This window comes from Hippocampus zosterae, chromosome 10 (assembly GCF_025434085.1).
Source record: "Hippocampus zosterae strain Florida chromosome 10, ASM2543408v3, whole genome shotgun sequence".
In the NCBI taxonomy this organism is placed as follows: Eukaryota; Metazoa; Chordata; class Actinopteri; order Syngnathiformes; family Syngnathidae; genus Hippocampus; species Hippocampus zosterae.
The window spans coordinates 5,483,861-5,628,039 of record NC_067460.1 but is presented as its reverse complement, the minus strand read 5'-3'; the positions used below and the strand labels follow the sequence as shown (position 1 = coordinate 5,628,039).

General features: G+C 41.5%; 3 protein-coding genes and 3 long non-coding RNA genes across 7 annotated transcripts; 4 read left to right on the top strand and 2 right to left on the bottom strand.

Moving 5' to 3' along the window:
- The first annotated feature begins 17,694 nt into the window (after positions 1-17,694).
- LOC127609288 (uncharacterized) lies at positions 17,695-40,947 on the top strand. 2 transcript variants are annotated; one of them, XR_007964508.1, is made up of 4 exons: positions 17,695-29,438; positions 29,688-33,194; positions 34,026-34,161; positions 39,092-40,947. It is a non-coding gene; the product is annotated as an uncharacterized LOC127609288 (long non-coding RNA). The 2 variants fall into 2 exon arrangements; XR_007964507.1 differs by having other exon boundaries at positions 17,695-33,194.
- Positions 40,948-43,111: 2,164 nt separating this feature from the next.
- Positions 43,112-46,021, top strand: LOC127608524 (uncharacterized). The gene is made up of 4 exons (XM_052077642.1): positions 43,112-43,147; positions 43,419-43,480; positions 43,533-43,558; positions 45,174-46,021. The coding sequence occupies exons 1-4, from the start codon at positions 43,112-43,114 to the stop codon at positions 46,019-46,021; spliced, it is 972 nt and encodes a 323-aa protein (XP_051933602.1).
- A 22,746-nt stretch (positions 46,022-68,767) lies between these two features.
- Positions 68,768-70,050, top strand: LOC127609319 (uncharacterized). The gene is made up of 2 exons (XR_007964538.1): positions 68,768-68,943; positions 69,487-70,050. It is a non-coding gene; the product is annotated as an uncharacterized LOC127609319 (long non-coding RNA).
- A 1,338-nt stretch (positions 70,051-71,388) lies between these two features.
- sorl1 (sortilin-related receptor, L(DLR class) A repeats containing) lies at positions 71,389-126,989 on the bottom strand. The gene is made up of 48 exons (XM_052078787.1): positions 126,634-126,989; positions 118,961-119,077; positions 117,060-117,197; positions 115,742-115,903; positions 113,692-113,759; positions 110,282-110,462; positions 106,525-106,626; positions 106,221-106,390; positions 104,478-104,670; positions 103,095-103,212; positions 99,922-99,995; positions 99,434-99,522; positions 98,676-98,854; positions 97,042-97,228; positions 96,082-96,210; positions 94,869-94,954; positions 94,277-94,449; positions 93,777-93,908; positions 93,404-93,495; positions 92,989-93,235; positions 92,772-92,910; positions 92,372-92,545; positions 92,123-92,236; positions 91,571-91,693; positions 91,044-91,163; positions 90,712-90,837; positions 89,027-89,137; positions 88,774-88,905; positions 88,113-88,244; positions 87,458-87,592; positions 84,956-85,108; positions 84,441-84,608; positions 83,244-83,372; positions 82,768-82,894; positions 82,265-82,434; positions 81,832-81,944; positions 81,381-81,485; positions 80,631-80,697; positions 80,424-80,506; positions 80,254-80,344; positions 79,199-79,392; positions 78,519-78,638; positions 78,162-78,326; positions 77,169-77,343; positions 76,207-76,313; positions 75,451-75,643; positions 74,080-74,292; positions 71,389-73,875 (listed from the first exon to the last, which is right to left on the bottom strand). Exons 1-48 carry the CDS (start codon positions 126,952-126,954, stop codon positions 73,808-73,810), a joined length of 6,705 nt encoding a protein of 2,234 aa, XP_051934747.1. The 5' UTR covers positions 126,955-126,989; the 3' UTR covers positions 71,389-73,807.
- On the top strand, positions 126,633-127,155 carry LOC127609290 (uncharacterized). The gene is made up of 2 exons (XR_007964510.1): positions 126,633-126,782; positions 126,978-127,155. It is a non-coding gene; the product is annotated as an uncharacterized LOC127609290 (long non-coding RNA).
- Positions 127,156-131,863: 4,708 nt separating this feature from the next.
- bco2b (beta-carotene oxygenase 2b) lies at positions 131,864-138,185 on the bottom strand. The gene is made up of 12 exons (XM_052078942.1): positions 138,077-138,185; positions 137,791-137,989; positions 137,480-137,691; positions 137,229-137,344; positions 135,932-136,034; positions 135,710-135,838; positions 134,109-134,269; positions 133,856-134,023; positions 133,594-133,731; positions 133,153-133,335; positions 132,883-132,993; positions 131,864-132,287 (listed from the first exon to the last, which is right to left on the bottom strand). The coding sequence occupies exons 1-12, from the start codon at positions 138,111-138,113 to the stop codon at positions 132,168-132,170; spliced, it is 1,677 nt and encodes a 558-aa protein (XP_051934902.1). The 5' UTR covers positions 138,114-138,185; the 3' UTR covers positions 131,864-132,167.
- Between the last annotated feature and the right edge of the window lie 5,994 nt (positions 138,186-144,179).

Genomic DNA, 144,179 nt, shown 5'->3' with positions numbered 1-144,179 from the left:
AGGGACGGACACCACCCGAGGGGTGAGATGAGGATTTTTTTTATATATATATATATATACACACACACATACACACACACTGTATATGGCATGCCAGTGACCCTCGTGAGGATAATCGATGTTTGCTATGCAGCAGTTTTGTGCCTTTCTTGAGTGGTATTTTTTATGCAATAGGTCCCTTTGCACTGGGTAAAAAATTGAAGCTCGTGGTTATTTTCTTGTTTGCGTCAAACATTTTAGGTTCTGATCGTAGGTGGATCATTGTCCATCTTTTTGTCATATTCGGAAGTGCTTGTGCTATGTGGTCCCCCGAGTAGCATTGAGAAAAAAATTGTCTCCCCCTCCAGCATTTTAGCTGTCCATCCCTGGTTTTTGTCATTATTTTGTTTGGTGACATTTTATCACACTTAAAAACATTTTAGATGGACATTGATAGCACACCCGTCTTGTGTTTGAAATGGAATGAGTGAAGCTGGCTTTTGTGCCATGTGCACGGTTCCTTTAAAAGCCAAAGTGCTACTGAGAAGCTAATTGACTGGAGGAATGCCCATGAACAGAGAGGAGCATTCCTTCAGATTGACGAAAGGTCAGTTTCTGTCATTATTTCAGGAAGACCCACATTGGCCCAGGTTGTCCCTCGTCGGCAGCAACCAATCCGCGTCGAGAACGTCGATTTCCACGTTGCACATAGCCGCTGCAAAATTCGACGTGTAGCCATTTTTAGTGTTCACAAACGCGGGGTTGCACATTGTAAATGTGTCTCTGGAGGTACTGCTGTATCAAAATAAGTTGTCTTCCTCTAGAAATGAGGAAAGTTACAAGATATTTTTTGAATCCATTCCATTCCTCAACTGTTGTGGTTCAACATGTCAATAACCTTTTTCAGATGTGACGGATTCGTCACAGGCTTTCCCGAAATGTGTTATCTTTCGCTTTTTATAAATGTGGTAATGAAATTACATGAAAATGTACAAAACAGTGAAATGCATCTTGTCTGGCAGGCTAAAACAAAAATTCTGCCATACAGAGTTGAACGAAACCATACCACATCATGGGATCGGGGCCTCTACTACCCATAGAAAATTAGCGTGCATTCATTTTTCTTTTTTAGTTGTCCTCAACTTCATTTTTATTCATGCATTAATGCCAAGTCATCGCATTCCTGCTGTCATTCATATTGAGACGATATAAATATGGTTAGGTGACACCATCTTGTCAACGGAACAGTACCAAATTAGCATTATCATGAATGATGATGACTGATGATGATGATGATGATGCAGTCGAGTTTGCGCCACTGATATGGGTTGAAAATAAGCATTATGTGAACCCGCTGCACTTGCAGGAATATCGGTACCCTTACAGCAGGAATCTGTATCACTGTCATCACTGTCATCCAATGTGAGTGTCAATAAATGCGCCTTGTCAGGGTGGCAATGCGACTTTGATGAATCGAGCTGTCAACAGCACCTGCATCCAGAAGCTGGCCCGCTGGCGAACACTCACACAGACTGGCTGGAGAATTCGACTCTACCGCTTATTAGTCAATGTCTTCAGAGTCTCACCAGAAACAACCCCCACCCCCCAAAAAAACTGACAACATATTGCTACAAAGTCCCGCTGTTCCTGCTACGCCACAATGGAGCAGACGTTTGCTTTAATTGGAGGAAAGCTGCACATTTTAATGAGCATCACGTGTGCAAGTTGACTGTTGAATTCAGCAAAAGCACCGTTTAGTCCTGAGTTGCACCCACCCCATAGGGGCAAGCTCATTTGTGCAGACGTAGGCTGCCCTTGATTGTGCAAGCTATATTACAAGCAAGGACCGGCACTGCTGGGGTTGGATTTCATGGTCATGTTCAGAGGAGTCAGTTGTACATTTGTGATGCAATGCTCTCGATGTTGTCGGAACACGATTTAGGAATAAGCTTACGACCAGTTGTGGGTACTAAATGTTGAATTTCAGTTTGATCGATTCGGTCAGTATTTATTCTCGACTTTTTGTTTGTTTTTGCCTCTGGCCGCTGTCTGTCTGCAGCCTGTCTGCCTGTCACCTTTGACTTCCCCTCTGTTTCTTACAAGAGTCATCCAAACTATACAAGCCCCCAGCCAGTGGAAGAACACTAGGCACCATGCCAGCAAGCCAGGGTGCCAGTTTGGTTGAACATCAGTAGCATTAAAGATATGCTATCCACCCGAGTGCATCAGCCTGGCTTACAGCCCCGAACCTCTGTTCCCCCAATGCGGTCCCTTGATTCCATTAGACCAGTCTTGCTTTATCAGCATGGTGCCCAGATATCCAGCATATTGCTTTCGGTCTCTTTAAATATATACACAAAAAAATAAGTGAGCATGGGGCTTGAAATAACCAATTTCTCATCTGCAGCCAAGCTACTCTGATGGTCAGGTCATTGTCTTTAAAAGCACTGGGGCTTCAGAAATATAACGTCATAGTTATTTTAAGAAAGAAATTCAAATCAGCGTTAGTTTCCTTTTTGTAATTATTCCCAGTAATTCCTTGGATTCTTTAAATGATGCCGTTTAGATGCATATTAGACCTAAGGTGCATTTCATGATGGTTGAAAATATATCTGCTCCTGTTCCATAATTTGTTTGCCCTCATTCTTTCCACTCCAAAATAGATTGCGTTACTTCAAGGATTATGACTTCATGACTATGAAGTGGCAGAGTTTGATCATGTGAGCTTCGTATTTTGGTTGTTTCTTTTGGTTTGGCATGGCAGAAAAGTGGTTTGCAGTGCCTCACAGCAAGAAGGTCACTGGTTCATTTCTGACTTGGACTAGTTTAAACACCGTTAAGTGGGAGAAACTTGGCATACCGGTTGAGATTGATGTTACTTAATTGCAGATAAATTCTGCTCTACAATGTACGACTGATAAATTAAGTTTATGTTTAGGAAAGTGCGAAGAAACCGGAACACCCAGAGAAAACCTGCGCTGGGACGGTAGCGCTTACAAACTCCACACAGGAAGGTCTGAGGTTTCCAAAAGTTTTTGTAATTTTTGTTGTCACAAGAAAATTTTGAACATGTTCAAAATCCCCATGCAACAGGAAAAGTACAGAACCTTCAAAAAGGTTCTCAATTGTTCGTCGCTCTGTGGAGTAGGGGCTTGCCGACAATGTCGAGTCTAAAATTACCGTATTTTCTGTACTATAAGGCACATCTAAAAGCATTCAATTTTCTCAAAAGCAGACAGTGCGCCCTATGATCCGATGCGCCTATTATAAAGAGATTCTATATTCCCAATTGAGTTGAATATTTGCAGGAACCGATCATAAGGTTCTCACTGACACTAACACCACATGCTCAGAGAACTACTTTGTGAGCTCTGCGTAGCCATTATGAAGCAAAGATAATACCAAAAGCATCGTTAACTACTCACTAAACGAAGGAAGAAGCAGACAAGCAAGACCTCAAAGGATAATTAGCCCCTTGTGGATGTGAGCCCAAGAGGTTTGTTTGCCTTTTTGTTGAATCAATTGTCTTCATAACTTTTGTCTTTCCTTTATTGTTTTGTTATGCCATTTCATTTATGCCCAACCTTTTTGGACCCAAGATCTACTTTTCGATCAACCAATCTCCCGTGATCGACCCGCTACCGCGGGCGCACGTACGCACGCGTGACATGATGACCAACGGCCATAACGGCCACTAAGATAAACGAAACATAAAAATAAAGTTGGCACAAGAGTTTGTGAGTTTATTAAAAGGAAATCGCTGCCTACCTTCATCAGAGACCTGATGCGGACGCACGGGACGCATTTTGGTGGCGACTTCAGTAAAACAACATCACAATCGTAGCTCACGTGTGCCGTTTTCAAACACTTCTCTCGGCACTCCAGATTGTCTTTCTTCGCCTGTGCCCTTGGTGAATTGATCATGAAACAAATTTGGGAATGTGAACAAAGAAAATAAAAGATCCAGCGCACCAGCTCTGAGCGCAAGCTGATATTGCAGAAATAGGCCATTCATTGAAGGTGTGCCTTATATATATTATATTCTATAAGCACCTTATGGTGCAGAAAATACGGTAATCTTTTTGAAATGAAGCAATTAAAAGGACATACTCTAATACCGTATTATTATAGTATGGCACAACATGACACAGTGGTGCCTCTTTAATGAGTGAGTTGGTCACATTTTTCCTTAACCCTTAGATGCATATGTGGGTCAAAAATGACCCGGTGAGGTTTTTTTCTTGAAATATCTTCGGACTGAAAATTTATTATAATTTCATATTCCAGGTATTCCTCAAAAAACATGTTTCTTATATAATGCCATTCACAATTTTCACTTACATTTTATACATTTTAAGAAATTTCAGTTTTTGTATTGCTACCCAAAGTTTCCATAAATGGGTCAAAAGTGACCCGTGTACATTTTCTATGGAGTCCAATGGAAACCACTGATTCGAATCGACTTTGGCTGTCAGCAATACATTGACTGCGGACTGGGCAGACTATACTATCAGAAATGAACCCCTCAGGAAAATTATTTTACACTGTAAGAGCTGATACGTCTAAGTATTATCTTCATATAAAATTGTTTGTGTGTCGTTCATGACTATGATTTATCTACAAATTGGCCTTCCGCCTGGAAACAGATCATATGGAAGTCTTTCGCTATGTATGGTACCTGTTCCTGGTCAACTGCAGACAGCGATTCATCCCCAGTGATTGTGTCACTGTCGATGAACAGCTTGTGCCATTCAGGGGAAGGTGCAAGTTTCTACAGTACATGCCAAGCAAGCTTGCCAAGTATGGCCTAAAGATATTCTGGGTATGTGATGCACGCATCCCCTATGCAATATATAGTATAGTTTACACAGGGAGACAACCAGGGGAAGATGTTCAGAAGGATCTGGGAGAAAATATTGTCCAGCAGCTGTGTGGTAGATTTAGAAACACCGGTCGCAACATCACCATGGATAACTTTTTCACCAGTGTGCCACTCGCGCAGCATCTCCTGGAAAAGGAGCTCACTATTGTGGGGACTCCATGTCAGAACAAGCCAGACATCCCTACTCTGATGAAGCTTTCCAAGTCCAGGGAGGTTTACAGCACAGAGTTTGGATTCAATGACAGCCTTACCATGGTCAGCTATGTCAGAAAGAAAGGAAAAGCTGTTGTGCTCCTGAGCACGATGCACCACGACAAAGCAGTGGATGAACATAGCAAAAAGAAAAAAACAGAAGTGATCACATTTTACAACGAGACAAATGGAGGTGTAGACACCATTGACCAGATGGTTGGCAACTACCCATGCAAGCGACAAACACAGAGGTGGCCCATGGTGCAATGGTACAACATAATTGACATCAGCACCCTAAATGTCTACACCTTTTTCATGGCTCAGCACCCAGATTTCAAGAGTGGCATCACCAATGCACGACTGTTCCTCAAAGAGCTGTCAAAGGAGCTTGTCACACCACACATGAGGAGTCGACTGGAAAGCTGCACCCAACTGCAAATCCCGATTATTGAAGCAATGAAAAGGTGCGGGGTGACAAAAGCCACCACTAAGACACAGGAAAGAAAGGGCCAACCAAAGTGAAAAAGGTGTCAGATCTGCCCAAGAAACAACGATCGCAAAGTCAGCAATAGGTGTGGGAAATGCAATGTACCTGTGTGCAATGATCACTGCCAGAAAGGCAAAACAGGCAATGCATACAGACAGACAGACAGACAGACAGACAGACAGACAGACAGACACACACACACACAAAATGGATGTTCACATTTTTCTATTGCTGTTCTGGGTAATTTTTTTTTTCTTTCGTGATTATTCTTAACCAAAATGACAAAAATGTCATTAAAAAAGCATTGATTGTATTATGGGTCATTTTTCACCCACCTATGGAAGAGTAGGGGCCAGTCACTCATGCATCTAAGGGTTAAACTTCCGGAATACACTTTTATTTTTGTGTGTGTGCACTCAACTGAGTAAAGTGTGGAAAGGCTGAGTGACTATTATTTTGTTACGATTAAACAAGTGCTTGTTAGAAAATCAAGAAGTCTTTGCTCCTCCGGCTATCCAACAATACAGTTCAAGCATTCAATTCAATTCAATTCAATTCAATTCAATTCAATGTCCAAGGCTAGTTACCGCTGCATCTCACACCTCCTCGTGTTAGAGTATGCTCTGCAAAAATGCCCTCCGTGTTTTAGTAGCACCACTTTTGTAAATGCATACAAAGACCCCCTTTTAAACATCAATCATGTTTTTGCCAAGGAAATATCGAAATGATATTCAAAAGAATTAATGTGGAGTAGGTCTGTTAGTAACTTGTTGGCAGATCGTATTCAGTATCTTAGTGCCTTTGCTTCGGAAGTCAACAAAATCCCTTAAGATTAGTAAATCATACAGTACCATGAAAGGTGCTTTTAAATAAAATGCATTATTATTATTATTATTATTACCATTATGAGGAACAAGAATGAGAAGATCTACATGACAAACAGAATCTAAAAATAATATAACATGTAGTCAATGTTCAAAACAGCACGCATCTTGGGATGTTTTTCAATGTCATATCGTGATATCAAGCTAAGCTATCCAACACAACAATGATGCTTTGCACATGCAGTTTTATCAAATTCACGTGATATACTTTTATGTCTCATCACTGCACCGTGTTTCAATTCAGAGCGTTTTTTCCCTTTTATTCCCACTGTGTCTCGTACCTATACCATCGAGTTCACAAGAAAGCATCTCAAATTTCTCTCAAAATCCTCGAGATTTTACATTCTCAAAGCCCAAGGTTAAAACCATCCCTTCTTATATTACAAACCTGCTAACAATGAAAGGAATCATGTGTTATTTTCATTCCACATCTTTCTTGAGCCCTTGAGAGTGCTCTTGGGTCTCTTGAAAGGAGCTAGATACATTGTGGCGGGAATGCGAAAAGCGAGCCATTATTTTGACATGCACCTACTTCCATATCATTCAAACGATTCACATCATGCCAATTTTTAATTGAGGACCCCATTAATTAAATAGTGACACAGCTCAGGGGCTCGTCTTTCTGGCATCTCTTCCAAATTCTTGATAATCATTCATAATAAATTAATTGATACACACTCACACACACAAAACCTAAACACAAATAAATAATAAAAGATCAATGTAAACACATTAACATAACATGATTTACTGTGTAAAAAACACTTTTTTTGGGTTTTTTGCGAGTTTGTAGCCACAGCTCCATAAAATACCGTTCCTTGCTTTTGAATTTGTTCTACATGAAGGCAGTACAAACCTTGCTTCATTAGTCTGTCGTACACCATAACCTGATAACCTTAAAAAAAAAAAAAAAGAACCTAAAAAAAAAACAGACACTTTGCCATGTATCATTTCTGCCATTCCTGTTACAGTAATGTTCCGAATCAATGCTATGAAGAAGTATTTCAGTCTACATTTAACTGTGAACCAAGCCCGGTTATCATGCACAACTCTTGATGCCTTATTTTCAGCCACCTGTAACTTAAAAAAAATATTTTTGCTGCTATATGACCAAACAAATTATGCATAATCCCATTGAACTAGCTGTTTGGTCAACCCCCTGAGGACAATATTTAATCGTGCCCATACTACTCCCCATATTCTGAAGTACATAATTAACTTGACTGGTTGATGATAAATTAGAATATACAGTACTACTGCATCTAATAATTTTGCTTCTTTCACTTGTTCGTTTTATAGTAACATAGGTGTCATTTTAAACCTTTTCAAGGTCAGTGGTTACTACAGTAGGTAGTTTATCACGTTATCAGGTTAGAGGGTGCATGAAAGGGATAACCAATGTTTTGAACCAATCATCATGCATTTGTTTTTTCCAGTCCTGATAAATAATTTGGGCGACACGTGGTTGACTGGTTTGCACGTCTGCCTCACAGTGTAGAGGTGCAGGGTTTGATTTCAGGCCCCGACTTCCCTGTGGATAGTTTGCCTGTTCTCCCCAAGCCTGCGTGGGTTTTCTCCGGGTACTCCGGTTTCCTCCCACATTTCAAAGAAATGGCTGGTAGGTTAATGGAACGCTCTAAATTGACCCTAGGCATGAGTGGATGGTTGTTTGTCTCTATGTGCCCTGCGATTGGCTGGCAACCTGTTCAGGGTGTCCAAATGTTGCTAGAAATTGTTGCAGACATTTCCTCACATAGCTCAACAGTTGAAGCAGAGTAAAAAATATTTATCCCTTACTACATGTATTGTAAGTGGCCTGTATAGACAATAGCATTAATTAACTTAAGTACTGTATATACAGTATACTAAAGGTACCATTTTCAATACGGGAAAAGATGTCTCTCTGTTTCGGTTGATGGGTGGCAAAACGCATTAACACCACCTACAAGCTGTTTGTTGAACAGCACCATGTCACGTCACAGGCATAAAAAGTGGTTCATAAGTTTGGGCAAGTGAAAGTCGAGCCTCACGTGCGGTTAATTGAACAAGGTCATCCAAATGAAATGCACCTGACATAACTCACACCACACTGTCTTAATCATATCACTTTGGGTAACTGAAATACATAGAAAGTGGTTTTACGCCTAATCCACTTTGTTAACGGCTAATTCATTAATCGCTAAATTGATCAAGGTGACGTGTTGACGCGAAGAAACGCTTCCTGGCCCCAGCAGGTGAGGAGCACGACTCCTTATCAGGTAGCCTCCAGGATATCCTACTCTCATTCTATTTCTGGAAGAATTTTGGAGAAAATGTAAGGACAAGCTTGGCAACACTCTTTGAATGCCCAGCGAAGAGCAATTTCCCCTGGGGTTTCACTTTTACTGCAGATGTGCAATGAGTTGCGTGTTTGGCTATCATGAAATGACACCAAAGGCAATCATAATTCATAATCAACGAAGAAATGGATTTGGTGAAAAAAAGTTTGTCATAGCTGTATAAAGTTGAGAATTGTGCAATATTTGTACAGATTTCCGGCCAAAATGAAAGAACAAAACCATTTGGCAAGGAACATGGAGTAGTCTTTATTTTCCATTGAGGGCCAAAAACGAAATGGCAGGTCTGAATTGGCCCACGGGCCTTGTGTTTAACACAGGGGTTCGCTTATCAGCAGCTGGTGCAAAATAAACTGATGCTGCAAATACAGCCATCAGCAACAAAGACGTTCCTCCTGGCATGTATTGACCTGTGACATTAATTGTTCATGTTCCAGATTTCGGTTATTGCTGCGAAGAAAATAAATGCCGGTAAATAAATTAAAAAGCACTGTGGAAATATACAAGTTGCTGCTGCATAAATTAGGTTCTGAGCAAAAATCTCATTATAGGGATGTGCCTTCTATGTCAGACAAACATGCAGAGCGGCGGTAATGGCTATCGGCTTTCAGCCTCAGTACCAGCTGTGCCCGATCCAAATGGGCACAGACAGCTATTCAGGCCAAGCAGGGTCAGATGAGGACACAAACACAGAGTGGGGGAAGGGTGGCAAGAAGGGAAAATGGCGTGAGCCAGAGGAGGAGTAGGAGGAGGAAAGGTGGGGAGCTAGCACGATAAGAAGAAAAGAGGACAGTAGAAGCAAGAAAAGTATTGACAGATGGATACGCAAAGACTTCGCATTGTCTTCTCGTCATACAGTACTGCTATATTTGCAACATCTCTTGTGAAAAGAGGGAAAGTGAAATAAGAAAAATAAATGGAACAGAGTTAAAAAAGGATCAGGCTGAATAAAAAAAAAAAGATTTAATTAAATTCAAAATATGTGTAGACTGGTCCATAAATAACTTTACCAATCAGATGCCACGTTGTGCATCGTAGTGCAAGTCCACGAGTATTTGGGTACCTGGGTTCAAAAACATTGCTTGAGACATTTTTTAAATCTTGGTTACCGACTAACATATACACTGTTAGGAAGAAGTAGTCAAGCTAACAGCAGCAACAAATGTTTATGCTTTTACATGACAGTAACACAGCACCAACCCAACTTCAAAATAAACCATCCCATACCAAATAATATGTGGACATCAAAGCCTTGGTTGGCTTTTTTTTTTTTTTAATTGTTGCTGGCAACATGCTGCAATATACCGACTTACTTAACTCGTCATCCAGATTCACAGTCTGTGTACTGTTTGGACCTCACCAACTGTTGTTACCGACGCCAATAGCATAATGCCGTACTGAAATAATGTCGAATCATTAATTTAAAAAATGACTTAATTATGCGCTGATGGTTAGGTGCTGGGGCGGTCTGGTGGTCAATTGGCTAGCACGTCGGCCTCACAGGGCAGACATCGTGGGTTCGATCACGGCTCCGGCAACCCTGTGTGGAGTTTGCATGGTCTCACCGGGCCTGCATGGGTCTTCTCCGGTTAATTTATTTTGTCCATAATCGACATGCATTTGATTTTTTTTCAATGCAACGTGAATATTACAATTCAGATTTGTTTAACCCTTTCATGCACCCTGTAACCTAATAACATGATCAGCTGTCCACTGTCATAACCACTGTCCCTAAAAGGGTTCAAATCCGGCCTGGGCCTCTTTGGGAAGTGTGGAAATAATCGGATATGTATGCCATGCATCTCCCGTATGAATACAGACATTCGTTTATTATGTGTGCAATTTACGTGACGTCCTCTTCAGTCAACATCTCCATGACATGAAGAGATTGCGCCTGTCGAAGAAGATTTAAAAAAAAAATAGCCCCTACACGCTGGTCCATATTTACTCTCATGGCATCTTTTGTGCAGTCACTTGTTGTCTTGCTGTGCGCGCAGGCGGGTCTCATCAAGGACACCCTCCTTTCAAATTAGAAGTCCGATTTATTTTTGTATTGTAAACAAGTACATACAAATCACATTTCACCACAGTAAATAAATAAATATAATACTGTATAATATAATAAACAATTAAACGGGCATCACGACCTGCAGTATGAACGTAGCTTTTAATTCTTCCATAAACCTATTGCAAATGTTTTCAGAATTTGGGTTGGAAACTGGAACACCTGGAAAAAAAGCCACGCAGACACTGCGAGCACATGCAAACGCCACACAGGAGGCCCGGAGATCGGATTTTAACCCATAATCTCTGAATCGTGAGGCAGATGTGCTAACCAGTCATCCTTGTGCCACTTTTGAGAGCATATTATACAGTATTGTCTGTATTAAAGTCAACAGAAAATGAGTATTGGAAATATTGCTGTTGCCATCAATACTTTGTCCACCTCGTTGAACCATTGCATTCTATCTCACGACATGTGGGTCACTCTTTTGGCACTGGGACTGGCCATAAATAGTTGGGTTGAGAATAGCATGATCCATAAGTCACACTTGGATACTAGTCCGTTTTCCACCCTGCTTAGAATTGTCTGCTAAAATAAAAAAAATAAAACACTGGAATGTAGGAATGCTATTCAATTTTGGAGCCCTGAAAGAGTCTAGTCAGGTGAAGAAGAAAGTAAAAGTCACCGTTGCCATGTTAAGTTTCCATTTCAAGAAGAGACAAACTCCAATCTTAGCGTCGGCTTTCCCTGTGTAACCAGTCACCGAGACATGTGAGCATTTTTTTAGAGATACTGCTGAAAGTCTTATTTTCAAGACGTTAGTTTGCCAAAAAAACGTGGCGCGCGCGCGTGTGTGCGCGCACACACACACACACACACACGCACACGCACGCACACGCACACGCACACGCACACGCACACACACGGCAGTTGAAACTTACTTTCAAATTAAACAATCATTGTCTTTTTCTCATATTCTTAAATGGTCTGCAAACCCCCACATGCCCCCAAAATGGTGTCTTCTTCATACTTTTTCTTCTTCCAATACACACACACGTCAAACTTCAGACTATTAATTGGATTTTTTTAACTCATTCACTGCCAGCATTGAGAGCATTTTGACATTCTCAAGACCCCCGGGATATTAAGGTCAACGATTATTTACAATGTTACCAAATGAAAGAATAGTCTATCTCCTTTAAACAGGATAGTTTGATTCTGATTCTATAATCTGCACCATCAAAATAGTTTGTATAAAATGCATTTCTCTAAGTGGACTCACGAAATGTGCTCATCTGAAATATAAATTAGGGCATCGATGTCAGCCACTGCTGGTTGTGGATCAGTCAAGTTGTTTTCAAGTTTGAAATGTACAGCGGAAGGGCATTGGATGCTCTCCAGTCCATCCTTGTCGGGAAGGGGGGGGGGGGGGGACGTCATAGACAAGTTAACTTGTCAATGGCAATGATTAACTGTAAAAATAAATAATAATAATAATAAGAAAATGAAACTGGAAAGCATTTTTCTCAGTGAAAGAATAATTTAAAAATATGTATATGTATATTTTAAGTTCCATATCCAAGCATAGTTAAAACTGCACAATGATATGATTCAACCAACTGCTTTGATAGAAAAGTTTAAAAAAAGGAGCAACCTTTATTCTTGTCACGTAGCAAGGTGCTGGTGGACCCCAAAAATCAGGCAGGAGGGAGGAGCAGGATGTATTTGAAGAATTGTATTTAAAACAAAAAAAACTAAATCCAAAACACACAAAGTCCAAAGTATCCAAAAAAAAAACATGATTAAATCTAAAACACAACAATGAACTAAACATGACAGAAAACAAGAGCAGACAGCAACACAAATGACAGTAGCGAGAAGCAACAATGATCCGACAGTGTTCGGGCAGGATTCCTTTTATACAACTAATTACCAAATGACCAACAGGTGTGCAGCTGTCGGGGGAGCCCTACAGTGCCACCTGTTGGTCCCTAAACCGAATCATGACAATTCTTATATGAATACCACTACAGTAGCCCCACTTTTTAGCTCTGTTGTTGCTGTGAGCATTTTCATCTTTTGCTTGTCAAATAAAAGATCAGAAATTGAAAAATATATATATAGAGAGAGACCTGAAGGCCAGTGAGTCTGGCAATTCCTAATGAAAAAAAACCCCATAAAAATTGAGACCTGAAAACCAGTGAGTCTTCTTTCATTTTCATTTGGCGTCTGGACCATCAGGTTGAATTCTAAGCTGTTCGACTGCCCTCGTTTGGATGGATAAGTGTGGGTATCATCCAAAAGAAAGAAAGAAATTACTAAAATCCGCAAATTAATGGTGCTACATAAATGGGGTCTGTCTACTTGGAGGTCTATCCCATGGTTAGTCCGATGGATGCCACCATTTTATTTCAAATAGCCCATAGGGAAGATTAGGAGATACCTTTGTCTGACAGCTGTGGCTGAATGGAGAGGGAGAAAAGGGAAATTTAGAGAGTTTGAGAAAAGAATGAGGCAGAGCAAAGGAAACTGGCCGATGAAGAGCCACAGGGAGACGAGCTGAAAGGAAAGTGGGCTGAAAAGGGGGGAGGCGGGAGAGGTAAGCGATAGAGAGAAGCCAAATGTGTCTTGGGAAAGTTTTGGGGCTGAGGTGCATTGTGGAAGAGCAAAAAGGGTGTTGGGGGGCGGGGGTCCTGAGGTGTGGATTAATGCCAGTGATTGGAGGAGGTCTGCCGCAGCCGTGCGTGAGCAGAATACCCGAGATGGATGGAGGAATAGAAAAGAGGCGTGAAGATGGAAAAAGGTACAGTAAATACAGCAAACTTGAGAAAAATGCAAGATGGCTTGAAAACAAACAAACAAAAATTTCCAGAATGTTGCTGACGGGGATGATGAAGCACCAACAGGTGCAAGGGAAGAAGAAAGGGGGCCCAACGTTTTTTTGGGTTTTTTTTTTGGTGTGGGGGGGGATAATATGCAACACAATGTTGCCGCGTGGTCTCAGATCTGACCGGCCCACCTCCACAAATTGTTTTGTCTTGTATTTGTTGCCTTGTATTATGAATTCAACTTCCAGTACACGAGGAAAGATGTAAATTTCTGTTTTTTGCGAAAAGATAGAGCGGTTCATTCATTTGCTTCAGGTTGTGTTGACATTAACTACCAGGCCATAGAATGTAGTTATTTCTTTCGGGACCTGGTGCAATTTTCTTTTTTTTTCTTTTCTTTTTTTTTGCATGTGCAATTTGGATGTCACTCTCGACTCAAAAATCTTGATTAATTTTTCACTGAAAAAGAAGTCTCCTCCTTACATCTACTTTGTAAGTATTTGGCATCCTTGAATAAAGGTGTGCATTCACGTATGAATGAGTTTTTTTTTTTTTTTTGTACGTTTTGTTATTTTGTATAGGAGGTGAGTGAATTGGGACGTTGAGTGCGAGGTGAGTTGTCACCCAGCAACAGCAGGAAAAATAAGATGTTATTTGGAAAAGGATGTACTGTACAAGGAAGAAAAAGAACATTTTCTCTCACTAGCTTTCGAAAGTGCCATGAAATCTTTTTACAGCAAAATGATTGAGACTCATAGCAAGTGTCTTGCAAATTTAGGGAATCCATTGACGGGTCATTGTCTCAAAGCTTATTATTGGAAGAAATAATAACTTGGATTGCTTGAGATGCACACATACTGGAGTGACCTCACAAGTGTTAAGGTGACAAAATATAATTGCTAATTCCTGAGCCTCCTGCAAACAAGCTCAATAAACACACACACACACACACACATAGTAGAAGACAACATGTTTTGGTTGAAAAAAGAATTGATTTCGTTTTTTCATGACATTAGGCTAGGCTTTAAAATTGTCGAGCTATTGAAATTAACGATTGAAATGGTTCAAAGTGTGGTCAAAATGAAATGACTGAACTCATTTTCTCATTCGTTTCCCATTTTTCGGATTTCAGCCTTACCATGAAAGCCCGAGAGTAACTCTTTTACCGCCGTGATTGACATTGCAAGGTTGATGAAGTGATGACAAGTACAGACAAAAGGTGTTTGTAGACAGAATGTGTGCCCATGAATCCATTCAAACCTTTTCAAATGTGGAGAAATGTTCGAATCGTGTCCCAAAAAAAAAAAAATGTTGGAGTGATGATTTCACCGGCACCTCATCGAGTAGATCGTTTATTTCAAAAATGTTTTAATCACATTCCATCCTCCAAATGTCAACCAAATACCGTCAGTTTCTTTTGGCTCCTCATCCTATAGCAGAACATAACTCGGGCAATATTATTTGGTGGCTGCCAGACCGTTTTGTACAGTGACAACAGACATCTGCAGAATGTGTGCCGGCCTAAATCAACAGTCGAGGCTTTAAATGCCTTGTTTTCGATCTACATGCTGAGGCTCAATCAAAAAATTGGAATTTGTTTTGGGTGCAGGGAATTCCTCCAAGAAATGTGTGCGTTCATGTTCGTGCGCGTGTGTGTGCGTGTGTTTGTGTATGCGTAAGTGCCAGTCAGTCTGCTTCTAGTTGTGTGGGACGCCCTGGAAGTAGAGGATACAAGTCGGAGTGTCTATGTGTGAGAGTGAGGTGGGGTGATTTGGGAGGAGAAAGGCTGAGTGAGTAGCAGCTATACCTGGGCTGGACTGTCCTTCGTGCATTTCAGTGGGTGCGTGGGTGTGTGTGTGTGGAGGGAGGGGGTAGGAGGGGTGGTTCAGGAAAAAGCAGTGTGAGCAGAGCGGGGTGTGGGGGGGTGAGAGGAGATAGGAAGGAGGTGTTGGGGTGACAGGAGGACGGCTTCATGGCTGCTTTTTCCTATCGCTGAATTTCCACACACCCATTTCTCTCTCCTGTTTTTTTTCTTTCTTTTCTGTGCATGTAAAAGAGATTGCAAAAGAATGAAGGACAGTTTCAGACAGAGGGAGGGAGAAATTCAAGACATTTTTTTAAAGGGCCGGGATTTCGGCAGTGTTGTGGGCTCATTGGCGTTTGGTATTTGCGGTTTTTAGACTACAGAGGTGGAAATATGAGCTTTCTTTTTTTCAATAGTCCTCACATTTAGCGTACGACGAACTTAGTTTGCAACCCAAAAAAGTATTTTTCTCTTCTCGTTAATTTTCCCCTCCTTCTTCCCCCTAATAGTCCCTCATCCTCTCCTTTGCTTTTTTTTTCTGCGTCTCACTTTGTCCCAACCTCTCCCGAAGCGCCTTTCACAGTTATTTTTTTTCCTGTTAGTTTTTCTTTTATGCATGTCTTAGCTTTGACTTTTTCAATGGCTCACCGTGGACGTGACTGCTTATATCGTACGCCGCTTATGCCAAGCGTCGAAGGCCCTGCCTCGACACAGAAAAACAATCATTTGGAAGCCAAAGAGCGCCAGAGAGCCAAAACGGGTGAGTCATTTATGCTTCCGATGAGCTGCGTTTGTTTCCCCTTTTTGGTTTGATTTCTTTTTGAAAGCTCACATTCTCTCCCCACACTTGCTGCATTGTTGATCGTGAAAAGGGGGCCTCAACTGGCAGCTACTATTCTGCTAATGCTGCATATCTGATTATGCTATGATTCGATATTATGAAGTGATAACGGCATGCCTCTTCCTCACCTCTCATTTCTTCATCTTTGTTCAACCACCGCAACCACAACACACACACACACACACACACACACACACACACATTTTCTCAGTTGCTGGGTAGGGTTTAGTGGGCAAGTTTGTCCGTTGGCACTTTTCAATACCGAATGTTGCAAGGTGTTGCTGATAGTCCTCTTCTCGTACTTTCATCAACGTACTTCCACACACGTACACACACAGACAATCTCACAGCAGTGGTTTGGGTTCTGTGGACCCTGCTGAACTCTTTTGTCCGGGCCAATCTCAAGGTGTCTTTCAGTGCGCTGGTAAAGACCCACTAACATACTTTCAGCAACTTGGCAACAGCTTCAAAGTCAGACGTCTCATTTAAATTCAGGCAGAGGGAGGTGAAGGAGAAAGCAAACTTCAAATTGAGATTTGGCCCGGCTGGCGCAAAGAAGTCTTACAAGTGTTACTTTGTTGCTTGGATTTGGATGAAGGACAGCTCAGTTGACAGGACTTGGGGATGTTTTTATATTTGCAATATGTTGTAAATTCGATGTGGATTGACTGGCAATTTCTTTCTCCTTTTTCTCAAATACCCAGCATGAAGAAAAAAGTCCAACTCAAAGAGAAAATGTGAGTTGTGAGATTCTCAAAATGCTCTTTCATTTAAAAACGCTCCTGTTGATTTTGTGTCACATGTCCCAGATTTGTTTATTAAAAAAAAGATACACCGAACAAAGAAGGTGCTTTTTTTTTTTTTTATCGAGTAAACAGTTGCATTCATTCTTGCTGTCGGGAACAATTTTTCCTCTGTTCCTTTTCAACATTTTTCTCACGTACATCTTATTCCAGCGAAGCCACATGGCTCTTTAAATGCCACATAAACTTTTCAAGCAATAACTCACGCAACCACTCTCTTGTGGTCAGGAAAACAAGTTTGATATACGGTTTTATAAACATTTTTTCCCCCGACAATCCGTCACCCCGATGGACGTATGAATTCCTGTGCTCACAGCCCCAAACCCGTAGATCCGAACTTGTGTTAATTGCCACCACAAGCTTGTATCTACAGGTCTGCGTCTGTGTAGCTCCAACAACCCGACCATCATCACCTAAATAGTCACTACCACCTACCGAGAAACTATTTTGCGTGTATGTTATCTGTTTCAAAACGGGTCTCTTTATTTCTAGCTCATTGATAGTCTATATCCAGGTATCCACCTGCTGATCTACCATGTAATGTGTACCACGCAGGATTAGGCCATCACGAGCTTTGTTGTTTTGATGAGCGTTTCCATAGCAGAAAAACAATGATCAATAAGATGGGTACAAATAGTAGGGTTGTGAAAAATGTTTTTTTTAAATCCACAATTCCCTCAGCTGTAAAGACCCGCATCCGCTTGCTGCCAGGTTGAGGTAGTAGGTTGTATAGTTGAGAATTACACCGTAGGAGATAACTGTACAACCTTCTAGCTTTCCCTGAGGCATGCACGACACCGTACATAGCAGGACATTTATCAGCACAAATTGAAATGCACATGATAGAAAAACATGTCGGCGAAGCGGACACGATTGCAAGCATTTCAAGTCGCTTCCACTGCGCGGTAATATTTCACTATTGTGTTTTGCGAAGTGACGCAACATTTCGACTTGGAGCAAATGTGTTGTCATTTTGCTCTTTGTGGGATGTCAAACATTTTGACTCATGAAACAAAGGGAAGGCTTTTCATCCAAATAACGGGCGGGATCATGGAGGGGGAATTGGTGTACAGCCATTTTGAAGATCGTTCAGTTCCTGGAAAATAATTGACTCAATATGTAATGCTTTTTAAATTAGCACCAACACAGCTATCATTGATCACAAACAAAAATAATATTTTCAGACCACCCTCAACAAACACACAAACACACACAATTTTATTAAGAAATCATGTCAAACCACAACAAAACACACGTTCTTCATTTCCACTTCCAGTCTTTTTCCTTCATACCTACAATAGCCTTTAAAGATTATAAAACCTCTATTGTTTTAGCAACACAGAACATTGGAGACGTAATAAAGCCAAAGTGGCATTTGCCAGCTTTACTGCAACAGTCTTTGGTTGGCCTGAGTCAAGTCCAGTTGGTTAGAGGAGCAAAAGACTGACCCCTGTTGGTCAACACCGTCAAGCGTACAGTACAAGCGGTAGCTTGCATCAAATGTAAGCCTTTTCAAAAGCTTTTATCCCTTTCAGGGACAGTGGTTACTACAGTGGACAGCTTATCATGTTATTAGGTTACAGCATGAAAGGGTTAAAAGTGAAATCAACTGCTTTCCTTGAATCGGTGCTTATGTTGTTTGGTTGGAAAATAGTAACGGCATTGGATGTAAGAACATTTCTCGAATCTTTTTTGTGGGGAGTGGGGGGGCTGGTGGCGTTAAATGCACCTATTGTGAGACGGCGTGACTGTAATCATTTTTGTTACTGCATGTTTTGGTGTTCTTTTAAAAGTTTTTTTTGCACTGCAATTTGCCAGCAACTAGTCCAGGGTGTGGCCGGCTTATTGCCCCAAATCAGCTGGGTTAGGCTCGTGAGGATAAGTGAAAGAAAATGAATGGGTGGATGACTTTTCAGAGGATTTTCAGCAGGTTTGAAGTATTTATGATACAGTTCAATTCAGTGGTTTTTAACCTGGGTTCGATCGAACCCGAGGGGTTCGGTGAATCGGTCTCAGGGGTTCGACGGAGCCTCTGCCATGGAGGGTTACGACACACCCGACTCAACATGTAAATTAGTTATGACACGCCCACTTGGCCATCACTGGCTGCAGATGATCACATTGCATTGCTTGTCCAATCAGTGCTGCGGGAAATTTAGTTCGCTCAGTCGTCACCGTGTGACGGTCTGATAGTACGTCATACAATTTTTAAAAACCTATACTTATGCCATGTAATTTTATTTACTTTTATTTGTTTTTCATAAATGTGTTTTTTTGTCTTGAATTTGTAAAAAAAAACATTTTTGTTTTTCATTAATGAAGGTTTAGTGAATGTGCATATGAACTGGTTGGGTTCGGTACCGCTAACAAAGTTAAGAACCACTGGTTCAATTCCTTCCTTCTTCACCATTTATTTGTGTCAGGAACCATATTTGGCCAACTAACAAATACTTACAAAATAAATGTCGGTCTAACGACACGTGTTTAAATTCCACAACCCAAAAATGTCTTGGAATGTCTCTCTTAACTGCCTTCAGTATTCCAACTGAGTCTTGGATAAGGGGTAATTTCACTTCTTTTGCAATACAGTATCATTCATAATTCATGCTCAAGTCTCACTATTTTACTGTGTTACAACATTACAGTTGATGATTTCACGTCTCATTTTGACATGGAGGCTTTGACCAGTCAGAAAAGTTGCCTTTGGTCATCTTGTTCCCAGTTGCCATAGCCAATAGTCTGATGACCGTTGCGTCTGAAACATCTTTTAGATCGATTAATCGTGGCACATGTCGATCACTCACGGCCAACATTTTGTTGTTGTTGTTGTGGGTTTTTTTGACAGCTTCTCTGGCCCGGGCACCATTGCATTCATTGTACACAGTGTCCAGCCCACATGCTTGTGTTGTGGTGCAGTATATCAGACCTGTTATGTGCGTGTTTGCAGTCCTGCTGCTGTTTTGTCCAGTGTGTGGGATGTCGTGACAGAACTGGGTCTCCGCTGATGTGCTATTTGGCCTGCCCGACTGATCCTTTGCCATCAGCAGCAGATCACAAATGCTTAGTCGGGACTCAAATGAAATCAGTAAATCAATGGAAGCTCTCGTCTTCAGTTACCTGAACGCCGCTGATATCGTAATGTTTTTGTTGCTGCTTTTTTTTCGTGAGTTAACAGAAACTACAACAAGTAGGGATGAATCCTTTACATTTTGGTGCTTTAGTATAAAGGCAATCGCTTCTAAATGTGGAAGAGCTGCAGTGAGAAGCCTTTTCCAAGGTCCGACTATCAATAAAAGAGTCGAGGTGATGTGTTGCCTTACGTTATCCACTTCATGGAGACTCTGGAATTTTTATTTGATTTATTTCTTTATTTTTTGGGTCCAATAGCAAAAATAGAACATGGCGTTCTATATTCGCATTTCAATCTGTTGCAACCAAATGAAATCAAATCTTGCTAGTTGATAGCAGTGCAAATCATGTTGGAAGGGGTCTTAGAGAATAGATGCGATGCACTCAACACACACGAAAAAAAATCTTGCTTTGCAAATTAGTTCAACACATAAATAGTCAAATTTGAAATAGGAGAAATGAATGTTCTTGACCAATTTCTGGCATACGAAGAAGGTCATCTGGATCTCCTGTAATTCAGGTTGTCTTGTGCTCAAACACAGCAATTTAACATGTGTACGTACGTGTAATACCCAGTGTGTGTTTCGGTGTGCGTGTGTGCGTACAGGCATGTGTGACGCTTTGTCTGCTTGCTGCAGGCTCTTACCATCAAAGCAACTAATATTAGCATGTCACCCAAGACGCGCTCTATTTGGACACAAAGCGAGTGATAAATGTGGGGGAGCTGTCCTGTCTCACTCTTGCTCCATCTATCTCCGTGTGTGTGTGCGTGTGTGTGTTGTGTTGGCAAGCACACGCAAAAATGTGTCAGCAACCAGCGTGATTTTAAAACGGGTAACGTCAGTGATTTTTAGCACGAAAGTGAAGTGGACGTGGCATGGATCCAGATGCCATTTTCTGGTCTTAAATGCAGCTGCGCGAAGAAGACAGCGCCCTCCTTGGACCCGAGTCGGAGAGCCTTCGAGATGAGCTCGGATGCGGCCACACCCAGTCGGTCAGGCAGCCAAGCAGGCAGGACGGACGAGAAGAATAGAGAAAGGGCAGTGTGATGCCAAACACTTGTCTTCCTCACTTTGCGAGTCTCTCTTCGTCTCCCTCCATGGCTGATTTGAGGCTACAGTTGGTTGTATGTCACCACTCTCCCTTATTGCTCCAACTGTCCCTCCACCATCATCTCTCCTCTTTCTCTCCTTCCGCTCTTCATTTCTCTCTCTCGCTCTCTCTCTCCACACCAAAGCCTGGGGGAGCCAGTGGAGATTATATGTAGCCTCTATAAGCCAAAGCACATCATGTTGCAATGTTTCTGCGGCTCCATCTCGCTCATACGCTGTCGGCCTCTCCTTCGGTCTCTGAAGGGATAATGGGATTGATGTCGGCCCAAAGGAGAACGGAGGGAAAGAAATAAAGAAGGACAGAAATAAAGAAAGAAAGAAAGAAAGAAGGAAAGAAAGAAAGAATGAAATGTTTTTTTGCAGAAGAGAGTAGAGGATTTCTTTCAAGGGTGCATATCTGACAATGGCAAGGTGAAAAAAAAACCAAGCCAAGTTCCACCCCCTTCTCCTCCTCCCTCTTTCCTTACCTCTCTCCTTCACTCATCTAATAATGAAAGAAAGAGTGGGCCTCTCGCTGTAACTGATTACAGCTGTGGGGCAAATTAATGGATAATATTCCTTTCTTACTGTTTTTTTTTCATGTTTGTCCTTCTGCCAAGAAACGTTGAAGGGAGAAATTATGAAAAGGGGCTAACATTTTCAAGACAAATATAGTATGAGGGCGAAAAGAGGGAGGAGTTGTTTGGAGCCCCCCCCCCCCCCCCCCCCCGAGCCGCCGACCACCAACCCACCCCAGATCGTCTCTTCTCTCCATTTCTGATGAAAAAAAGAGAAGAAAAAAAACCAATGGCAGAAAATGGCGAGGAAGAGCGAAGCTTGACAAGCGATCTGTGCAATCCTGTTACTTGTGTGTATTGACGTGTGATCATATTTGACTGTGTCCAACCTGCCTGAGGCCTTCAAGTTCAGACACAAAATTAGTGTTGGCACCGATGCAAGGAAGGTAAACGAGTGTTTTTGTGCGTGCGTGTGTGTGTGTGTGTGTGCCCCTCCACCTCCCACCTCCACCGCATACTGGTATGCTTGACTGGCACTGTGCACCGGCTACGAGCGCTCATGCGGTTGCTCGATACTCGCTCATTTTGACTCCCCTTTTTTCCCCCCCAACGTCTGCCGCTTGTGTATCACTTCCACCTATTTTCCAGAAAGAGGAATTACATCCCTTCATCTCCCGCTCTCTCACTCCCTGCGAGTGAGCGAGAGAGAGGCACCAAAGCTAGAGAGGGAGGGAGAGAGAGTGTACACATGGTCCATTCCGGCTCGGTCTGGCGCCCATGTCATGCGTCTCGTTTTTGCCTCTGCCATCACTCCCCTTCGTTTTATCACGGCTGACTGTGAGCAGCCCGCTCGAAATGATGGCTCCGCTTTTGGTGACGTCGTTCTTATTCAAAGCAAACTTCTCTTGATACGAGCTGGAATCTCCTCAGTGCGCTGCTGTAACTTTAAATCTCAGCTCTCTCTCTTTGCCTGTTTTTCTTCTTCCTCCTCTGAGCAGGCGAGTGAGCTCGGAGACGAAAAAGCAGGAGGCTTCCGCTTCAGAAAAAAAGGTCAGTGACTACCAAACGCACTAGCCGCGTTCCCCACTTCCATCTCAGCTTCCCATCTGTTTCCTGTGCTTGAGACCACCGAGGTTGATGATGGCACCGTAGGGCACGGTGAATCTGGCTTGCCTGTGCTCAGCGCTTTGCTCAGGAAGCTTTGATGGAGCACTGAAAGGTTTCAAGCGCTGGTGGTGAACATGCCAGGCAGCTGCTCGGGTGTATTTTGGAGATTTGTGCGGTCCGAGTTCGGGTTCTGACTCTCGGGGATCATTGCGGGTTTCAGTCATCCACATCGCCGTGACTTAACATTGTCCGATGGCGGGGTTCTAGAATACGTACGAGATCTTTGGTATGCCGGATAGCGGCAGCAGACTCTTTACCTGATAGAGGGAAGGGCATTTTTAAAGTGTTGTATTGTTCAACTGAAGAGGGGGAGGGACAGAGAGGGAAAGTGTTCGCAGGGAGGAAGGGGTGGGGGGTGCAGTCAGGTCAATGTTGTGTCTGGCGGGCAGTTGCACTTGCTGTTGTATAGTATATGCTCCCAACGTATATACAGGGGCAGCAGAATTGGCGGTCAATGGAAAATGAAGAAACGTACACGCGTCAGCGTAATCGGCAAAGCCGCATGGCTTTTACTGGCAAAGAAGGCACGCGTGCGAGAGTCAGCGTCGCAAGGCCCCCTTCGTCCTCATTTGACTTCACAACAAGTTTCCGTTCGCTACCAAAAAGCGGGCGGAGAGCGGTAGGGTAGGAGGCTTTAGAGGACATGTGTCTCTCTCCGTCCCTGAGACCCTAACTTGTGACGTTGTGCTTTCATGTCCACGGGTTAGGCTCTCGGGATCTGAGAGGGGTCCGCGGTCGCCGCCATCACCGTCCCCGCCTCTCTCCAAACAATGCCGCTCGATCGCGACGGTCATTTTCCGAACGCTTCCCAGTTTGGTCCTCGTGCAAAAGGCGCAATCACCGCGGCTTTTGCTCTTATCAGGCTGCTGCACCTTGCGCCATCCTGCGAAACCGGAGCCAGATAGCAATTTAGTCGGCCATGCTGGGGTGTGCTCGTGCAGGCCCTTGGAGGTGCTTTGACATTCTCTCCATCCTTGGTGGTTTGCTCAGAGTGGGCTGCCATGTGGACAAGTTGGAATTGAAACAAGGGTTCTACGACTCCATTTGTTTGTTTGTTTGTTTTTTATTTCGTGGCAACTTGAATTGCTTTCCATTAACTCGTTTACTGTAGTTTGCCAAATTATGCAAAGGTGTCAAATTTAGTTGCATGAAATACATTGATTAATAATGAATTAATTGATTAATAAATCAATCAGAGGCGTGACGGTGACATTTACAAATTGTAATTCTTTAACTATGCAGGTGTTTGCTATTACAAAAGCAGAATTTGATGCACCTCAAACAGGCATTTTACACAAGTTGCTCCGCTGATCCTGATGAAGAAATACTTCACAGCTGGTTTAGCGAGAGGAGCATGTGAAACCTAACGACTGGGTTGCCATTGTTTCTGATTCCCGATTTGTGCAGCAGGCAGATGTGCGCGTTCACCTGGACGACTTGAGAGCAGCACAGAGTAATGTTGAGAGCGTGACCATGACTGCTCTGTACGTTATGTGCTTGACCTCAGCCAACCTTCTGCACCATTCAAGACCACAAAAATGAACTGACACACGCCCACTAGCATGGCGCCACCGTTTGCGTAGCATTTTTTTTTCGTTGACATTCACGCAGTATTTTTGTTCGACTCTCGTGTTCGATTTCTATTCAGAGCTGATTGACCACACCGCAGCTATTTTATCTCACTGGCAATAATATCAAGACAGTAATGTGATTAACTAAATGACCATTCAGTTTAGCTTGTCTTTGACTTTTTTTGTTTGGTTGACGTTTTGCAGCTCGATTTTGCAATCTGTGTCCAGATAATCATGTCCAGAGATGATTTTTATTTATTTTTTTGGCACGAGTATGGAACATAAGACTACAGCTGGCGCTTGAAATTCTTTTAACCATGAAAATTAATTTAGGCCTTTTCCAGTATTGCTTTTCAGTTTATTTGTCCTCATCTTTCTCCCTAAGGGGAAATTTTCTTGGCTAGGAAGGTGTACTCAGGCAAAACAGTAATATTTATATCCTTAATCTAATAAAACCCAATAGAAAAGCTGCCAGATTTGATTTCCATTCACTCGGTAAGAGATGCCTTTTCAGATTGCATTTAGTCCTGTCGTCCTGCTCCGACGCATTCCACTGCAAGCGATATTCGACACAGCTCCTCTACCGGAGTTGATGATTGCAGGTGTACCTAATGTTTTGGCCCGTGAGTGTATCCGATGCTCCAACATGAACACACTTCAAAGTGGAATTCCGAGAGAGATTTCTGTCCTGTTGTTAATTAACAAATATGGATTTTAACTTCAACCCCCACTGTGCTGATAATCTGCCGCTTTAGCAACTCTCTTATGTAATGCTTTTGAAAGCCTCATCTCTCCTTTTCCCACCGCCCCTCTGCTTCCAAATTGTATTTTTGTTTTTTTTTCTTCAGCTTTGTGCACAATTTTTTTTATATTTTTTTACCTGAAGCGACTTTAGGGTGTCGCTTGATAAGCTTGGATGGGTTTCAGGCTTGCTTCTCCATTGTTCTGCTCTTCCACACACACACTGTCTGTACGCTGTGTCCCCGTGGCAGAGTCAGGCAGGCAGACTGAGGGAGTAGCGGGCTTATACCCGCCACAATAAGCTGCTTTATCAACCCAACGTTATCCTTGATTGAATTTTTCACAAAAGGGATTCAAGCGTGTCATCTTCTCCTGATTGGATGGAAATAATGCCGTATGCACCTGGGAAGCTGATTTTATGATTTGATCGTGCATTTCAGACGGATTGACTTCAAACGTGACTAAAACAGTCCGAGGCAGTGCAGATCAACCTGCTATGATAATATTCGCAATTTCCCTTTGTATCCGGATTTGTATTCTGTTTGGGTATTTTAATGCGGTCTGCAGCATTCGCTACCTTTAAACGCTCATGAATTAAGACGAGAGCTACTCCTCTGCTGACACCTCACGTGATTATAATTTTAACTCCAAGTTTTTTTCCCCTTAATGGAGCATAATGGAGCACATTTGGCACATTCAATTTTGGTGCTCCACTGCTATTTAGATACGAGGCTTCGATCTGACTTGCAAGCTTAAACTTGAGCTACGAGTGCTGTATGTGGGCAGCTGACTCAACTTACTCCACAACAAGCAGATGTTTGCCTGAGGGAAACTGTAAATATTCTTCGAAAAAACAAGTTTAAAGCTCTTTATTGCCACCCGCACTTGAAGGTTACTGCCAAACTAAACATTAAAGAAAAGATTCTTATAAAGCCCTCTCTTTAAAGCAACCACACATACAGTACTGTTGCCTCCGCTACCTGATTGCTAACATTTAAAGGGAAACTCCATAGACACACAGAGCTGACAATTTTCATGTATATAGATAGCAGTTAAAGCAACATATATCCAAACACAAACATTCCTGACACACACATGGGCATACCACATAACAATCCTCACATGGATATATTCTTAATCCGTTGCAAAGAACAACTAATATTAGTGCTGCACTGATGGTCTGAAAGGAGTTGAGACATCTCAGTGAACAGTATACGTTGGTACCTCGACTTACAAAATAAATTCTGTAAGAAATTTGTTAACTAGAAAATTTTGTACGCAGAGACCCCATTTCAATGTAAATGCCCTAATCCGTTCCGAGCACCCCCAAAATTCAGACATGAATGTTTTCTGAGCAAATTTTGTAACAAATGCACGTTACAATTGGATTATTGCACAATATATGAGAGTTGTGCGCAATGTAAAAAACAAAGAATAAAGCATAAAAATGATGGTCATTTAACTTTTAACTGCGTCCTCACCGTTGTTTGCACTCTTTAGTTCATGTTCTCTCTCTCAGAACTGGTTTTTGCCTGGCATTTTGTCACAAACCGATCCAAGATTGTTTGCTTTTATCGGCTTTTAACAATCCTTTGAAAATGTCGAAGGCAGACATCAGCATGGTGAGGAATTGCCTAACTGATGAACAATTTTTCTGGGTGATTCACATTTACTTAAAACTATCGGAACGCCTCTTGGCCCGAGGGGTGAATGATGAGGACGTTGCATAGACACACATTTATCTCACATATACATACGGTAGAGGTCCTTCTTAGCCAGGAGGATGCTTGGTAGTAGCCAACGGCACAGCAGCTAGCTACAACTATGTTGCATTCAGGAAACTCCGAGCTGCGAGTCGCACCCCATACTTGATGTTTACCTTTCATAACTTGACATTTCTTTTATAACTAGAGGCAATATTTTCGTGTTGAGCCGCTTCGTAACTTGAAAATTTCGTATGAAGAGACATTCGTAAATGTAATGTATCCATTGTATCTGTCTATTTGTCTTATACTGCCCCAACGTGGCCAATGTGTGTAAACTAAAACCAGTTGAGCGAGTGAATGAGAATATTCTATGAAATTAAGTCATCACTGCATGCTTTTGCAAATGTTCTATTATACAGTGATAATGTAGAAATATATTTATTTTTTGGGGGGGTGGCCGCGGGGGGCAGGTGGCCTTCTCATTCACTTCAATAAGAAAAGATAATATGCGATGATTTTTGGGGGGTTATGGGCGTGGTCATGGAATGAATGAAACCTATATCTCATGGCGACAATCAATTTCATTTGTAGCTTTTCGATGCTGACAAGTTTATTAGTAGGTTGAGTGGGGAAAAGGGATTGGTTCTACTGCCTGGTAGGGCCTTCTTAGGAATGAGATGATGGTTCTTTAATAAAAATAATAATAATTATAATGATAGTTATATTCCAATAATTTGACTTTTTAAAATATATTTCGCTGTTTTATATTTTTAGGGACTCGGGGATGGTGAGGTTGGTTCCTTGCACTACATAGGGCTGGAAACAATGTGCATCATTGTCTCACGAGGATGTTATTTTTCGCTGGATTCATGCCATTATTATGGCTGGACATATACATGATCACATAATTATCACTGTTTCAACGCAAGACAGTTACTTAGCCTGATATTAGTCCTTTTAGAACGGATCTTTGTTCAAACGACACGTTAGAAGGTACCCGTCCATGACCAGCAGGTGTACGAGTGGAGGCGATGAGTTAGTCACTGCTATTCAGTGAAATGATTATGTTGGATTGCACTTGAACTTGAATAGGGGAAGCGACACGTGGAGTGCGGCTTTTATGAATGTCGATATCGCAATATGTGTGCGTGGTACTAGTAATATGTGTGCGCTATTGCTCTTTGTGTCAACTTTACGGTCACCATGCTGCAGTTTCTTTTCTTTTTTTTTTAGCCACACCCTTTGTACTTAGTGCGTCGTCTCTTCCGCAGACAAGAAGGAAAGGCGCTCTGTCATGAATAAGTAGCTCGCATTGTTGGACTTTTTGACTTGGCTTTAAAGGGTAGCGGTGCCCCCTTTGTTTGTGTGAATCGAAGAGGTCTCCTGTTCACCGTCCCTTACATGCGCATTGGCTGGAGCAGCAAGATGGCGTTTGGATGCCAATGTTTGCTTATGGAAAACTAGTATTAAGGGTTTCATTGTCTACTGTTGTTGTTGTTTTTTTTTTTTCATATTCAAGATAAGCATTTAAATAAATCAAACCTACCATGCAACAGGATTGCGGGGTTAGCCTGAAATTTTATGATGGAATTCGCTGCTACAGTATGAAGTTTGTTCTTGTGTTTATATAGGGCAATAAAAAAGTAGTGAAAATGGATCATGAGCGACTAGATCGTGCTAGCAGATTATTCGGGCTGCGCTCGCCTCATTTGTTCAAGCGTAGAGAGATTACAACAACAAAATAGACTCACACATGTGAATGTCCCTCGGCTCCTGAGCAGTTGCCGAGGGTCCGTGGTGTTGCCCTTCACATGGTGTTGGGTTTAATTTAATCATCGTGTCGGAAAATTGCTGTGTTCACAGAAACATCGGTCAAAAGGCGAAAAGAAATTGCGGATGATTAATAGCGTTTGGGCTGGGTGAGTACGGAGATGTCATCAGCCTTGGCTGAGTCTCTCTCCACAAAGACATTATATGAACGGTGTTTCATGTGGCTTCTTTTATTGTAACTGCTCTGGCCTTTATTTGAAGGACACATCAGCGGAGTATTTGAAAATGATGATTGGAAGCAATAATGTCGTGTCTGATTCGAGGCATTTTGAAAAACAAAAAGCAACTGATTGTTTTCCTTGTGGTCATTTCATTTTCATCTCCCTTCAAGTATTTTGCCGTAAAATGTGAGTTTTGAAAATATTGATCATCCGACCACTCATGTATTGTGAGTGTGTCTTTATGGCACTTTGCTGTCACATTTAAGCAAGATTCAAGTATTGCAAGTCCACCACTTTTAAAGTGCCCCCTGGTTTTGGGTTTCATGTATGTTTCCTATCACCTCCAGGTGGGGACGTCATGCTGGACTCCCTCTGTTTCTGCATCAAATGAAACAGTTGCTGTTTTTTGTTTTTGTTTTTTCCAGGAGCAAAATAAACATTTATAGCAAGTTACCTAATTGAAGAAAGATGACACAAACTACTGTTATTCGACGTACTTGGCGTCAGAGACAATGATATATGTTTTAACAGCCGTCACTTTATGGAGTGGATGTCTATTTTAATGTTGTTATTTTGAAGCAAGCCCATCATATCTTTCATGTCTGCAGATGAACCCTTTCAGAGACATCGGTTACTACAGTGGATAATTTATCGTGTTATCAGGTTACATGGTGCATGAGAGGGTTAATGCTCTTCTTGTCAAACGATAGTCATGTGTTGGTAAAGTTCCAGATTGTTTTTGGCAACAGTACACACAGGAGAATACACTGACTATAATTATGGAAAAGTTAAAAAACAAAACACTATAATTAAATTAAATTATTGAAAACCTGGGCTCACCCCCACTCACTCAATTTTTTTCAGATTTATATTTATTTAAATACTTTTGTCTTCTAGTTTCTCCCTTTCACAATTTTGCTGCTGTAAATTGGGAATTTCTCCATTGAGAGACAAATAAAGGTTTTCTTATCTTAGTGATGAATATTAATGGTGGATAAAGAGTGTTGTGTGGTATAGATAAATGAAACCAAGGTGAATAATATTTCAGAACTTTTCCACCATTGATGGAATCTATTACCATGACAACTCGATTGAAAATGAAAAAAAAAAAACTTTTTGAAAAGGCAAGTAAAAATGAACAACTGAGATAATACAGTTGAACATGTTTCATATCCTAGGATAAATATTAACGTCAAAAGGATCTACTTTACTTTTACGGCACCATAAATTTTTTTCCAAAATGTGTTTGGGACAAATTGTTACGATCCAATGAAACCGAGGTTGAACTTTTTGACTATCATTCCAAAAAGTATATTTGGTGCAAATAACACTGCTCACCACCAAAAGAATGTTTTGACCGACAGTGACGCATGATGGTCTTTCGTATTCGACAAAGTTGAAGGAATTATGAACAGCTCCAAATACCAAGAAGTGGTAGCACAAAACCATCAGGCTCGTGCCCGATAGCAATGAACAATTGTCAGGAAAAGCCTACTAGAACATCCGAACTTATATGGAGTTAATCAGGGACACTTAAATGGTGGACGGTGTGTCCCGATTTTGAACACAACCACATACCAGTTTTTAAACAGTGTTTACACTGGTGAACTTATTTTTACTTCCGATCCACGTCAAAAGTTACAGTTGTCATGGTGTTACACCTACGTTTATAGGAAGTAAAATAAACATTTGAGTTTTTAGTTTTTCTTGAGAGGTTTTTGCAAATGTGACCCAATTAGATCAAAACAAACTAGGCTGCAACATTAGCAAGGAGTTGGCCAAGTGATTTTTCTGATGGGAGCCTGAACATGTTAAAATGACCTCTGCAAATCATCACAAATGTAAAAAAACAGAATCAGAATGCGTCTCTTAATTTGGTTGTTAACTTCCCTTTAATTTGGCATGTTTTCCATTTGAGTTTAGTGGTCAAATCAAATTCTGCCTGTTTATCACAGAAAACGGTCAAGGTGAATTCAGGTATTTCTCAACCCCACCCCCCACCCCCTTCCCCACACACTGATGTGCCATTTGAATTATTTATAGAATCTCTGGATCTATTTATACACCCTTTGAGTGTCTAGCAGCTCTGACAAGATTGCGTTTTAAACTTCAATTCAACTCTTTGTTAAAGCATGCTTCATTGGCTCCAGAGTTGTCACGGGGAACTTTTTTGATAAGAGAGGGGTTATTAATGTCACTAAATATAGCAACAAAAATCACTAAACTGCCAACACTAAGACAATATTCCACACAATCATTTGATTGAGTTCCTCTTTTATTTGATCAGGGCTCTCATTGCTTCCCTTGAGCAGACCGACTTGAGTAGTGGATGTGCAAAATTGAAGCTAGCGGCCTAACAAACTTTTTGGTTTTATTTTCAGGTCAAAATACAAACCTCGATGCTCTTGTGATGCTTAGCAAATGTATGGTACAAACGGTCCTGTCTCCACATTTACAACCTAAACACAGAGCACACGGAATGCTGCTAACTAGATATTCCTGATCCTAATTTTCGGTTAAATTAAGACAGGAGTCCTTGTTGTTGAGAGATGTTGCGAATGAATGTCTTTTTCTGCTGTCCATTTATTCTCAACCCATTTCTCTCCAATGCCTCACTTTGACCTACCTCGTCTGCACTTCTTCTCAACAACAACATTAAATAGCCGATTGAGTGGTTCCATATTTGCAACATTTTAAAGTGCACTTAAAAAATAAAATGTCCATTATGTGAAAGAAATGTTTATGTGATTACTGTCATTTGCCTCCAAAACGTTTTAAATGTGGTGGGAAATATTTTCCCTAGTTTTTAACAAAAATTATGTTCATGTTCATTTTTTGTCTCTTGCTGTCGCCATCCATCCATCGCCTGCGTGCAACGCCAGTAAAACCATGTTGAGATTTGGCACACACACGCACACACACATACACGCAAGAGCTCGGCAGGCAAATGTAGGCCAAAAGCCATCTGAGGATGGGGCTCAGTGAAAGAGGGAGCAAGACAGGCGACAAGAAGACTATTCGAGAATGACATTCATCTGGGAGATGGTAGAGGCAGTTAAGACTTTTATACTTGTACTAATATGATACACTATATAATCGTAACGCTATTTGGTACAGGATCAAGCCCCAGAAAGGATGAACTGGAAAAGAAGCAAATACAAAAATTGGGGGGAGCAGTTTTTATTAGGGTCAGCTTGTCCATCGATTTGTTGAACATGCTACTTGAGGTTCCATTAGGGTCCAGGAGGTTGCATTGACACCACAATGACTGAGATGGATAGAAAAATTACCTTTCTGTCTTTTGTCCACATTATCACACGTTTTTGCTCCTGATCTCTTAGGCCAGTGGCATGCTTATGACTGGTGAGGCACTGACTCCTCTGGCATTAGAAATAAAAATATCAACCCAATATATAAGATTAGACTATACTTTACTTTAAAAATGCAAATGATTAGATATTTTATTCAGATTTGTTCTATTGTATTCAGTGTTTATTAACGTTTGTTTGGTTTTTTTACCTCTTTTAATACACTTCTAAAGGGGCACCATTAGTTGCACGAAGCACATCAAGACGGTCCTGGATTTCTTGCCATGTTCGCTGTAGCATAGCCTCATCAATTGTGGCAATGGCATCAGTAATTCTTTGCTTTAGGTCAGCAACGTCCCTTATCTTTTTTCGACACACGATATCTTTAACATAGCCCCATAGAAAGAAAAAGAAGTCCAGGGGAGTGATATCTTGTGAACGTGGCGGACAAGGAATTGGCCCATCCCTCCCAATCCACCGGTCTGGAAATGTTTGATTGAGGAACCCACGAACATGCAGCCCCCAAGGTAGTGTCGGTGCACTACCTTGCTAAAAAATGATAGTTGGTTGAAGGTCAGTCAGTTGTGGTGCCACATATTCAGTTCAAAGGTCAAGGTCAACATTTGCAGAAATTAATGTCTCATTGAAGAAAAATTTACCAATTATCCGATTGCACATGATCCTACACCACACATTCACCTTTGGGCAGTGTGATTAAAAAAACTTTAACACCGAATACAATAGAAAAAAAAATCTGAATAAAATATCTAAACAATTGCATTTTTTAATACATTTTTGAAATAGTAAAGAGACTTTATGGACACCCTGTATTTTAAATTTGCCCTTTACTGACACCTACCTCATCCATCCATCCCTCTTGACGAGGGTCACGGGTGTGCTGGAGCCTAAGCATCATCGGGCAGTACGCGAGGTACACCCTCAAGCCAGCCAATCGCAGGGCACACACCGACAACAACAACTAACACTCACAATCACACTTCGAGATGAGGAGAACATGCAAACTCTACACAGGAGTTTGATTGGGAATCGAACTCCGGACCTCTGCACTGTGAGGCGGACGTGCGAACTAGTCGACCAGCGTGCCGCCAACTCCGTTACAATCAAAATAGATTTTTTAAAAATATTTGTTTCTAAAGCTAAACTATGCTTTAATCAATTTCACTCTGTCCAAAACATGGAAGCATGAAAGACAAAAGAATGTCTAAATTCATGTGAAGTAACATTGTTGATGTGTTTTTTTTAAATAAAAAATAAAGTTGGTCGTACCTTTGTAAGCTTATGTTATATTATTAATTATCATGTTATGTTTGAGCATCATATTATTTCATGTTAAGCATACCTAAATTATATTCTGTTGTTTAATAATTGCTTAAACGTTTTTTTGTATGTTGATAGGTTCTGATTGGCTGTTAAAGTAAGAGAAGCAGGAAGTGATTTTAGTTACGGGGGTTGTGTTCTCGGACGTGCTGCAGTGCAGACGTTTTTTTTTTCTTTTTGTCCTTTTATTAAACTGCATTAAAGGATTCCATCTCTCCAACTGTCATTCGCAAAGAAGAGCCATCCACTGAAAAACAACAAACCCCTCAAATTACACCTTTATAAATTGAATGTTATGAAAGCCCCGATTATAAAATGACTCACTTGTCTGGTATCTTAACTGCATGTCCTATGCTTCAAACAAAGCCATCCATATCATGATCATGATTGATCATGACGCGATCAATTTATTTGAGCCTCACAGTTATCTCCATACAAGTGATTGGAAGAGGACGAGCCGAGCTCTGAGACAGTGCTACCAAATCGCTATGGAAAGAGCGGCACGCTTCTTCGACGCATTGCACCAGTGGACTGCACTGCCATCTGTCGTCAACGGGAAGGTACTCCACCATGCACTCAGTCACTTTTCTCGCTGATCCGAAAGACGAAATTTGTCACACCCACTTATTACATATTTCTCAACAGAATGTTGAACGTCACCTATGTGCAGTACATGCATGACAATAGCAGCGGCGATATAAAGACCAAAAGCGAGCGATGTCTCTTGCGTGAGGGCATGTGCCATGAACTGCCTCCGTCGACTGTCCCCTCGTAGCTTGAGCCAAACAGCTGCTCTTCGATCCTCATCCAAGTATTTCAACGAGAAATATGCAAATTCAGCAAAGACCAAGTGACACCTAATGGGGAAGGAAAGCTTTGTACAAAAGCACAGTATTTTAATAAATCTTTTGTACTTTCATTTCTCAAGAATGAAAGAATGAAGACATGAAAAGTCTCACCAAAATAACCACGCCACAGTAACGTTGATAGATTGCGTATGTGGATATCTACGAAATTGAAGAATATGGTTCAATCAAAATGTTTCAACTATTTAAAAAAATGCAAGATGGCTGGAAATGTTGGAGAATAGTCACATATGGCCACCTCTGTTCTTTAATCTTGCCTTGTGATATATTTATGTTACATTTTAGCCACTTTTTCGCTGACATTGAGTTAGTTACAATTTATTTATTAAGATTTTGTATTCACATAACATTGAGTAATTGGTCCAAAAATAAATGAAACACTCATTCATTAGTCAAAAGAATTCTTTTATTCTACATTAAACACTGTTGTATTATTATTTTTTTAAAGACTGGTGAATTACGTGGATTCTGATTAATAAAATTAAAAGTGTGATTTTCCATCCCTCCATTTTCTAAACTGCTTTATACTCACGAGGGTTGCGGGCGTGCTGGAGCCTATCCCAGCTGACTTTGGGCAGTAGGTGGGTGACACAATTGTGAATTTTAGTTTTAGAATAAAGGGGTTTTTTTGTATTTCAAACGTTTTACCCAATTTGTTGTCCTCATCTACAAATGACTTGGGCCATTTTAAAAATCCATTGCAGTCCTTAAGCGCTCAAATTTGCCCGCTCCAAATTCTGACTATTTCACACCTTTCGCCCTGACATTCCCTAAAATTCACTTCTGTTCACAATCATATCATGTATACATATATATCTGTTCACAATCAAGGGCGGCACGGTGGTCGGCTAGTTAGCGCGTCGGTCTCACAGTGTACAGGTGCAAGGTTCCATTCCAGCTTTGGCCTTCCTGTGTAGAGTAATGATGAAAGATGCATGACAGGTTAATGGAACACTCTAAATTGTCCGCAGGTACGAGTGTGAGCGTGAATGTTGGTCTATGCGTGCCCTGCGATTGGCTGGCAACCAGTTCGGGGTGTAGCTCAAAGACAGCTGGGATAGGCTCCAGCACACCCGCGACCCTTGAATTGGAGTAGATTGAGTAAGCATCCAACTTTCTGACGAATCTACTGTATTCCAACTACAGGTGAACCCCTCTGACACGTCTGCTGCTATTGTTTTGATCTCAAACCTGGATTGGAATGAGAAATAAATGCTCTTGAACTCTGTCGCTGATCTGCAGGTAATGAAAGAAGCTTGTGCTTACTGGTACTCCAGCCTTGGTGTGTCTTTCTCTACGAAGGTCTTTCCTCTTTTGTTGAATGCGCACAGTCAGAGTTAACATCTCGCAAGGTTGTAGAATGTGAAAAATCCGGATGCATTCTTGTAGCCTGACGTCGGCATTAGTTTAATGCTTTTGAATCATGTGCAAGCAAAAATCAAATACTTTTTTTGTGTACCTTCATACGAAGATATTCTGTTGAACAACTTGGAGAAATGACCAATTCTACGTTGAAAATGAACTCGGAATCAGAATCATCTTTATTGGCCAAGTATGTAGAACACCCAAGGAATTTGTCTCCGGTAGTACAGGCTAAACGTGTATCAATGACAAGCAACTACGATAAACAAGGACATGACAAATAAATATGGAAATTCCGTAACGTAAGAGTACCATTGTGCGGTCGTACCGCCCAATCACAGCTGAATGGTGAGCAATGACCGTCATTTACGCAGCATTACTTTAGAGGCGTGGCTGACACCAACAAACGATCAGCATTTTCTTCCCAAAATAAATAAACTGACTTGTGCGGCGTTCAAATAATGCCCACTCACGTGTAAGAATACACAAACAAAAGAATGTGTGCAAATAGAGTGAAATAATTGTATCGACCTAGTTTATTTAACTTGCATTTCCAATAAAAATGATTCAACGCTGGAATGTGTAGATTGCTTGGTTGTTGTATCGTAAAAAAAAATATATATTTTTTTTTTTTACTGAAACCATTGACCTTCCGGTTGAGCAGACGAAAGTTGTTCTTTTGGAAGTATACAGTCAATGACAGTAGTACACCATGAGTTATGGAAACATGAGGTAAGGAACCTGGAGACGTAATCTCATATTATGGACAGCAAGGGACTTGGTTATACCTGATTTACAAGACCAAAACATTTATGCACAATACTCGTGATTCTTTTGAATTGCATTAGCAATACTGAAAGGGGTCCGCGGGATTGCAATTAGATTATTTTTTCAAAGTCGGTCAGCCCTACTTTAATACTAAACCAAATTCAGGGATTGTGATTGTGCATTTGAACATGGAACACTCCCTTTACGTCGAAACACTTCTGAGGTTGTACGAATCCAAATGTGACCACAATATGTGAGAACCATATGTCACACACCGTTTGATGCTGGATACCTTCAGTGTCGTAGGCAAACACTCTACACACACCAAAAGGATGGACCTGACGTGCTTTTCTATTTGTATGCTTCTTTGCGCAATGTTGCTGATTTGGGGTTATGTGTGAACTTATTCTCTTGGAGAGTGTCCTCCCTCGGTGACCTGGAAAATGTATCATGTGACCATTCCAAACAGATAAAAATCCTTGCTGACACCCCCCGCCCCCCTCTCTCTCACTGTCCTGGCAGTACCAGCATGGCAGCACACTGCTACATTTTCCACTTTGGTTTGCTCTGCTAACAATAAACAATGTTATCTTTTCATTGTATCTGTTGTCGAGGTTTCTCCCTATGAGCCTGGTCAAATAATGTATGAATAAAAGAAGGTTTGTTCATTTGACCAAGAACCAGCCTCACTGTGAATGTATCACACCCAAAAATGCATGTAAACGAAATAAGAATCACAAGCAACAATACAGATGGAAACACAAGGCAACTGAATGTGACATTGAATTCAGCTGGTCTGGAGTGTGTTTTTGGACTTTTTTTTTTGGGTAGGAATGAGTTATGGAGTGCTTTGGCATAGGTGATTGATAGACTATGGTGCCATCTGGATGAATTTACAAATTTCTATGGTATCACTGTTGTAGGATCTGAACGCCAACGTAAATCAAGAGCGCCATGCTGTATATTTAATGATTTAGGATTACCATCTATATTTAGATATGCTGTCACTCGAGTTTTTAATGTGTTGTTGAGTCAGATGCATGTCTGTTTAAGGGGCAGTCACAATGACAGATTTTATTTTCAATAAAAGGAGCAAAAACATCACCAGAGATTTTTCATGGGCGTGGCAAGAGTGACAAAACATCACACCGAGAGGTGGCCACGGCCGTCCATGTATGCATGCGTGCATCATTCTTTATCATACCATCCACAGTCAGGTGTCATGAAATAAAATAAGTATTTTGGGTTTCCTTTTAGAGACACCAACAATTTACTAACTCACAATAGGAGCGGCATGGCTCGGGCGGTAGCGTGACCGCCTCCCAACCTGAAGTTTCCAGGTTTATTCTTCAACTTAAAAACAAATAAACAAATACTTTTGAAAGGCAACACAGTTGTTCATTGGTTAGCGCCTCGACCTTACAGTGCAGAGGTCGTGGGTACGAGTCCGCCTCCGTCCTTTCTGTGTGGAGTTTACATGTTCTCCTCATGCCGGTGTGGGTTTTCTCCCTGCTACTCCGGTTTCCTCCCACAATCCAAAAACATGCATCACAACTTGATGGAACACTCTAAATTGTCCCTAGGTGTGTGTGTGAGAGTGAATGGTTGTTCGTCTGTGTGTGTGGTCTGTGATTGGCTGGCAACCGGTTCAGGGTGTTCCCCCGCCTCCTGCCCAAAGACAGCTGAGACCTTTGTGAGGATAAGTGGATTTGAAAATGGATATACAGTGGTACCTCTACCCTGTCTACTGCTCGAGGACAACCGAGATAGGTTCCATCGTGCCTGCGATGCTCGTGAGGATAAGCGGATTAGAAAATGGATGGATGAATAATACTCAAATTTTACTCAAAATCTCTCCTTGCAAAATGTACTTAAAATTTGTGAGTGATTTTTTTTTTTAGGTACCTGAATGAATATTCTACTCTTACATTTTACTCTGTCTAGAGAGAGACAAATCTCATATTTTTAGAGTAAAATGTACTCCATGAAATTAACTGTAGTGTCTTCTTCTATCTCATGCATTGGCACACGAGCTCTAGGAAAATCAGAGTGATCAGTTGTAACCGACAGGCAACACTTTTTTTGCATTCTGCGACCATTGACTCATTCCTTTTAAATCATATCTAAAAAGGACAATGTCACAAATATTAGGTTTGTTCCTGATTGAGATGGGCAACATTGATATGTGTGTACATTATTTTATTTCATGAAGCTATGACTGTGGTTGCTATGATAAACAGTGACTTTTCTGCCATGATTTTTGCTTGCTATGGAGGAAAAGTAATGATTTAGCTTGACGTTGATCAAAACAATCAATTGTTCTTTACTTTAAAAAAAAGACAGTTTTAAAGTTTGCCTTTAGATCAATTGTACATTTCTTCACTAAATATGCTGTTAATATTTTTTTAAAACCTTTAGCACAGTATCAGGTTGTCTAAGAATACTGCATCCATGTGAAAATGGCATAAAAGACAACAACATTCTTTTCCCCTAGGTGTGGGAGTGGCCAGAGAGGCACAAGGGGTGATCATGGCCCCCACGTAGCTCCGTCCCCGATAAGGAGGTTGCCGAATTCCATCCTGATGATCTTTTTTGGTTTTTCTTTTGTTTGAATTGCCATAACACATCTGAACTATGCCATTTGGGAGCAAAAATGTAAATTGTCTGTGTTGAACCACAAAGTGTAAATCCAGCCTAAGACTGAAAGTAATGCAGTTTGTTTAAAAGTGAAAATGTAAACTTTGATATCAGCTATGCCTTACGGTTCTCATGTAGAGTGAGAAGTAGCGTTTATTGTTATTAGTCGTCTGAGTTTTGACCTCACTGGCTCCTTCCTTCCTTAAGTTTACACAGCGGTTTGCATATAATAGCCTCTAGTTGCCATAGAAACAAGATGTTAGTACTGTTTTCCTTCTCTCTGCAGGAAAAAGACAGTTGAATGTGAACTCTGCGCCCTCGTTTCATTTCATCTCTCCTCACAGTCACCTCCAGATCCTCTTTTCCTCATCGCCTGACACCCTGTTTTCATTTTTCCTTTTCTTATACCCTCGGCCGCCTTACTTCCCCGAGTTTAATCCGCGCTCGCTGAGCTGCTGATTGCTGCGCATGCACGGCAAGGGGTCACTATGAGTTTATGCTTGTATTTACAGTGCTTGTTGCTGTCAGATCTGGAAAATGTGGTTTGGTCGAAACACAATTATCGAATGACAACTGAGGCCCGCTTCCTTCACACCCTGCTCACGTACCATCAGAAGTGCCTCGATTCACATGTCCATGCTATTATTATATGGTCGGCACCGCCATCCACGACGGCCTGAGAGCCTTCTTGTCACTAAAGTTTTAGGAGAAACTTTGATGGTTCTCTTCAGCAGCACATAATGTATCATCAAAGCTGGGATTAAACATTTTTTTTTCTTCTTCTGTCTTTTATTCATGGTCTAGGCTGTCGGAAGAGTTGAGCTGGAAGATTTAAGCTTATTAGCTCAAAGAACAGGGGAAGGGAGTTTTGAACTGATGTATGGCAAACTTCAAAGATGGCTTAATCGCTGTACACATGCCCTATACAGGCTATTTATACTGAGAAGAAATGTTTCTTCCAAAAGACTTCCTCTTGCCACCCTAAAGCAGCCCCGGTTATTATTGTTGCGAGTATGTCTAGAGAGACGAGACTTGCCCGCTAATGTTAATTTGACAACAGGACCTTCCTTCGTCACAATCTTTGCCACATGCTGTCAATATCAATTAGATCTGCTTTTATTCAGATTTTTTGGTCACACAAAGGTCGCTCGTATAATATGGCTCCGATATCTTAACGTGTTAACTGTGAAAAGGGATATTGGTGACTTGCCCCTTTATTGCTTTTGATTAATTGATTGTCCCCAAATGGAAAAAAAAGGTTGAAAAAAACCTCACAAAAACTTTACAGGTTTTGCAATGTCCTGATGCATCAAGCGTATTTTATATATATATATATATATATATATATATATATATATATATATATATATATATATATATATATATGCATACACACACACACACACAGGGTCAGGCAAAATGATCTGATATATTTGTAGGTTAAATAAAAGGCAAAGAAAGTAAAGAAACCAAAAAAGTGTTTTTATTTTCAAAAAGTACATGTAATGCCATTCTGTTTCACTATGTTTTAAAAATAGTTACTAACCCATAACAAGATCGGGTTTCGAGCTGGTACGGGATCATGTCTACCAATATTGAAGTGCAAACAGAACGCTCATTGTGTTGCAGTTACAGATTTGTTTGTTTTGATAAACGTTTCCGCAATGAAAGCGCCGCCAATCCAATTCATGGCAGCAACTGAAAAAGAAACAATGGCATTGTAAAGAAACAAAGCAAAAAGGAATTATATGGTAAAAAAATGGCATTTTATGTACTTTTCGAAAATAAAAACACTTTTTTGTTTCTTTACTTTATTTGCCTTTTATTTAACCTACAAATGTGGCCCGGTAGTCCAGTGGTTAGCACGTCGGCTTCACAGTGTGCAGAGGTACCGGGTTCGATTCCAGCTCCGGCCTCCCTGTGTGGAGTTTGCATGTTCTCCCCGGGCCTGCGTGGGTTTTCTCCGGGTGCTCCGGTTTCCTCCCACATTCCAAAAACATGCGTGGCAGGCTGATTGAACACTCTAAATTGTCCCTAGGTGTGAGTGTGTGTGCTAATGGTTGTTTGTTTCTGTGTGCCCTGCGATTGGCTGGCAACCGATTCAGGGTGTCCCCCGCCTACTGCCCGAAGACAGCTGGGATAGGCTCCAGCACCCCCCGCGACCCTAGTGAGGATCAAGCGGCTCGGAAGATGAATGAATGAATGAATGTGTCAGACAATGTTGCCTGACCCTGTATATATAAATATAAATACGCTTTGGCCAGTAGGCGGGGGAACGCCCCGAACTGACTGCCAGCCAATCGCAGGGTACACATAGACGGACAACCATCCTCCGTGCTCACATTTATCCAGAAAGACAATTTCGAGCATCCCATTAACCTACCATGCATGTTTTTTGAATTGTGGGAGAAAACTGGAGCACCTGGAGAAAACCCACGCAGGTACGGGGAGAACATGCAAACTCCACACAAGAAGGCCGGAGTCAAAATAAAACCCTGCACCTCTGCACTGCGAGGCCGACACACTAACCCAGGGGTCCCCAAACTTTTTCCTGTGAGGGCCACATAACTTTTCCCTTCTCTGATGGGGGGCCGTTGTCAGTTTGTAACATTAACGATCGTAGGGGAGCTTAAAAGATTTATTGTTTCCCAGAAAGCCACACATACCCAAATAACCCTTTCCAGGTTCTTTACAGAAAAAAAAGTCAGCAAACAAATAATAACACTAATAATGAAATAAATAAGAACTAAATAACCCTCTCTGAGTTCTTCACAGAAAAAAAACAGGAAATAAATAATAACTAAACAACTCTCTCTCTTTATAGACCCTTGAAACCCACAAAAAAAAGAGTTCTGCCATCTACGAGAACGTCACCTATCTTGTCTTGTTTATGTCTGCTACCGTCTTGTTCACGTGTTCTACTAATTGATCTGAGACACAACTAAAACACTGAAACATTCTATGGTGTGTAAATAACTTTGTGACCTTGATTTCAACCCTATTTGCGTCACGGGTCATTTTGCCCCGAAGACTACCTTTGTACTTTTTTTTGTACAGCTTCCATGGAAATGTGAATAAAAACTAAATGTCAATTTTTCTGCAGTTGGGGACAATCTAGGAAAAGTCATAAAATTTCAAGTTAAAAAATGATCACTTAGGGGGGTTTTGGGGCATTTTTAACACAGTGACGGGTCATTTTGACCCGAGGACAACAGGAGGGTTAGAGGGCCGGGTCAAATGTAGTTTGGGGACCCCTGCATTAACCAGTCGACTACCGGTCCACCCATAAATATATATATTGGGAGGCACAGTGGACTGATTAGCACGCTGGCCTCACAATGCTGGGGTACGGGTTTCAATTCTGTCTCCGGGCTATTTGGTCCCTGTACCACCAACGTCAGAATTTGGTTCGCATTGCTGGCATTGAGTCGGGTTTTTCCCAGTGAGGGTTGGACTCCACCAAGGCTGCCCTTTGTCACTGATTCTGTTTCTAGCCTTTATAGACAGTTTCTAGGTGCAGCCGAGGCATTGAGGGTACTCGGTTTGGTGGCATCAGTATTGCAGCTCTGCTTTTTGCAGATGATGTGGTGCTGTGAACTCTCATTGGAGCAGTTTATAGCCAAGTATGAAGCGGTTGAGATGAAAATCCGGACCTCCAAATCTGAAACAATCGTCCTTAGTCAGAGAGGGTGGAATGCTCTCTTCGGGCTGGGGATGGGATTACCCCAAATCGAGGAGTTATCTTGAGGTCATGTTCAGGAGTGAGGGCAGGATTGAGCGGGAGATCGACAGGCGGATCCGTGCAGCCTCTTGCCGCCGTTGAGGCAATGTGTGTGGGAACATGTAAGCCTGCTCATCCCTCCGCAGAGATGGCACCATGAACATGGACACATTGCTTCAGCGGCAGCAGGGGGTTGGTTCATAGCCTTGACCGGGTCAGGGAGTGTAATTTTAAAGGTTTCCCGCCCTGGTGAGCTGTTTTTTGAGACACGTCACAAGGAAGCAGTGACAGCTCAGACGATGGCTGAAACTTTCAGGTCAGTAAGATTTTTTTTCTTCACTAAAAAAAAGAAAATTTTGAATAAAAAAGATACCAGAAACGTATTTCAACTAATAGGAAGACAAGAGTACGTCATCGCGCTACCCATTACCATGTTTTTTCCTCTCCAATTTCAAAACCTCAGCTACACCGTCAGCGGCTCCAGCAGAAGAGTCTCCGAGTGAACCTCAAGCCTGTGCGAGTCAAGTGAGAGCTTTATTCTACACCACTAACAAAAATCTATTTGCCTCTCTCACAGGGCAATGTTGATGACCGGTTATTACGGTACAAGGTTTTATCATTAAATATTTGAGTAGATGTGTACTGTTGTAATCGTTGTCTCAAATATAGTATAATTATTGTTTACTTATTTTAAGCATGCTGACACCCACATGAACAAAAATTGCTCGCGGCGGCCAATCCTAGCTCACGGTTTTCGCCGAGGTTTTTTGGCCCCCATTAACAATACAATACAATACTGTGAAAAACAATGGATTACTGTACAATATTTTGGAAAAACCCACGACGTACGCAAAATGTGAAGCGTGGAGTGCCGAGGGATTATTGACAAACACTTAATTTCTATATCTCTCAGACAGTATTCAGATATTCAAATGATGACTTCTACAAAATTGGGGCAACTGTATTTATTTGTGGACTCAAACTATAGCAAGCCTTTTACAAACGATGTGTGTTCCAACAACAACAACAAAAATGGTATTAAATCGTTAAAAGAAAAGAATAATCTTTGGATGTTGGAAGTGTGTGAAAGGTGTGTGTGGGTGTCCATGTACAGTGCCTGAATTTGCAATGCTGTGTGTGGCATGTGACCACCTTTGATCGCCCCCTTCGCAGTCATTTCAAAAGACTCACTTTTGGGGGGAAAAAAGTGTGTGTGTGCTGGAGGGGAAAGAAAATGTTCGAGAGGAAGACTGAGGGAATCAAGAGAGGGAATCAGTGAAGTGTAAAGACTGTGCAACTCTCTCCCACTGCCTTTCATGACTCTAAGAAGCCTATTATCTCTGTGGAAAGTGGCAGAACAAGCAGACATTTGCTCACTCCCTCCCTGCCTCCCTCCCAGTTTCTTCATATAGGAAGTTGGTTCCCACAGGCCAAACAATACGTTAGCCAAGCGGAGCGGTATTGTTTGAGGGGGGGATTTGGTCAACCTGAAACTACACAGACTTTAAAGGAGCTCCTGAGTAGTGCGAGAGAGACTTAGGCACCCTATAGTCCCCAGCGGGGTACAACCATTATGGCTTCAACAGGACCAAAGTCCACGAGATGAATTTAAGTCCACATCACACAGTAAAAAGAATTGCTTTCAACATCAGAGATTTGTTACAATTTATGTGACATAATTGCCTATATTGTTGAAGCTATCTCATAATGTTAACAATCCTCTCGAGCATCAATTCATAGTTGTTTTCCTTCAATGGCTTTGAACTCATTTCGGAGGCTAACGGGACTGAGGTCAATTCGGATCTTGTACTTTAGATGAGCTGCAATGCATGTTGGGCTCATTGAAGATTCTACCTAAACTCTAAATTTTGACGAAGATGTATATATTTTTATACCCTTATTTGAGTATCAATCTAAAATGTCTTAGTATACTATTCGTTTCATTCATACTTTTTAAATGAAGTGTCTACTGTCCTCACCCATCTCTCCTCTCTGTCACCAAATGTAATAATCCTGGGAGATTTTAATATACATATGGACAACACTGCTCTTCCTCTCACCATTGACTTCACTTCTTCAATTAACAGTCTTGGTTTTGATCAATTTGTAGATTTTCCCACACACATCAAAGGTCACACCCTGGATCTGATCTGCTGCTCTGGTATTTCCCCCTCCAACTGTACTGCTGATGAACTTCCAATAACGGACCACTTCCTTATCTCATTCAACATTACACTCCAGCTCTCAACTGCCAAATCACCCCGGACCATTGTTTACCGTAATATTAAAGACATTAACATTGACTCTCTCACTGCATGGCTGACCACCCTGACTCCGGACATTGACTCCACTCCTGATTATTTGGTTTTCCAATATAACTCTGGTCTCACCAGCATCCTCAATACGCTCGCCCCTGTCAAGTCCCGCTCTGTCCTTTTTACTCGGTCTGCCCCTTGGTTCACCCCTCATCTACGTTCCTTGAAATCCCAAACCCGGCAGCTTGAGAGACTTTATAGGAAAACCGGCCTCACTGCTCACAAGGACATCTATGCAGCTCAACTATCCCTCTACAAGGATTCCATCTCTCAAGCAAAATCACATTACTACTCCGGACTCATCTGCTCCAATGCTGGAAATACTAAGACTCTCTTTTCCCTTTGGAACAGAATCACTCAACCTCCCGACTCCCTACCACCTCACTTTTACTCTCGTGACACCTGCAACGCACTTCTCCTCTTTTTCAATGAAAAAATCAACAGAATCCACCAGCATCTGGGCTCCTCTGTACCTTTCCCCTCATCTGACCCTCTCACTCCTTGCAAACTGTTCTCTTCTTTTGAACTCCCCCAACTCTCATTAATTTCAGACCTCATCATTAAATCCAAGACTTCCTCCTGTCAGCTTGATCCCCTCCCCACAGTTCTGGTCAAATCCTGCCTACACTCTCTGCTTCCCTTCATCTCAGCCATTATCCATTCCTCTCTGTCGACTGGAATTGTTCCTGTTCTCTTCAAAACTGCAGCTGTCACCCCAATCCTGAAAAAAAACTGGTTCACATCCCAATGACTTCAATAACCAACGCCCCATTTCCCATCTTCCCTTCATTTCGAAAATTCTGGAGAAAACTGTCGCCTCTCAGCTCCACTCCCACCTCACCGACAATAGTCTTTATGAACAATTCCAGTTCGGCTTCCGTCCCCGTCACAGTACTGAAACAGCCCTCATAAAAATCACAAACGATCTTCTCATGGCAGCAGACTCTGGCCTTATCTCCATCCTCATCCTCCTTGACCTGAGTGCAGCCTTCGACACAATCTCTCACCCCATCCTCCTCAATAGACTCTCTACCATAGGCATCACCAACACCAGTCTACATTGGTTCCACTCATATCTCACTGGCCACTCTCAGTTCATTCAACTTGATTCTTTTACTTCACAATCCCTCCCCGTTTCTTCTGGTGTTCCCCAGGGTTCTGTCCTCGGTCCGCTCATCTTCATTGTCTACCTCCTTCCACTCGGAAACATTTTCCGCAAATTTGGCTTACACTTTCACTGCTTTGCGGATGACACCCAGCTCTATCTCTCCAGCAAACCCGACGCTTCTCTCCCACCCTCGTCCCTCCCTCACTGTCTCTCAGAAATCAAATCTTGGTTCACCCACAATTTCCTCAAGCTAAACAGCAATAAAACTGAACTCCTACTCGTCGGTACCAAATCCACTCTAAACAAAGCCGACAGTTTCTCCCTCACAATTGATAATGCCACTATATCTCCTTCCCCCCAGGTGAAGAGTCTGGGTGTCATCCTTGACAGTTCACTATCCTTTCACTCCCACATCAATAACATTACCCGGTCCGCTCATTTCCACCTTCGCAATATAAACCACCTCCGTCCCTCACTCACTCTGCACACCACCGCTATCCTTGTTCACAGTCTCGTCACTTCCCGTATTGACTACTGCAACTCACTCCTCTTCGGTGTCCATCAAAAATTCCTCCATAGACTTCAACTTGTTCAGAATTCAGCAGCCCGGATCATCACGAGAACCCCCTCCTTCCATCATATCACCCCCATCCTCCGACAGCTCCACTGGCTTCCTGTCAAACTTAGAATCAACTTCAAAATACTTCTCTATACATTCAAAGCCATCCATAACCTTGCGCCCCCCTATCTGTCAGATCTTATTCAAATCTCCATTCCCTCTCGCTCACTCAGGTCCTCATCCTCCCTCCACCTTTTTCTACCCTCTGCCCGTCTCAGTACAATGGGGTGCAGAGCCTTCAGTCGCTCTGCCCCCAAACTCTGGAACTCACTTCCTCCCAACATTCGTAATATTGACTCTCTTTCCTTATTCAAAACCCAGCTCAAAACCCACCTATTCAGACTTGCCTACCCGCCTTAAATCTTTCTTTCTTTATTTATTATTTTATCTGTGTTTTACTATTGGTCTTGGCTGTACAGTGTCCTTGAGTGTTGTGAAATAATACATCACAGATGTGATGTATTATTATTATTATACTGACTTGGATCAAAAATCAAGATGACAATTGAATGTGCCTCCAAGATCACGATCGGTGTTGATTTGAAAAAGTTTGGGAACATGAATAGTTGCATTGGACAAAAAACCCAATTGTACATCATATGGGATAAGAGACTTAGCAAAACGCCGTTAGAGGGCTACATCATTTAGGCAGCTAACATGGCACTTCCTGTTTAGCGCTCTTACTCGAAAGCAACCTACGGATGCCTGACTTAGAGCAGCGGTCCCCAACCTTTTTTGCCTCACGGACCGGTTTAACATCAGACAATATCTTCAGGGACCGGCTTAAGTTCTGACAGATAAATACAACAAAATAATATGATATGACCAGCATGAAAACTGTGGTATTTTCGAAACATAATGATAAACACAAATCATGAGACGAAGAACGTCCTAGCTGGTCGCAACACTCTCTGGTCGCCATGGTCACGTTTAGACGTGCCTTCAAAATAGAAACACCACGAATAAAAAAATGCATGAAGAATATGACTCACCGTTGCCATATATTACGCAGAGTGGGCTTGGTGCGTGGGAAACTCCCGTTGAAATAAATCCGTATTTTAAGTAGGACTCCTGATACTGTCTATTAAATGTAACCTTTTTCTTGAACGTCGTAACCTCTTCTGTCTCCTGGCCAGGCTTTTTTCCCCTTCCCAAAGAAACTTTCCAAAGATGTTTTTTTTCCTCATTTTGCTAGCTCCTGGGTTTCATTTTAGCGTTAACTGATCACATGACCGAGAAGCGCTCGTTGACCTGTGTCGAGAGTAACACACTGTAGATGGATGTTATGGAGAATTTGCTAACTTTTCAAAATAAGATATCTTACAAATTCCGAAAAAAATAAAGGAGAAGTAATGTAAGTCCTTTATTCTTAATGTGCGGCCCGGTACCAAATAACCCACAGACCGGTACCGGTCCGAGGCCCGGGGATGTGGACCCCTGATTTAGAGAACTGCCCCCACATATAAAAGAGGTCCGTTAAAGAACGTCGCATAACAGTCTCGTATCAAAATATTGTGGTAAAAACAGACGGTGGTCAATTCTTAACAATGCACTTGCAAACACCTGAATATGATTGACAGGACTTGCTGGCCAATGAAGCGCACCTCCGAACTAACTCTCAATAGACACGCAGGTGTCTGATTACGTCAAGCATGCCATTGCATATGCGCAGATTACGTGAATTAAACTTCTGATGCAAGAAATTCATACAAATGTGTGCAAGTTAGTCAATGGTTAAGAGACTTAATTAATCAAGGTTAAAGGCTTCTTTATATTTGCGCAGTCACTGCCTGCACAGACATCACCGCGGCAATGGCGCGCGCAGTTTGCGTTTTTATTTGCGCGCAACCCACACACGGTTTTTGATGTGTTGCAGTTTCACTCCAAATGGGAGGGTGTTGCTTCAGCTTTTATTGGCTAGTACAGCCACGGGGTCGAGTTTCCTCTGCAGTTGGGGGACTGTGCCTGCTAGAACAAGAGGATTTTGATGACTAGATGACACATTAAATTGCACTGTGAAATCAATCTAAGAAGGCTGCGGCGTAGGTGGTATGTGCGTGAGTAGGTTTATTTACGGATCCTCTCCTCTGTGGTGATTAATAAATTACCTTTTGAGTGGAACCTAGCCAGGGAGCGCTAAGTACTACGTCATTACAGCATGTGACTGAACAGACCAACCACGAGAGATGACGCACGTGGCATTCTTTACGCCCAGCACCAATTTCTGTTGTGTCTGAGGCTTGTGTTGCAGAGGGAACGCAGACGTGCCTCGCGACACAATGCCTCAGTCACGTGATGCAACGCCGCCTTTGTCGCCTGCCCGTACGCGGAATTCAAAGAGGCCTTAACATGTTTCTCTTCGAGAATAAATCTCTGTCTGGTATGTTCGATACGATTAGTAGTTTTTGTGTCATGTGGGCTTCACAACTCATCATTACAGAAAATCGGAGATGGCGTAGCTTTGGGGTACAAAAACATATAAAACAAAGTAGGTAGAAGGGAAAAGGATTAAAGGAATTTAAACAAGGATATGAGCTGCTATAAAGGCAGCCACTCTTGCGGCGCCATTTTTGATAAGCATGCGTTTATTACAATTAGCACATGTTACATTGATTATTGTATTATTTTGTACAGACGGTGTGATATAATTACAGTGGTGTTATTTATCTACCCGTCCATCCATTTTCTGATCTGCTTTATCCTCACAAGGGTCGTGGGGCGGTGCCGGAGCCTATCCCAGCTGTTTTCAGGCAGGAGGCGGGGCACACCCTGAACCAGTTGCCAGCCAATCGCAGGGCACACAGAGATGAACAACCATCCACGCTCACACTCATGTACCTAGGGACAATTTGGTGTGGCCATGCATGTTTTTTGGAATGTGTGGAGGAAACCGGAGTACCCGGAGAAAACCCACACAGGCACGGGGAGAACATGCAAGCTCCACACAGGGAGGCCGGAGCTGGAATCAAACCCAGTACCTCTGGACTGTGAGACCAACACGCTCACCACTGGAACACTGGAACGGACTGTTATTTAGATTATTGAATTATTTAACTTTTTGTGACACCCTGAAACACAGCAGTCGTGAGGTCAGTGCTTGTCAGAGATTTTCTTGGACAAAGGTAAAGAAATGACTCGGCACACATGGAAAATTGTCTTCAATATCGGCGGAAGCGGATCTCTGACAGCGAACGACGGTTTGGTTGCTCCGATGATACACACTCGGCTCCCTCTCCGCCGGTTCGAACTTTTATTGCAAAATACAAGAAAGACACTGCCCCAGAGATTTGCAGACCACGCCCCCCGGTCCAGCCCCCCGGTCCGGCCCCTCTGTAGTGATCTGATCTACCCGAATACACAAGTCACAGACTTTGCTGATGACAAATGTCCACCTGGGCACGACAGCTGTTCCCAAACTGTCTTTTGGTATTCAACAACTTGTTCCCAATTTGTTTATTCCCACTCTGTGATTGAATCTAGCCTTCTTCCATCTGTTCCTTGCTTTGACGTGATTACTCAAGAAAAGGCCCTGCGCCCAAACGGCTGACACCTCTGCGCTGAGTATATCCAGACATGTCCAAATTAACCGAAACTTTAAACATGATACAATTTTGTCCATAGATTTCTCTCTCAGTGCTCGAAACAAATATAATATGGCTTACCCTTGACATACAATGTGAAAATGCAATGGTTAGAACCACTGTTTGCTGATTTAGAAACAAACGTGTCGACCATAAGAATTGTCTATACAGGCCAGAATAGCAACTCGGCCTCATGGGAATCCTCCCAATGCTCCAGATTAGCATCTACAGGCTTTCCTGTGATTGATTTGTGACCAGTCCATGAAGTAACGTGCCTCTCACCTTTCATCAGATGGAATAAATGGATGGATGCAAGATTGGAAGTTCTGACCTTGACATAACATCTAAAAGTGTGGGGTATTGCTGGATCATAAAAATGAGCCTGCTTACAGTAATTCTCCCCAATAAAATAAATAAATTTGCTATCCGGATCTGATCTGCTGACTCCAAAAAATAAGACACAAGAAAATGCTGAAATAAGAGCAACAGCAAGCTTAAAAGCTTGCTGTTGCTCTTATTTCAGGACCTCCATGGACCTCACCAACTATAAATTATCTCTCTCTCTCTCTCTCTGCATCAATGAGTAAATGGTGAGGAAAAATAACACTTAAATCTCAGCATTAGTCTGTTGGTGACAGAAATGAATTCACCATATGGCTGATGGTAGCAACAAAGCAAATCAGTGGTACAAAGTGGAGGCTGGGGATGATGGCAAACTACTTTAAACTGTAAAGTACAGCAGGGGTCAACTAGACCTTCCTCCACTCTGCACTAATACAATGTATACGTGCTAAATTAAATAACTTTTTGCATGTATACTAAATTGCAATTATTGTCCCAACACAACCTGAGATCAGAGTTATTCACTTAAATTTGGCAAATAATTATCATAGCTCCTCTCCTCTCGCTGAGTTTTCTTCACCAGGGAGGTTGGCTCTCCTGCGGCTCTGCAGCTGCTTCCACAGCATTTGTCAAGGGGTCCAATAAAAACCCTATTATACGTTTGCAGGAGGGCCTCATTCAGATTGTCAGGCAACCCTGCAGATGGAACACATCTCGGTCACACAATCACAGGCTGCTACATTAAGAATCGTCAAGATTTGTTGGAAAGTGCACCATCTCTGCATGCTTTCAATGAGCTGTATGAGCGTAACACCACTTCGAAGGTTAGTTGCATCTCACCATACAGCAAAACCATTCACGAGACACATGCTACAGCGTTATTTTTATGTCTATGTTAAACTTCCATTGCCTTCCATCCGTCACTGTCAACAAAAGCAAATTCATGTCCTCACGTTCCTTCCCTTGCTGCCAAATTGTGAACTTGTAAGGTGGAGTTGTGTGAAAAACAAAAATAAAAGCATATGATATACATTTATGAATGAATGTTTTAATGCAGCAGTTTCTTAATATGAAGTAAATCAACACTCAACAGGCATGACATGGCACGGAACACAATTTGAGAAATTACTTTGCAGTGAGTGCAGAAAAAGCGGTAATCTCTGTCGTGATAATTTTACAGTTTACCGGCAGCTGATCAGAAAAGTATGAGTCCCATTATGCATTGAGAGAGTCCCAAATTTCGAATTCTGAAGCGGTCTACTCATTCAATTGCATATGATAATAACACAAACAACAACATATCTTTCTAAAGATATAAAGATAAAAATAAGCCACCTTATCTTTATCTCTGAATAAAAAAAACAAGTTGTTTTTTTCTTCTTTCTTCTTCTACCCACAATCTTGCTGCTGTAGACTGTAAATTTCCCCATTGTGGGACAAATAAAGGATATTTTATCTTATCTTATCTTATCTTATCTTATCTTATCTTATCTTATCAAAAACGCACATTATTTGGAACTATGCGTCCCGTGGGAAAATTATGCGTCCACACTCAATGAACTGGAGTATGACGATGACGATGGACGATGAGAAGAAAGGAGTGTTGGCGCGGAGTGCCGATGCGGATTTGGAGCTGGGAGTCGCGGCTTGGAATTTGAAGCGGATTATGTGGGACAGGAGAAGTGAACTAATCTCTTTTCGTCAATGGACGCTACAGCTTCGTGTTTGCTTTCAAAACTTTGCTTGTAGCAGACCTGTGCACATGTTTCAGCATGATGTCTCTGATCCACTGGTGAAAGGACACTTTGATCCTCTCCTCTTTCATCTATAACTGCTTCAGACAACAAAGTGTATGCAGAAAAGTGGTGAAGATTGCACGACTGTCTCTGTCCTATGTGTTGTCTTGTGTTATTTTTTGTTATTTTTGACTTCAAAATGGCGCCGCGAGAGTGGCTGCCTTTCCAGCAGCTCCTATTTTTTTGTTGTTCTACTTCTTCCTTTCATAACTTTGCTGCTGTGAATCTGGAATTTCTCCATTGCGAGACTAAAAGGTTTTTTCTTAATGACGTACAGTACAAACGTTCATAAAGCACTTCTCATATAATAATAGCCTATTATATGACAGCCGACACAATGCTCAAAGTCAGACGAACAATTTTTTTCTGATAATCAGTGTGTTTTCCGTATTGCCCAAACATATATTTTTATTCGAGCGAGGGTGAGGTCTGGCTTGTTTCGCAGTCGGCATCGTGTCGCTAGACGCACTTCCTTATAAACACTGTGCGGGCTTTTACTGCTTCAACGCCCCCTGCACTGACTCGACGCCCCCTGGACTGAGTGGCGCAGCCTGGACTGTGCCAAGCAGCCTGGACTGTGTCGACGCAGCCGATGCAGTCTAGACTGTGCCGGTGCAGTTCACGTGTCAATCACGTGATGTAATGAAGAGTATGTAACCAGGTAAACCTTACTTAGATGCTTGTAGTGAAGGCTTCCTTGTTTAACAAATGTAGCACTGTCACTTTAAGAGCCACACTAGATCAAAACACGCGGGAACATATGCAGCGTGTGAGAATCAGACCAGAAAGGGTGACATGCACGTAAAGGAGGGTAGTCGCTGATCTGTGCCACTGCTTGTCCCAACTTGATACACCCATGATCGTCCTCGTAACCCTGGCGATATTCAGGTAATTGGTAACTAGTTTACCATGACGCATGTTAGGTGTTAATTTTGGACAGATGATTAATTAGTTGAATGGTATTTGTAGAGCACAATATCTGGAGTGGTTTGGGTTGGAGTTTGAAATCTACCACTAGTGAGTCGTGTCAACAGCTGTACAGCGTAAGTGTTCGCAATGTTATAAGATGTAAATATGTTTTTTACTGTAAATTATATGAACTGTGTTATCTGTTCTTTAGAGGGGAGATCATTTGTGTTTGACCACGTGCTTTGTACACACCCAACACACCGGAACATATCGAGTAAGTGTGGCTGCATCTCAAAACATTGGGTTGTAATGATTATTTGTTCTGCACTAAGAAGTATTGTGGCTTGGAAATAATGTATTTTTATTTCTGTTTTCCTATTAAGCAAGCCACTGCTGTTGTCTATTGTGGCGTAATTGTCTGTAATTTGTTAAATGATTTTCTTTGATCTCTTAGATCCCTTTTCGACTTCTTTTAAAATTCAGTTAACATCTCAGTCTTTCATCTTAATGCTGAACAATTTTTCATTGTTCAGTCGGGAATAAAGCCCACCTAAAAATTATTTTGTGTCCAGTCCAGTCTTTCCAAAGACCCGGCTACAAGTACATGCACCGACACGTGGATTGTTCTGTGAGCCCGACGCATGCGTCAACGCACCGGTGTCACTGGACCCATCACTATGGGTTTCCCTGGATGGATTTTGTTTGATTTCTTCACGATTTTTCATGGTCCTCGGGCCCACTTTATACCTGTGGACGAAGGATTAGAGGCTCTAATCCTTTGTTGTGTCCGAGGACCGGCAACCCAAGGCCAAGGCCAAGGACTTGACTCCGAGGCTGAGGCTGAGGCCAAGGCAAAGGACCAAGGACTTGACTCCGAGGCCAAGGCCAAGGACCAAGGACCGACCTCCAGTCCTCGAGCCGGTCCTCGAGGCCAAGGACCAACTCGAGGAACACATCACTGTTCTTCGGGTACTTTGGTTTCCTCCCACATTCCAAAAACATGCATGGCAGGCTAATTGAATGTTCTAAATTGTCTGTCCCTAAGTGTGAGTGTGAGTGCGGATGGTTGTTCATCTCTGTTCCTATACGGAAAGCAAAATGAATGTTCTTTACTTTGACGTTAGTATGTAGTGTTGAAACATCGAGTTTGGCTAACTCAAGGTTATGAGTAGAGCTGTCTTTAGCTTATCACTGTATCACCGTTGGATATTTTCCATGAGAGAAAAAAAGTTATCCCATGGGTGGGAGAGTGGGGGGCGCTATGTTGGGGCTGGCTGAGTTTCTTCCCCGAATGGTTGATGGAATAATTAATTAGTTTATGACAAGCTGAGAGAGCTGGAGTCATAGCGTGTTCCTTCTTTCTGTAAGGGACTGGAGTAATTGTTCACTGAACGTGGTGTTTTCAGATGTCGGTTTCAAGAAAATTACATCCACATGTTATTTTGTAGAAACAACTTGAAGAGTGACAAAAGGAATTGGATCGGTAACGGGTGATCCTCGAGGCTGCAGCATTGGGATCAAGTAAAAAAAGTGATATTGAGCCATTCCTAGTTCATTTGTCTTTGCATGTTTGTGTACATGTGTGTGCTTAGGCTGTGTGTCATTTTTAACCTTGCCTGCCAATGTATATCTGTGGTTTTGTTGTTACTGAACAAGTTTTGGTTGTATTGCCTCAGTCAAACTTTTTTCTTGATGCCATCGCGAACTTTTGGATGGTGACTAATCTGTGCGGTCTTGCATGATATGTTTCGTTCTCATGTGATGTCATGTACAACAGCAGTTTCACTTCTGAAGTTTTGTGACATTCAGTTCTTTTTCACATTATTATCCTTTTCCTGGTCATCCATCTCTGCGCTTTCCCGCTTTGTGACTTTTCACGGCCAGCTGTGACATTGCATTAAGGTTCACTGATAGTTTCAATGTAAAATAGCTTCACATCCTGCACATTTGCGAGCCTGGGCTGGACTTAGAGTTGCCTGGAAAAGCTAAATCCCCGTTAAATCACGGAGGTGAGCATCACTGCACACAACATTGGTTTTTCACACAAGATACCACTTACCTCCTCATGATTGTGTGATTAAAAAGTTCCATGTATGATAGAAGCTGATGCAGACTGATGATTTTCATGCAGGCTAAAAAAAAGAAATATTGACGATGTCTTAAGCCTTTCATTCTACAAGACGTACTTGTACATCTTTTTAAAATTAGGCCTCGCCTACCAAGGAAGTACTTGTACATCTAAGTCTGTTTTCTGCATCATAGAGACATTCACCATTTCCATGAAACTTAGCAATTTTGGATTGCCGATTGCTGAAGAATGAAAAAAGATCGAAACAAAATCCATATTTTAAGAGTCCATACTTTATTTTGGTAGGCTCCTTTTTAATATAGCCCATCCATCCATCCATCCATCCATCATCTACCGCTTATCCGGGGCCGGGTCGCGGGGGCAACAGCTTTAGCAGGGAAGCCCAGACTTCCCTCTCCCTAGCTACTTCTTCCAGCTCTCCCCGGGGGATCCCGAGTCGTTCCCAGGCCAGCTGGGTGACATAGTCTCTCCAGCGTGTCCTGGGTCTTCCTCTGGGTCTCCTCCCGGTGGGACATGACCGGAACACCTCACCGGGGAGGCGCTCAGGAGGCATCCGAATCAGATGCCCAAGCCACCTCATCTGGCTCCTCTCGATGTGGAGGAGAAGCGGCTCGACTCTGAGCCCCTCCCGGATGACTGAGCTTCTCACCTTATCTCTAAGGGAGAGCCCGGACACCCTGCGGAGAAAACTCATTTCAGCCGCTTGTATCCGGGATCTCGCATTAGAACCAAATGTTCTGTGGAACTTGCAAGATCAATCAAAATCCAGTAAAATGCTGGGTTTGAGGGGGTTGCTCCAGTGAAAAGGGCTGGGATTGAATGTTAATAGTAAGAAATGAACATCTATATCCTCCTGACTACCAGGGGAAAAAATGTTGTCCAATCAAATTTATTTTGAAATTCCCCAATCTATGTGAAGGACTACTCCAAAAGAAATGTTTGAAATTCCACTACATTTTTTAAACACCTGAATATTAGGCTCAAATACACTTAAAACAACTCAAATAACACTTTAACATGTTGAGAGGGGTGTTATAAATAAAATGCCAATAGCATTTCAAGACAAAATGTGTTTGATAAAAAGTATTACTTTTCCTCTTCCCATAAAAAGCGCGTGCACTGAGGGAAGCCATTTTCTTACTTTTTCTAACCCTTACAAATTTGGTATCATTGGAAAGCACTGAATGCCCTCTTTCGAGTAACAAAAGGAGTTAATGCGATTGGAGGCACTGGGTGGGAGATATTTAGCTTCACAAATGTCCTCTACAGGGGACAAATTTGAACGACTGGTAATCAGGAGGATATATGTGGTACATTTTGTAGTTGGGGTGGTGGGCCGCACTTTGGTAGTGATATCTTGATTAACCCACTCCTTAGCTGGTCAGTCAGAGGGGATGCACATCCTGACGAACATGTAACTCAGCCAATGATTGCATGGACACTGATAATCCGAATTTGGGATTTTTAAATGCTTGAGAACTGCTTTGCTTTGCGTGAGTGACTCCATCATTTACTTGTAATTGATCCACAGCATTCATGCATACTGTGAGGCGCTCAAATATTTGTGCTGACAACTATTTTGTTGGTGGGATCGTATTGGTATTCAGAATTTATTTTCAAAACCAAATGTAAAGGTACGTGAACCGAGCCCTCAAATTTACTTTTGATCAACGTGGGTAGGAAACAAAAGACTGGAACTAACACCGAATCGAATACTGCTGGACGGTGCGCGGCTTAAAATATATAGTCAAGTCAACAGTATTTACAGAGCACTTTCAAACAGCCATCGCTGCATACAAAGTGCTGTACATGGAGCGATTTAACATACACAATAAACAGTAAGACGAAATGGTAATAAAGGCGGTAGAAAGCACCAAGCAGTAAAATCATGCTGAGTCGAACGCCAAAGAATACAAGTGGGTATTGAGGTGGGCTTTAAAGATGGGCAGCGAGGAGGCTTGCCGAATGTTCAGTGGGAGGTCATTCCAGAGAGAGGGACCGGCAACAGAAAAGGCTCGATCCCCTCTGAGCCTCAGTTTAGTTCTTGGTACATCTAACAAAGACTGGTCCACAGACCTGAGACGCCGGGCAGGTGTGTAGGGGCGGATGAGCTCAGAGAGGTAAGGTGGCGCGTGGTATATAGTAGTATACACACTGTGTTTTCGTACAACTGTATATTTACCGGTGACCATATTTATGATTTCATATGGGTGAAATAACAAAAACTTGAACATTACGTACCGTGTTGGGTAATTTGATCCCAGCAATTATTCTCTTTGTTCTTGTTCACGTCCTCTTCCAACTATCATTTTTTGCTATATTTCAGCCCAAAGTGGATTTGAACTCAGTGTGCAGCTGGCCGTGAAGCTCAAGAAAGGAATATAATACTAATACAATTACTTACCTTCATTCCTTGTATTAATGTTTAACGTCCTCCCTTGTGTTTTTCATTGCAAAGAACTTAAAAGTTACCCATAATAAGAGAACAGAAAATAACTCGTATATTTTAAAAACAATTAAAGTGACAGGTTAAAAAAATATACTGGTGAAGGTTGCTCCATACAGTATGTAGAGTGAATTGCAGATGAAATTGAGCACCAAAGTCTTGAAGCAAACAGCACCATTTTCCATTGGTATGCTGTGAGCACAAACTTGTATTCTTTGATATTATTCGAATGGTATTTTTTACAGTGGCGATGAGTGAAATTTAGCTTGTTGTCCCTGACGTGGTGGAGGTACGGTAAGCAACTTTAAGAACAATTTCAAATGTAAACGGTGCACATTCACCACATCGGCCAACAGCTTTGAAGCAACCTTCTTTGAAGTTGGTCGTGTTTTCCCGGTGCTTTGTGCTGTCATTTACCGTCCTCCTAAATACAACATAGACTTTTTAATTTAAGCGATTTTTCAACCTTTCTTGCGGAAATCAGGCTGAGATATGATTATATCCTCTTAATGGGGGATTTTAATATCCATGTGTGCTGTCTGGAAAAACCGCTAGCAAAAGACTTCTTAAGACTTATTGACTCTTTTAATTTTGTGCAGTATGTGACCAGCCCGACACATGAACAAGGACATATTTTAGACCTTGTCCTTGCTCATGGTCTACCGGTGTCAAATCTGGAAGTCCTTCAAAATGGGATTTCTGATCACATGGCAGTTTTATTTGACGTAGTCTTATCGCATGTTGCTGTGAAATCTGGCGCTCCTAGTTGTAAACGCCGAATTTTTAACCCTCGCACTGCTAGTCGTTTCTCTGATGCCTTTAATAACCTTTGCGTACCATCGTCTAACACAGAGGAACTCGCCTCTTGGTTCGACTCGTCATGCTGTGCCATCCTGGATTTGGTGGCTCCTTCAAAAATGGTGCTCCCAAAGCCTAAACCTGAGCCATGGTTTAACGACATTACCCGCGCAGCTAGGCAGGAGTGTCGCAGAGCTGAACGCAAGTGTAAAAAAGACAAATTGCATGTCTCTTATCAAATTTGGAAAGACTGCTGGCGTAACTACCAGCTCACAGTAAAAGAGGCCAAAAGAGAATATCTGTCGGACCTTATTCTAGCTAACCGTCACAACCCACGCGCACTATTTAAAACGATAGATTCGGTACTCAAACCCCCTCTGCCTACTTGCTCGGATTCTTCACCCGAGATGTGCAACAGATTCCTTCAGTTTTTCATTGATAAGGTCTCTACAGCTCGGACTCCGGTCTCAAATACCGCATCTGACCCCTCTGTCCATGTTCCATGTTCAGCTGTACTAAATTCTTTTGATACTGTGTCCTTGGCGCTTTTGGAGGATGTAGTTCGTCAGACAAAGCCATCTGGCTCCCCTTGCGACTGTCTTCACCCACGCTTCTTTCAGGAGGTTCTTCCGAGTGTTGGTGCATCGGTCTTGGATATCAACAGCAGCCTTTCTTCTGGTGTAGTTCCCCAACAGTTTAAACATGCTGTGGTCCAACCCTTGATCAAGAAACCTGGTCTTGATGCAGATGTGCTGTCAAGTTACAGGCCCATTTCCAAACTGTCTTTCATTTCCAAAATTCTGGAAAAAGTGGTGCACATGCAGTTGAAACTTTTCTTGGATGAACATAACATCTTGGAGGTCTTCCAGTCAGGTTTCAAGACGATGCATAGCACGGAGTCAGCCCTGTTACGCGTTTCTAATGACATCCTCCTGGCAAATGACTCTGGAGACCACGTGTGTCTGGTTTTATTGGACTTAACTGCAGCATTTGATACAGTGGATCACAGTCATCTGCTGACTCGTTTGCAGCACTTGGTGGGCATTGGCGGCAGTGCTCTTGAGTGGTTTAGGTCCTATCTAGCTGACAGGACCTTTTGTGTCAGCCTTGGCTGCTCTGAATCACGCACTGCTCCCCTGTCATGTGGTGTTCCACAGGGCTCAATTCTGGGGCCTCTGCTGTTCTCGCTGTATCTGCTCCCATTGGGTTCCATCTTAAGGAAACATGGTATTCCCTTCCACTGCTATGCAGATGACTGCCAGATCTATGTCCCACTGAGCAAGAAAGACGCCTTCTCATTAAGGCCACTCCTATCCTGTCTGGAAGAAATCAAAACCTGGATGGCACAAAATTTCTTGAAATTCAACGAAAAGAAGACAGAGGTGATATTGTTTGGTCCCAGTGGCCCTTGTACATTCCATCCTGTAGACTTGGGCCCCCTGTCTCCTTATCTGAAATCAACGGTCTCAAACTTGGGCCTTAAACTGGACAGTGATTTGAAACTCGATCGGCAAATTGGTGCCGTTGTTAAATCAAGCCTCTTTCACCTTAGACAGCTGGCCAAAATAAAACCTCTCCTCTCACATGAACACTTTGAGACAGTAATTCATGCCTTTGTCACATCCCGGCTGGATTACTGCAATGCCCTGTACTTTGGAGTTAGCCAGTCCTCCATTAAGCGCCTTCAGCTTGTCCAGAATGCCGCTGCTCGCCTCTTGACTGGTACTCGTAAGAGGGAGCATATAACTCCTACTCTGGCATCCCTTCACTGGCTCCCCATTCATTTTAGAGTTATTTTCAAGATCCTCCTCTTTGTTTTCAAATCTCTGAATAATCTCGCGCCACCTTACCTCTCTGAGCTCATCCGCCCCTACACACCTGCCCGGCGCCTCAGGTCTGTGGACCAGTGTTTGTTAGAAGTACCAAGAACTAAACTGAGGCTCAGAGGGTATCGAGCCTTTTCTGTTGCCGGTCCCTCTCTCTGGAATGACCTCCCACTGAACATTCGGCAAGCCTCCTCGCTGCCCATCTTTAAAGCCCTCCTCAAAACTCACTTGTATTCTTTGGCGTTCGACTCAGCATGACTTAGATTTGTTCTTGATTTTACTGCTTGGTGCTTTCTACCGCCTTTATTACCGATTCGTCTTACTGTATATTGTGTATGTTAAATCGCTCCATGTACAGCACTTTGTATGCAGCGATGGCTGTTTGAAAGTGCTCTATAAATACTGATGACTTGACTTGACTTGAAATCTGTAAAGCAGCCGCAATAAATAAATAAATAAATAAATATTTAAATAATGTGATTTCCAAACGTTCCCTGGTAAAAAAACAAACAAACAAACAAAAGGGGTATTCACACGGCAAGATTCGCTCCGGTGCTACGCCGGGGCTGCCCAAGTAGAGTGTTCACACGTGCAAATTAGCTCCGGCGTAGCCCCGGAAATCAGCTTACACCAAACCAAATTTGATCCACCTCGGGGGAGGTGGTTTAAAAATTTGCTCCAGAGCAAATGCTCATTTGCGAAGCAGTACCGGTGCAAATTTTCACGTGTGAACGCAACTGCGTTAAATTTGCTCCAGAGCAAATGCTCGAGAAGAGTTAATTACGTACGACGAGAATGCGTTGCTTTTGGTGCTCTGTCGGACTTCCGTCATGTGTTTGTTTAATAACGCAAGACTTGGCTGTTAACAGTAGCAAGCATCTCTTGGGTTATACCATCTCAACTAGAAGGGGGGGGGGTAGTCCCCAAACATCATCTTTCCTTTTGTAGGAGACTGGACTGTCTCAGAGTTGTTTGTGTAGTTTGTTCCTTTGTTGTGTGTTCACAACCCCCATATCATTTATTGTGTGAGTCCCTCTCTTTATTTTCTGTTTGGTGCATTACAACATGTTTGCTTTGCTGAGTGTCATTGAAATCATCGTTGATTTACGTTTTCGGGGGCGGTCACTCTCGAGCTTAAGGCATGGACACAGAGAAGGAGAAGGACGTGCCTGTACAGTAGGTGCTTGAGTTGTGTAAAAGTTTTAAAAAGAACCAACACGACGGCTCATTTGTTTTATGTCATTTTTCTCCGCTGCGGAAACTGCCGTGTGAACGCAAGTGGAGCTGCACCAACACTGCACCGGTGCTGACACGCTCAGCGGCTTTGTACGTGTGACCGCTCCACAAAATTTGCTCCGGTGTAAAATATATCGCAACAAAATACATCGGTGTAGCGCCGGAGCAAATGTCTTTTTTTTTTTTAAGTCTCCAACCTGACACATGTGTCAGAGAGAAATCTTAATCTTAACTTTCATCTTAAAAAGTCTTCTGATAATTTGCAGTTGAGAGGTTATCAATATGTGAAAGTGTATAAATACCAAATTCAAAGAGCCTGTGGGGATGTAAGCGAAATCGGAACAATTGTGCTTATAGGCCATAAAGTGCTAGTTCTTCATCTGCTCTGAATCTGTGTGGGTGTGTGGAGGTCTGGGTGTGGGGCGGCTGAGCGAGTTGGGCAACACTGCTGAGGGCGATGAGCCGATGGCATATGAAGGCTATTAGCATGGGAGGGTGGTGGGAGGGCGGCGGGGGGGGGGGGGGGGGGGGATACATTCCGGAACTGGCCAGCCAATACAAACACTCAGCTTGCAATAATGAGGTGTGACTTGACTGCTTTGTTACCATGGAGATCCTCACCAGGTCAATGTCACTCTCTCACTCATTCTGTGTACATGTATACATATAGCAACAAGTCATGCACGCCTTTTACAGGGAAGACAAAAGGTAAAGAGAGTGCAGAATATATTTGACGGCAAAAGTGTCATAAAACAAGTCATCCTGCATTATTTGGAGGTATTTTGAATTTATTTTTGTTTTTTAACGTACCGGGTCCCATTCACCTGAATGAGAGCCTGAGCTGAGGCGTCACCTTACCCGACGGTCCTCGCACCAGCTTGGGGGCCTTTTTCTTTTTAACGGCACATTGACCTTTGCTGCCGCGTAGCCTTAATCAACATTGGATTACAATACCAACGGTTATCATGCATCCCTACCAAAAATGATTAATAATTGACTGTTTGTCTCAACGAATCTGGAAAAACGTTGCATTGTTGCCCTCGAGCCACGCATTGATGCAGATGTTTGTAGGTGAATAACATTTACTGCGTCGACCTCACACTGCGAAGGTCGTGGGTTCGATCCGGCTTTCCTGTGTGGAGTTTGTATGTTCTCCTTGGGACTGTGTAGTGTGGGAGGAAACCGGAATACCCGGAGAATACAAACTCCACATAGGGAGCTGGAATTGAACCCAGGACCTCTGCACTGTGAGGTCGACGCGCTAACCACTGGACCACCGGGCCGCCCCAAAAATCTTATGTCAGCAGCATTTTTTTTTCTACATTGAACTATAGATTTTATGTTGCGCTATGAAATGTGGTAAACTTATATCTGTAATTAAAGTGAGTTTGTGAGAATTAAAGAGAGTATTGGCTGAACAATTTTCATGGTGGTAAAACATTTATTTGAACGCTTCAATTATTTTTTTTCCTGTGGGAAAATTTGTTTGAGAAATATGAAGGAATCAGAACCAATTATGTTGAATCGTAGACATGACACCGGATGTGCTCTTCGCTATTTTCACAAAGACGATTTTGAGCGTCTGAATAGCTTATGTAAATGCAAATTACAGAAGAAGACAAGTGCTCTGACATATGTTATTTTGTTGATTTTGACAGCTGAATTGCGATAAAGTCAATGCCATGACTGTAATTGCCCGACGATGATAAATTTTTCTGAATCTGAATCTGAATTGGTCGTGAGCTCAATGTGCTCAATCTGTTCAAGTGTGATCAATGATGGTTCAGGCAATGAATGACATCCCAAACCGGATTGTTTCCACCTTTTAGCCTTAATCATTAGAACAATTTTATCTGGCACCGGAACAGACCCCGAGTTTATTCACACTACAGGTACATTCCACAGTCTTGGCCTGTCTTGTGGTTATTTCCAAGCGTTGCTGTCTTTCCCAGGTCTCTCTTGGCCTCAGAGTGAAGGCTCTTGGCTGAGCTCCATGCTACACAAAGGGCCCGGGCATTCCAGCTGTCTGCCTTTAATCCAGTGTGTCAACTTGTGTTAATGTTGCAGTGTGATATCTGAGGGCGCAAAGTGACATGGGATATCTACAAGAAAAAAAAAAACATGCAAGAATAATTTCTCTTTCTGAATAAAGCCACCACACACTGAGCCGGACATTCGGTGATTAGCTCGTGGTAGGTCTGATGAATGGTGGGTGGTGGCAGTTATTTGTGCTAGAACGTACATGCGTGACGCATCTATGTGTTTGTAGTTATTTTGGGTGTGGGAGGGAGGGGAGGACCATGACGTTAATGGTCATATGACATCATCAAACCCACTTACAACCAAATAGGATGTTGGTCTAATTAAACGGAAAAGCTGAGAAAAGACAAGCTCATGGCATAATGTGAGGTTAATTCAGCATTTCCGCTCCTCCTCAGGACCCCTGTGGTCCGTTCTGACACACAATGGAGGAATGACATGCTTCTGTGGACAGTTAATTATCTTGGACGCACGCACACACACACACACACACACACACACACTGGCACCCAACCTCATACAAAGAACTTATGCATGGATCACAGACAAAAATTTCATATGCAAGCATCTCACAAGTCAATGTGAACTGCCACACACACCCACGGACACACACGCACTACAACACTTTTTTGGGGGGGAGGGGGGGTCCCAAGTTCTTGATGGCCCGATAAATCCTATTCAAGTTGCTCAGATTCATTACAATCTGCTTCTTCTTCTTCTTCTACGCTGCAGAGGGTGTTACTAAACTGTTCCTAAAACCCCTTTGCAGACAATTGTCTGTATCCTCTCCCTTCCAAGCACCTGCATGCATTGATACAAAAGAAGTCGATATGTGTGATTAAAGAACAGAATTTCACTTATTTGAGGATTTTACAGAAAGAAAAAAAGTGTTAACTTCATTTTCCAATATATCACTTCAAGAACGCCAAACCTCTACAGTACATTAATAGTGCTTGACAATTAATATTGACATCATACTCCGCAGAGATGGCATTGCAGGAGTGTCTACCTGACTGTGTATGCTAAGATTACTCAGACATACTGTAACTACGCTGAATACCCCCCCCCCCCCACTCTCCTGCAACTCCCCCAAAAACTAATAATAATCTGGATTGAAAACAAGACGCGGCCCGGTGGTCCAGTGGTTAGCACGTTGACCTCAAAGTGCAGAGGTACTGGGTTCAATCCCAGCTCCGGCCTTTCTAGGTGGAGCTGGAGCTCCCTGCCCCTGCGTGGGTTTTCTCAAGGTACTCCGGTTTCCTCCCACATTCCAAAAATAATGCACGGCAGGCTGAATGAACACTCAAAATTGTCCCTCGGTCTGAATATGAGTGCGGATGTTTTTTTTGGTCTCTGTGTGCCCTGCGATTGGCTGGCAACCGGTTCAGGGAGTCCCCCACCTACTGCCCGAAGACAGTTGGGATAGGTTCCAGCACCCCACGCGACCCTTGTGAGGATAAAGCAGATCAGAAAATGAATGAATGAATGAACGATGCAAAGCAGCATTCATCAAAATAGCCTCATCAAGTCATCAAAGTATGCCTTGAAAGTGAATTTTCAATCATAGTACGACATCGTCCTCCATCGTAAACCAAGCTTCGGCCGCCCACCGAGCTGAGCCAATCACACGCAATTGTAGCTGAACCAATGAGACTCACTCTTCACGGGGCCTGCGGGAAGGCTTGCCGCAGGTGAATCTACAATCCGATTGGCTAAAAAAAAAAAAAAAAAAAAGCAGTGACTTTGGTGGTTTGGCGTGCTTGACACCTGCGCTCGAGGTCCCTGAAGGCAATTTACGAAATAATATGAGCATCGCAACACATCCAAGCGGAAATCTGATTGGAGCGAACAAAAATAAAAATAGCCCAGAAAGGACTGGAAGCCACACATGCAAGATATATGCAATCAAATCCAGACCAAAGACTGTTGGAAATTCATTATTTCCACTTCACTTAAATTCGAAAAGTAGGACTTTGTTTCTGACAGTGTTTGCGCCTGCAGAGAAGTCCGTGAAGGCCCTGCGGGAACGCCACAGGTTGCCTTTACATCCTGATGTTTCTTTGAAGTACTTTCCTCTCGGTATCTCATTGTGCCTTTAAAGGAAGATCAAACATTTCTAATGCCTCAGACTGTTCTTTGACCTGGTGGTATCTTGGCCTCTCTTACTTAACAGCCACACTGGTACACATTTTAACAGAACCCCCCCCCTCCCCCCCCCCACACACACACACCCCCGCCAATGTTTTTTTTTTTTTTTAAGGATGAAGAGAGGGAATGATAGAGGGAAAGAAACAGACTGAACAAAGCTGGGAGTGGAGAGACACTGAACACAGTGGCCGTTGTGTGGATGAAGGGCGAACTTGGCACAAATGCGAGGCGGTCTGTAAGAGTATCCTGTGCTGCTCTCTGCACCATGTCGGTCTCCTCAATACTGTCTTTGTCCTCGCAATGCACACAGTGACACTGAGAATGCACACACAGCAACACCTGGTCCCGCAAACGCTCTTTGCTCCCACTTTTGGAAGTATGACAACAGGCCAGCTTATTCTGCTAAATGTATTTTTAAAAAACAAAACTCTTTGACTGGACGTCAACTCACATACGGTGCCAGTTTACAGATTGGAGACATATGAGGATGTTTCCTGGGTGAAGTTGTGAAAAGGCATCCAAAGGATAAAGTGTAACATGGGAACATGGGTGGTATTCTTGACCTCACAAGAAACTTGGTGTTTGTCCCACAGAATTCTAGAGGGCAGGAGTGTCACAGACAGAAGAAGGGATGGCAGCAGCTTTTTGCTTTTAGTAACCTGACCTACACAGAGAGCGGACGAGGCCGAGATAAAGGGAGAAAGGACCGTTGTCCACGACCCCAAGAAACGGCAGATTAGAGCCAAGCCTGGTATCAGGTGTACAGGCCCTCCATCCCAGCCAATTGCATTGCTGGTGCATTTTGGACATGGCGGTTTATTCTTTTCCTCCAATGCCGCAACTTCTCAGCTAGCTAGTATTGCGTCCCGATTTGAAAAGCGGTTATGATTTAGGATTCTTTTGTTATTGCTGGCTGACTTTTTCAGGACAACGCTGCCTTCGCACAAGGGATCCACGCATGTGAATTTTCATTGTCTGAAATTCCTGAGTGATGAGAAGTCCTCCCCAGCGATCTTTTTCATTTTAGTTGATCTCTTCTCTGACAGTCTCCTGTTGTTAATGAAAACACAATAAGATTGTCTGGTCCGTGCAGGATCCCCCCCATAATACCAGACCAATCTTCTCCTCTATTCCTAACTTTCTGATTCCACCTGATTTTCAACATACTTGAATGCAAGCCACTTTTTTTTTAAACTGACGGCACTTCACCTGTGTTTCTCTTGACTATGGCTTTTATCCACAGTCCAGTTTAAGTGAAACCATCTCATGTTGCGGGAACCCCTGGTTCAGTGTTTGAATCTCAGCACTAGCCTTCCTGATTGGGTTGGAATTTTTTCCCTGTGCTTGCGTGGCTTTTCTCCGGGTAATGTTGAAGTTTTTAAATTCATGATTTTCGTTCTGCAGTCCATCCTGCAGGGGTATCAAATTTACTTTTCTGACACCCTGATGGCTTATATGCCCTCCATTGCACCTGTGCATCTATCCATCCATCCATTTTCAACACCGCTTATCCTGAACAGGGTCGCAGGGAGTTGTTGAAGCCTATCCCAGCTGACTCTGGGCGGAAGGCGGACTACACCCTAACCGTTCGCCAGGCACATACAGAGACAAATTACCGTTCACGCCCACTCCGTCACTGAGCGGGAACCGAACCCACGCTGCCCGCACACAAATCAGGCGAATGTACCACTACGCCCCCTGCCCCCAAACCTGTTCTTGCGCTGTAAATGATTGCTCTAATTTGTTTTGAAAAGTCTTAAAGTATTCTGTTTTGTAAACGTCTGCCTTTAGCTTTGTTTTGTATGCGAAGAACACAGAGTTACCTTGTGTCTGAAATGCATAATTTTTAAATGAAGCTGTCCCAACTGTACAACAGCAGTTGACGTATGACGAACGTTAAGTTACACACTGATGATCTCATATCCACATTGGTAGCACACACACTCGCGTAACAACAAGTTATTGCAACCGTTTCACCATCGATCGGAATTGTTTGGATGTCTATTTGACCAGTTTCCTTAGGCGAGTTTATCTGGCCAGCAAGTCATAAGAAATAATTTTCCCAAAAGGTCCACCAGCTCACACTTAGCCCCTCCAAATCCCTTCATCCACAAATCATTGCATTTCTGCACTCCTTATTTTGTTTGTTTTATCTCATCTTCAATGTCCATCCCACACAGCAAATTATCAGAATGATCAATCACCAGGCGAGCTCACACTGCTGCTATTGTCAGCAGCATACCAGAGTCAAGGAACCTCTGTTTGCATCTTTTCTCGGACGGGTCATGTAGTCCAGCCTTTGTCCAACCCGCCCATATAGATGGAATCTGAAAGTAAGCAGAATCTCTGCGCATATCAACAGCAGGACTGCAGAACAATGGCACAGTACAAATGTGCCCTTCATGTCCAGTGGGGGGAAAGGAGGGAAAAGAGGGTTGTCGAACTGGGGTGTGTGTACTGTATTGTTATACTAAAGATGAAAATGACGACTTACACTGCAACACGTACAGCCATACACAAATGCGCATATCTTATAACAAGCACGGCGAGCTTCCACCATCCTTGTCTCCTTGCTGCCATTCTCCTTTGATGGCTCTTCCATTCCGACCCTTTGACAGCTGCGCGGGGGGCACTATTAGTTGAAACCACAGGGAGTCGCATCCGACGAACAACTCCAGCTATAGCCGGAGGAAATGCAACACCTCTGTGGGGTCAACAAAAAGCCATCCTGATATGTGAGCTTTCTCCTCTGTTCCCGCTTTTAAATAGCAGGAACAGCGCAACACATCATGACTGCTTGCTCAGTGAATGGTGTCCTCACTCATCAAAACCACTTAGGCTATTTACATTTACATCCCCCCCCCCCCGTTATTAGTTTGAGAGTAACAGCAAAAAAATACGCAGTTGTAAAGCAACACTGCAAAATTACATTGAAACTTAACCCTTTCAGGGACAGCGGTTACCACAGTGGACAGCTGATCATGTTATCAGGTTACATGGTGCATGAAAGGGTTAATGTTAATATTAATGCACTGTTAGCATCTGCAACTGAGCATAGCATCGACTTGTACACGGTATATAACAGTCAGGAACATGCACTCAGCAAACGCTTTTTTTTTCTTAATCAATTATAGATGATCACGGGGCTGGCTGTGAATCAGACATGGCTGGCTGGCTGTGAATCGGACATGGGCACATCCGCGATCGCTCTTCTGGTGGGACACAATTGTGCCGGAGTTCACCGCTCAACAGTTTGTGCAAAACTTCTGTGTCTCCAGGGAGTCATTCCTCTACATCTGCGATCGTCATGATAACTCTGCCCACTGACGCAGTTGGTGCCGGACTCTGGTCCAACAAATGATTGGGGCAAGCTGAAGCACCATTTTCAAGCACCAGAGCTCGAGCCAATTTCGGCGGTGGAAAAACAAAGAACTGGTGCTAAACTGGGCACTGGTTCGGAACGAGCACGAGCAAATGCATGGTGGCAGAACATGAGGGAGAGTGTTTTTCAATTGCTGGCTTTCACCTCGACTACACTCTGTTGACCTTTGACACCAGCAAGTCAGAAAAAACCCTTCACCCACATCTTAACCCTTGGAGAATGAGACCACTGTTTTTTTTTTGTTGGAGAATTTTCTTCAACTGGCCAAAAATCTTAACTAGCCAGTGTGTGTGCGTGTGCGTGTGTGTGTGTGTGTGTGTGTGTGTGTGTGTGTGTGTGTGTGTGTGTGTGTGTGTGTGTGTGCGTGTGCATAAAAGTATACTGTAGTATTTTATTTCGGTAATTGCAGCAGAGGAAAAAAATGAAAGTTTCCAGACATAAAAATAATGAAGTACAAAAATGTGAAAATAATGTCTGAGGAAAGTAATAAAGTTTTGTACATCACGAAAGTGATTGTTGGCTAGCCTGCTGGCCCTGTGAGGTGAATTTGTTCATATAATTGAAATTATAGCTGCCAGCACTACTGATTATGAAGGCCGTGAGCAGATTACGGTTCCGTGGCAGAACGTACTGGAAGCAGTGCAGTCAAGAGAAACACTCCAAAAGAAATACAACTTCATAGAACACACATTTGTCAGTTAATGATTCTGAGAGTGTTTAGGCCAGCAGAGGCACTGATGCCTAACCGGCGATAAATTTGAATGACTGGCTTTTTGTCTTTATGTGCCCTACAACTGCCTGGCGACCAGTCCAGGGTATGCCCCAGCGTCTCACTCAAAGGGAGCTTGGAAGAGGCTCCAGCATGGATGTGACTGGAATAAGGATAAACTGTGAAGAAAATAGACGAATGGACAATGTATCATCGAAATAAAGAAAGCGCTGTTACAGGTGTATCAGACCTCTTTGTGGAGCCTACTCCGTAACGTATTGTGACTGGTCAATGTACATTTTGGGATTTCGAGTCCCACAAAAGGTTTTCAAGTTTAGGCATGTTAGTAGTTACAGTAGTCGTCACCCAACACATAACGAGTATTTTCGCTAAGATAATACTGTATATTACTGACGTATATCACCTACAACAGAAACAAAGTACCGTAATAGCCTAAAAACGTGATGAAACGCTGAAAGCACACAGGTTTCAAAGTGCTGCCAAAGTATCTACTGCCCCCTTGTGGATTATATCAGCACAACGCTGGCATGCACCGACCCCGCTCAAACGCCCAAGTTGGAGTACTGACCCTCATCAGCGCCCTAACACGTCAAAAATTACTTGACAATTTTGATACTTTATTGTGAGGACATCTGTATGTTTAATTGTGTCCTTAATCAGAATATACATGTTTCTTTGAGTATATCAAGATTAGAATTTGCCTTCAGATGTTACAACTGGATACATCTAAAATTTCATCCATCTATTTACCAGTCTAGTTTTCGAAAAGTAAAATAAACGGATAACAGTGTTGAATGGTTCAAAGTGTCTACACTAGATTCATGGAATACCACCCCAGCCACACGTCCCGTTCTTCAGTTTTGTGCTCAACATTTTGCGTCAAGCAATGTTATCCTATTGTAAGTTGAGGTGTTCGTTGTCTCCATCTGTCATTCGCAAAGAAGAGCCATCCACTGAAAAAACAACGAACCCCTCATCTTACACTATGATGAAGAGGCGCACTTATTAACTGGCTCATCAGATTTGGCACACTCTAGCCACTAAATATGAGTAAATGTGACAGTAAAATGTAATTGTAATCACTTTTATTTCAGCATAAGTGGTTTTGAAAACATCTCACACTGTTAAACATTTTTTTTCTTGCAACTTCAGAGATAAGCAAACATCAATATCATCAAAGATAGCCAAGGCCAATTATCCGTGCCAAACAACATTTTGAAGCAAACGTTTTGACAAGAGTTGAGAAAGACAAGTGGGGTGCAAAATGGCCAAAAACAATAATTACACTTTGTACATGAGTTTAAAAAAAATGACTTAAAAGCGTATCTTTCCAAAAGTTGAATTGGAAAGGAGCAGTGATTTGACAAAACTGAACAAATGCCCTTGGGAATAGCATCATCTTTACCTTTGTGACTGTGTGTATGCATACGCGTGACATTTTCTTCTACCATATACATTAATATAGACGCCTACTGAGTCTTATAAGGCATTATGTGGTCAATCTAAAACACAAATTACAGTGAAATTTAAAAAAAAGTGTTTCCAAACAGCAAACATGAATTCATTGCCAGAAGAAAATCTAAGTTAAGGCAAAGACTACATTAAAAAAAAAAGCTGAGGAAGTCAAAGCAAACGCGCCCCCCACCCTCCTGCTCCCTAAAAAAAAGTGCCAGCAAAACCCTGATGATGTTGGAAATGTTTTGTTGGCCTGTCTGTTATTATAATTGGGCTCAGTGAGTAGTCAAAGAGGAAGCTGTATGCAGAAGGATTTCCACACCAAGACACACAAACACAAAAGAGCATGTGCAGACCACTGACCACTGTGGAATGGTTGCTTACAGACCCACTGTAATAAGAAAGAAGAATGAAATACAGAGTGTACATAAAAGTCATAGGTATTCATGACAGAACGAGATGAGTATTAAATACATTCATGAAGACTTCTTAACAAACAAAACAATAAAACAGTTCAAAATCAAGTAGATGACCCAACGGCTCAAGCCCAAAGGCTACATACAACATTTCAGTTAAAAGACTACCATACAGTTGGGGGGGGGACAGACATGTGGGAGGTAGGTGACATGGGTGATTCCTTTTGCAACATTGAGCTTGTATACACACGGTCCAAGAGTTTCAAAAAATCTGTTCCAATTTATATTAGTATTAAGCCGCGCAGGCGAGTTTTGTTTTGACAAAGAGAGGTGCATTTGGGAATTCTTTTTATCTACACAGTATAAGATGCAGAGTAATACAAATCACTGACTGAAAAGTCTGCAATAGATTTTAATTTGTTGAGGATTTTTTTGTTTGGATCAATGTACGGTTCCGCTTTCCTCTGGTTGATTTTCAAATAAATAAAAAAAGGCCTGCATGACTTAATTCCAGTTACGGGCGTGTGTTGATTTCGAGGATGGGGTTGGTTGCTCAGTAAAACCTTCATTTCAATATTGAACGTGAATCCGAACAGCAGCCACAATCTGCAATATATTGCGCCTGCTGGTCCATTCACACCGAAAAAGCGTGCGTGCGTCGCGCCCTAAATCCATGAGGATGATGATGGTGGTGGTGCTTTTGCTGGTACCCCAAAACAATTCCCTGAGAACTCCAAAGACGCCGACTACATTTATGGCAAAAAAGCTGGGGATGTTCATTTCCACTTGTGAATGATTTAAAAATCCAAATATACAGTATATTTTACAAAATAATGCGTTGCAGTATTACAAAGGTAAGATGTATTAAAAGCCAATATTTACAGAGGGATCGATGCTGAACAGGGATGATCAACTTCCCAAAGCTTAGAATTATCCAATCGTCTTGGCACGTGTCAACATACAAACGTGATGCTGGTGGTGGGGGGAAGGGGGGTGGGAGAGAAGTGTATCTTTGTCGCGAAGCAGTCAGGAGTGTTGTTTTTGATGCATGTTGAACATTCATGTTACTGTATTCCAGAACAGTAATCAAAAAGATGGACAATTCAAATTCTACAGATGATTTTCCGCTGACTGTGGTCCAACTGGGCATAAAAGCTGGATGTATGCTGTGATATGCTGTGGTAGAAACATACATTTGCCTTTTTTTGTATTCATTTTTTTTAAACGCGAACCATTTGTTTGTTTGTATGTGCATTTGTATGTTTTTTTGTGTGTGGGTTTTTTTTTTGTTTTTTTTTTTGCATTCCATACTTAAGTCTCTGGATGCTTATTTTGGCTTCAACCAATGGACCATTCCAAAAGGGGTCCTTTGTTCCATGTCGTACTCAACAAACGCTAAATTCTTCACAGTATGCCTCAGTATCCAACACGACCTCCATATATTCTTTTTTTTTCCCTTTATAAAAAATAAGTTATTGCGCATCCAAAAAAGTGCATTTGTATCGTTGAAAAATAGCTCTATCTCTCATTTCTTCATGTTTCTAATTAGGTGGCTTCCTGTCAACAGGGTGCGGATGGAGGGCAGAAGAGAAGTGGGGAAAAGGAGCGAGGTCGCGCTACGCGATGACCATGGGAACATCGTCTGAGAAGCCGCTGATCATGGGTGCGTCTTCGTCATCATCCACTGGGGACAAAAGAGAGCGATAAAGGTCAAACCGGGCGAGAGATATTTGTTGTTCACTAATCCTTTGTGAGATAACATAACTTCTAGGACAATGGCACTGATAACCTCATCATGCAGAGAACACCAAAAACGTCACAAGCGTGTCGTAAAATATGACAGACCTGAGTGACTACCGGTGCGGCAAAAATATGGGAACTTTCTGACCTAGTTCATCTCCAGAGGAGAAGATGGCAGAGCCAAGGCGGGAGTTGTAGTGGGAGTTGGCGAAGGCAGTAAAATTGTTCTGTAGTCGACGGTGTCGGAGGTAGAGCACCACCAAGCCGCCACATACTCCCAGCAGCAGCAGGAAGAGGACTGGAACCACGACTGCCGCCATATCCTCAGAGTGGCCTTCACTTGGTGAGGCCTCACTTGCTCCTTGGAACAGAAAAGACGCCCTTCTTCAGTAGCTTTTCCCAGGTTTGCAAACAAAATGTATAGAACTTGCTCTCAGCAGTTTGTAACGAGAGGGAGAACCAAGATACTGATGGTATCATTTCAAATAAATGGCATAAATCAGTATGATTCATTCCAAATACAATTTGCAACCTTTATGACATATGTAACGTTGGAATGTAAAACTAAGTTTGCCCCCCCCCCCCTCGTATCCAGAACAAATTCCAGATCTGCAAGAAAATGGTTCTACCTTGTGAAAAAAATATATGCTGGTTTAATGTTCAGGCCAATGTCCGAAATTACATCCAGTCAGGTTCATAAATGTTGGAACGTCAAAACACTTTTTGGCCTGAGACACCACCACAATGGATTTAAAATGAAATTCTAAAAATGTGCTCGAACTGCTTACATTCAGCTTTAAGTAGAGGGTATTTACAGTACATCCCCATCAGATGGACGGTGTAGGAATTTAAATTATGTGCCTCCCATTTTTGAAAGAACCAAAAGCAATGGGGCAATTGGCTGCTCTGCTCTTCCATGGCCTGGTTGGCATGTACGGATGGCTGCCGGTGCAACTGGTTGCCTTTCATTCGTTGATGATGATGACGATGATGATGAAGATGCTGAGAAAAGTAGGAAGATGAACTCCGAAGTGGTTGGGGCAATGATATCTGCTCATACTTCGTACTGCAGATGCTGTGACAGCAACCCAAAAGTTTGTTTCAGGCAATTCACCTGACCTGAATCCGATTGAGCATGCATCTCAACAGTTGCAGTAGAGTCCTGGCAAGGATCAAATCCGGTGTCTGGCCATGTTTATATGCTCTCGATCCAAAGGATTAGCAATCAAGTATTAAAACTAATGTTAATTTGTCCCTTTTATTCCCTTAAAAAGTGGGAGGCACATAAGCAAACTTTTGTAATTGCTAGAAGGTTGATCTGAGATTGTAAATACATCCCCTAAAATGAAAGCAGAGCCTGCAGATTGGAGGCTCTGCTCGAGGAGCTATGTTGAAGTGAGTTGAGCAGAAGTGCTTTGTGACTACTTTGTTGCATTTGTAGACAATTCTAAAAGTTTCTTATCCGTGGAGTTTGACTGGCACAAAAACGGGAGTTCACAGTTGGTGTGTTCCCCAGTACCTGCTCTAATTTGGTTATACAGGAGCAGTGCGGGCTCGCCACACAGTTGGCCGTTGAGCAAGCAGCGGGCCTGGACGGAGAAGGTGTAGTTGTGTCCAATCTGCAGGCCGCTGATGCGGAAGTAGGTCTCTGTTGTGTTTCCTAGAAAGGTTGTCTTGTTGGTCAAGCTGTCGTACACGTGCACTTCATACCCCTGTGAGACAAAGAAGCATTCCTGTTACAATTAGTGAAGAGGAGACTGAGGCTGACACTATAAAATACAGAGAACCTTTCGAAAATGTGATGGTTTGAATTTCAAGGGAAATATGGTCCAAAAATGCCAAAATAAAAGCAGTAATCGTGAGACAAACAGCTTGCCAATTCGTTCTTCTCAATCGCAGTAATTTTACAATTTTTGGGGGGCCCATGCAGTATTAGGAATGTTAAATGAAGAAGGAAAAATAGCATGACGGAGGCAAAAAGAGGGGAAAGAAAAGAAAGAGAATCACAAATGGGAATTTTTTTCAGTTACATGGATGTAAACTAAGTAGTCAAAATGGTTCCTTAAAATGTAATGTGCACTTAATTTAAAACTCATCAAATGGAAAAATTGTTTCCACTGAATGGGTTGATGAAATAATACATTGGTTTCAAATCAAAACAAAATAAAGGGCTAACAGATAAGATTCAATGAAAAAAATATATATATACCTGTATATTAGTACTTTCATAGCAATAATTCAGAAAGTCAAATTTGTATCAAAGCTAATTTCTCACTCTGCTCTCATTGAAAGTCTTCTCTTTGACGGCTAGGCTTTTCCAGAACAGGAATATGTGGTCATTCTCAGTCAGTATCTTCAAGGCCTCGGGAGCCAGAAGTGGAACTGCAACAGAAAGAAAAAGAGATTTCTAAGAAATAAAAGAAAAAACAAACACGGCACAAATAAAAATTTGCATTTAAAAACGACACCTTCGTACAATGATCCTGTTCATTACCCAGTGAAACTCGAAACTTCAGATTGACTGAGGCCACAATCAATTAGTCAAAGCAATGTACAAGTAAGAAAGGAACAATAATAAATAGTTTAAACGTTGCCTCTCTCAAAACATTATATGCTTGAAACTTCATTTCTGGAATTAACTTGAACGAATGGACTCCATTTTCCACAGTGACACAACAACATTATTTCAAGAATTGACCTTATAAGAGACCTTGGTAGTTGGTGCAAAGGCACCCATTTCCAAAACACATCACAGCACGTCAGATGATTTGTGAATACCTCCTGTAGGTATGAGTACGTGGCTCCGGCAAAACGATCTTGTTTGCAACTTCGCGACGGGCGAAAGCTCTCGTGGTAGTTTGATGTATTTCATTATTAACGGTGACTTGCTCAAAAGCTCTTTTCTTCACTGACCACAAAGATAAGCGCAAGAGGGGGGAGTGTGACAAAGTGTCTCATCGCGGGATGCACTCAATCAGAACTGAGAACACCCCAAACTCAGCAGCTAGGCAGCAATGACCAAATCACCACAGCCGTGCACACATTGTGCTGCAGGGTGGATGACAACCAACCAAAGCATTACTGTTTGCCTCCTCTGAGTGGACACGGCTGAACCAGCCATGTTTCTATTTTGTATCTCCTGCTGCTTGTGAATGAATCATTACAAGTGAGACCTGACTCACATGGCGTCCACCGATGCATTGTGTGTTCCAACTTGTCACAAATGAACAGGTGTACCTGTGCTGAGAGAGAAACTGGCTTCCTTGCTCATGTTGCGAAGACGGATGGAGATGCTGTAGCGTCCTCCGGGCTCCAGGCCTTTCAGCTGGTACTCCACTGTGTTGTTCCGGGTAGCTACTTTGTAGTCTCGCTCCACCTTGCGAACTGCATCCCACACATGGACTGCATATGTCTGAACAGAAAGACCGGAAACACGTGATGACACAATGTTTCTCTTAATCTCTAATTAAGCCCGGGACAGAAAGAGACTGGAGCGACTGGTCAGGAAGGCCAGTTCTGTCCTGGGTTGCTCCCTTGACACTCTGGAGGAGGTGGGCAACAGAAGGATGCTAACTAAGCTAAAAGCTATGATGGCCAGTCCCTCCCACCCCCTCCAGCCCGCCCTGACAGCACTTGGTAGCTCCTTCAGCCAGAGACTGTTACACCCGCGCTGCAAGAAGGAGAGATACCGACGCTCGTTCCTACCGACTGCTGTCAGGCTGATGAATAAAAAATAACAATCATAATAATAATAATAATTAAATGATGTGAAGGAAAATTGTAAATAGTACTGTGATTTATCCATTTGTGTTCATATTGTATTTAATTGAAAGATGTTTGTTGTTGTTTTTTTTCTTCTCTTCTTTCTACATACATTCTTGCTGCTGGAGGCTGTAAATTTCCCCATTGTGGGACAAATAAAGGATATCTTATCTTATCTTATCTTAATGTCAGTGAAATGCATGGCATGCTATACTTACCAGGAGTCTTAGTAAATCACTGTAATCATGAGAACTTAATACCGGTTCATAAATCCAACATCTCAACCCCAAGCAATAACATTCAAAAGCATTACATTTGCCAAAAAGGTTGCCTTTCACAATAGCTAATTGCTAGGCAAATCACCAACACCAGTGCATTAGTTAAATCATAATTACATTAAATATGTCCATGGCATAAATGTAATGAAGAAAACATAGATAATTACATAATCATAAGAAAGAGTTGTACCAGAGATGTGTTTGGTGTATCATATGGCGGCTGCCATTTAAGTGTGGCCTGTGTCTTGTCTACTTTCACGCGGTGGAGATTCCTGGGTGGTAGCCGTTCATTGGGAATCATTTTCACCACAACATGCTCAGAAGGAGGACCCAAGAAGGGGGAAACAGCCCGAACCTAGTTGTGGAAAATAAACCAAAATGCAAAGATTAGATGCCGCAACATTTCTCAGCCGACACTCATGTGGAACAAACACTATCTGGGTTAGAGAGAGAGAAAAAAGCAGCATATTTATCACTTTCATCAAGAATTTAACTAGCACGAAATAATCTGAGCAGCAAACGGAGCGTTTGCCTATGGAAGACTCACCAGAAAAAGGTACTGCTCGCTACTGTCTACAGTGACTGTCAGATTGGTCAGATTGGTGGAGACCTGACGAGGACGATGGTACAAATCCAGGAATGATGTTGCATAAAACACCCCATACACCTACATATGAACATACACATCAGCACCATCATTAAATCTTGATTCGAAAAGTTGAAAAGAGCATTTTTAAATGTGATCATGATGAAATATACTGGACACTCAACAGTGAAAACCAGATCTCTCTCGTTGACTCAAAGCAAGACCTGTGTCAAAGCACTCACATTCTCAGTGTTCATTCACATGTCTTAATTACTTTATGCTGTAATTCACAGATAATAGGGATGTTCGATACCACTTTTAGGTCAGACTACCGTATTGGCCTGAATATAAGACGGTGTTTTGTATTTTTCATCGAAATAAGACTGAAAAAATGGGGGTCGTCTTATATTTGGGGTCTAGACATTATACCCATTTATGACGCTAAGTGGCGCCAGATATCATTGAAGCGAATGCTGAACTTGACTCCACAGATCAAAGTGAACTCCTGTCACAAAGAAGAAAAATAAAAAAATAGCAGTAAGAAAGAAAAGAGAAGAAAATAATAGAAGAGATAACAGAAAATGGAGAAACGTAGCGGCAATCTGGAGAAAAGTGAAAAGTGAAAGGTACATGAAATGTACCTTTGCAGATAGCCCATTGGTGATGGTCCAGCTGCAGTCCACAGCGGTTTGGTTGAGGGCTCGGGCTTTGAGGAGGGGCTGGTCTGGCTGGATGCCAGTAGTCTGATAATGAGACAAGGCTGTGGCACTGTCACCTATACTGGTGTGAGCCCATACAGCCACCTCATACACTGTCCCTGCTGTCAGGTTCATTGCTAGAAATTTGAGGAAGAAAACATTTTACATGATGATCATATAAGGTGAGTTGTATTGTATCTCACATTGTAACAATAAAACAGTCCTGTAGAGTAATAATTCTCAAAAACTGCTGTTTTTTACTGGTCTGTAAATTATTTAAGATGTCCATGTCTTTCTTTAATTCCTTCAAGTACTCTACATGAATTTTGTATTTAACTAAATGAGCTCAAATTTCACAGTCAGTACATTTGTTAGAGAATTGAAATGAGATTATCATTTCATTTCATGTACTGTATGTCACAGATTTTTGGGACTATGAGTCACACTTTTTTTTCATAGCTGGTCCTGCAACTTTTACTCAGGTGCGACTTGCAGAGTTCCGGTTGGATTCGAACTAGAATCTTGCATTGCACTGTTGCCAAAGGTAGAATCCTGGCCGGTTGTTGCGGATTTTGGTGCTGTAAATACTAAGTATGTCCTTGTAGTGATGGATGCCGCATGCTAAACGAGCTAGCTCGGTAGATGTTCTCTTCATTTGTTGTCATGAGAGAAGAAGGGAAGGAATCGAGAACAGGGATTATGGGTGTGAGACTGAGCTCTATTATTCTTGGTCTCGGTTATTGTAAAACTAATTGATCTGAACTAAAATGATCTGATCATTTGAATCAGGTGTGTTGCAACAGGGAGACTTGGAAAACATGCAGGGCAGCGGCCCTCCAGGACCTGAGTTTGACACCTATGCATTATTTGATTGGTATAAATTGTCCGGAAAAAAGCAGGACTTATATTATATTATATGTTATATGGAAATTTCTATTGTAAAATATGTGCTGCGTGAATTGGCTCAATAAAGGTTTGGAAACATTGCCAAAGAGCACCTTTGAGGATCTTCTGCTTGACTGTGTAGTTTTTGCTCTCCTTCATGTGCGAGTCAAACTGCCAGGACAGAATCACGATGTATTGTTTCACCTTTAACACACGTACACACACATTAGTTATTGTGGAGACAAAAGTTCAAAATCTTTTTACTACTTTTTGCTACACCTACTTCATACTGGGAATTGAGGCTGAACGATAGGCTCATGGACTCTGCAGTGATGCTGTCGACGATCACAGAAGGAGGAGGCAGAGCTGCACCAGAGCAAACGTCAATGCAAATCTGAGCATTACAGCCAACCGTCAATATTTCAAACATCAGCAGGAGGTGGGAATATGGAGCAACATTTTTAAATGGAGTGTATGCGAACGATATCACCTTTCAAGGGAGTGATGGATTTAACTTCGGTCCAGTTTCCTAAACCTCGACTGGTCACTGCTGCGACCTGAAAAAAAAAAAAACAATGTATCTAGTCTAATGCAGGGGTGCCTAAACGTTTTGGAGGAAGATCAACTTTTCAATCTACCAACCTCCCGCGATCGACCCGTTACCGCGCACATGCAAGCACATACTCACGTACGCCATGATGAGCAACAGCATTACACGGAGGCATGCGACACACTTTTGCAGCCTGTTAACTATTGTACCTCACACGTACCATTTTAAAGTGCTTCTCTCTAGATTCCGATTCTTTGCCCGTGCCCGTGGTAAATTGTACACGAAACAAACTCTGAATGAGAATAATGATAATGATAAAAGATATATCGCAACAGCTCTGATCACAAGCTGCAATTGCAGACTGCTGAGCGGTAACAACTTCCGGTGATGCAGGTCATGTGCCACCGTAGGTTAAAGATTTACCTGCTTTATTTGGGGTTTTTTTGGTAATACTTTTTGTTTAAATGACACTGATAGGATGATTAGGGTGCAGTGTATATTAACACAAAAAATATATATATTGACCATGCACAAAGAAACACAAATGGTTGTTTGTTTGTTTTATCTCCTTTACACCCCCTGCGAGCTATCGGTCGATCGCGATTGACGTAATGGGCACCCCTGGTCTAATGTAACTGGATTTTAGAATAATTTTTCAGATATGCGAAGATAAGTGAGTGTCTGTCTTACCCTGAAGTGGTACTGCATGTCTGGTTGTAGCTCCTTCACCTCTGTGCTCGTTGTGGTAGTTCTCTGTGATGTCCACTCAATGGCTGTTTGTTCACTATACTCAACCTGAGAAGCAGCACACAAAGACAGACATACATATTTAAATCCTGTGTTAAATGTTTTTTTTCCTAATTGAACACACATAGGACGTTGATTTTTTTTCTCTCACGGACATTACCAAAATTTAGATCGTTACCAGCATTTATTGGAAGATCCTTGGAAAAACACTTCTGCCATAGAGGTAGAAATATGTATGGTAGTTTAAAAAAAAAACAAAAAAACAGTACGGTGGGTGAGCGGGACCTATCCCAAACTTTATCTTGATAGCAAAAATGTTTTTACTTTGGATGATTTAATAAATTCCATTATTAATTCTGCTTTTCATAACCTTTTAGAACAGAAAAAAACTTACAATATACTCTCGAATGAGTCCATTTCCTATGTCAGGGGGACTCCAGGAAACATCAACTGTCCCATCTTTGCTATTATCACAAGACAGCTCCAGGTTCCTGGGAGCCTCTGGCACTGCAGGGAACACATTTTTTGGGATATGGTTAGTTCATCTTGATTTAGATTTCAATGAACCAAAATAGGAAATGTCAACAGTTTAACTGGGGGGAGAGGGGGCAGTTTGAAATTTTTATTTTACTTTCCTATGTTTTTTGTATTTATTTCAAATTACCCAATAATAGAAGCAGGTGGTTAGGAAAAAAAAATCTGGAAGCAACAGTGAAACACTACACATTCTACTTTCCACAATAACTTGAGCCTGAGCACGAGATTGGTCATTTGTAAAGCATCATCAGATTGTTAAAAAAAAAAAAAAAAAAAACATCACTACTCACATCCTTCTGGCGTTCTAACTGTAATCATTTCATTGGTCTTGTGCAACTTGGCGAGACACTGCGTGAGCACCTTGACTTCGTAGGTGGTGTCTGGTCTCAGGACTGTAAGTTTATAGCTGGTTTTGTTACTATGAGTGTCCATGATGATCCACTGTGAGGTGCCCACAAGCCTAACACACATATAAACAAACAATAATGACTTCCTAGTAATGCTATTCATGCTGCTATAAAAGCAAACTAAAATACCACTGGGATTTATCTCATCTGTCGGTCACGGAAGATTTATCAATGTAATCATATCGAGTCAATCATTACAACATCGTTATCATGATGATGATGATGATGATGATTATTGCAATTATTGTGAGGTTTTATTACTATTATTGTGAGAAAACACATGGCATATTTTAACATATTCAACACAATATAATACAACACACTTCCATTAAAATAAAAAAAAAAATAAAAACTGGCTGTCAAATGCCAAATGCAGGTGTTCTCACCTGTAGTAGATCAGGTAGTCGCATGAGTCCAGGGGAAGATTTTTAGGACGAGACCATGTTAGAGTGATGGCACCCGAGAAGTCTGGATTCCATTGAAGGTTCTGGACTTTATATGCCAGGGTATCCGCTTAAAGAGAAGAGAGTCATCCTCAATGCACAAATTGAAATTCAACTTGTAACTGTGTTCAGCTGTAAATGTGCTGCATGGTAACATATTGCACTTTGCTCCACATCGACTAATTAAGCCACAGAATAGCAGCGGTGAAATTTTGTTTGGGGGCTAAAATTACAGACAGACAGACTGACAGATAGATAGATCTATCGTAAAAAGAAAACAGAATTTGATTAAATTATTTATGATTGTATTATTGCCCCAAGTCTGCTCGTGAGGATAAGTGGTACAGTAACAGATGGATGCATGGATGTTTTCCACTTTTTTTAAACAATGCGGACTGAAGACTTCAACATGAACTTACAGGTGCAATTGTCCTCATCGCTGTGGTCAGAACAATCTAAAAAGCCGTCACACCGCTCTTCATCCAGAACACATGCTTCACCATCAGCACAGCGGCTTCCGTTTACACAGGACAATGGCCCACGGGTGGCTGTGAAAAAAGTGAATGTTGAATGTTATTCACAATAAATAGTAGGAGAGCTTAATGCGCCGGTGAGTCATGACAAGTACAGTGGTTACGTGGACGAGCCCAAGGAGAAAAAAGTGAGCTGTCTGTCCGAATCGCCAAACAGAATGAGGGAACCACTGTATAGTGATACATAATGTGATAGTATGGGGCCATATGGTGAATGAGGGCTTCAAGAAGCGTGGACATTCGGACACAGACATTGTGTCACCCTGGTTAGTGCTCACCCGACCGAAAAAGTTCTGGCTCCGCTCCTGGTGTCTTTCAGTCGGATTACAATTTTTTTCTTTTTAGTTTCAAATTATCCACCCAAAGATGGAATCATGGTTGGTTATTGCGACTTCTGGTGTTATAAATAGCAAATCCTTGTGGCAGATGCCGCAAGCTAAACTAGTGAGCTAGCTGAGGAGACGGTCCCATTGCTTGTTGCCGAGAGAGGTGGCAGCAAACTAATGACACACATCACACATTAATTGGAATGACTCCTCCATTTATTTATTTTTCCTCTTTGTTTTCATTTGAGATTTCTTCTATTTTCTACCTGCGGTTGCCAAATTGTTTGGTGCAATACGGCCACATGATGAAACGGTATCAGTGCGACAATATTGAGTGATTTGCTAGCATTATGAAAAGGATGAAAGGAGCGTATATTACATTCATCATTCATTCATCATGGAATGTGGAAGGGAACCAGAGGACCCGGAGAAAACCAACGCAGGCCCGGGGATAACATGCAAACTCCACACAGCCGGAATGCTGGAATTGAACCCGGTACCTCTCCACCGTAAGGTCGACGCGTGAACCACTCAACTACTGGGCCACCATATTATAATATGATTATATAATATTGATATTGATATCTATTGAACTTACCATTCCTTTTTTCAAATACAATTAGGGCTGGCTCAGGCTTATCTTGAATTATCCCTAAGTTATGCTGCATTCGGCCTTGTCTGTCAAGAATTTATCCTCCCCTTTCGTTTACCGTGTGTGTGATGGTAGCATCGCTTTCAGCAGTACAAAGAGACTCACGACAATGGGCCTCGTCAGACGCATCCTGACAGTGGATCCTGCCATCACAACGCTGCCAGTCGGGGATGCAGTGATGGAGATGGCGACACCGAAACTGCCCCTGACTGCAGCGACCATGGGAGGAGGGAGCCTGGGTGGAAACTGGGATCTGTGTCACGGAGGCATTAACTGCACATTCAAGAAAAAAAAAAGGAAGGAAAAAACATTTACAGACATCGAATACATGTAAGATGCAGACACAAACACGTCATGGAACGACAGTTACGTATGTTGGTACGGTTTTATAAATCTCGAATTCCCACCAGAGGTGGTGCCTATTAGCACGGAATGTCCCTTTGCGCATGCGAAGTTCGAGTAAGCAGGGGTCACTAATGGTGTTTTTGGTATGCATACTCAAACTACGCCTGTGTGAAGGGACAAGCCGTGCAGTTAGGCACCATCTATGGTGGTCAGCAGGAATGATATAGACCAGCAATTGCCTTTGAAAAGAGGCTTCGTAGGTCAACAGGTTGTACCTGTGGGACATCCCAGCTCATCACTGCCATCACGACAGTCAGCATAACCATCGCAAACCCACGTGTTGATGATACAAGCTCCAGTGCCACAGTGGAAGCGGTTGGGGGCGCAGGTCGATGGCCCAGGAGCCACAGTGTGAGGAACTGCTCCACCTGGAGGATGGTTTACTTTGTTTAACTCTGCTGAACAAATGTTCATGTTGGAAAAATTCATTCATTACTTACTGTTAAACTCGACAATATGAATCAGCAATGCTAACAGTATAGAGGTGGTAATTGTGTGAATTTTAAGCATGTAAGCACCAAAATTAGTTAATAAGTTTTAGAATTGATCGTTTTTCGTTTAAATGTAATATTGAAACAAATTTTCAGAACAAGAGTCATCCTCGTGGGCAGACATCAACTAATTTGCTCCAGTTGTTGATTGAAAAGCAAAATTCACAATGATAAAGATTTTGTTAAACAGCATTTAAATATTCACTGTCAATGGCTTTATAAACGCACAAAGGAGAAAAAACGGTGCAGAGACGACAATCGTGTCAGAGCTGAAATTTGAATTGAAATGAATTCCCATGGCATTTGTCTAAGGTAGGCGACAAGGTGCACGAGTATTTAGTACGTCTGCCTCACAGTTGGTTTGGCATTCGAATCTTGGCTTCGGCCTTCCTGTGTAGTGCTTGTGTGGGATTTCTCCAGGAATGTCGACTTTTCCCATGGCACAAAAACCACGCATGCTCATCAGAATTGTTATCAGGCTTTTGAAAAGCTTTCTGATGAGATGATCATTTGAATCAGGTGTGTTGGAGGAGACATACAAGACAGGCTGGAGAGGTGCCCTTGAGAACCAAACTTGGGCAGCCCTACTGCGATGGGGAAGCGATATAATGGAGATATCAGAATCAGAATCAGAATCATCTTTATTGGCCAAGTATGTAGAACACACAAGGAATTTGTCTCCGGTATAACACGCTGCACTAGTATCATCGTAAACAACAAAATCATTGAACCATTTTAGAGTATACCAGTAGTTTTGTAGTACCATTTTGTGGTGCAGGAAGAGTGACTATGTCAGTGACTGTTTAAGGAGTTAATGGCTAGAGGGAAGAAGCTGTTTAAGTGTCTACTGGATATTACTTAACTCTAGTTCTGAACATGGCTGGCCAATTCATCACTCTAATTGATTAAAGTTTTTGGGTCAGGAAATTTTCTTTCCCAAAAATAAAATAACATCTAGCCAGTTGGAAGGCAGTTAAGGAGTCCAGCGCAATGCACAATGTCGAAGGGTATGGACATAGAGAGGGTGACCTCCTACAAGTACCTTGGTGTTCTTCTGAACGACAAACTGGACTAGTCTACAAACACGGACACCCTGATTAGGAAAGGACAGAGCCGACTCTTCCTACTCAGGAAACTGAGGTCTTTTGAGGTTCAGGGGTCACTCCTTAAGACGTTCTATAACTCGGTGGTGGCCTCGGCCATCCATTATGGCATTGTCTGCTGGTCAGGCAGCATCTCAGCCCGGGACAGAAAGAGACTGGAGCGACTGGTCAGGAAGGCCAGTTCTGTCCTGGGCTGCTCCCTTGACACTCTGGAGGAGGTGGGCAACAGAAGGATGCTAACTAAGCTAAAAGCTATGATGGCCAGTCCCTCCCACCCCCTCCAGCCCGCCCTGACAGCACTTGGTAGCTCCTTCAGCCAGAGACTGTTACACCCGCGCTGCAAGAAGGAGAGATACCGACGCTCGTTCCTACCGACTGCTGTCAGGCTGATGAATAAAAAATAACAATCATAATAATAATAATAATTAAATTATGTGAAGTAAAATTGTAAATAGTACTGCGATTTATCCATTGTGTTCATATTGTATTTAATTGAAAGATGTTTGTTGTTTTTTTTTTCTCTTTCTCCTTTCTTCTTTCTACATACATTCTTGCTGCTGGAGGCTGTAAATTTCCCCAGTGTGGGACGAATAAAGGATATCTTATCTTATCTTATCTGAATAACAATCGGAACCATTCATGTTGCAAAAGCTTATCAAAGTGATGATCAAATTAAACTGTGGTAAAAGCATGAAATACATTGCCCACGGGTAAGTAAATACAGACTAGAAATACTTCTCTTTCTTTTAAAAGTGTCCTTTTAGAGGGTACTTTCAGGTTAGGGCATATGTGTCTAACTCAAGGAGATCCGGCAGGCCGTGTCATTTTATTAAACCCGCGAAAGCATATCATCTGTGTCAACCTGCATGATCCTTGCTAAAATCTACTGAAATGTCAAAATGTCATGTGTAATAAAACACATTTTACAGTAATTTGGCTATTTTGTTTACACTCACATGAGCAATAATTGAACAAACTGACTGATTTCAAAACGAGCAATCCGTCAATTTGTTGTGTACAAGTAATAATGCAATGAGACCATTTGTTTTGTACTGTGGCGTTCGATGAGACTGTTTGTCATAATGGCCCTCTGAAGGAAGACGTAATTTCGTGGCGCGTCTACCTGTGCACTCAGATTCGTCAGACCAGTCTCCGCAGTCGTTCTCATCATCACACTTCCACCATGTTGGGATGCAGCGTCCACTTTTACACTGAAACTGGAAATACCTCGAGCAGCCAGGAACATCAGTGGGAGCAGCTGAAAAACACAAGGAAACAGAGAAAGTGAGCTTTTTGCGAAGCACTAAACAGAACCACATTTAGGACTGGCATCTGTTCATTAGGCGAGGCATTGGGCGAATGGTTAGCACGTCCGCCTCACAGTGCTGAGGTGCAGGGTTCAATTTCGGCTCTGGCCTTCCTGGGCAGAGTTTGCATGTTCTCCCAGTGCCTGCATGGGTTTTCTCCAGGCACTCCGGTTTCCTCCCACATTCCAAAAATGTGCATGGCAGGTTCATGCAACACTCTAAATTGTCCCTAGGTGTGATTATGAGTGCGAATGGTTGTTCATCTAAATGTGCCCTGCGATTGGTTGGCAAACAGCTCAGGGTGTTGTCCCCCGCCTGTTGCTGAAAGACAGCTGGGATGGGCTCCAGCACGCCTGCGCAAGTGGATCAGAAAATGTACAGCTGGATGGATCTGACCACGAATCACAATTGTCTTTGTATACTGCGTTCCATATTATTATCTGAGGAGTACACCAGAAAAATCCTCCTCACCGCAGTTGGCTTCATCAGAGTAGTCACCACAGTCGTCCATGCCATCACATTTCCACTCCAGGCTCACACACATTCCGTTGGCACACTGAAAGGTGTATGCATCACACACTTTGCTGAACTCTGATGGAGTGGCTAGCAAAACAAGGAAAATGTGTGTCAGTCGGTTTCATAGTTACAGTACATACAACATCTGGTATATTTGCGTCACAAACACAGTGGTACTTCTACTCACGAACGTCTCTTCATCCAAAATTTTCAAGCTAAGAAATTTCTTCCAGAACCAATTAATTTCCAAATTAGAGGTACCACTGTACTTTAAAAGTGTGTCAATTATTAACAAAGCAAAATAATTGTCTGAACATGCAGATTGGGATTCAGCAACACGGGGAACGTGAATTTAAATGATAATGTAAAACTGTTAAATAAATAAATAAATACAATTTTAAAAAAACATCATCAGTATGTCAGAATTGGGCATTTGAAGCTGCAGTAAACATCTAGTCTTACTTTAAGCGGCAGTCCACTCGCAGCTTTTCTGGTTATTAAGTTGCACTGACCAACTGCATTGCAATGCATATCAAGCTGTCTATTCGTTTTTATACTTATTTTCAAGGCAAGAAAACAAGGAAAACTGTTATCAGGCAGATGTGAGATTCCTTACCACATTTGGCATAATCTGCATCTTCATCAGATCCATCTTCACAGTGTTTGACACCATCACATACCAGGGACTGAAAGAGACACTGGGCCCGATTCTTGCATACAAACTCCATGTAGCGAGTGCACAAAGGGTCTGTGGGTGAAAATTCCTTGTCACTTAAAAAAAAAAGGGCAGCTACGCAGTGCTTACACATGTATGAGTATCACTGTCACGAGTTGTAACAATTTTTGTGAAGCATGGTAACCATGCTCACCACAGTAGTCCTCATCAGCACCATCTTGACACTCCTTAATGCCATTACAGTGGGAAGTGACTGGCAAGCAGGTGTTATTGGAGCAGAGAAAGCCTTTGCATGTGTTTCCTTCTGGAAAATAACACATTAATATACAGTAAATATTGGTGAAAAAGATATACTCGTCTTCATGAGTGTAGCGATGACGCACAAACATAGGTAAGGAAGCTTCATTATCCTACATGTCAAGAGCGTAATCAGCCTCTTATCCGTACACAGTCACACAAACGTGGAAGCCAATCTATTGAATGGGCGCAACTCGACGCACTAAATTGCCATAGAGTTTATTCTGCACATTGTGGGAAGACAGAGGAGTGTACAATAAGCAAATGGATTAATTTAACATGTGCAGTACGTAAATTTATTATTTTAGCACGTGCAGAGTGATTTATCACACCTGAGATGAACTGTGCTGATGATGTTATGACTTTAAATAGCACGTGTGAAGTACGGGTGTAAACCAGCGTGCAAAGCATAACCAGGGTAACACAGGCAAAATGAACGGCGGCAGGGAGAACTTTCCCACAAGTAAACATTTTGTCAATGAAAATTATCACGACGCATCGACAACACATCGTCAATCCAGAAACGAAAATCTTGGGCTTGTGAATGATCGAAGGGCTAACGTGCAAAACCCTCTTTCAAAGACCATGGTCTCCACCGGTTTTACGCCTGTTGCCAAACGCGCATGCCATCTGTTAGCGCGTCATCTGTTGGATCAGAGAAACTTTTCTTGATTACTTTTTGGGGAGGGGGGGGCACTAATTCTGAATCTTTCATTGTCACGGTTATGTTTCAGTCTGGCCAGCAGGTGGCATTAGCGGACTTCTGTGCACACCTGCTGCCAATCTATGATTAGTCTCACTCTGTATTTAAGGAGCCCTCTGATATGCACATGTCGCTGGAGTATTGGATTTTGCCTTGCTACTTCCTTTTGCCTTGCTATATTAAACCCTTTTGCTACAGAGACCTTGTTTGGTGTCTGCACTTCTGGGATCCCAACTTTATTTCGGCTTGTCCAAACGTGACATTCCTTGTTTTTTCTCCGTTTTTCATAACAGTAATCTGATTTTGTAATAATTTTAGCAAGATTTACGAATTAAGTTTTAGGTGCAACACCAGGTGATTTTTTGTTTCTGGAATCCCATAGCTATAATTTACAATGCCTATAAAAGTTTTTTAAAAAATCAAGAATAACACCTAATGTGCTAGAAAAATGTAAAGACATTGTTTAAATCAGCATCACAAATATATTTAGATTCACACATAGCCATCTCATGTGTGCATTTGCTTGTAATGTATTGTCCAATGTGTGTTGTGTATTGTATGTGTTTCTCCTACGGGAGACCAAATAAAAGTCAAATTCAAATTCAATTAAAAGTAGCCGCTGACCAGTGTTATGTCACAATCTTGTCTGCAGGATATATCATCACCAACTTAAACCATAGAAAATGCCCAGTCAAATAAATCAAGAAAAGCACATGAAGTTGTGTGGAGCACGCGGATTACTGGATATAAACCAGGAAGCTGATGATAGTAGACGTAGATGTAGAAATAGAGGTCAAGTGTGGCCTTGCTTAACTGGTGCAACTGGTATTGGGCAACATGAAGACCGGAGGTGCAACGTGCGCAGTTGTGTGACATACCACAATAATGAGGGTCTTCATCTGAGCTGTCCTGGCAGTCATTGTCACCATCGCACGTCCAGCGCTGTGGTATGCAGTGGCCCGTGTGACACTGGAAACTACTGGATTCACATGTATGTTGGGCAGCTAGAAGAAATAAACAATAGTTGGAGATCATGACAGCAGTGAGGAAAGCTTTGAGCATATTAGCATAATTTTGAATAATCATCTGATTTTAACCAGTTTCACAAACGGGTAAGAATCTTGTGTAAGCCAGTATTAAGTATTGAAAATGTTCACAGGTCAGGCGTTTTTCAGTGGGATTTTAGCATTGAACTCTTTAAAAACATTACCTGTGCAGTTAGCCTCATCTGACCAATCTCTGCAGTCATTGTCTCCATCACAACGCCAGGCATCACGGATGCAAACACCTCGTGCACATGTAAACTCCTCAGCGCCACACACATGAGAATCTGAGTCATATAACGACAAACAAACTAGAAATCAACTTTTAACTCTCATGAAAACGCTACACTCTTGCTGCGTCTTAAAACCAGTACGGAATTTACCATACACGACCAGTATGGTAGCAGAATTTTGCATAATGGGCTATATATGGATGGATAGGAAAGTTAGGCAGAATTCAGTGAAAGAGTTCAAGAAATTGCTGATTAGATTAAAAACCACCTTCTCGTCAATGTAGATATGAATGCAAGCTTAAATGATTGTATAAGCCCTGTGATTAGATGGCAACCAGTCCAGTGTGTGTCCTGACTCTCACCCAAAGTCAACTGGGAAAGGCATATCTATCCAACCACTGGCTGGTGTCCTATGAAATATTGAAAACAATGCGGTTATCAACATGTGCATGAAGACTTACCACAGTGCTCTTCATCACTGTTGTCTCCACAGTCATCTTCATGGTCACATTGGAAAGCCAAGGGAATGCAAGAACCGGACAAGACGCAGCGGAATTGGTTGGTCGGGTCACAGGTTGTAGTTGCTGAAGATACCAAAGCAAAACAATTTCAGACATGCTCAGTTTTTATTGGAAGATATCACTCTCAATGGACATCAGAGAAATGGATGACAGGGGTCAGAATAACAAGGCACCCAATGACTGCCGTTATCAAGGAACAATTGATAGATGATTGTTTTCCACAGCAGGACTTGGACATATGACTCTACAATCCAAAAGTGCGTGCGCGTGTGCGCGTGTATATAAATATATTTTTTAATTGTGTGGGTTTTGTCTGAGTACTGCAAGTACTCCCACATTCCAAAAACAAGCATTGCACGTTTTTGGAATGTGCAACTAACAATAACAATAATAATACAATATTAATATAATATTAATATGAATGATAATAATAATATAACATGGGAAATATTGGTATGCATGTGTGTTTGTTTGTGTCCATTGTGTACTTACGACACTCCTGTTCATCACTCATGTCTCCACAGTCGTTGTCACTGTCACACTTCCAGATATTACTAATACAACGGCCATTTGAGCAGCGGTACTGGTTGGTAGAACAGCTTAGCTCTGACAATGACAGGAACAGCCACACGCAACCAATCATTAGCCAATATAATAATAATAATTAGACTAGTAATTTCTATTGAAGACATAACCAGACCAATTGTAGCACAGCGTCGTTCGATTACAACAGAGTCTCACCAGTCTTTACACAGGTGTTGTTTTGGAGCTGGTATCCTGTGGGGCACTGGCATTGCAACTGTCCATCAGGCAGGGTGGTAGTCGGGGTGCCTTCTGGGCAAATGCAGGTGTGTCTTGACCCAGGCTGAGGCAGACACAGTAACCTGCATGGCAGGTCAGCACAGGCGTTGTGACCTGGGAGATAATATTTCAAGACAGAGTGTCTATCGTGAAGAGTGCAGTATTTTAGGAGGTTACTACAATCATTAGATTCTATAGGATACACTCCTGTTTGACTTGTTAAGCTTCACTGTCTGATACTCAAGGAATTCAGTTATTTACATGAAAACAAAATGTACACATAAAACTGCTTAATCTATGATTTCAATTCCCCCACTCATATACTGTATGTGTTTCTCACCTCCAGTCTTGCCTTTATAAAAAATCTTAAGGTCCATGACACCAGTCAGTCTGCCGACTATTAGCTCATTACTCTGAGTACCAGTTTTCGGAGCTTTGAAGATCCCCATTCTGGACCAGTCGTCCCAATACAAGTCATTCTGCAAGCAAGTTTGTGAAAATATTCTCAAACTCATGAACTAATTCAAACTGTTTAAACTAAAAAGATAAATACTCACCTTGAAGACAGCAATGGCATAAGGGTGGGGCAACCCCTCAAAGAGAATGCGTCGTTGAAATCCATTGAAGTCAGCCCTCTCAATGCGGTCGCTGTAGGCCTCAGTCCAGTACAACCAGTGGTCATCCGCTGTAATTCCATTGGGCCAGCGGACACCCTCTGATGCGATTGAGGACATGTTGGTTCCATCCATGGAGCTTCGGTAAATACCTGCTGCTCTGTCTCCCCAGTCAGTCCAGAACATCAGACTGTGGGACGAGACAATACAATACACACTCAGCATACATAACAAACCTACGGTGCAAAATTAAATCTCAGAGTCAACGAGAATGAATGACTAATGAGGTGGCCAAATGCAAATTGCATGTGCGTGTGTGTGATTGTGTGTGCGTGCGTGGATAATGTTAGGAGTTTACCCCTTTTTAGGCAGGAGAACAAGAGCTCGCGGATGTTCCAGGATAGAGGAGTTCAGGAGGGTGTGACGCAAATCCCCATCAGGATTGGAAACCTTAAACATGCACATACCAGCAGTTACATTTTAATGAATGAACAAAAATGGAAAATTATCTTTTAGTTCCCAAGATATGTAAAGGGAACACTGGACTTGTGTATATTATAACTCGTATTCACAAGATACATTAATGTTGCCTCCTGGGTTCTTTCACGAACAAGCCGCGCAACCGTACATGTAGTTTTTGACCAGTGACATTTCGCTTACAAACTAATTTTCAAATATACCTGTACATTATACAACTTTATAATGTATCAAGTTAAATACATGTTGTGTACCTCAATTTTCTGTGCGCCAGCATCAACCCAGTAAAGCAATCTGCTGATGGGGTCAAAAGCCAAGGCCTCCACGTTCTGCAGGTCCTTCCTTACTATAATCTCCTGACCTGTGCTGCCATTTAGACATAGACGCTGCAATAGGAAACATCCGAAGAATTATTTTAAGATGCCTTCAAATAAAACAACATTGGAAAATACAACAATAAAAGGTCATATGACCTTGAAGACTTGTATCAAAGCTTGCCTGTTTGTGAGTCCCTCTCCACATAATGCCAAACTTTGTTTTAAACACAGTTAACTGCTCACATGATCATTTTAAGGTGATGCATAGTCCCCGTTGTGATTACTCATTTGACTGCTGCTACAGTACATGAGAAATTTTGGATCAAGTAGAAGTGATAAGAAGAGTATGGTAAGCTTGGATATGATTCAAAATTAGTTCTATGTGGTCCCTTCAGTTACTGTTAGTTAACTGTGTCACGGAGGAATGACTCTCAAACCTGGATGGTATCCAGCAAGATGTCAGCCCAGTATAGGCAGTTCTTGTCATAGTCAAAGTCCAGAGCCACGGCCTCCTTTAGGCCCACCAGAGGGAGGATCTGGTCAGTGCCGGTCGCCAGGTCATAGCGATGGATCGAGCTCCTCACAGCATACAGGATGAACTCGTTACTCTCTGTATGAACGTAAAATAAATGGCTGAATGGTGAGAAATTGATGAACAGAGGACATTGATCACTGTCAAATAAGATTGGTACAGATTAATGCGAAGGGATACCAGTTACAAACTGAGTTTTGATATCATGATTTAAAAAAATTTGCCTTTAACAATATTCATAATTTACATTATTATAATTACCGGTATTATTTATATTAATTTATGAAAACCATGTCCCATCACTGGCTACTCATGTTGCTCTTTGGCACTACCCAGTGCCCATGAGCATAACGTCGGTGACCCTTGAGCTCGAGCTTATCCTATTTGACCATGGGCAAGAAGCGATGTACAATACTGTATACCCTTGAATGGTCACCAGCAGTCAGTTGCAGGGCAATGTGATGAATTATCACAAATAAAATGAAAGATGCAGTTACCTCCAACAGGACAAGGTATCATCTCTCCGTCCAGTCTGGCCTCCACATCCCCTCCAGTGCAACTGTCCCCTGGTACTTTCCTATATCTGTGGCAGGACAGAGATTGGCTAAGAATTTTCAGGAGTCTGACACTTGGTGGTGCTATTGACAAAGTGATAAATATGAAAGAATCGCTCATTTGTATGTAAAAGATGACGGGTGGAGTTGTACAGTCTGCTCATGTTTTATGATTTTACTAAGTAAACCTAAAGGTACTGTAGCAGTAATGATAATTAACTGGTTGGGTTTTTATTAGTTCTGTACATAAGTTTGTATATTTCAGCCCAATGTGAAAAGAAACTGCTTATATTCAATGCATTATAGTTGAATGTAATTATTGTCAAAACTATTGCTGCGGGACCAGTATTCCGTCTTTTAGTGGTACAGATAATTTTTTTAAACGACATCAATAAGAAAACATGGCATTAGTATGGTTCATATCCATGTTTGTGACCAGTTCTCAGAGCTTTGTTACAGCTGCAGCGGTTGTGAAGGCTCTATATCAGGGGTGCCCAAACTTTTTGGATCGAAGATCTACTTTTTGATCAACTAACCTCACGGGATCTACCCTTACCGGCGCCCGCACGCACACACACACAAATTTAAGATTTACCTGCTTTATTTTATTTTTAAATATTTTTTTGTGTGAAAATGAGACTGATTAGTGTGCAGTCTATATTAAAACAAAAAATATATTACTAACATGTACAAAGACACACAAATGGTTGTTTGTTTGTTTTTCTTCTCGACACTCCTCGGATCTACTTGGGACCTGTCTTAGATCTACCGGTAGATCTGGATCTACCTAATGGGCACCCCTGCTCTATATAAATAAAGCTGTAGTGTATTGTATTCACTTTAGCATAACCCCATCTAGTGGCTGCGTAGCACAACCGCAGCCGCTATCGTAGCTTCTATTCTATGAGCCTTTTTATGCAGTGCGCCCTATATATGACAGCAGTTTTAAAATAGGCCATTCATTGAAGGTGTGCCTTATGATCCGAAGCGGTTTGTAGTGCAGAAAATATAGTTCTGGACCTTAAGATTAGGAAAATGAATGTCAATGTGAAATAATCACTAACGATTGAAATGCTGAGGAAATGCCAATAACACACATTAATTCAAATTCCAAACTGCAATGGTTGCACTGTAAAGTTAAAAACAAGCGGCTCACCCTTTGCTGTGCCGGTAAGTGGTGCCAACAGGACATGGTACTGGAGGAGCATGAAGGTCACCTGAAAACTCAGGGTCAGGAACACAAACTTGCAGAGACAAGTCCTCACTCAGCTTGAAGCCATAGTCACTGCAAGGAGGAAGAGGAGAAAGAAACACGCTTACCATCTGCCCTATTTATAAAATGCAATTCAAAAAGGACTCATTATTATAGTCATGATGGAAGCTCCAGGAGCGATAAACTAGCTAATCAAAAACAGTCATTTAATTTGAAAATAGCCATGCCAGCAAGCGGCAGGTTCAAGAACTTTCTTTCAGACTTTTGCAGTCGTTGATCCCCCTTTACAATATACCCAAGTAATACCCAATATATACCCAATATACCCAAGTTTGGAATCCTAATGAAGACAAATAATTAAAGAAATTGGTTCCAATAGCTTTGTCACCAGAGAAGAAATACTGTAGATTCTTTCAACTGTGGTGAGTGGGATGGCCAGCGTTACATGACAACTCACTCAGGAGTGGCCATAAGATAACATGCGAGTTCGCACACAAATTAAGTTTTTCCAAGGGTGCCCAACCTTTGTTGCCCAATATGTACTTTTGAATGGCAACATGGCAGGCTGCATTAGCTAACCTCATATCACTTTTTCTTGTTATCATACAACCACTAGAGCTTACCTATCCTGAAAAGGACAGTATATTTTTCTTTATGTCTGAATGAATTGTGTGATGATGTGTCTATTGAAATGAACAAAAACAAATGTAGTACATTTCAGAATGTTTTTCAATTTGTATTCAAAGAATGAAAGCGGCGTCTCGTCAATGTATGCTATTGTAAAGCTTCTGAATTCAGAACTTGCTTTTTATTCTCCATAAAGAATAAATTTCCGCACTAAAGCATGTTTGATGTTGCTCTTTGTTGGTGTCACAAGTATTGCATGCATGCGTGGGCTCTCACCATTCATAGTCCTGGCGGGAGCAGGAGCAGTTAGACATGGTGACCGGACGGTCGAAGTCCTCGCCGTTGAAACATTTAGCATGAGGTGTTCGTCTTTTAAATGTGATCTCTCTGCCCAAAAGACACTCATTACCATGTTCATCTGAAGGAGACCAATGCTTGTAGTCAGCCTCAGCACATGGAACACCTGGACAAAAGAGAATGGTGGTGGTCATTTTGTTAACCATTCTTGTTAGTATGACAGGCAATGCATGACTTAGATCAGGGGTGCCCATTACGTCGATCCTGATCTACCGGTAGATCTAAGACAGGTCCCAAGTAGATCCGAGGAGTGTCGAGGAGAAAAAAACAAACAAACAAACAAACAAACATTTGTGTCTTTGTACATTTTAGTATTTTTTTGTGTGTTAATGTATGCTGCACCCTAATTATCATATCAGTCTCATTTTCACGAAAAAATATTTAAAAAATAAAATAAAGCAGGTAAATCTTGAATTTATGGTGGCGCGTGATTACGTCACCAGAAGTTGTTCGCGGTCAGCAGTCTGCAATTGCAGCTTGTGATCAGAGCTGTTGCGCTCTGTCTTTTATTGTCATTATTCCCATTCAGAGTTTGCTTCGTGTACAATTCACAGAGGGCACGGGCAAAGAATAGGAATCTAGGAGGGCCCAGGGAAGCAGTTTAAAACGGTATGTGTGAGCTACGATAGTTAACTCATTCACTCCCAAAGACGTTTTTAAACGTCTTTTCAGACTTGGTCCAGAATTGACTGGTACTGAATGAGTTAACGGGCTGCAAAAGTGCATCGCATGCCTCAGTTTCAGACTGTTTCTCATTATTGTATGTGTGTGTGTGTGTGTGCGTATGCGTGTGTGTGTGCGTGCCAGTAAGGGTAGATCCCGGGATGTTAATTGATCGGAAAGTAGATCTTTGGTCCAAAAAGTTTGGGCACCCCTGACTTAGATTAAAGACCTCAAGTCAAGAAATAATGTGTTTGTTCTGTCTAATCTGAATATTGTCAGATTCAGAAACTTTATTTATTCTCATAAAATTATTCTCAACACTGTGGTGGAAAAAAAATATGTAAGAGTTATTATGGCGTGTTCTAAGTATAATATCGAGGGGGAAAATAATTATATCAATTTCGAATAAGATTATAAAATAAAATGAGGAACAAGGGAATGACTGCAATTCTAATATTTTGATTGGCATATTTCGCTTCATGAGAAGGACAAAATCTAGTGCCAAGTCTGACATACCATGTCAATCCCAACTTTCTTCTGATGTGTGCTTCAACACGAAATTTTCCCCAAGGGATTATAAGTATTGCACTCCTACTTTTATAGTTAATGATGGAGGTCTTTCACATTACTGGGAAAGATTGGGAAATTACACAATTAGTAAATCGGTGAAAATAAGTTAAACAAAATACATTGCAAGGATTACTGCCCTCAACTCAAATCAGAAATAAAAGGACACAACAGGTAAACCTGCTGAGAAGCAAATGTAAGAAAAGCATATATAAACATCCATTTGCCAGGCGATGCTGCAAAACCCATGAAATATCAGATGTTGAACAACTTCAATTTTCCCTATCCCTCTGAACTGACTCTTCGCACGCAGTCCAACCTACCCAAAACATCAGAGGCGTTGATCTGCAGAATGAGCCAGCTATGTCTCTGGTGGGCATAGGATCCAAAGATGGTGAAAATGGTACTTTTCTCCCCAGGCTCCGTCAGTAACTGGTAAACATACACGTCTGTGTCAGAGAATTGAAATTCGGTCCATGTCTCGCCTTCATTGGTGCTGAACCTGCAGGAACAAATTTACATTGTATTTCTGTAATTTTCCTTTTTTCTTATTCCGCCCCCGCCCTTTTTTTTAAGTGAACACAAATTGATTTTACCCTCCCCTTGGGATTTGACTCAGCAGTGGACAACGGAATACGGATATAGTGCATAGAGAAAGTATTCACTGTGCTTCACCTTTTCCACAGTTGTTATGCTACAGCCCCATTCAAAAATAGAACAATAAATTTTTTTCCTCAAAATTCTACACACACTCATGCACGCACGCACGCACGTGGCCTCACACACACACACACACACACACATTCACACGCACACATTTATCACAAGAACCACTGCTGTCTCTTTATTGTTTGTTTTGGCGCTGATATGCGTTATTCAGCCAGCAAGAGATGTTTATTAGATCTGCAAACCTACTTCATATTCACATTAAATGATCTCAAACCCCAGAGAGGTTGCCTGATGGTTGCTTGTTTTCTGTATGGCTTGAATTCAAAGCCCTTCCTTTTTTTCATGAAACAGAATGGATGATCGATTTTACTTGGAGGGCCATCCTAATAACGCACATCCAAGTTGGACTTACTTGAGATGAGTACAGGAGTCTCCTTGTGGGATAGCCATCAGGATACCGCCATGGTCTCCCCATGTGTAGAAATGAGGACCTGCTAATGCCTAAAAATAAGACCCGCAATAAATATAATCATGTCAATAACATGCAGTAAAGCGGCAAACCTTTCAATAAATCTTTATTTATTTTTGCTTTTCAAGCTCTGTCTACTGGAGTGAAGTGTCATTTACTTTTAAGACAAAATAAGTTAGTTTCATATTTGACACACCATATCGGACTGAAGTTCAATGCTTAAACATGTCAATGAAAATGTGCCTCTTTAAATGATTTTCTGGAATGTGAAATTAATGACCCCTAAATGAGAACAAACCATTTTTAAAGTAATCTTCACCAAAAAGGAAGTGCATGCATGCATGTTATTTTTTTTTTGGGGGGGGGGGGGTGGTGAAAGCTGCTTGATATTCAGTTCAAGATGTATCTGTATGTGTCAAATTTTAACAAACCTCCCTCCATCGGACTCCTGCACTGCTTGACACATACACATTGGGTTTGTTCGCCAAGCTGCTGCCAAAAGATCCTGTAATAACAGCAGAGAAACATATCTATTGTATTTAAACAGAACTAACAACTAAGGTACAGTCGCTGTAATTCATCAAGAGTTTGGCCAGCAGAGGGGAGTGCCTACATATGATGCCTCATGAAGGCTTATTGCCTCCCTACAGACTAAGAACCGCTCCCAAATTGTATTAGGCTCTATCATGTTAGATCAGGTTCTGTTGCGTGTTTCACATTCTAACACAGTCGACTGAATTCCTTATCTCCATAGTGACTATCATGGCAATTGTTTTGACAATTAAAAGATCGGACACATTTGCCCATTCTGTCCACACGAACTGTCTCATGACCAAGCTTGCGGAGTAATGGAATAGCAGCATTACATATTCAGGATACAAAAAAATATATAAAACCCACAGCAGTTTTCCATTGCAATTACAGAAAACAACATACAATCACATTAAAGGTACTTCGATTCAAAATGGGGATTCTTTTGTTTTCACAACCTGTTTTAAAACCGGGGCCGCAAACGCACACCCGTATCCACATTTTATTTGTAGAAGGCCTAAAACAACGTGAAAGATTGTCAGTTCGTGATCACAATGCAAGAAAATGTAAAAGATCTCTTGAAGATGTGCCGCCGGGTCATAAGGGAACATTGGAATCGGTGAAAGAGTGTGGAACAAACTGTGATGTGTATTTTAGCCTCTGTGACTCAGCAGGCCCAGATCCCCGCACCCCCACCCCACCACCACCACCCGACATCACAGAAATCAGGATTGATGGTGACTGAGAAAAATAACCGGGACTTGAATAAGGACTTTAAAAATAATAATAAATTGGCCAACATTTGGCAACAGCACATATGATTTGGGCAAACCGAGCTGCCATGGCTACCTGCTACATAACATGAATTCCATTTCAAGGAAGTAATCGTGACAACACATCGTATGTAGTCCAAGCAGTTACACAGCAAATTTGAATGCTGTTCAGTATGTCAAAATTACATGAGGAACTTGTTTCTTAATTCAAACATAACTTTGAGTTTCCAGATTCTTTTGTGTTCAATTGTGTTGGCCAAAAATTGACACATAAAATCCATTACATAAAAACAAACTTTATAGCCCTCGACCAAGGTCAGTCAAATTGGATTTTTCCTTTGCATGGCCACACTTGACCATATAATGATATATTCAGCTAGTTCATTTTGGGTGTAATTTCATGGATTCACTGGGTCACCTGAGAACAAGTTTCTGTGGCAAATCCAACAGCAGTGTTGAAACTGACAAACGTTAACATATTGCCTTTGTTTCACAGTGACTTATGACTTGGACCAATAGTAGTTTATTCATATTGCAGTTTAACCACTTACAAATCTGGTGTGAAGAAAATAACTAATAGTAATTCATACCATGCTTGGTTGAAAAACCATACTACCGGTAGTTATAATGAGAAACCACGGGGAACGGTGAGTTCCTTTTTAAGGCACATACTACTAGTTTACAAGTTGAAGGGAGGCAAATTCAAGAGTTTTTAAATACTATTCAAATAATTTGCTCAATATTATTATAAAATATTCATAACTTTCAATAGATTTTGCTGTCATATTTTGAAAATATCAAATGAAATATTCAATTCTTTCCTCTGTGAAACAAAATCTTTGGTAAGAGTTCTTCGGTTTCCTTTAGGCTAAAATAAAAACAGTGATTAAAAACATGTCAACTATTTTGGACTTTTCAATGTGAGATGAAGTGTCATTTCTAAAGATATCTGAGGCTTTAACTTTGAAAAAGTACACAAATGACTTTTTTTAAAGAGCCACAGACACACTGTTGTTATATTGTGATAAAAAAAGTAAAACTGCAGCTATGCACCATGTTTATACATTTTTTGTTGCACACATTTTGTAGGGCACCAAAGTTGGAAATTACCGTACTTTACAAATATAATAACAGTCATAACACAATATGTCGTGGAATTTATTTAAAGTTTATTCCTAATAATTTGCATGGAGACATGTCATTGCAGAGAGTTGATGCACAACACCCTGACACGTTTGTGTTTGACCTCTCTAGTGCCTATTAGCTACTGCGGAAGTAGCACGGTAAGACCATCTGTTTCCAAAAGGTCACGAAGTGAATGGTGCCGGCAAATTCAAGTCTCTCCTCTGAACGTTGTCTTCCTCATTATACCGAGTAGGAATGTGTTTAGAGCGACAGTGTGGAGGAAGGGGAGAGCAAAGACGAATAAAGGATATCTTATCTTATAACTGAATCCATGTCTCCTACCAGATGGGAAGAGACAAAAAGGATTCAAATCACAAGTAACGTCTAATTTGACCCCATTCTGAAGAATAAACCCTGCAAAAGAATGTTTATCATAACTATTTTCATTCTTGGCTGCATGACACATTTTCGAACAGTCCCTGGTCAAATAAGAGGTCTAAACCACCTTTGAGAGAAAGTTCAACCACATTTCCTGTTTCAGACACTAAAGGAAGCAAATATTCGACTTGTTGAGTTATGTCGCAAGTTTGGCGTGTTGGGCCGCTGAATGATTCTTATTGCACAAAGGGGAAACGGTGAAACAATTACAAACATTGAATCAAACAAGAATGTGACATGTTACAAAAAATCCTCAATAGGGCCTCTTCCTGTCTTTCACTGAGATGACTGAGACAATGTTGATGAAAACATCAAATAATACTCCCCCTTCACACAGAGTCCGAAGAAACCTAGAACTTTAATCTTACCTTAACGGGGGAAATTTCAACTCTTGTGGATTAATTACTGTTGGAATAACATTAAATTACCTGAGTAATTACAGTTTTTAAAAAAAGCATCTACATCACTCGCCTCCCCATACCCCCAGTTCCCTGTCGACGAATAACTTTTGAGGGCCATCAAAACATCCTTCCACAGGAAAGAATACACTAGAACCATGTGTGTATTACGCATGTAAACCGAGTCTTTGACACGGCATCCAGCATAACCCCACAATGTCAAACATCGTTTGTCAAGGAGTGTGCTCACCCGAGTCAGCAAACAGTGCTTTGCATGCCACGTGTTTAGCGCTTCATAAAACATCATTTAAATCGAGTGAAAAACAATTAGGATTATACCTGTGGCCATGATGAGTCCCGGTGCAGACTCCTTAGATAAAATGGGAATTCTCCTTAGTTGGAAGTTTAATAGTTGGCTCCAGCGCTGGGCCAGATGGAGCGAGCAACCTTTACTGAGCTGAAAAGGAAAAACAAGAGACGAGAGTGAAATGGTGGTTCATCATGAAAGATTGTTCTCACCATCCAATCATCCAACAAAAGTAAAATGACTTGTATGGGATTGAAATCGTGTTTTTTCTTAAGAGTGCTCAGGAGAAGACTGACATTCTCCGTGAATCTGCAAAGTTGTTCTGAATAACAGTTCTTACCTTGACATTTCATTTTAAATCAATAATATTCGGGTTCCTTGGCTCAAGATACGTAGTCCCGACATTAATTGGAGTGTTCCTTCTATCGAGAATTAGGAGTCTGTGTTGCCACACCCGCTGCTTAAGATCAGCTGAGCACGAAAATAAACATTGTCATTCCTCCCTCTGAAAATATTTGTTTAGACCAAGTTCCTCCCGAATATCACAATCTAAGAAAAGAGCTCGCTCGCTCAGTCATGACCGCCTCATCGTCCATATGATTACGCTATTAAGCTCTTCTTAATTCTACCATACCTAGTTAGTTCCCGTCTTTACTCGGTATCACAAACTGATGAAAAGACACTTAAGAGTATATTTCCAGTGCTTTGGCTGCAGGACTGATTGGCCAGTAAACATCTCCTGACTAAGACCGTGTGTGGATTATCGTCGACTTAACAAGATCACCATAAAAAATAAATACCCACTTCCCTTGTTAGATTCGGCCTTCGCACCCTGACAGTCAGCAACCATTTTCTCAAAACTAGACATTCACAGTGCTTATTATTTGGTTCACATTCGGAAGGGCGATGAATGGAAGACGACATTCAACACTCCTCTCGGCATTTTGAATATCTCATAAGCGCCTTTGGCTTGACTAATGCCCCTGCCATATTCCAGAGTCGAATTAACGACATTTTGAAGGACATGCTGAAAGTTTTCTGTTTTGTTTACCAAGACAACGTTTAGATTTTTTTTTCTAAAAAGCATTTAAGACCATCGGGAGCATGTAAGAAAGAATCTTCAAAAGTTGTTGGAATATAGATTTTAGGTAAAGGCTGGGTCGGCGGACACGCTGCGCAGCGGCCCCGTCTGACAAAGTTGGTCCATCCCAACCCCCAACATCCATCCTTCAAGCCACCCCCATTAAGTACCAGCAATTTAGAATTCTGGTATTGAGTCATTTTTGCCAGCTAAAATTCATGGTACTTGGTGCAACACTCAGCCCAACACTGAATTCATCAAATAGTGTCACAAAATGTTTCTCATATTAGTGCAATCAGTGCAAAGATGTTAACTGTCAACGGTGTTGTTGTACCTGGCAATCCACAGTCCCTCCTAGACTGTCAGCAGTGGGTGGCTGAAGCAGCTCCCATGTCCCACCCTTGTCAAACGTGATGACCGACCGCATGTTGCTCTCGCTGACAGTCCCATTAGCGAGTGTGGCAATGAAGACACCTCTGAGTCCCTCCACGCGGTGCAGGTCAGCAAAAGGCTCATTTGCAAAATATCTAAAACAAACGGATTAAAAATTTGTTTGGGTTTGTATTGTAATACAAATAAGCAAGTGAGGAACGGGTTTAATATTTATGGGCCAAATATTAAGAGATGCTTAAAGACCCCGTAAAAAGGGGCAGTGTGTAAACATTTGTTTAATTTTCATTATATTAAAAAAAAAAGATTAATTTCAATATGCAAAAAATGCTCTTCCACATTAACGTAATTTCTTTTTAATATAATTGTAGTTGAAGTAATTAATCATTTTATAAATCAGTATGTATTGTATTGTATTTTATTTTATGATATCGGGTGCACCTCCCCTATAGGAGGCTGCCATGTTTGTTGCGGTAGGCGTGATTGGTTACATTCTATCACAATGCACCGTTAAATTTTAATTGAGATGTTAGCTTCCCTATGAATTATACATATTGATTATAATTGCTGAAAATGTGCACACACCGAGAACTGTGAAGTACTCAGTTGCGCATTGTTTTTGGATGTGACAGAAATTAACTTTAGTGGAATCCTGCGTTGTATTCGGTGATGACCCAAATTAAGATAAGAACTGACCGTCAAAAAAATGTCTTTTGCATTTTTGGATTCCAATCATAAGAAATTATTGAATATTGTCGCATACACTCCATTTCAGGAGGTGGCAGTAATGGAGCAAAAAGAAATAGAAAAAGACAATGACTTAGATTTGTTCTTGGTTTTACTGTTTGGTGCTTTCTACCGTCTTTATTACCGATTTATTTACTGTTTATTGTATATGTTAAATTGCTTCATGTACAGCACTTTGTATGCAGCGACGGCTGTTTGAAAGTGCTCTATAAATACTGTTGACTTGACTTCAAAGTAGTAGTAGTAGTAGTAGTAGTAGTAGTAGTAGACGCCGCAGCTAGCTCACTAGTTTACCACACAAAAAAGGATTTACAATTTACAGGACCGGTACGTGAGTCATTTGGCACCGGGCCACACAGAAAGAATAAATAACTTTCTTATTACTGTTTTATTCATTTCTGAATCAGTTTTATTTTGAACAATTACCGGACTCCCTGTTACATCCGTCTGCAGTATGTCACTAATTGACGCAGGTCAAAGCGCACTTTTCGGTCACAATGAAACCCAAGAGCTAGCTAAATGCGTTAAAAAAACAAACATCTTGTACTCTTGATATCTATGCTTTTTGTAAGTACGCTTTTGGTTTTGGGATTTGACTTTTCGGTTGCATGTATTTTGATACATTGTTTTCGTTTGTATTCGCGGTCTTTTGTGCAAGCGCTTTTTGTTATTCGTTTATGTTCTCTCTGGTCCTTGTTTTGACCAGCGCTTTATGTTACCTCGTTATCGGTGCGATTATTAGCATTAAAACATATTTTTTTACAGAGACCTTGTTTACGTCTACGTTTTTGGAATCCAGACTTAACTCGGCTTGTCCGAGTCGTGACAGTATCAGGACATGCAGCAATGGTGAGTCATATTTTTCATGCACAAATAATATGCACTCTTTGCCAAAATACTGAGTCTGAACAAAATTTTTGACTTTAATCTTTATGAATACCTGATGAGTGTGTTGCTTCTGGAGCCCTCTGGACTGTAATATAGAACATTCTCCAATGACAGGGAAAAGGAAACACCCTGTGTGTCTGAGATGTACAGGTGTGTCAGATTGTTCAAGTGATTGACACACACAAACACTTGGTCCTCAGAAGCATCAGCAATGTAGTACTCCTATCAATTGGGGGGAACACCAAAACTTTACTTGGACACATTGTGAAGAACGTTTAGTGGTCAGGAAGGGAATCATCTCAAGGATAACATTTGAACTACATAATTTCCTCTCATCCATACAAAAGGAAACTCACTGTGATTGGATGGCGGGTTCTAAATTGGGCAGCTTTCATTGGCTGGCGGTTGTAGGAGACCCATAGCTGAACAGATGAAGTTTCAGCACTCCCAATCAGTTTCTGACAACAAAAAAAAGTCAGGGTTACTCTACTGATCCCGAACTCTCTAAACATCTTCCATAGAGCCGTTATGTCAAGTGTCACAAATGGCAAATAGCAATTTTCAATTGACTTTACACAAATCTGATCGTCTGGATAGGATCAAGCAATATTGATCATTGTATGCAAAAGCTATGATCAATTGTTCTGTCAGAAGACATTACAGCAAATGAGCGTTAACTCAGAGGATGTTCGGTGCTGCCATTGTGTAGGTTTAAACCGGAAAATTCCAACATTTTTAGCCTTGTCGTGTCAGCAGAAACCCAAGTGTTCCAATTGATGTGGTAAAGAAAGTCAGGAAACCATATTACTTAATTACTTAATAGGGGTGTGTAGAGTTTTCAAAACCCACTCTACTGTATAGGTGTCTTGAGAGTGACACTCTACTATAGGGGTCATCGTCATGGTGCTCACAAGCACCAGGTACCACCCAGGAACCACACTTAGTAGCCTGTGACGTTGCAATTTCCCAAAAATCTTGTAGAAGTGATCATTTAAAAACACTAGCAGAGATTTACAGAAATAAAGTGTTTCATATTGATATTTATATGTGTCCTACTTATTGTAAGAAATCATTAACAGGATCAGTGTCTGTTTTCTAAAGACATCATCCCATCTAATATTTCCTATAACATAAGGCAGATACTTCACACTGGACCTCTCTTTGTCCCCAAGTGTTAAAACATTACAGCAACATGGTGTTTGAGCTCACACCAGATTGACAGCAAATCTGTCCATTGAAACAAGAGGGGAGATGAGATCCAAATCATATTTACCATCTGTTCCACTGTCTGTTTTTTTTCTTCTACTGCCTCCACTCTGCCTTTAAATACACAAACACTGAAGACTGGCAATGTGGTCCGCATTACCAAATGACAAATATTGATATAGGCTGTAGCAGTGGTGTTACTTCAGCTCATTGAGTTCATTATGTATTAAGTGAAAACAAAGCTGAGTTGAAAACATGCTTTGGGAATGCATGAGCACGCATAACTAGAACAGCAGGAAATACTGTACATACTTTTTATTTGCCATGTTGCATGATCTACTGGAAGTCATGAAGATTAAAATGAGGAATGAGTTTCATGGCCAGGAAACAACAGTTATTGTCTATACAGTCTAGAAAGTCAAACCAGTTTTTCAAACCTGACGTGAGAACCCACATTAATTTCCTTTAATGTTCAAGTTGTGTTGTTCCCTAAAATTACAGATTCATTCCAAACATAACAACGTGTCAACGTTAAAAATTCTCAGCAATTTCTGCCCTACTTATATAGGCAGCTTTATTTATATAGCACTTACACAAGGCAACGCGATGTTACACACATAAGCAAAGACACAACATCTCCATTTACAAACACAACAGGTAACGACATGCAGAAGCAAAGCAGAGAAAACAAAAGTAGCTTTCAAAAATTACTACAACATGCATTGACTCCTATTAAACATGAGCAGAAAACTTGAAAACCATCACAACTAACGACTAGCAGTTTTTTTTAATGCAGGTCTGAGTCGAATGTTCGCTGGGATAGGCTCAAACTCTTGGCTCTGCATGACATAAACTGAACAAAAATTGATGGTTGATGGGTTTCTCATTCCATGATTCATTCATTCATTCATTCATCTTCCGAGCCGCTTGATCCTCACTAGGGTCGCGGGGGGTGCTGGAGCCTATCCCAGCTGTCTCCGGGCAGTAGGCGGGGGACACCCTGAATCGGTTGCCAACCAATCGCAGGGCACACAGAGACGAACAACCATCCACGCTCACACTCACACCTAGGGACAATTTAGAGTGTTCAATCAGCCTGCCACGCATGTTTTTGGAATGTGGGAGGAAACCGGAGCACCCGGAGAAAACCCACGCAGGCCCGAGGAGAACATGCAAACTCCACACAGGGAGGCCGGAGCTGGAATCGAACCCGGTACCTCTGCACTGTGAAGCCCACGTGCTAACCACTGGACTACCGGGCCGCCCTTCATTCCATGATGTTTACAAATTAAAGGGACACTCGATTGATTGGGCTGAATATTGAGAATTACATATGAGTTCTGTGTGCAAAAATGATGTCAGCACTAAAATTCACGCCCTCTTGATTGACACATTAGCCAGACTACATCAGTGAAGTAAGGAGATGAGCATTGTAATATTGTTTCCTGGCTTGGTTTGTCATGTTCTGTTGTCACCTAGTGCCTAAAAACAGAAGCCAATCGCCACCGTTTTCAGACAATTATCAATGCCAAAGGTTTATTCGACTCCATATGCCATAGGTGTCAAACTCAAGGCCCGATGGGGCAGATCTGGCCCGCCACATCACTTGATGTGGCCTGCAGAAGCAAATCAAACCTGTTTACTTCAATTATGTTTGCTAACATTTGTATCAAAATGTCAAATTCTCGTATGTAATATAAAAGAGAGCTATTGCAAGTTTTCTTGTTATCAAAAAAAAATCCTCATTACAGTATCTTATACTATAGTTGAATAAGTATATGGGTCATAACGCTACTCCAAGGGAACCGGTAACTTTAATGTGGCCCGCAATAAAAATTGAGTTTGACACCCCTGCCATAGGCAGACAGATTGACAGTTAACTTAACCATTGCAGCTGTCGAGGCTGCCCTTCGGTAAAGGGCGAACGCTAATTCTGTTGGGCCAGACATGCAGTTCGGCATCGCGGGGCAAGTGGGCCATTCCAGTGCATCAATTTTGAATATGTTGCTGGCGACAAGGCCCCGGAGGTCAGACTGGCAAAATTTCCAAGTTTAAAAAAAAATCCGGCAACCGTGAGAATGGTGCGGTGCAGAAAACAAATGGATGGATGGATGAATTAGAGTGCCTCATTTTGGGAGAGGCGGTGCAGAGCGTACCCACTGAGGTGGATTTAGGAATAAAAGTAAGTCAAGCTAACCTTTATCGATTGAATATAGAATGGCCTATGAACAATTCAGTTTATGAAAAGCCTCTAAGAACGCATTGTGTTCATATCTTCTGGAATTAAAGTAAACAAAGATGCATGAGAGTAACTGCACATTAGCTGCTTATTTCCTCATTCTCTCATAAATCAACCACGGAGATGCTTATCCTTGTCATATTTTCAAAAGTTGAAGTGGGCATAAGTAGAGCTGTCCACACAAATGTTGGTGCTTATTGATTACCGCGTTTGGAAATTTTTAGCAAAGTATGATTTTGAATGAACAAATCTTGTCCGGTTCCTCCCTTGACTTACTCCAAGACATTGGAACAGGAAGAGGGGTGTGACTATCTTGCTGACTAGAAATTGGCCATTTGAAAGTAGTTTTTTAAAACTAAATTAATAAAATTGAAAATACAGGCTAATGTTTTTTTCCGAATTAAAAAAATATATATATAAATTGAGCTTGTTAGTGAAAAAATGGAACATTCCGGTCAGATAAGCCCTTTAAGATTGAACTGTATATTCTTTCTCGGCAAATATGCTGGAAGATGATGTTTCCCGCCACATTTACATGTCTCTGAACAACAATTATTCAGTTAATTGAATATGTGTCAATGTTTTTGCCAAGACAGATGACACTGACCGTAATTCAATTTAGCATGACAACGCATACACCACTACAATGTTACGTGAAGCTGTCTTACCCTTGTGGTGGTGGCAAACATGTACTTTTCCCTGAGCTGGAAGCTGTCAACCTGCTCCAGAATAACTTTGTGGTTCTCTTCAGTCTGGAAGAAGTCAGTACTGCTGAGTATGATGGAGACCCCCTGGGGCTCATGCCTCTGGACCAGCACTGTTGTGGGGGGGTCGTAGGGCTCAACGCCCCTGAAGAGGAAAATGGAGAGAGCACATTAAAAGGGGTCACGTCATATTCATTTGGTTCCACCAAACTTTTTAGTTGCTACCAATAGGTCAACTTTTCTCTGTCACTCTTTAAGGCTGTATTTATGTACCGGTACTTGATAATGAAATATTAATCTGTCTGTGATGCCAAGCGGCGGCTATTTTGCCACTTGACCTCGACTGCAAATTACTCCACAGTTGCTTCGGCCTCAATTACCGTAATGACCAATCACAGCTCATGTGTTTTCTGTGACGTTCAGAAGCTGAGCCATGATTGGTCATTGCCTGAGCCTGAGCGACTGTGAGGTCATTTTCAGCCAAGAGCAAGCGGCAAGATGGAAGCCCTCTGAGGTGGACAATAACAGGTTCATTTTGCTGATTCGTTCATATTACACCTACGTAGTATTAACCGTGTTTAGAGTAGTGGGGCCTCATAGAGCATATTACTATGAAGAAAATGTTTGTGTTGACTTCCCCTTTAAAGATTTCACCAAAATTTGTCATCCTAAAACTCTTGGAAGTTCTTTCATGTTAGAAAAAATAAACTGGTTCAACTGCTTATGGTTGATAGGCTGTTCCATAAGGCGGGCACAGTGAGCCAGACTAAATGAAGAGGCTTGACTGTGTCTTATCGACGGCCTTCCAAGCACTGTGTTTTCCTTCTGAGGCTCGAGAGCTTAACAGAGGGAGCACTGTCTCTGCAAGGCTCTGCAAATCTGGCTTTTAGTCAAAGATCCTTGCTCAACTTATGGACATGTCAAAGTGCATGTCAAGACTATTTGCACACTCTGTATGTCCGTTCCTTTGAATAAATACAACACCTCTAAGGGTGCTTTCACACCTGTAGTTCACTTTCTCAAGTCCGAATCAGTTAATGTGTTTGCAAGCAAGGCCATTGTTGCGCCTGGTTTAGTTCATGTTTACGAAGTGACAATTCCAAGTGTACCAAAATGTGTCACATCAAATCATGTGACGTGTCAGTTTAGTCTGTTATTCGTCACAAGAATGTAAACAGGAAATACATTTTCTGCACAGGATAGTGAGTGAGAAGCTAATAAAGCAGAACAAACACCACAAAGTGCAAAAGTGAATTTCGTTGAGTGAACTTTAAAACTGACTTGAGCACATTATTCTTGGTCGTGTAGTGATGGTCTTGGTATTAGAAGTCTTTGCACGTGCTAACTGCAAACACGCTAAAACTGAGCAGGCATTGGCAGCATTTGTGTCATAAATTAATATGATGGAGGATCTTGCACACTTAGATCTATAATCTCCAGGTCACAGGGGATTACATTTAAGTGTTGGTTTGGGGTTGAAACACCACTCAGCAGCAGTAGTTAGTCCTGAGCGCCTCCGGTTTTGGATGTCTCCAGACAAAACTGCCAAAGTCAGAACAAAAACTATTCAATTCTATTGGATGGATCCGCTACGAATGTGGGCGTAATAAATGAATAAGTAATCAAAGGGTATTGCAGAGGGACCCAACTTGATGCGACCGTTCGCCCTGACCAAGATTTGATACCCAGTCCCTGGTATCAGGGATGCTACCCATTAGAGAAGCAGAGAGAAGATAGAAGTACTGTAATTACAATGCATTTTATTCCTGTTTTCTAACAAGGTATACTTTTATTTTTTCCATTCCATTTTGGACCACGCAATACTTTAATGTCTTTTACAACTAACCATTTTGAGTATAATAAATTATAAAAAGAATACAAATAATAAGGGTGGAAAGAATTCTAAGTCCAGGCAGTAGTTAGTCACTTGCAGCTGAATCTACAGATTCCAGAACACACTGCAATGGCTGGCGGAGTCATGTTGCTGTCACACTAGGTGAAGTGACAAGTAGTGTAGATTTTGGATTTGAACCACATACTTTGTTCACACATTTATATTTTAACTTCACTTAGTCGAATATGCTTCGGGAAATACCGGTATATAGTTTTTTTTTTTCCTCATTTATCCCACAGCTCAGTTGAGCAATGATAAGGATTAATTAAGTATGCCACTGAGTACGGGAAATATTTTTCACTATGAAACCCGATTCTTAAAAGAGTTTAGATATTAATTTAGCAATTTTCATCGATAAAAAGTTACAATTTCTTCTAGAATGAATTTGATACCATTCGTTTTCATGTACAATTAACATTTTAGAAAACGTGGCTCATTTACGTTCGCAAGCAGAGCGAACTTGATTCATGAGCACATGTGATGTCATTTTCACTCGACAGCAAGTGGCAAAATGTCTTTCTGAAGTTATTAATTGTACAGGAAAAAAAATCGATGTGATCATATTCATTATAGAGAAAATATTAACTGCTTATTCTTGAAGAATTGCTGAATTAGTCAAATATCCCTTTAACGAATTATATTTAACTGATAAATCATCCATACAGCAGGGACAAACTGAAAAAAGTCAACATGAAGCTTTCAGTCCACAGATAAGATAAGTAATCCTTTATTAGTCTCGCAATGGAGAAATTCCCAATTCACAGCAGCAAAGTTATGAAAGGAAGAACAAAATATAGATAAGATAAGATAAGATATCCTTTATTCGTCCCACACTGGGGAAATTTACAGCCTCCAGCAGCAAGAATGTATGTAGAAAGAAGAAAGGAGAAAGAGAAAAAAAAACAACAAACAAACAAACAAAGGAGGTGCTGGAAAGGCAACCACTCTCACGGCGCCATCTTGAAGTCAAAATAACAAGATAATACAAAAGTTAGATCCGAGCATGACCTCAAATTCAACGCAGTGAAACACGTTCATAAATGATATGATAATCACAGAATGGATTCAACTGAAACTCTTATTATTTCAGATTTTCTAATACTGTAATGTTGAAAATCTGTTACCTTATTTAATCGCTCAAGCTTGAGGAAACATGAATAATGAGTGAGGTGAGCTGAGCATCAGTTTTAGACGGCATTGACTCTTTTGGTGTAATTTCTGTGAACTAGTGACAATGCACACACAGTTTCTTACATTGAGTAAACCCATTCAGCTTACGGTAGAGAATATTTTCTGGTCACTGTCACTTTAAGTCAAACATAGTACATTTTATTTATTAATTGTTTTGACTCATGTTTTGTAAAGCGCTTTGTTACAGCTACCGCTGTTGTGAAAGCGCTATATAAATCAGCATGTATTGTATTGTATTGTATTGTATCTCAGTGCATAGCAGGCCTGAGTTCGTATGTTGTTAACTTACCAAAAGTAGGTCTTCACATGCTCCTGGATCAACACCCACGTCTCTCCAAAGTCGTCTGACTTCCACAGCTTCAAGAGTGTGGAGGGGGATGGGGCGGATGGGGGGGGGGTGGAGAAGAAGAAGAAGAGGGGGATGGTGCATTTAAAAAATGTAGGTCATGTTCATTCCTTCATTTTGTCTTTGCACATGTAAGCAGTGGAGAAGTCGGTAGCTGCTAGCTTATTGTGCATCTCACTCAAGGAGAAAGAGAAAGAGCTTCCATATAACAAAGCAAGCAATGTCACCCTGTTTAGCGTTTCCATTATCTATATGTTGGGTACAATAGACTCAAGATTACAACATGCACAACACTATCAATGAAAATACTCAAAACAAAAGATACAACCAATAGGCAGTGACTCATAGGAATGTGAATTGAAGGGATCGTAAAAGTAGTTGAACACTATTACAATCACACAATTCAAAATACTAAAACATGAGTTATAGTTCATTAGAAAATTGTATCATCCACATTATTTTGCCTGGGGGAAAAATAGAGCCACTGACAAAAAATATCTGATATTAAAATGTATAAAATTGTATTTCATAGGCAATCAAAGTGACAACATTTACATGCCAATTGTATAGTTACGGTAAAAGTTTCTGGTTTCTGAAGCATTTGCGATAAGCCGTTTACAACGCATGAGTGGACGGAGTGACTCCCGTATACATGGCAATTGGAATATCCCGATTTCAAAGGCCACACATGGACAACTTTGTGATTCAAATCTCTGCTTCTGACTTTAAGCATCAATAAAACACATTACATTCATGTTACTCACCACACAAATAAAGCAGTTTCCTCTTTACTCCAAAAGTGTAGTTCTGTGCTATGCCTGAGTTTTGCTAAACCTTGTGTATCTCTGTTTGTGTTCTTCCGGTGGGTTGCACGCCAGAAAGCGGGCATTCGCATACTTCATGTACTCAAAAGATGAAGATTCCTTGCGTATAAAACGTGTGCAAAACACAAACCAATGTTCCATTCAAAGGAGGTAACCACATCGCGTTTATCCATTCATCCATTCATTTTCTAATCTTCTTATCCTCACAGGGGTCGCGGGGGGTGCTGGAGCCTATCCCAGGCGTCTTCGAGCAATAAGCGGGGGACACCCTGATCTGGTTGCCAGCCAATCGTCGGGCATACATCGACAAACAATCTCACGAGGGACAATTTAGAGTGGTCCATTCACCTGCCACGCATGTTTTTGGAATGTGAGGAAACCGAAATACCCAGAGAAAACCCATACAGGCATGGGGAGAACATGCAAACTCCACCCAGGAAGGCCGGAAGAATCGAACCCTGCACCTCTGCACTGTGAGGCAGTCGATCACCGTGCTGCCAAATCATGTTTATATAACTAAATATTAAGGTTAGAAAAGGGGCAACCCAGAGGCCTTTTGTGGTTTTGCAAAAACCCAAATGTCAGCATGTTTTTGCGCGTTTATATGGCCTTTCAAAACCCAAATACTGTCTTGGCAATATTCAGGGAAGGATCACCAAAAACACTCCCATGTCTGTGTATCATGTTTATGTGCGTGTTGGAAGGAAGTGCTTGCTCATTTCACAAAGGAAGTGACTGACACTCGTACTTTGTTTTCAATGAGGCGAGTGAGCAGGTAGAGAACCAAAGGCAATCTGACAAACTCAAATTAAATCCATGATTAGCTTCTAATCATCTCACACATATTCCCTCTGCAACATTAATATTCTTGTTCAGCTCAGATGCCCAAGTGTTTCACACTAAATCCTGGAATGGTGAAAGAATTTTTCTCATGGTGAATTTTTTGGGGTCACTTTTTTTTAAATTAGTTTGAGAGTAGAGTAGAGAGATGTAGAGGTGAGGGATCCTTCATCAACAAACACAACAAAACAGAAAAGAGACATTTCTCTGAGTCGTATATAGTTTGCCTGTTCAAAAGGTCCTTGCAGAACTGAACAAAGAAACCAAAATCAACTTGAACTTTTCTCAAGTTAAACATTCATTGTACGGCAGAGGATGCCATTCTTTACCTGCTTGTTTGGATGAGAGTTGTCATACCCAAGCACCAGGTTGGGTGCCGTGCTGTGGATCAACATGTCTGTTGGTTTGAATGGGAGGGCGAAACCTTGCACACTCTTGCAGAAGTCAAAGGTGTTCCATAGGTAATGGTTGGTGGAGTCAACAAAGAGGTACTGGAACACAAGTAAGCACACGCTTTCGCATTAAAGTCTAAAGCTGTTACACGCAGAGATACAGTACTATGAAAATGTTAATCAATTCAAATGTATTAGTTTTATTCGCCACCTCGTATATACAGTTGTCCTCATAAACTTATATAACTCCAGGAAATGTAAACAGTGACGTCAAGATGCATGCACGTCAAGACAGACCATGCGCAAAACCAGCCATCCCAGCTGGCTAACAAAGCCTCAGAGCCTTTGCGGGTTGTGCCATGGTAATATGCTTCGGAGGCGTGCAAAGACAAGCTCAGACACGATGCTGATTGGTAATGGGGGACACTCAAATGAACGGCCACTGTCCGCCTCTCAAGACACACACGCACGCACGCACACGCACACACCCACACACACTCACACACACACACAATATAAAATATATGTTTGAATTGAACTTGTTTCAATTCTTTGTTATGCACTGTATACTGTACCTAAAGTATGAAGAACACTTACACATTAACCCACAGTATTTAAATGGCCTTAGTCAGTCATTAAACCATTAATGCCAACGGGAAATGAAAACAGGATCCAATATCATGTTGTTCATGTCTTTACAACTATAACAGCTTCCGCTCTTTAATTAGGGGAGACTTTCCTCGTGGATTTAGTCTCTAAATGGGGAATATTATACTATCCATGAAAAACATTTGTGAGGTCATAAGTCATTGTAACAATCTGTTGTTTTTTTTTCACCAAAATGTGTCTGATGGGTTTGAGGTTAGGCTTTTGTGCAAGTAAAAAAAAAAAAAAAAAAAAATTGTTCAGAAATATCTGAATCTCACCGCCGACAGATCAACAGCTCAAAATCTGAAAGTATCAGATTTCTTAACTGTTATGTGGCGTTTTCATCCAACATCTGTCTGGATCTTGTTGTATCAGCACAAAAGGGTGGAAAACTCATTAAGATGAGTTAGCTAAGTAATCTGAGTCTGAGTGGCTGTCTTCTATCGAGCAACCAAGTTCAGTTTGCAACAGAGGATTTCAGACCGGTAAGTCTTTCCATTGTCACCTCAGGGTGTGTCAGTTGGAAGGCAATAGTCTGTCAACATAATATTGACCTGATTGTGTGCACTGGGCCACGTGACCGTACAAAAAATAAGAATCCACTCACCCTCTTGTTATCTGCAGGACTGTGGTAAAACTGGGAGATGATCTGTGTGCTGCCATTCTTGGCCTTCATGCCGTCAGACAGTTGGAATTTCCCAGTGACAACTGTGAAGGTGGACCCATAATCATAGGAAACATATACCTGGATTCAAAACAGAAACCGATCATTAGTCTCATTCATTTCTGTTTCTCAAAACTTACTGACATGCATTAAGTACCCCCTTTTCTAATTGTTTTCAGCCACGCACCCCATTTATCACCCTGATGACGCTGGCAAACACAACACTGAGCTGAACCGAATTGACACGGCAGCACAGAAAGAGCTGACTGTGTCCCGCCGATTCATACTCCTTATTAGCCACTTTTGGCTGTTAATTTGTAACCAATGTACCCAGACTGCAATTGTCATTGTCTGTGGACCACAGAAACAAGGACAAAGTGTTAGCAGTCACCTTGAGACGCTATAAAATGTAATATCAAGTTAGGATGTTAGAGGTAATACTGGATTTGGGCCTGAATTTTAATAGCCACATTAAATCAGCAGCTTTATATTGTGGGGAATAACATGGCCAAATTCAAAGGAATAGAGTCTAAACATGACTTTAGAATACCAATTCATGCATTTGTTTCCAAGGGTCAACTACTGTCATGGACTGCTCACTGGGATTCGTATGCGAGTTATGACACAGCTACAGTACATCCACAATGCTGCTGTGTTCCTAACTAGAAAAAGGAAATACAGTGATCCTTCTCTATTTCACGGTTTTATTATCCCGGCCTTGGTGCATCATGTTTTTTTTTGGGGGGGGGGGGGGTTGTCAAAGTACTGTAGTGAGAAAAAAATGCCGAATGACTCAGGAGTTTTAGACATGGCTGGAGCTTGATTGGTTCCCAGTGCGACGTCGACCAATGACAGCGCGAGTGGATCTATTCCATTATGCACAGCCATGTTGATTGGGTGTGCATCTTTGCAGCCCCGCCCAGCAACCTCCCTTGTGTCTTATTATGTGGGTTACTCTTTGACCAGTGTTTCATCACATGGTTGCCTAGGTCAGTGTTGTGTTTACTTGAGAGAGATGGGGGGGGGGGGGGGGGGAGTGGGATTGGGCTTGTATGAAAAAAAGCAGTACATGTCTCTTTGCCTCCTTAATTGTCTAATCATAAACACATTGGCTGCACTGTTAGAACTGCATAAAGGCAATGTTGATGAATGTTAATTACTGTTTAAGGTTTTATAATTAGGGATTTAAGTAAATATGTGTACTGATATAGTCTTTGTTTCAAATATGTAAAGTATAAATACTGTTTACATATTTTAAACATGCTGTTACCCACAAACCCTTACACTTCGCGGATTTTCATCTTTCGCGGGTGGTCCTGGTCCCCATTATCCGTGATAAGTGAGGGATCACTGTACGACCATAATTAACCTTCTTAGTAGGCAGTATGAAGATGTGCATCTCGCCAAAGACTGGTGGAAATTGATTTTTGTCTGCAGCAGGAATATTTGGGATAAAGCTGTTAAGTAAAACTGAGAAAATAACTGCATTATTAAACCACGTCAATGCCTTCCCAAATTTCAATCCATTTCCTAATGCTGGTCAAGTGAACTGTTTGCCAATTTAACTCAAGAATGACACAAGAAAGCATGCATGCTACTTCTCAGTCAGGGTCTGACTGGCGATTGCTGCAGATTGCGCATTAAAGTCTCGCTCAACAATCACTTCATTATATGAAACATGACAAACCGGTTTGGAAAGAAATGCAGTGAATGACGCATTGAGAAAGGAGATACTCAGGGTAATGAAGTGAAAGAGTAATATCAGAGATACATAGTCAAGTTCTACACAACTAAATAAGTCTTGACTGTGCAGGTTTTGCAGGTTTTGGATGCGTTGAAATTACCGAGCTGTTTCTGGGTCCAACGGCGCCAACGCTGTCTCGGGCCAAAGCTACGATGACATTGCTTTTTTCTCCAGCCCAGTGGACAACCATCTGGTTATGAGAGTCATTCAAGCTGGCCTGCAGGACAAATAGTGGTGAAAACAAGATGAGAATCAGGTGGATTTGGGTTAACACTGCATGGTGATTATTTGACAAACAGACAAAATGTTTGTGGATATGCACCAATACGTAGATTCAGTGTATTTTGTCATTTGGGGATTAAATTTTTTTTTTCTGTCAGCCTTGTATAAAATCTGCTTGAAGCAAAGACTTAATCACCCCAATGTGGCCAAGGTAAAATTTGACATGCAAAAAGAGAACTGAATCACAAAGATGTGACAAATACAAATTAAAGCAGAGATAAAATTCATCTTTCATTGATTTTTAAATGTGCTTGGCATGCAAGATTTGTTGTCAAAGCAAAAAGGTAGAGTGAGGACATGAATGGCGTCATTTGGGTGTCCCATGACGTTCTTTCTCCCACCCCAAAAAAAAGGGGAAAAAAACACAACAACAATAACCCTGGATGGGAAAGCCAACAAAAGACATTGAGAGCCAAATCTCCAAAACCAGTTCTACAAGCACACGCAGATATGGAAAACACATGTTATGTGTTCTGAATTGTTCACTGTACACACACACACAAATAAAATGAAAGTGAACAGCTAAATCGGCTTTGAATTGAATTTATTTCATATAATGAAATGCATGAGTACAACCACAATTAATGATTAATCGACAAAGTAAAAGTGTGCCACTACAAGGGTGGTCTTTTTACCCACTTCCACGACAGTTTGAGTGTGAGCCACCAGCAGAGCATTTGAGAATTGCCCTCATGATTTGGGGTCACGTTCAAAACTGATTTTGCAGACCAAATAAGCATGACATTAACTGTTCAGGCATGTATGTTTGGCCGATTATCTCTCTGTTGTAACAATGTTTCTTGAAAATAAAATAGATACCGTTGGAAACATTATTTCCAAATTAAAGGAGGACTCAAAGAATAAGAACTTGTGACGTCGGCATGACAACGCAACAGAGCTATCGTCAACTCCACATTTATTGAGTCCAAGTCAGATTCAAGTCACAAAGCTTTGAGTCCAAGTCAAGTCAGAGTCCTCAAGGTCCAAGTCCAAATCAAGTCCTAGTCCACAAGGTCCGAATCCAAGCCCAAGCCCAGATGAGATCAAGAAAAATACTATTTTCACACCCACATAATTACAAAATTTCATTTTGCTCAACACTCTTTAGAACCTTTTGCTCCTTCTTCTTCTTTTCGTGGTGCCTCTTCAAGTGTCGAACAAAGCTCAACGTGATGGCGTATGCGTCTGAAATGCTCTTCTTCAGAATCTGTAGGCAATTTTCCTCTAAGGTGCCCGCTTAAGCAATTGCGCACTTCTCTCACCTTCTCAGTGTACACGGTGACAGTTGGCACGCGCACCACACACATACTTCAGTTCTACACTAATTCCTTCACTTCCACATCACATTACCAGTAATCTAAAAACAGGACACCACACTACAGTTTCACTAGTGCGACCGAGGATGCACACTCAGCTGCAGGTGACGCGTGGACCACTCCATTCAGGAAGTCCAAACATAGACATCGTTTAAGAGCCTTCTTGAATGAGGCTCTTTCACATGTTTCAAAGGTTAGATGTATAGTAATTTTTGTGTTTTCTTAAATGCCATTTTTTTCCTCCGTTAAAACCAGCGTTGGACTCGGTCAAGTTGATAAAAAGAAAGTTTGAGTCAAATGGCCAAGTCCGAGACAAGTCTGAGACCCCAAAAAAAGTGTCGATTTTGGACTCAAGTCTGAACTCAAGGACTACAGCCCTGCAACACAGTATAATGTCACCCTCTTAAAGTAATGGCCACAGTCATATTTTAACAAAGAAAAAAAAAAGGTTTTGGCTTAAAAATCTCCTCATGGTGTCCCCCATCTCTGCAAAAAATCCTGTGAATGACACTCATTAAAAAAAAACATCACAAATTAAGGGGTGTATCATACGGAGAGCATATGATGTTTTTTCATATTTTTCATCTAGGTAGTATGTAGGGGTTTGTAAAAATAAAATAAAAAAATTTTAATCACTGATTCATAGCGCATTTCATACGCAACGTAACGTTAGAGTTGGAGAGGGAGGCCTCTATTTAACGGTTAGCTCCGGGGTCTATGAGTAGGTAATAGCAGCCCTGAGCACCAGCACAATTCAACCAACTCGAGTCAATCCTGTTAAATCAATCTTTTCCAGTAAGCCAGCATCTTATCATCAAAATGCTTTCCCTCCTTGTGTAAACGTAAGCTGACGTAAAGTACTTGTTTCACTGAGAGTCTGGCACACAGCATGCAATAACACTTTCATCACCAAAGCGCATGTTATCCGTAGCACAAATATTTTCAAGTGTACTTATTTAACTTGATCTTGTCGCATATTGCTTGACTTTGATGGAGGCTTTTCTTGCACATCTAATCGTCTAAATTCCGTTTGCTGTATTCTACACACTTTGAGTAAGTTAGCATCGCACTATTGCTGTCGGCGAGTGGGCCCTGCGTCTGGTACGACCAAGGAGCAGGACATGGTAACAATACAACAGGCATTTATCCTGCAATCCCCTACCGCCCTCTCTTCTCTTCAGCTCAATGCTGTCCATTATTCAACAAGACTAAAAGGAAGGCGGGTGCAGTATGGCCGGGACCCCATTTACCAGCACAGCTAGCCTCAAGCAATGACATCATCTTTGTAGGACTGGCAGGCAAACACATCCTTGCTATGCTGTCTATTCCCAGGTACAAATATCAGGATTCCCCCCGACCCTCCCTGTTTTACTGTAACTAGCCTGTACTCATTCTCTTTGATGGTTGAATGAGAATTGTTTCTCGACGACAAAGCTCGTTGCAAAAACTGAAATGTGTGTAAATATGAGTGAAAATGCACCTGACATGAAATGATTCTGGAGTGTGTTTGTAGGACACTTTCTCCATTCTTTCAGAACATTTGTGAGGTCATTGGTCAGTGATGGTGGACAAGAGGGCCTGGTTTGCTTTCTTTGTTCTAGTTTTTTCCAAAAGCTATTGAATGGGATTGAGGCTCAGATTTGGTTTGATTTCATCTATGTTATGCTCATCGAAGCCTGGCATTTTTTTTAAGTATGACGATAACGCTCAATTAAAAAACGGGCCTATTTTAAGATCTTGAGTTCTTTGCGAGCATTCACACTGATGAGGTGCGAACCTGTAGCTGCGGTGAGAATGGACTTTTTTGTTTTTGAATGAAGATAAGAATGAGTGATAAGTAAATGATCAAACTTTCAATCATATTGACATTTTGTAAAACTTCATTGACTGCAGAAAATTTTGCAAGCTTTTTTTATTTGTTGACGTCTTCGTATAACTTTGGACAGACTCCTTAGCAAGCGAGCTCTGTGCACTTGCTAGAATTTTTCAAGAATTGTGTTTATTTTCTAAGATTGGAAAAAAAAACTTCAACATGTTGTAAATGAATCTGAAAAGCTGTTGAATAAATACTGTGCGTCTTTGGATACCTTTAACAAAGTCAGAGGCTGGGATTTTTCAGTTTTACCACAAATTACCACAAACTAATATTGGTTCTAAATATAAGTTATCGGACTCTCCTCAACTGCCATGACTCAATCAATATTGGTCCTGAAGAAAAATATCTATCTATCGCTGAATAATATGTTACTACTTTGCTGTTACAAGTGTTTAGTTATTTTTAAAATGATTCTGTAGGCTTCTGAGGTCATTGGTCTGCTCCAGTCATGCGTTACATAAATGAAGATTAATGAGCCCATCCCAAAAGTAGCAAGTCAAAACCAAGACATATAACCTTCACTGTGCTTCACAGATGCGTTTTCAAGGCTTGGTGATGAATCGATAAATTTAAGCTTGTTTAATGCAGGGGCGTGCAATTGATTTTGCAAAGGAGACGCATGAGAAACTGGAACGCTCATCGAAGGCCATGTTTTTGCATGTCCTGTGCCTGCGTGGGTTTTCTCCGGGTAGTCTGGTTTCCTCCCACATTCCAAAAACATGCATGGCAGGCTCATTGAACACTCTAATTTGTCCCTGGGTGTGACTCTGAATGTAAATGCTTGTTTGTCTAGGTGTGCCCTGTGATTGGCTGACAACCAGTTCAGGGTGTGCCCCCGCACACTGCCCAAAGACAGCTGGGATAGGCTCCAGCACACCCGCGACCCTAGGGAGGATAAGCATCCATTCGAAAATGGATGGATGGATGTTCACTGTGAGGGCCAGTCAGAGACTGTGAGCATGCCAAATGTGTTTCAAGGGACTTTTTGCAGGGGTGGGGGGGGGGACATCGCTGCTTCCACAGTATAACGCCTGTGACGTGCATTGCTTCCTCTGAACATGGCTGCAAGTAAAGTGAAGCAAGTTTACAAATGCACAGTCAGTTCATGACATGTTTGTGTCTAGTGTAAACAAAAAATTATACTACGTACTTGTATATTTTAAATAAAAACAGTACAACTGGCTTTCAGTTTAGTTTTCTATAATTCATTCCAGTGACTATGCCCGTGTATTAATTAGCCTTTACATAACAATGTAGGTTTTCAACAATCGTAAAGAAAGCAAGTCTATTCAATTAGATGAATCAGATCTCAAATGTCAAAATTCAAAATTAACACTTAAAATAACAAATACCATCGCGGAAAATTTTGATTTTTTTACCTGCATCTATGCAAACTGTATTGACTTTGTGATCACATACAAATATCTCATTTCACAAGAGTATCATATCACTGCAAACCTACCAAGACTCAGCTATCCCTCTCAACTTTCAGCCTAAACAAGTAGAGCACAAATCAGCAATGTAGCCAAAATGCCCATGATCACTCTGGATGTACTTCAGAGATCCACAGCTTAGGTTGGATAATCTGTTCATCGAACAACTATTAGTCAGTCATAGACTGCACAAATACATTTTTCTTTATAGAAGAGTGGCAAAACGAAATCCAATTTTGTAAAGACAACTACAATAAGTCCCATTTGAAGTTTGCAAAGCCACCTGGGAAACACAACAAGCATGGAAGAAGGTGCTATCGTGAGATGAAAATCGAAAATGGAACTTTTTGGACAAATTTAGAGTGTTTTGTTTGGCATAGAGTAACTTGGCACATCACCCTGAAGATACCATGACCCACATTCAGACATGGTGGTGACACCATCATGATCCGGGGCTGCTTTTCATCAGCAGGGACTGGGAACATAGCTAGAGTAGATGGGAAGACGGATGGAGCCAAAAACACGCCACCATTTTGGAAGACAACCTCTTGAGAGTAATATATATATATATATATATATATATATATATATATATATATATATATATATATATATATATATATATATATATATACTGCGATTGGCTGGCAACCGATTCAGGGTGTCCCCCGCCTACTGCCCGGAGACAGCTGGGATAGGCTCCAGCACCCCCCGCGACCCTAGTGAGGATCAAGCGGTTAGGAAGATGAATGAATGAATGAATATATATATATATATATATATATATATATATATATATATATATTAGAGCTGTCAGTTTAGCGCGTTTTTATTGGCATTAATTTTAACGGGATTAAATTTTTTCTCGCGAGATTAACGCGGCTCACGTCACAAGCGGATGTTACTTGTTTGGAACTATTTTGTGTGGAAGGTTACAGTGTTCTGCGTCCATATAAATAGAGCGGGTGGAGCTTCTCTGTGTTTGTCTGACAGTGGTAGCGACCTAGCGAAAATAAAACGTCTCCAGTGTTGTCATTCGAAATGAGGTCTACACAAAAACTGTAGAGAGACTTCCGCACAAGAAGGACCAACACAATCAACATAGCCTGACTGTGTTAGGAGGAGTGAGCCCCCCTCCCCCTTTCAGAATGGTTTGCCCCAGCACCACGGGAGAAGTGCGTGTGCTTTTTTGTACGGCGGGCAGTTTTGAATACAGCGGCACATAATGAACACTGGTGTCCGGTGTCTCGTTATTCTTCAACAAACATACAGAAACAGACTGCTGTGTTCACAGTAAACTTGAGAAAAACGAAGTATGTAACCGTGGTTAATCTACTATAGGCTGAGTACTAGTTTAGCTTAGATGTGCACTTTATAATGTTATATTGCTCTGTTTTGATTTTATAAAAAAAAAGCTGTTAAAGCAGCTGTTGTGCGACAAAATATTGTTTTCACGGTTGTTGATGGACAGTAATATTGTGTGAGAGATTATGTGTGAATAACCGCTCCAATTGAAAAATGTTCATGTAAAATTGAAAATCAAAATTGTTATTTCAGTAAATATTTGCATTTGGCACATAGAAAACTGATTCATGATTCCATGTTGATGAGAGCATTAAAATGGGTGAAAAATACGACAAAAATGTAAAAGGAAATTCAGAAACGATAAAAATGTGTGAGTAATCACGATTAATTTTTTAGTCCATTTGAGTTAATTATGACAGTTGCATTTTTAATTAGATTAAATATTTTAATCGTTTGACAGCTCTAATCTCTCTCTCTCTCTCTCTCTCTCTCTATATATATATATATATACACACACACACATATATACAGCTTCGAGTAGTAGGCAGGGGACACCCTGAACTGGTTGCCAGCCAATCGCAGGGCATTCATAGACGAACAACCATACATGCTCACACTCACACCTTGCGACAATTTATAGTGTTCAATCAGCCTGCCATGCATACAGTCAAATATCGGTTTTCGAACGTCTATGTTTTCGGCCAAATCGGTTTTCGACCACAAATTTAGAGTTTTTTATGCCTCGCATGACGACCGAATTTCGGTTCTCGAACAAACTGAGCACACTTGAGTTGAGTTCCATTGTGAATATGTGGGGGGGTTCACAGGTCACAAGTACTTTCACCCGTACACCGTTATCAATTTAAAAGGGTGCCATGACGCTCAATATATTTATGCTGCCTTGGCGATCTCAAATGAACTACAATTCACCAATATGTGTGAACATTGTGAGATGTTGATGGGACTGAAATACAGGTTGACAGAGGAAGGAAGGAAGGAAGGTTGGTAGGTCGGTAGGGAGGTAGGAAGGACTGTTCAATATTGACACGTTCGTTTCACTTTTCATCACCTGTCTAACATTTTTCTAGACAGTCAGGATATCTCAGTATGCAGTCCTTGTCTATGAGAAGTCCTCCATATTCAAGATCAACGAGCGCATTACTTTGTGAAAGGCATACTGTAAAATAAGCATGAGCATCCTTCAAAAGCCTAGTTAGCTGCTTTTGTCCGAGAGTACCACAGTTGTTGCAAATGTGCTTTAAGAGCTACCTTTTTATTAAAAAAAGTCAGTGACGAGTACAGCAGGTTTACGAGTAGACAGCCATTTGAACACGGGGACGTTACAAAAACACCCAGAACGGAGTGCCCTCGTATGTGATCTGAACTGTGTCGTTTTGCGCCCTTGTCAACTCAGAAAGCATTTCCTCCTTGCAGTCACACCATTTCTTTAATGGTGTGTCTTAGAAAACAACAGCGGGCTTGTGTGATTTTATTATCGCATATTAAGTGTTCGTCGTTAAAGGTGTTCCGGGAAAAGCGCCAGTGGGATGCATCTCAGTACCTGTCCGTACACCTTCGGCATGGAAGATTCACTGGTGCTCCTCCGGTTTCGCTTTGGCGGAAGGGCGCCGTAGTCCGACCCGCCTTCAGCAGCACCAAGAGGGGCCAGTCGTAGAGCTGAATCCTCGCTGCCCCCTCCATCTGCGTCTGGTAAATCCTTATTTGCGTCTACTGTAAAATATCCTCTCTGTTGCGGTGGTATGAAGCGCGCCTCATTGTGAAGATGAAGTGTTGATGAATGTATTCCGACAAGCCATAGGATAATGATGTAAAGCGAACGCCGAACCGGACACAGCATCCTGCCTGCTTGTGGTAACGCCATGTTTGTGTATGTTTGGCTTCCAGGTTAGGTAAACGCCAGCCAAGAGCTCCTTCTACAGGCTGCGATGGGCCCAGTGTTGCATTCAGGAACTGTGGGTAGTTTAGAAAAAAATCCACCTTCTACAGATAGACCTGGTTCATGCCCTGCGCTTTACTCTTTTTGTTTCACTTAATAAAGTGTGCTCCATGATCAATGATCAAACCACTGTCATTTCCATACAATGCGTCTTTGTCATGCACTGCTGTGAACTGGACAAATTCCTTTGGAGTCAAAATCACATTTGATTGTTGTAAAAGGACAGTATTTTTATTTTTAAACAGCAGCCCACTTGTTTTGTTATGTTAACGGCTGGAAACAGAATTGAGCCATCTGCAAATGCCAGCTGTAGTGAACAGGTCCAAGTGAAGAAGACATACATTCTGATGGATGAACAAAAGAACAGATCATATTCTCGTGTCTTGTAACTTGTTTATGGCCCATTGAAGTTTGCTGTTTTTGTGAAACAACGTCAATCACATCATATTCCATTGTGGTGCTGTACAAAGAAAAAATCCCCCTATCCATCCTTCTTTTTTAACACCACTTATCCTGAACAAGGTCACAGGAGCCTATTCCAGCTGACTTCGGGTGAAAGGCAGACCACACCCTACACTGGTGGCCAGTCTGTCACAGGGCACATCGAGAGCCAAACAACCATTGACCATTCACATCCACACTGTCACTGAATGGGAACCAATCCCACGCTATCTACACACAAATTGGGCGACTGCACCACTACACCATCAGAGACTTAATGATAAAATCTTAAAAATTAATTTGTCCAGATGCATTATTTTCCAGCCATTCTTTCAAATTCACATATTTGTTCTTAATTATATACTCAGACAACATAAATCATAAGTCTTGTTGTTGCTCTGGTTTATGTGACAAAATGAAAAAGTCACCTTTGATACCCATCTACACCAATCAAAGTCTTCCTAATTCCATGAACACCTTGCACAACGTGATAAATTAATCATTGTGTGAATTATGTTCTGTAAGCAGAAAATATACCAAAGTACCGGTGTGCTATTTAAACCCCGTACTAATTTTAGATTTTCGAGGTACATTGAAGGCAACATATAAACGAGCGGTTGCTTCTCATAGAACTAAATCTTTTTTTTAAACAACTGAATTATGACTTACAAACTATTAAACTAACTTCACGAAGATGTTACTGTTTTTCAAGACATATTAACAAAGTTCCGACCAAAAAATCCCGCACACGTTTTGTAAGTAGGAAAATGTGTTTAAATTATATTAGCACACAGGTAAGCTAGGTATTTATCCACAAACACGGCCTCTTCATGATTGCTAAACGTGTACCTTAACCGACAGTGACGACTGCGCGTTGTGTGTATGACTAAAGAATGATACCTGGATATCTTGCACAGAATAAAATAAGTGGCGTCGAAGACCTGTATCGTAAACTAACAAGGAGATTGAATCAGGTTTAGTTTTCAGTCTCACAGGTCAGGTTGTGCTAAGCTTATCGATTTAGAATGTAAAATTACGACATGTATTTTTAATTTACAGTAACATGTCACAAAAGGGATTAAAAGACAGTACAGGATCTGAATATACGACATCCGAGGAGGTAAGTTGAGCTGTTTCGTTGGAAGGATAGAATGAAACTTTACTTTGGAATCAGTTTTCCTTCTATTTGAATTAGATGGAACAAACTTGTGGAAATACAGTAAAGTCATCACAAATCACAAAGAAGAAACGCCATTTCCAAAAAGCGACTAAAGTGGCTTCATTTGAAACTACAGCTGCAGGTATGCATTCGTACAAACGATAGGCTACCATAATTGCCCGACATTTTACCAGACCGAACTCACAGAAATGAGTTTCACCGTTTCTGAAATACAGTGATATAAGGCCCTGCAATAATTATTTTGGTCAAGTTGATTCTGAAAATGTTGAATTAGAATAGAATTTCAACGTGTGACATGTGTTATTCGGTAACTGGCCATACTACAACAATCAATTGTAGGATAAGCGATACAAAACATTTGTTGTCATCTGGGTAACCAGTAAAATGACAAACCATTGCAACCAAAACATGATTCTTGTCAGCTTGCCGACACATTCACTTCATTATTCTATTGTAATTTGTTGATCAACTTGTTGCAGGTGCAGGTCAAGATATCAGCATGCTTTTTTCAAAGTTTGCCGATATGTTAAGGTATGTCACTTAAACGACTGTCATTTCAAGTTTTATTCCTGCCCCTGTCCAATTTTCTGACTATCATACACATAAGGTAAACACAATTTAATGATTTAATCTCACCAGTGAGGAATGGAGTCAACGAAATACTCAACCACTATTTCAGGCTTCTGAAAGGCTCAACAGCCTTTTAAGCATTTTCATGTGGGCAAATGTTTATTTATTGCATGTGGATGCAGTGGTGTTGTGTTCCTGTTGCTTTTGTTCTTTGCCCAAGAGGCTGTTGCTCTGGGTCAGTGTTTCCTAACCTTGATTGAGCCTTGTCACATACAGTGAAACTCCTCTACAACGAAACCTACATGGCCAAAAATACCCTCTAGTGTGAAAAAGTCTTCATGCATTAACACATTCCCACTCTCTTGCCCCCCCATACAACGGAAAAAAAATCCTGTTGCGTCATACGGAATCTTTTTCTCTGCTCTTGCCTCGCGAAGAGATTCACTACAACGAAGTCTAATCCAACAGCAACCTCTACTGCTTCATTCGGAAACGGCAACAGCAACCACCACACTGGTTTACACACCTCAGAGTTTCCTGAACGCAACATACTCATAGCAGCTCTGCCATTGGCTTACTGAGCGTCATCCTGGCCTCCGATTGGCCAAAAGGGGGTAGCTGCTCAGAATAAATTGCTTGTGGCTCAAGGACAGTCAAATAAACGAACGTTTCCTGGAATGCTTTACTTGTTATCATGCTAAAAACCTTAGGCTAACTGGAGCGCTAATTAGAGAGAAGGCGAGTTCCATCGCACTAACTATGGCCATCGAGGACTACGAAGCATCCCGTGGCTGGCTTTAAAAGTTCATTTCATGACATCAGCTGAGCAACGCTGTCTTGGGTGGCGATCGAGGGGAGGTCTAGTTAGAGACAGTGAGATGGTGGAAAGAAAAGCCACCGGGTCCAGGAAGTAACAAAGGAAGTATTTGTTACTGTTAGATTCAGACGCAGCATGAACGTTGCATTGCTAAAATGGCTACCAAAAGGACCTTTGGATGTCAAGCAGCTAAGACAAGAAGCGCTCTGACGCTGGAACAGAGTGTAAAAGTGATCAAAATGAAAGACGGAGGAAGCAAAATAAAATACATTATCCAAGAAATTGATGTAAGTGAATGCTGATCGTAAATTTCGCAATTTCTTTCCCTTTTTCTTCTTTCTACAATGACTATATGAAGTGTCAAATATGTGTGTGCTCATACTTATGCACTATAGGAATAAAAATAAAGAGTACACATTCGTTTGTGTGTGTGTGTGTGTGTTTACATCTGAGATCAAATTGCTAGAGTGAAAAACCTATTGTGAAAAAAATTCTTGCTGCAAACATGGTTTCGTTGTAGAGAAGTTTCACTGTATTTTACTCTAGCAAAATTTCAAAGTACACCCAACAAACAAACGTGCTCATGGATACAGGTGGCAACACTAGCCCTGTGTATTTACCTTCTGCCATCTAGTGGAAGAACATTAAATTGTCCTGCTTGTTACTCTCTGGCATAGAAATACATCATTCATGTTAATAACTAATAATTTTCAGACGACTTAAGTGAAACTGCACAATTTCCTGCAGCATTCCTTATGATCTTTCATGGCACATTAATAGTGGTTGGGAACATTGCAGTAGATCTTGACACTCCTCCGTCAGTGTTCTTCGACAGTACTTAATCTGTTCCTATTGAATAGTAAGTCGTTTCACCGCTTACAACAGAAGTGGAAAACAGGTGGCAGTTCCAGCAGAGAGTGTAAAATCGAGCAATATCAACATTAGTGCTTTCTCCCTGGTTCTTGCCGAAATACCCAGTTTTTTCTCAAAGAAACCCATCATTTTCATAGATAACCACTCATATAATTTAATTTCATCAAAGTAACCATAAAAAAAGAAATTTTGCATTTACCTAGTAATACTACATTCTCGTAAATTCTTTATCTGCATTTTTTTTAATTCAGTGAGAAAGCAGCGGTGGATATCACTCAAAGGAAGGAGCTGGAGAGCCTTTTGCAAGAAGCTCAAAACCTTGAATCCTTCCTAAAAGAGAAAAAGAATCATCTGAAGCAGACATTAGTTCACATTTCTGATCAATTGTAAAATTCACTTTGCCTTATGAACTGTATACATGAGACGTTCCATTTTATAGAGAACTAAGATTTTCTGTTCTCTTTAAAGTGTGCATTGTCTCTGAATTCCCGTTATATCACATGGCAGTAACATTACCATAATCTGGCATTTATGTGACTGTTATTGCTTAGGTTAATATATCTTTACTTTTTTATTTGTTTACTGCATTGGTTGTTTCTTTTCAGAATTCGCCTGTTTTTTTCACATTCTCAAATAATTGTAAACTACTATAAATGTGTGTGTGTGTGCGTGCACGCGTGTGTGTGTGTCCTTTCACTGCCATTTGCAATAATAATACCATGTCTGTAATATTCATTCTGTTATTAGCCTAACCCTTTGATGAGAACTCAGTTTCATTTCAATGTCAAATGTTAAAACTACAATCAGTTGCCAATGTCTATTCCAAAGAAAGAACCACACGGTGGAGCCAAACTCTTTGTTGCAAATTGTGAACAAGACTTTATCTTGAAGTTGCAGTTTATGAACCTGCCTTGCTCAAACCCAGAACAAATACAGTAGCCTACACTTTGACAATACATTGATTTGTTTATTTTTGAAAGAAGAAAAAAGTATATCGTAAAGGATTACAAACAAGAGTTTATCTAGAATCACAATTGACAATAAAACCTCCTTGATGAAGAGGAAGCAACATATCCTCTTCCGGTTTTCAGGTGTCCTAGTAGATGCTGAACTAATCACCACCCGGTCGCAAGACACATACAGACAAACAACCATAAATATGATAATACTTGAAATAAAATATGGCCCTATTTGAGATGCGGAGTCATATACGTATCGACTCTAGTGCAGTATGAACTATGATAAACCATCAAATGGCTAAACGGCTGTGGCAATGAATGTTCCATGGAAGCCATACGGGATATTAACTGGCACCTCTGCCCTGCCCAGCTCCTCGAAGGTCTTAGCATCCAAAGCCAAGAGGAATGTGCTCTTGTCCTGAAAAAAAATTAGAGGGATAATAATTATCAGTTTTGAATTGGAAGACTTCCAAAAGGCAAATGTGATGGCATGTTTTTTTAAGTGATATTATTTATATCAAACATTAAATTTAATTGTTTCATTTTTGGGGTAGTAAGTGTACATTGTTTCTTGCATCATACTGATGATGTAGTGTGCAGATAAACTAATTGTGCACTTGAAGACTCCGAAATGACAAAAAGCCAAATCGAATAATTACTCCATCGATCGTTTCATGCCATTCACTGTATACGTTCTGTGAAGTTTTGTTGAAGGTGTTCAGTCTGAAACAATGCAAAGAGGACATCTTTGTCAAATATGTCGTTCGGGATTCATACTTTTTTTTTTTTTTTTTTACAAGGACTCGTCAAAATGGATTGATCGTGTTTAACAGGTTTTGGACATTTTGACCTGACAATGTTGTTACTTTTCAAGTGCAACTTAGGTTAGTTTGGTGATCTAGATTATGAGATTTCTTTGGGAACTGATGATTTGTTTGTTTGTCCCCCCCTCCCTTCCCCCACCCCCCCAAACACACACACACGCACACAAAGTTTTACTAAACTGGAGCAACCTTATTTGGAGTGATGACCACGGACAAAATAACACCATCATCCTCCTCTGTGGCATCTGGGGAAGGTACGAAGACAGGCTCTGAGGGATATAGGCCAGGTTGTTCCCAGACCTTGGCGGAAAAAGTAGAGGAAAGTTATGAAACCTTAAAACCAGCAGGAAGTGAACCAGTGATTGTTACCGTTGATTGTTTGTGTGAACTCAAATTGCAATTTTCGTTTTGCCACAACACTGTTGCTAAAAACCAAAAGAAAAGCTACGGTTCGCCCACCTTCATGTGTTTTCCTCGAATGTCCATCTTGATCAGTGTGTCGCCGACAAGGTGTCTGAAGCCGCAGCCATAGAAGTAGCGGTAGGGCTGTGTGTTGTATTTGCCGTAGTTGATCTGAGGAAACTCGAGACCGCCGTACTCATGAAGGTCTTCACCATGGAGATCCTCATGGGTACAGAATATCTGCACAAATGTTCAAGTGATTTGATTAATGAAACTGAGGAAATCATCTGAAATTTTGTGCTGTTTTTCTATTGTGTGTGTGGTGTTGCTTTATTTTATTTATTTATTTTTTATTCTTGTGAGACGATTGTAAGGCCTGCGATTAGCTGGCGACCAGTTCAGGGCGTAGCCCACCCACTGACAGCCGCAACTGACTGCCTGCCGCGAGCCCAGTGAGCATAAACAGTTCAGAGAATGGAAATGCTGAAAGAAGTCTACCTTTTTCTTGGCAATCCTGAACGAAGTGGCTGAGCTGTTAGGCAAGCCGTTCAAGTTCTGGTCGTACGGTGTTTTCTCATCAACATTGAGTGGAAGAACAAAGCGACGTGGGAAGATTCTACATTGTGTGTTATACACCTGTGGAAAAAAAATATGCTGTACTTTTAGTCCTCATCCAGAAAAATAATTGTCCTGAAACCATCTGTTGGACAGATGTTATTTACTGTGGTGACGTGTCGTGCTGCTGGTTCAACTTGCTTACCTCATCGAGATCTTCCCCTGACTTGCGAAGGTTCTGGATATTGTAGTTTGAAATTATCCTGCCATCATCTGATGCGCACATATCTATGATTAAATGACCATCTTCCTCAAAGGCGTTGATTTGGTGGAAGGTTGTCAGTGGCTGAGCAAGATACTGGAAGGAGCTCACCTATAATTAAAAAAGAATTTTGTAAAAAAAAGTGCTTGAGGCACAGTCGGCAGATTGAAAAGACTTTGATTCATTTTGACCTTACCTTCCCGTTTTTTTTCGGAACAAGATGGAAGATTGTTTTGAGTTTGGGGTCCCAGAAGAAGCTGTCGCTAATGCTCTTTCCTGTCAACTTGCTTGTTACGATTTTCAACAGGTCCATTTTGAGGGGCTGCTCAATGAATACCACGTAGTTCTCAGACATTGCTGCAGTGGGTAGGACAAAGAACGCTTCATTTGCCATGATGTCGATAACTTGTTGGCAACATAGATTTTCTCTTGAGAGGCTAACAATCACCCTTACATCACTTTAATGGGAAATATTACTACAGTGAAACTCCTTGACAACGGAACCTACATGGGTGAAAATACCCCCTATTGTGAAAAAAATCTTCATGCATTAACACCATTCCCACTTTCCTGCCCCTATACAATGAAAAAAAACCCCTGTTGCATTATACAAACTCTTACAATAATCTCTGCTCTTGCCTCACGATGAGCTTCACTACAAAGAAGTCTAATCCAACAGCAACCTCTACTGCTTTGTTTGGAAACGGCAACAGCAACCACCACACTGGTTTACACATGCACAGTGGTCTAGGAAGTATTTGTTAGTGTTAGTTTCAGACAGGCGGCCCGGTAGTCCAGTGGTTAGCACGTCGGCTTCACAGTGCAGAAGTACCGGGTTCGATTCCAGCTCCGGCCTCCCTGTGTGGAGTTTGCATGTTCTCCCCGGGCCTGCGTGGGTTTTCTCTGGGTGCTCCGGTTTCCTCCCACGTTCCAAAAACATGTGTGGCAGGCTAATTGAACACTCTAAATTGTCCCTAGGAGTGAGTGTGTGCGTGGATGGTTGTTCGTCTCTGTGTGCCCTGCGATTGGCTGGCAACCGATTAAGGGTGTCCCCCGCCTACTGCCCGGAGACAGCTGGGATAGGCTCCAGCACCCCCCGCGACCCTAGTGAGGATTGAGCGGTTCGGAAGATGAATGAATGAATAGTTTCAGACACAGCAAGAACGTTGCATTGCTAAAATGGCTACCAAAAGGAGTTTTGGATGTCAAGCAGCTAAGACAAAAAGAGCTCTGACGCTGGAAGAGAGGGTAAAAGTGATCAAAATGAAAGACGGAGGGAGCAAAATAAAATATATTATCCAAGAAATTGGTGTAAGTGAAGGTGAATGCTGATCGTACACAATTTCTCTCCCTTTTTTTTCTTTCTACGCTGACTACATGAAGTGTCAAATAAGTGTATGCTCATACTTATGCACTATTGGAATGAAAATAAAGAGTACACATGTTTGTGTGTGTGTGTGCACATACGTTTGTGTGTGTGTGTTTACATCTGAGATCAAATTTGCTACAGTGTAAACCCCCCTCTTGTGAAAAATTTCTTGTTGCAAACATGATTTCGTTGCAGAGGAGTTTCACTGTAAAGTTTTTGTAGATGTAGACGCTAGCTTTCGGGAATACTGTATAACGCCTATGGGGAAGAAAATTAGATTTTTTTTGGTTTCATGAAAAAGCTCAACTCTTCAAATATTAGGAACAAAAAAAGGGTTTGATGTCAAATATTTTAAAAAAAATGTGTTGCGGGGTCGTTTTGAAGTACCGGTACATTTCGGCACAGGAGTTTGCAGGTCTGTTGCTTACCAAAACTGTGGAAGTAGGAGGGTTTGGCAGAGTCCGTTGAGGGAATAGAGCAAAGCACCTTGGCTCCCTCCAGGGTTTCTTCAGTGCTGTATTTCATTTGAGGCACTTGGATAATGTTGTAATATGACCCTGAGAGTACATACACATAGAGTTTGTCACGTATTTTACCAGACAAGTCGAGAAGCAAAGCGATTTTTATCTTGACGTACTGAAGTACTCTACCTTTATGGGAGAATGAATTCCCCATGTTGTATGTTGTTCCATCAACATCGACGTGAGGGTGAGCGGTGGCGCTGTTAACAGCAATAAAATCCCTCCAGTTCACCTAGTCAATATGGATTCAATCGAGACAAGGTGTTCACTTAAAAAAAACTTTTTTTAAAAAAGGAGTCTAGAGTGGAAACCCCCTTCTCTTAGACCTGCTATCATTAGAGGATCATTTTAGATGTTAACCCTTTTGGTGAGAATATCAGACAAACCCAACAAACGAGGCAATTTCACTTCAGGTTGTTCTTTTTCGGGAGCGCATCACATCCTGACAGATGCACAAAGTTCGTTTAGATTTTTTTTTTCCAATCTCAATGAAAGATTTTTTTCTTAGCATGTTTACGGGTGGCGGCCCAGTGGGGGACTGGTTAATGCTTTGGCCTCACTGTGCAGAGAGAGGGACAGGGTTTGATTCCGGCTCCGGCCTTCCAGATTGAAATTTGCATGTTCTCCCGTGCCTGCATGGGTTTTCTCCAGGTATTCCAGTTTCCTCCCACATTCCAAAGACATGTGTGGCAGGTTAATGGAACACTCTAAATTGTCCCTGGGTGTGAGTGTGAATGTGGGTGGTTGTTCGTCTCTGTGTGCTCTGCGAGTGGCTGGAAACCAATTCAGAGTGTGCCCCCTCCTGCTGCCCGAAGACGGCTGGGATAGGCTCCAGCACACCCTGAAACTCTTGTGAGGACAAGCGGATCAGAAAATGGACGAATGTTTATGGGCTTTTCCAGCCATATGGTAAAGCCAATGAAATAAGCTTAATGTGCTTAATATGCACAGTTGAGTCATAGCAGAAATATTTGTTTCCTTACATCCATTCATTGTGGAGTCAAGGATGAGGAGAGAGAAGCGTCGGCGCGGAGAACGGATGCGTATCTGGAACTGTGAGTCGCCGCTTGGAATTGAAACAGATTTAGATGGGACAGGAGAATTGAACCAATCTCACTTTTCATCAACTGATGCAATCAAATTTAGCTTGTAGCAGACATATGCACATTTTGAGCATGACATTGCTGATCCACTGGTGAAAGGACACTTTGATTCTCTCCGCTTTCATCTAGAACTGCTTCAAACAAGAAACCGTATGAGGGGAAAAGTGGTTAAGATTGCAGGACTGTCCAGGTTTTTATGTTTTGTGTTGTGTTTATTATTTTAATTTACGTTAACTGATTTGTGAAGTGCTTTGTTAAAGGTGCAGCTGTTGTGAAAGTGCAATATAAATCAGGATGTATTGTAAAATGAAACTGATCAGTACCTTTTTGGTTGCCTCCAGCGTCTCAGGGTCAATCTTGTGCATCATGTTTGATTCTGTGCTGACATAGTAATCGCCTTTGTAGGTCACAACGCTCACATTGGCATTATCTGTGTGCTCTAGAGCAGATACAAGAAGCCTCCAAATTACAACACAGAAAAAAAGATCAGTTGAATTCATAATTGTTGGTTTGCGTGATTAAAATACTGTGTAATGGAATCGGCTTCTTTTCTGTGGTTCGACACTGTACTTACTTGGTAATTCAAATCTTGAGAGGAAGCGTTGGAAAAAGTTTTTACAAGGGTCTGGCACACTGACTGTTCCAAATTCTGAAACAACAATCCGGTTCTTTTCATTGTTGGCCTGGTAACTGTCACTGGAAAGGAAGCGGCTCCTGTAAGTCACCTGCCCCTTGGAAATTTTAAACTGATGTAACAAAGCCATGCCATCAAACCAGTGGTTGAACCTGAGGAAGAAAACAAAAAACACTGACTGGAAGCCTCGGATGGAGGTGCTGCCTTTATTACCTGCATAGTATTTCTTTCTCTCAAGGCATTGTACTTACTTCTGGTTTCCGATTTCAAACTTCCCCGGGCCATTCCTCAGGAAACTGCCGTTGATCCATTCTGGGAATTTGCCCGTGATGTTTGTTTGGATGGGATGTGGAGTCTCGCCGACAGTGCACACAATCTTTTCGATGCAAGGCAGATCATGCATATCTGTGAAATGATTAGTGTTCTTCTTGGACCTGTTTTTTTTCAGTGCTGGAGGAAAACATTAAAAGCACATAAAGATACAATTAATATCTTATCAATTTGTCCATGTGTTCCCGGTAATAAAAAAATCTTTACCTGTCTGGTTGTTCTGCTGTTGTTGAGTGGCATTCATGGCTGTACTTTTAGATCTGGTCACGGTGTGAAGAAACTGCACACTCCTGCAGTGGTGCACTTTCTGCAAGACTGGTGTTCAGTTTTATACAGTGCAGTCCCCGGTATTATGACGTACTCCAATACAGATGGTGACAGTGATTATATAAGGCACGAGGAGCCAACTTCAGAGCCAATTAAAGCAAATGTACTTTTAGTATCCAAAATTGATTGTTTCCACAGGCAAGTGGCAGAATAACTGTGGATATATTCAGCCCGCTGTACATACTGCCTTATTTTGTTGTGCCATGGTTCTTGCTCATGCTCCCCTGGAAGAGGGGGGAAAAAAATCTGTTCTCATCGTGTAAAAAGAAACAAGATTATGTGCAGACAAATCCACATTCATGTTCAAGCAAATGAAACAGCCAATGTTTTCGTGGAAAATTAATGGAATTTGGGGAGCGTGGGTGCTGCAATATGTATGATTTTGCCTCTCTAAACATATTCAATTTATTATCATGAGATTCTTTTATGGTTTCTAACAGTGCACAGAAGTGTGACTATTTCAAAATGCGTCAGAGAAAATGTTCTTTGTTTTGTCAGTAACTTATTCCAAAGTACAAAGACTGGAACTACAAAGAATTTTAGAATAAAGTAGATGAAGTGTTACTATGAAGAAGTAGTCCAAAGCATTCAAATTCCATAAATCAATGAAAAGTGTTTTAACTTTGTATTATTTTTATAATGGCACAACCATGCAAGCATTTTTTAATATATCTTGTGATGAGCTGAATTTTCTTTTTTTAATGATACAGGTTATATATCAAGTCATGGTTTATATTCCGAACTTTAACGTCGATTATTGTGAGTAAAATGAAATTCGCCCATTGACGCAAATTTCAATGTATTTTCCGTGTTTGAACCTCATGAGGTTCAACAATGGATAATGAATAGTCTCTACACGACTCTGAATGGCATGTTTTTTTGGCCACGACATTCCTCAAAGAAGTATCTGCGCTTGGTGGTTGCGCCTCCTCGGCAGCACGCCTGTACCAGCACAGATGTTTATTGGGAGGAATGTCAGCACCATTGACTGTCGGTGCTGGACAGACCTAGGGCGCTTGTGTTTTTCGCGCCTGTAATGGGCAGCATTTTTCACAACCCCGTTTTGTTCAGTGGATATGTTGGCGCTCTTGGACAGTCGGCGTTGGTGCGGCTGGATGGATAGCCGCTAAAGTTGAGGATGAGGAGAGAGGGGCGAAAAGTGGTTAGGACTGCACGACTGTCCGTGTTTTATGTTATGTGTTGTGTTTATTTTTTTAATTTATGTTAACTGCTTTGTTAAGCGCTTTGTTACAGCTGCCGCTGTTGTGAAAGCGCTATATAAATCAGCATGTATTGTATTGTATTGTATTGTGAAATCCATCACTTTGAAATGTATTTTTTTAATCTCATAATGTTGTTCAATTGACCTTATAAACATGTTCGGGAATGGGGGAAGCCAGAGTAGTGGACACACTATGCCAGATAATATTCAAACCTTTATCTCCCTATTGTGAAGTAAACGTGTTAACCTGGATCTTCGTACTCTCTGGGGCCTATTTTCATGCCCAGCACAAGTAGAGCAGAAAACAATGTCTCATTGTACGCATGCGGAGAGCCTTCTTTCATTTGGTATTTTCCTTGACTTTGCGCAGGTAGACATGGGAGCAAGGGGGCGTTTGTATTGTTGTGAAACGGAAAGTAGCCGACTCCCAGCCAATTGTAGCGACTCTCTTCAGTTGCATTAAAATCAGGGCGTCAAACCGCACACAGGCCTTGACATTACGAAAGCAGAAATACTGTCCACTTGTTGGGTTATGTGAATTACATTGGTGCACGTAAAGGACATCGATACAGGTAAACTGCAAGATCTCCCGTTGCGGATGATGTAGTTGGATTATGTGACATGCAATTGGAGACCGCCTTGCACCTAGGATCCCGTGTATGGATCCTCTCTCCCACCTTAATAGTTGTGCCGCGCAGTCTACTTTGTTACCAAATTGTTAAGTTGTGTTGGGGATGAGGTAGCTTTGTGCGACGGAATGCCCAGAGAAGCACATCACGTTAGACTAGACTTACGCTGGCATAAGAATGATGTTGCACCTGTTTTTACGCTAAGCGCACGGACGCCTGCTACCAAAATAGGGCCCCATATTACAGTATTTTATTTCATTCTGTGGATTTCTATTATGTGCAGTAAGAGTAATCTTTGGCATTTTCTTGCTTCATTGACAGCATTTCTCAATATTCATATGGAATTTGGTCAAAAAATTACACATTTTAGTTTTAACGGACTTGCATATCTACATATACTTGCATATCTGTTGCTGTTTACACATTTTAAAGAGATACCGAACACTTTGAACATCTGATCACTGAAATAGACATCCATAAACAATGCTTGCCCTGCAGCTTTCACACTGTATTGTCCAATTTAGACTTAAAATCTTGAAACACAGTCGAACCATTTGGAAATTTGCAAGTCATCATGTATCAGAGCAGAAATTCACCGCAATTTAATTACTTTAGTTCTACTTGTTTGAAAGAGTAAATCCAAGGGAATGTGAAACGGATTAATTTGTGCATCTTTGACAAATGAAGAACTGCTGTGTCATTCAAGTTCATTGGAGACACACGCCAACTAATACATTTACTTTAGTGACTATTATAGGTCGTTGGTCTTATATACTCAACTCAACTCAACTGTATTTATAGAGCACTTTCAGACAGTCATCACTGCATACAAAGTGCTGTGCAAGGAACAAAAATAATTCATACAACACCCAACAATAAATTAAAAACAAAGACAGTAGAAAGTACAAAAACTTTAAAGCTAAAAATCAAGTCCCATGCTGAGTCAAAAGCCAAAAAATAAAAATTAATTTTCCGACAAGATTTAAAGATGTGTAGCGAAGGGGCTTGTCGAATGTTCAGTGGGAGGCCATTTCAAAGAGAGCGACCAGCAAAGGAAAAGGCTCGATCCCTTCTGAGCCTCCACTTAATTCTTGGTACTTCTAATAATGTTTGGTCTGAGACCTGAGGCACCGGAAGGTGTGTTGGGGTGGAGGATCTCAGAGAGGTAAGGTGGAGTGAGGCCATTTAAAGATTTGAAAATAAATTATAGGATCTTAAAATGTATAGGGAGCAATTGAAGGGATGCCAGAGTGGGTGTTATGTGCGCCCTCTCACGAGTATCAGTTTGTGTGTTATGTGACGTGTATTGAAATTATATATTATAGTCTTTCGATATAATTGGAGGAGCATGATCTCAGCTCTCAATGAAAGACAAATAATAAATGGATAAAAGCAAGAGAAGAAGAAGGTACAGTATATTCTCCTTTTCCTCCGAAGGTGCTTGAAGAGCTCCCCGGAGGTTCCTATTTGATACTTGGATACATAGTAATAGTTATTGTGCTGCTGTTGCTCTTTTGACCAACCTCATCTATGTGACAAGGCTCGTGATCTCAGTAGTAGTTGAAGTATCCATCCATTTTCCGATCCACTTTATCCCCACAAGGGTCGCTGGGCGTGCTGCAGCTATCACAGCTGTCTTTCGGCAGTGTGCAAGGGGCACACCCTGAACCGGTTGCCAGACAATCGCAGGGCACACAGAGACGAATAACCATCTGCACTCACACTCACACGTAGGGACAATTTAGAGTGTTCCATTAACCTGCCATTCATGTTTTCGGAATGTGGGAGGAACCTGGGGCACGCAGGCACGGGGAGAACATGCAAACTCCAGACAGGAAGGCCAGTGCTGGAATCGAACCCTGCACCTCTGCACTGTGAGGCAGATGCGCTAACCAGTCGACCACCGGGCCTCCCGTAGTTGAAGTAGTAAGAGTAAAAAGCAGCCATCTATCCATTCTCTCTACAACTTACCCAAAGTGGGAAAGATGTCAGGCACATTGACTGAAATCTCTTGACGAAGAAGAAGAAAGGAGTCAAATGTGCATGTTGACATCTATGTCATACGTAAAAAAAGAAATCCATAACATTGTGGCGAGAAAGTAGGAGATAACATATTTTATTTGTTACAATAGAGAAAGAAATCAGGAATTGATGACAAGACCATCGATCAATTTTCTGTACCTCCTGTCCTATTCCTGGTCACGGGTGAGTGCGGTACAGTTGCGACAACCCATGCTGAGACATGGAGAACATGCACTGAGCATGTCAAGGTGGTGATCAGAGGCAGCAGCAATTGCAGATTGTCATCAACCCTGTCCCTGAAATTGACCCGTGAAAAGCTATTATCTTTTCGTCATGCTCTATTTTTCCCTTTGACTTTCTGCTGACTCCCTTTATGGTTTTTATCGCCTGTGACTGAAGTCATACAGTGTTTTAACTACTGTTAGACAAACATTGTGAAATAATCATGTTTCTACGGGCAGGGGTGTCAAACTCTTTTTTGCCTCGGGCAAGGATTATGGACAACTGAACACAGCAGAAAAAGCAATACATTTGTGTTCATCAGGTTTGATCAGTTTGATATAACTATGAATTATTTTCAAATACAGCAACAATGGTGGACATCATTAGGGAACATAATAACAGATATTGGCTGGCAACCAGTTCAGGGTCTCCCCCTCCTACTGCCCGAAGACAGCTGGGAGAGGCTCCAGCACCCCCCGTCACCCTTGTGAGGATATAGTAGATTGAAAAATGGATGGATGGCATGTTGATTATTATGTCTTTTTGTATCCACGTCCGTGCGCATACAACCTGCCGATGGAAGGGGGTGGGGGGTCTACTCGACTTTAAAAACCAGATTTAGAATTCCTTTGTACTAAAACAGGGGTGTCCAAAGACGGTCCTCAAAGGCCGCTGTCATGCCTGTTTTCCAGCTCTCCCAAGAGACACGCACCTGATTCAAATAATCAAGAATGTCCTAATGCTGCTTCAGGGCTGGCTGATGAGCTGATCATCTGAATTAGGTGTGTTGCAGCCGAGAGAGATGGAAAACAGGCGGGACGGCATCCCTCCAGGCCCGGAGCTGGACATGAAGCATAGACTAAAGACTTTCACGAGCAGTTGGGTCCCATCCACAGAGCCTTGGAGGTCACCCGACCTGACGATGATAGCCTTTGCCTCGGGGTCAGCGTTTTCGGGCAGCCGCCTGAGGGCTCGGAGCCCGAAGAGTGATAGTGACTGAGCCGTGCCTTTTCCTTTTTAATTGTACTTTTGCCTTCCGAGCCGGGCTATTCTTGCTAGATACTCAAAACCTCCACTGATGAGCCTCTCTCTCTCTCTCTCTCTCTCTCTCTCTCTCTCTCTCTCTCTCTCTCTCTCTCTCTCTCTCTCTCATGGGAGATCCATAACACACAAAATTTGTGTCACTATTATTTATGTCATTCATTCATTCATTCATCTTCCGAGCCGCTTGATCCTCACGAGTGTCGCAGGGCGTGCTGGAGCCTATCTCTCCGGGCAGTAGGCGGGGGACACCCTGAATCAGTTGCCAGCCAATCGCACGGCATATTATTTATGTAACACACCTATTATTTTCCATTTAGACACTTATTAGTGAACCTGCATTTTTTTTTTCATAGCTGGTTGCTCTCCGCTTAAATAGTCCAGCCAAGCTGCTGTGAAAAGTGCACTGTATAATGAAGCCCTTTGTTTTGGGGTGTTTGGTCACAAAATGTTAGGTTAGTGATCAATAGTTCCTTCTTCTGTTCTCTCTTGCTCTGTGCTACATGCTCGGGATATTGATTGTTCATCTTTAGTGATAACAATACCGCATTTTCCACGTGATAAGGCGCTTTGGAGTAGAAGGCACACCTTCGATGAATGGTCTGTTTTAACCCTGGAGAACCCAGGGGGTCGAATTTGACCCCAATAAATTCTGCTACTCAAATGCTTCCCTTAAATTTATCCCTAATCCTAAATTAAGATTAAAGCATTGAATATTTGAAAAAAAAACATGTATTTTGGTGTTCAGTGAACATACTGCAGTCATTCATCATTTTCTAAAGAAGAAAAGGGTTCTTGGGTTCTCCAGGGTTAAAACAGTTTTCATATATAGTGCGCACCACATTAT

Coding starts and splice junctions, on each gene's coding strand:
- LOC127608524 (XM_052077642.1), top strand. CDS start 43,112: ATGAACATGGACACATTGCTTCAGCGGCAGCAGGGG. Junction 43,148..43,418: donor TGCTTCAGCGGCAGCAGGGG/GTTGGTTCATAG, acceptor TCAAAACCTCAG/CTACACCGTCAGCGGCTCCA. Junction 43,559..45,173: donor GTTGATGACCGGTTATTACG/GTACAAGGTTTT, acceptor ACCACTTCCTTA/TCTCATTCAACATTACACTC.
- sorl1 (XM_052078787.1), bottom strand. CDS start 126,954: ATGGCGTTACCACAAGCAGGCAGGATGCTGTGTCCGGTTCGGCGTTCG. Junction 94,450..94,868: donor GATACCTTGTCCTGTTGGAG/GTAACTGCATCT, acceptor ACGTTCATACAG/AGAGTAACGAGTTCATCCTG. Junction 92,546..92,771: donor TTATAAAGGCAAGACTGGAG/GTGAGAAACACA, acceptor ATTATCTCCCAG/GTCACAACGCCTGTGCTGAC.
- bco2b (XM_052078942.1), bottom strand. CDS start 138,113: ATGAATGCCACTCAACAACAGCAGAACAACCAGACAG. Junction 133,336..133,593: donor TCAGGATTGCCAAGAAAAAG/GTAGACTTCTTT, acceptor ACATTTGTGCAG/ATATTCTGTACCCATGAGGA. Junction 132,288..132,882: donor TGGTCATCACTCCAAATAAG/GTTGCTCCAGTT, acceptor ATTTTTTTTCAG/GACAAGAGCACATTCCTCTT.